At 41.6% G+C, this 144,179-nt stretch overlaps 1 protein-coding gene across 1 annotated transcript; it reads left to right on the top strand.

Moving 5' to 3' along the window:
- Window positions 1–25,583: 25,583 nt before the first annotated feature.
- LOC134602707 (proton-coupled amino acid transporter 1-like) lies at window positions 25,584–140,933 on the top strand. Its single transcript, XM_063447864.1, has 12 exons — window positions 25,584–25,598; window positions 28,118–28,268; window positions 29,138–29,228; window positions 33,123–33,211; window positions 41,656–41,751; window positions 76,356–76,440; window positions 81,775–81,993; window positions 92,213–92,311; window positions 115,310–115,476; window positions 116,070–116,239; window positions 139,264–140,480; window positions 140,781–140,933. The coding sequence occupies exons 2-11, from the start codon at window positions 28,120–28,122 to the stop codon at window positions 139,536–139,538; spliced, it is 1,440 nt and encodes a 479-aa protein (XP_063303934.1). The 5' UTR covers window positions 25,584–25,598; window positions 28,118–28,119; the 3' UTR covers window positions 139,539–140,480; window positions 140,781–140,933.
- Window positions 140,934–144,179: the final 3,246 nt, after the last annotated feature.

Genomic DNA, 144,179 nt, shown 5'->3' with positions numbered 1-144,179 from the left:
TACAATGCTTTGCAATGTATAATTAAAATTAGCACTGGTAACACGCAGCTGGGATGGGAAGGGATTAACATAGTTGCTCTCTTTAGCAGCAGATAGCATCTCGACCCACCCATAGCTCTGTGCTTTATCTGTCTGAAGTAAATCTGACCATAATGTTGTGCCAGAAGCAATGTCTTGTTTAAAGTTAATGTTTAGCATTAAAGTCATAATTTAAAGGAACACTCTAAGCACCATAACTACAATAGCGTGCTGTAGTTGTTATGATGCCTGGAGTGCCTTGACAAACCTCTTTTGTAAGGAGTCAAACTGCTTTAGAATAGTTTAAATTCCTACCTGGGGTCTACAGGGCACCACACCCTGCTTCCATTACAGGTCATTAATAGTTGGAAGCTCCTGTTTAGCATGCACTACGGGAAGAAGGCAGGCCAGCGGAGGAAGTGTTGTGCTCTGAGCAATTTTCTGTTGGGAAACCTAGAGTCTTGGCATTCATGTGAATGTTACTTGGACACATAAAACCTCTCTAGAGATTGTTGCAGATCACGTACACTCCTTATTGGCAATGGTGTTACATAGTTACATAGCTGAAAAGAGACTTGCGTCCATCAAGTTCAGCCTTCCTCACATATACTTTTGCTGTTGATCCAAAAGAAGGCAAAAAACCCAGTCTGAAGCGCTTCCAACAAACTAGGAAAAAAATCCTTCTTGACCCCAAAATAGCAGTCAGATGTCTCCTTGGATCAAGCAGCTATTACCCTACTAATTAGAAATTATATCCCTGTACGTTATGTTTTTGCAAGTATTTATCCAATTGCAGTTTAAACATCTGTATAGACTCTGAAAAAAAACACCTCTTCAGGCAATGAATTCCATATCCTTATTGCTCTTACTGTAAAAAAAACCTTTTCTTTGCCTTAGATTAAATCTCCTTTCTTCAAGCCTAAATGTGTGACCTCGTGTCCTATGTATAGCCCTGTTTATGAATAGATTTACAGATAATGGTTTGTACTGGCCCCGAATATATTTGTATAATGTTATCATATCCCCTCTCAGGCGCCGTTTTTCCAAACTGAAGAGATTTACATTTTTTAACCTTTCTTCATAACTAAAATGTTCCATTCCTTTTATCAATTTTGTAGCTCGTCTCTGCACTTTTTCTAGTGCCATGATATCTTTCTTTAGAACAGGTGCCCAAAATTGCACAGCATATTCAAGGTGTGGTCTTACCAGCGATTTATAAAGAGGCAAAATTATATTTTCATCTCGAGAATTTATGCCCCTATTTATACATGACAAAACCTTACTGGCCTTAGCAACGGCAGATTGACATTGCATATTGCTACCCAATTTGTTGTCTATAACAATTCCCAAATCCTTCTCGTGTGTGGTTTTCCCTAGTTTACTACCATTTAGGGTGTAAATTGCTTGTGCATTCTTAACCCCGAAGTGCATAACTTTGCATTTTTCTACGTTAAATTTCATCTGCCGTTTTAGTGCCCAGTCCCCCAATCTATCCAAATCCCTCTGCAGCAAGGCAATATCCTGCTCACATTTTATTACTTTACAAAGTTTTGTGTCATCTGCAAACACTGATACATGGCTTTCAATGCCCATTTCAAGATAATTTATAAATATGTTAAATAGAAGCGGTCCCAAAACAGAACCCTGAGGGACACCACTTACCACTTTTGTCCAGCTTGAAAATTTACCATTTATGACAACTCGATTGTACTCAAGCTCACAGGTCTATAATTTCCAGGCAAGGATTTTGAACCCTTTTTAAATATAGGAACAACATCTGCCTTCCTCCAATCCTCCGGTACAATACCTGAAACAAAAGAATCTTGAAAAATTAAATACAGAGGTTCACTTATTTCCCCACTTAGCTCCTTAAGTACTCGTGGGTGGATACCGTCAGGCCCCGGAGCTTTATTAACATTAATTTTCTTTAATAGCTGTAGCACCTTGTCTCGAGTTATCCAATCACAAGTTATCTGCAAGTTTGTTGCAGCAATCATTTGCATATCTCTTGCCATAGGATCCTCATTAATATATACTGAAGAAAAATAGTTATTTTCCTGATAGCAATGTCCTCTGCCACACTGCAAACATTGTTCAGGAATGGTTTCAGGAACATGACATAGAACTCAAGGTGTTGCCGTGGCCTCTAAATGTTGTGACTGATCTGTGTATGCAGGGCCATCATCAGGGGGCCCATGCACCTAGGGCCACCCCATGGGCCCTATATCTTCAGGGGCCTGGTCAGTGCTGCGGCCGTGTAATAGGGCGACCAGACTCCTTTAAAAATCTCACCCGCAACTAGTGCTGGGAGGCAACTAGTGCTCACTCCGCGCCGGAGGGAGGAGGCAGTGAAGAGAGCGCAGGGAGGGAGAGCCAGAACGACTCCCATCAGCCACAGCCACCTTCCTGCACTGAAATGGTAAGAAACAGGAAGGTGGCTAAAAAGTGAGCTGCATGTGTGTATGTTTGTATGTGTCTTTGTCAGTATGTGTGTGTATGTACGTATGTGTGTCTTTGTCAGTATCCGTATGTGTGTGTGTCAGTATGTATGTTCTTTTTTTATTATCATTTATATAACGCCAACAAATTCCATAGCGCTTTTATCAGTATGCTTGTATGTCTGTGTGTATGTTGGAATATATTTGTGAGTGTGTGTGGTTGTCTGTATGTCCTTATGCATGAGTGTGTGTCTGTATGTTAGTATGTCTCTGTATGTCCTTATGCATGAGTGTGTGTATGTCTGTGTGTCAGTATGTATGTCTGTGTGTGTGTATGTCTGTTTCAGTATGTGTGTATCAGTATGTATGCCTGTGTGTCTGCTTCAGTATGTGTGTATCAGTATGTATGCCTGTGTGTGTCTGCTTCAGTATGTATCTCTGTTAGTATGTATGTGTGTTTGTCAGTATGTCTCTGTGTATCTGTATTTGTGTATCTTTGTGTGCGTCGGTGTCCTTTTGTATCAGTGTGTTTGTCTGTGTGTGTATTCTGTGTCAATCTTTGAGTGTCTGTGTGGGTATACATGTGGTTGTGTATTTGTGTGTCTGTGTATTTGCATGTGTGTCAGTGTATGTGTCTGTGTATTAGTGTGCGTGCAAGTGTATACACTACACAAAAATGCACAGTAGCATTCAAACACCAACATTCACACACATAATCCATACAAAAACATGCTTACATTCAAACACAAATTGTGTGTGTGTATATAAATATATATACACTCACACACACACACAATATACACACGCTGTATCCACTACACACACAAAACACACACCCTGTATCCACTGTACAAACACTACTTCCTTGTGGGTGTATTTGGAGGTGGGTCCAGTGGGCAGGATTTGGAGGCGGTCCGTAAAGGCAGGATTGGAGGCGGGCCCCCAGGGGCCCAGACCTTAAGTTGTGTTAGACGTCCCAAAATTTCTGATGGCGGCCCTGAGTGTATGCCTTCTTTATATAGACTGTCCATTTGGTATGTGCTTGCATTAATTTTATATAGGTCAGCAATGTCAGATTTATATATGCACATGTTATATATGCACATGGGATTTACATAAGCGTGTAATACCTAGTTGAAGCAAGCACATGGACAGAGTTTTATATATGCCTACAATATCCAAATGATATGTGCACATAGTGATATGTTAATATATTGCTGAAATTAGCAATTTATGTATATATCCATAGGGAGATGGTTTTTATATATCCTTTACCTATGTAGTATATGTACATACAAAATTAAGCCCTGGACTCAAACTCCCACTACTCCTGGGCAATAGCAGTGACTATAATACACATCACATGACTATAGTGCCCAACACATACTGCAAAAACCAAGGAAAATGTTATTTGCGCACTATCCCAAATCTCTATGCAGATTTAAATAACTGGAGTTTTTTTTTTAGTATTACTCCAGTGGCCATTTAAGTAAGCTCACATGCCAGATCAAGGCAAATGTGTTATATGTATTCATTCGCATATTGAATTCACTGTTTAGTAGATATAACCCCAATGGATACATGCATTCATGTTTCATGAATATATTCATTGAGGGTATATCTTAAAAGAGCTTGTAAAATCTGCACTTCTAATGAACTGCAGCCTTCGCAAACCCTCCCCCTTTTTCCCAGTAGAGACGTTCACATTCTTCATTGGGAAATAAGCAATCAGAGGCTTCTCAATGAGAAGACTTTGAGACTATCCTCCGTGCATGTGCACAAACACTCATTTCAGGTCTGAGACTGAGGTATGAGAGAGGGAGACTTCTCTTAGCTCACTGGGGGAGGACTCTGGGCCTGGAAGTACAAGGGCAAAATAAATGTTGCGGGACTCCTGCGGAAAAATGTGACTTGGCCCCAACGGGGAATTGGCTGATCACACAGCTATGCTGAGGACTCTACCAACCCTGGCATGAAACTCCTGGGTCACCCGTAACAGTCCTGTAACGCATATTGCTAGCGCTAATGTTAATTTTACTATGTACCTCTACTTTTATAACCCCTGCCACTGAGATTAATACAGTAAATGAATAGCAATGTGGATAGCTAGAGCCAGTGTAACAATCTTGCCTCTTCTCTGATGTAAAAGCTAGACTGAGCCTGAATTACATTAATTGAATACCACTATCTGATGCCCAAAACTAGATGACTAGATATATCAGTGATATTGACTTCAGATATGAGACAGAATCAGCTGTTAGATCATCTACTGCTAACTACTTAAACTCTGTTAGATCATCTACTGCTAAAATGTGCTTGATTTTGCATGTACCTATATGTTTCAAATATCTTTCCAGCGTTAGAGGAATGCCTTTGGGGTACCTCGCAACAACCTGTTATCAGCTTATGCACTACAAAAATAAAGAATACAAAAAAAAAAAAAATAGGAAGAAACCTGCCTTGCTGTTTCATTAGTTAATCATAGAAATTCAGATTTCTCATAGAAATGGGCACTTTTATTATTAAAAACCAGACGGGATATCTAGACCTTGATATCTAGACGTCTACCTTGAAAACTAGAGACGTAAATACAACTAGTGGTCTCTAGTTATGGTATCTATGCGACCTTGATTGTTCACCCATCTTGCTAATGTAAAAAGCCATGATCACAGTGCACATGCTTGTTTATGCATAATCCTATGTTGCTGTATATGTACTGCTTGTTATGTCTCGTCTTGGAATAAAAAAAAAGAAAAAAAAAAGAAATGGGCACTTTTACAAAGTGCATGTAACATAGGAAGGCTGAAGTGCTTTATGTGTGTGGAGTGGTCCTTTAAGATGATTGCGGCTTTCCGACCAGCACAGACACGCCCCCACGGAATGTCTAGGTCTCTGTGTGGCAGTTGGAAGCCATTTTGAGTTGTTACTGAGGAATCGGACAGTGAAGGAGATACGTTCTCGAGGCTGCAAAGACGGTTGACTGAAATCCATGCTTCAGAGTCTCAGACATATTTGGAGACAGTAACTGGCACAAGGTAATAACACTACACTCAATGTTACATACCTCCCAACCGTCCCTATTTTGCAAGTACAGTCCCAATGTTTGAGTCTTGCCCCACTGTCCCACTTTTGAGGACACCAGAACTGTCTCTAACAAGCAAGGGCACCTCAAAAAATATTCTGGGCACCAGGACCCTGCAGGGAGCTCTGAAACAGAAAACCACATTGCACATTTAAATAACTGGAGGTTTTTAGTTTCACTCCAATGGCCATTCAAGTGTAAGCTCAACTGCCACGCCAGGGCAAAACCTTTTAGATGAGTCCTACACTGACAATTCACCTTGCTGCTTTCAGATAAAAGGTCAAATCTTTGATGAGATAGAGAGGGCTGTTTTTATAAACCCGTATACACTTATTACTCTTAATAGGGATAACATGGGGTGGGCGACCGCACTGTAACATGGCAAATTAAACCCTGCACTCAAACTCCCACTACTCCTCGGTGGCAGCAATGACTATAGTACACATCAGCCCCAATACATACAATAAAAAAGTAACTTTTAGCTGAAAAGCAGCAAGGTGAATTGTTAGTGTAGGACTCATCTACGAGAATTGAGCACAGGGCTTAATTTTGTAAATTTCTTCCAGGGGAAAAAAGCTCTTTCTATGGAGGATCCCGTGGATAGACTCTCTATAGACTCCTCTATAGACCTCAATGCTGTACTCTTGTGGATGCGCGATAGTACAGCGCTGACATCGGCTTCTGACAGCTGAAGCACCAGCAGATGAAAAAAAGTGTCAGGAAGAGGATGGCGGTGCCCACGAGGGACGTTTCAGGTAAGTAAATCTCACCTTTCTAAGCCCCCCAGCAGTGATGACACTGTCATTTGTCTTTGTATATTATGCAAAGACCTCAGACGGTGACAAAGCCTCTTTGAGGAACGTTTTTAATGGGACTAAATGTTAACTATATGCTCTTACATAACTGCATAAAATGAAATAGTTTTTCAGTCCTATCAAAGTGCTAAGCCCCCATTACATAAATGTCATACATTAATGACATTTCTTAGTGTATTATGCATATGTATATTATTGTGTAACTTAATATAAATGTGAATATATTAAACTTGTGCGCAAAGGAAAAATATGAATCTTCCGAAGCACTTCGGATGAAAACAAAAAAGAAAATGGGATGGCAGAATTTAGTCTATGCAGCAGTTCAACTCACCCGAATTTCAGTACCCCAAAATATCCGGTAAGTAATTTGGGCACCCATAAAGCAGGAAAAATGGTTCCTAAGACTTTGCTGACATGCAAACTGGCTATAATACTACTTTCCCTAATTGCACTATTAGCCATTTTTGCGAATGCGTGTTCTGATTACCAAAAATGTGATTATTACATACCTGGATTAGAGAAACAGGAAGTGAGAGAACTTTTTAAAAAAAACATTTTTATAATGATTATAAGAATTTTCCTTTTGCTATCATGTATTGAAGAAAAATATGTAGGAGTCATTTTAAGTTGAAAAAAGTTTTTTTCCCCAAAAATGTTATGAAACAGTCAGTGGGCAATTTACCAGCCACTCTCTGCTTCCACCCTAACAATAACAAAGCTTTAAGATACATCCAGTCTGTAGCATCAATGACTGAACTTCGGTGTGGGAAAACATACAGGGCTCTATCCGTTTCTCTCAACTGTGTCTGTGGACGTAGCATGCACCTCAAGACTCAATCAAGCAGGGCAAAACCATTACCACAAGACATTCGAAAAGGGGGGAGCTGCAACAGCAGCAGGAGGAGAAATGTCATTTGAAATGTTTTATTTAAACAACTTTGAAACGAGAGGTAAGTGGCCAGTTGGATCTCAGCAATCAGATGATGAGATTTAAGTATTAACGTGAAGATCAGGATAACCCAACTTGGGGAACTTGTATTTGAGGAAGGATATTTGCTCCACTGATTGCAGGGAAACTTGTGAGCGATGGAAATTCAGAGGTAACACCTGTAACAGGTAACACCTGCTCATTTTTGACAGTGGTTGTTGGACGTGTTAACAACTGCTCATCCCTGTAGCTCAAAGGGTCCTCACTAAAAAGCAGTAAGTTCACACAGGTAGGACCTGACCATTTCAGAGGCATTGGTAGTCTCCTTTTGGCTGCCTGCTGACTCTCTTTATCAATCCAAAATCAACAGCCTCAACCAAAACTGCAGATGCTCCACTCTGCTCTCTTGGGGTTATGATGCCACCGCTGCTGCTGGAAGTAGTAGACAATGACATGTTAGTTTCAATGTGCACATCATCCTCAACCATCATGCCACTCTGTAGCTGCAAATCATGGGCCGTGTTTGCTAAGTCTGTCCTTCTAGTATGTCGGGTGCCACCTAGGAGCACTCGGGGAAATTATAAATGTGTCTGCTCAGACAAGCATTGAGTAGATCTTTCAGCTTCCTGACCACTGCTGCTACATAAGTGTGGAGTGTGCCGCCAGGGAATTAGGGAATTTCCTGTTTTCCAGGAAGGCAACCATCTTGGTTATGAGGTGGGAGATTAAGGGGATAACCTGTCCCAAATTGAAATTACTATGGCTCAAAGTTTCTGTCACATCCCTAAATGTTCTATTAACTGACACTAGCTGGCCTAGTATTAGCCAAATGTCATGCCCCAGTGAGGAAATAACGCCAATGGTTAGTCTCTGGATTATTCTCTGCTGTTCCAAATTTTTTTCAAACATGTCTGTTGTTGGAGTTCCACCACATGCTGACTTCCTGTTGCTGACTTTCTATTGTGGGAGGCCCTATCTTCTGTTGCTTCTGCCTCAAAAGTTGGCTAGACCTCATACAACAGTGGAAATGCCTGGCATCCCTCCTGCAATGCCAAGTATGGTTCCCACTTTTGTGTTTATTTCCTGAATTTCACCCTTCACTACAAGATGTAGGATGTGTGCAGAACAGTGCACACCTACAAAGGAACAAACCTGGTCACAGAACTTTGACCATGTTAGTAGGTCCATCACTGATCATGAGCACCAGACTAGTATTTGCCTGATCTCCCAACCAATCTGAGAACATTCATTTGATTGCCTGCAATATGTTTGCTGAAGTCTGTTTTTTAGTCCACCACTCCAGCATATAGCAGGAGAGATCAGCAGCCCTGCTGTTCTACAGTTCCATTCAAGGTTGGTCCTCCTCCACTACCACCACCATGTGCAGGCACTGTGGGAGGCTACCAGTGTACCATCAATAAGCAGAAGGCATTCTAGACACTAAAAAGGTGTAGCAGCCCTCTCAGTCTTCTCAATTAAAGTTTGGTTCCAGTATTGTCAAAAATACATAAAAGTTTCAGTTCCTAACAGGTACTTTCATCAGGACAATTGGAAAATTTAACACAGATACAGCACACTTATTTACAGAAAAACTAAAAGACCAGATATCTCTTACCAGCTGTCAGGAATCAAACCTGTGTACTTGGTGGTTCTAGACCTGCTTCCTACATCTGAACCTGTAATGCTTACATGTATTTATATGTAGCACAACTGCAGATCTCTTAGGACTCAGATTGATGACTAAGATTATAGAGGATAATACAGGGACTGTATCTTTAATTACATATAACACAGGCACTGTATCTTTAATTACTTCGCTGTTTGTTTAAACAGAGTAAGCAGCTTCTAGCACACATGCAGTATAGCACATAGGAGTTTGCAAGTTCATGGAAACGGAGAAAAATAAGAAATGAAGTTGTAGCAGGAGTGATTAGTTTTGGACTTTGAGGTAAGCAGTCTTGAGAGCAGGCTGTAGCAGGAATGCTTAGCGGACTTGAGAGCAGGCTGTAGCAGGAATGCTTAGCGGACTTGAGAGCAGGTAATCTCCTATTACGGATATAGCAAATTACTTAGCTTTCAATGGTGAAAGATCAGGTTTCCCGAAGATCTCCTACGGGGAGGGAAGTTGTCAAGCAGGATGTGGAAGGTCCAGTTACTAGCCGTGGTCGAGGAGAGGAGAAGGAGGGTCGATAGATTTCCAGTCCGGGTTCGGTGCACAAATAAAGGTTTAGAGAAATCTTTCAGCCGGTTTGATTTCGCGGTAACGCTTTTCAATAATCCAGCGTCTTGTATCTGGCGCGGTCGCATTATGTAGCGTGGGGAGACCGCGTCAGAGAAGGGGGTGTGGCTAAGCTCCGTCAACCCGGAAGAGACAATGTAATACGGGTAGTTAAGACATGACAGTAACCGCCCTATAAGGAGCGCCCACAGGGTGCTATCAACATGGTTTAGACGGATAGCGTTTGTGGAATGCGGTAATTAACCTGTTTGCATGGATCACAGAGGAGTTTTCCCAAGTGTCCTCATCAATTCCGTAACCTTTCCACCTAATGAGGTATTGCAGGGAGCCACGATGGATCCGCGAATCCAGAATCTTTTTGATTTCGTATTCCTCTTCACCTTGTACCAAAATAGGATCAGGAGTAGTAAGTGCATCTCTGTGGAAAGGGTCAGGAAGATGAGGTTTGAGCAGGGAAACATGGAAGACAGGGTGAAGTTTTAAAGTAGGTGGAAGCTTCAATTTCACAACGTTACGGTTGATAATTGACAGTATTCGAAAAGGACCAAGAAAGAGGGAACTCAATTTCTTTGAAGGATGGTTGGTGGACATGTTTTTTGAGGAGAGCCAGACAAGATCACCAATTTTATAGGCTGGAGGAGGTTGCCTCTTAGTATCAAAAAACTTCTTTTGATTAGACAATGCGAGTTCAAGATTTTCATGCAATTTAAGAAACAGGGAAGACATGTATGAAATTTGATTTGAAACGGTGGGGTTATATGAAGGAATGGTATGAGTGGGAAACGAAGAGGGATGAAACCCATAATTGGAAAAGAAGGGAGTCATTTTACTACTGGTATGAACTGAGTTGTTGTATGCAAATTCAGCCATAGGCAACCATGTGATCCAATGATCCTGTAGGTGGGAACAATAACATCGTAAAGGGGGCGGGGCCGGGCCGCCAAGCGGAGCGGCAGCCATCCACGCCAGCTCCGATCCTGAACGGCACAATAGCCCCGAAAAAGCCCAAAAGGGCCCAGGAAAATACTCCTTGTGAGCACCGGGAGCCGAGGCAGCACATACGGAGAGCCCAAGAGAGGAACCAGCGGCCGCTGCAACCGCGACGCCCGAATGACCGACACGAGGCCTACACAGGTGGAGGCGGCGGTGCACATAAGGCGGTGAAGGGAGAGAGGTGGACGCCGGCCCGGCCCCGCTTTCCCCCCCCTGGCCGGTGGGGGTAATCCCGGCCCATGAGTCAGACCTTCAAAGGCTGGAGGCAAAGGCCCGTGCAGCGCGGGGCCCCTTCCCAGGGGAAACCAAGATGGCGGATGCACAAACGCGGCTGAGAGCCACGCAGGGTCACCTGGACCCCCAGGATACCGGACCTCATTGAGGAACCACTCGGGACGGAGAACTGCCGGGCAAGGAGCTGGTCTGGGCCCCAGGATTTGGTGGTGGTCCAGGGGCAGACGCCCCCAACTCTGCGAGCCCTGCGGTACTGAGGTGTGCTGACCCCGGCGGACCGGTGGCTGGGGAGGCGCGCACAGACGCCGAGCATGTGGCCGGAGAAGGGTGAGGCATCAAAGGACTGGAGCTCCAGCAGGGGTCAGCGGGAGTTGGGGAGGTGCAGGGGACGGGGGGGACCCGCGGACTTTTCAGGGGTGGGAGACCGCCGGACTCTGCCCGACCCTGAGTGCCCACAACACTGAGAGACTCTCTGATGCACAGCAGAGGCAAGCCCAGGGGGGTGCTGAGGGGGTCCGATACCTGCGGGACACTAGGGGGCCCAAGCGGCAAACAGTCAACACAAAGCGCGAAAGACCACCAGAGAAGCCATATATCATGGGATAAGGGATCCCCCACGCAGCAGAGCTGTTAAACCATCTCCAGAGAAGAGACTCACCCTTTTTTCTTTCCTATATGTCCTGGGACACAAACCCTGAGATGACAACATGCATAACACGCATGGTGTACTGAAATTATTCCCGAATTATTATGCCTGTTATCTTAATTACTGATGCAGTAATGCCCATAGGAATTCTTATAGTTGATATTTGTTTATGCATTCCTAAATATAGTAAGCCAGAGATGAGACGCGCAATGCGCGACCAACGCACCTACTATAAGTTCTTGATGCATATTAAGGTTTTTAGTCTTTACGCTCTTTTAAATACATGACTGATGCGAACATTTTCCCACTGTCATTTAGACACAGTTTAACCCCTTAAGGACACATGACGTGTCTGACACGTCATGATTCCCTTTTATTCCAGAAGTTTGGTCCTTAAGGGGTTAAGCTGCCTAGTAACCAGCAGTAATTGCATATTTGTATTGCTTAGAAAGGCTAAAATGCTCTTACAGGGGCTAAAGTATACTGTTAACTGTTTAGTCGCTCAGCCTTATACGTCACTGCTACATTGACATACTTGAGTGACTCTCCGCATTAGCTCAGGTATGCATATGTCAACTAAGGTTGCTTATTAGAATGGCCAGACAATTGCATTGCACAACGTAAACCTTTATGCCTCAGCCTAATTAGAGATATAACTATGCTCATTGAGGCATATATTTGTAAACTAACAGCTCTGATGATATTGCACTCAACCTGCGACATGCTTATTCTGCGTTTAATAGGCCGCTGCCATAATGCTTATAGAAAGGATTATTCATTACACTGAGACGCCTGCCTTTTAAAATACTGTTTTTATATATGATTACCGTACTGCACGTTGTATTAAATTCTCAGAAATGCTTGTTCATTCTGATTTTATATGCCTCTGCGCAGGCAACCACATACTACTCTTATCGCTTTAAATTGTGCCTGCTCATGATCTTTTGCGCAACCAATAAAAATATTCAAAACAATAACATCGTAAATATTGCTCTAAGCATTAGTTAACTCTTTCAGTTTGCCCATTGGTTTGGGGATGATAAGCTGAAATAGTTTGCGTTGAATATGAAGAGAAGAACACAATGCGTTCCAGAATTTGGAGGTGAACTGGGTTCCTCGGTCTGATATGATTTAATCAGGAAGTCCATGAAGTTTCACTATATTATCGAGGAATACTTTTGAAAGTTCAGATGATGAGGGTAATTTCTTCAAGGGGATAAAATGGGACATTTTCGTGAAGCGGTCCACTACTACTAAAATGGTGGTATGATGTTGAGAAGGGGTGAGTTCTACCAAGAAGTCCATAGAAATGGATTGCCAAGGCCTATCCGGAATCGGTAGATTCAATAATTGACCAAATGGGTGATGATGTTCAGATTTGGATCTTTGGCAGGTTGAACAAGTTTTGACATAGGATTCAATGGTGTTGTCCTGGCGAGGCCACCAATAATATCTCTTGGATAATTCTAGGGTCTTTTTTTTTCCAGGATGACCAGCCAAAGGAGAATCATGAATTAATTTGAGTACTTTATTTCTGAATATGGGAGGAATGTAAATCCTGTTATTGAAATAGTAGAGACCATTTTTCTTTGATAGCTTGGTTGACTTGGGAAGTTCAAGAGCATCTTCACTTAGACCTTTTATGTCATCTATAAGGGATGTTAGGATTCCAATGACTGTATGAGGAGTTCCAGTTACAGGAGGATCTTTCAATTCAATATCTTGGTGAATTCTGGAAAGGGCATCCGCCTTTTTGTTTCTGGATCCGGGTCTAAAAACAATTTGAAAATTGAACCGAGAGAAGAAAAGATTCCATCTTACTTGCCTAGCAGAGAGAGACTTGTTGGAGTGAAGATATTCAAGGTTTTTGTGGTCAGTATATACCATTATAGGAGTTTGTGTTCCTTCAAGAAGATGTCGCCAGGTTTCTAAGGCTGCTTTTATACTCAGTAATTCTTTTTCTCCTATAGGGTAGTTTTTTTCAGCAGGAGACATGGAACGTGAGAAGAAGGCAACTGGATGAAGAGGATCTTGAGGAGTTTTGTGTTGAGAGAGGACAGCTCCGATGGCTGTCTCTGAAGCATCTGTTTCCAGGACATAGAGGAATGTGGGGTTTGGAAGTTGAAGAATAGGAGCAGTTGTAAATCTTCTTTTTAATTCATCGAAGGCTTCTTGAGCCTTTTCATTCCAAGTGAAAGGATGCTTTTTGCTGTTAAGTAGATTAAGTGAATGAGCTACGTCGGAGTAATTTTTAATAACTTTTCTGTAGAAGTTGGCAAACCCCAGAAAATGTTGTAATTCTTTTACGTTAGAAGGAATGGGCCAGTTGAGGATACAGTTGATTTTGGAACTATCCATGCTTATCGAATGACGTGTAATGACGTATCCTAAAAAGGTTATTTCATTAACGTTGAAAATACATTTTTCTGGTTTAGCGTATCATTTGTGAATTCTGAGTCTGGATAACACCCATCTCACGTGTTTTTTGTGTTCTTCAGGACTGTTAGAATATATAAGAATGTCATCCAAATAAATGATAACACAAACATCTAGAAGATCCCTGAAGATGTCATTTATGAAGTGTTGAAAGGTTGCGGGGGCGTTGCAAAGGCCGAAAGGCATCACGAGATACTCGTAAAGGCCATATCTGGTCCGGAAAGCAGTTTTCCATTCATCGTTAGCGTTGATTCTAATAAGGTTATATGCCCCACGGAGGTCAAGCTTGGTGTAGATGGTAGCTGTTTTTAACCGTTCAATCAATTCATTTATCAGGGGAAGAGGGTAACGATTTTTGACTGTTATTTTGTTTAAAGCTCTGTAATCTATAATGGGACGTATAGTCTGGTCTTTATTTCTCACAAAAAACATACTGGAAGCAGCAGGTGAGCTGGAAGGTCTAATGAACCCTTTACGGAGGTTTTCATCCAAGTATTCCTTGAGGATTTTTAATTCTGATTCAGAGAGAGGAAAGATGTGCCCAAAAGGGATGGGGGCACCAGGTATGAGGTCTATGGGACAATCATAGGGACGATGAGGTGGGAGTGTCTCAGCTTCCTTTTTACTGAATACATCTGAGAACTCAGAATAACAGGAAGGTATAATTGGTTCTTCAATAACCTGAAAGATTGGAATATGTTGTAGGCATGTTTCTTTACAATAAGTAACTAACTAAAGGTGAGAGAGAAGGGAGACCAAGTAATTTGTGGGTTGTGGTTCCTTAACCAGTTGATTCCTAGTATAACCGGATAAAGAGGTGATGAGATAACATCAAATATAAGATATTCAGTATGAGTATTATTAGTGGTCACTCTTACAGGAATGGTTTCATTTAGTATAGGGCCCGAGGATATGAAGGAGCCATCAATCACTCTGACAGAAACAGAAGTGCTTTTGCGAACACAAGGAATTTTATTTTTTGTTACAAAGGATGAATCGATGAACACCCCGTTTGCACCAGAATCAATAATGGCTTCAGTCATAATTCTTTCTTTGTCCCACTGTAATATGAGAGAAATAGAGGAGAATTGAGTGGTTGATTTGGAGGGAAGTGCACTTAGTATAGAAGTGGTATAAGAATGCTTACCGCCTTTTGGACATTTCAATGAGGGGCATTCTAGGATCAAATGATCTTGTGAGGCACAATACATGCAGAGGTTTAGTAGTCGTCTTCTGGTTTTCTCTTCTAGAGTGAGAGGACTTCTTATTACCCCTATTTCCATAGGTTCTGTTTGTAATGATGGTTTTTCAGGAGTTTTTGAAGGACTGAATGGTTTTTTCCATAATGAACTCGAGAGAGCTTTTTCGGCCTTTCTTTCTCTAAGTCTTCTGTCAATGCTGATTGATAGTTGAATCAGCGCATTTAATGTAGTAGGGAGTTCAGTTCTAGAAAGTTCATCCTTTACTGCTTCGGATAACCCAATTCGGAACTGGTTGCGTAGGGTTATGTCATTCCATTGAGTTTCTATTGCCCATCTTTTAAATTCAGCAATGTAGTCTTCGACAGGTCTATGTTTTTGATGTAGGGTTCTAATGGTTAAATCAGCTGTAGATTGTTTGTTGGGATCTTCATAAAGAAGAGACATGGCTTCAAAAAATTCATCCAATGAGTCTAAGATGGGGTCATCATTTTCCAAAAAGGAATGGGCCCAGGCCATAGGTTCACCTCTTAGAAAGGAGATAACTGAACAAACCTTAGATCTTTCAGTGGGATAAGATCTAAGTTTTAGAGCAATCAATAATTTGCAGGAATTAAGGAACTCCTGTATTTAGATCGATTTCCAGAAAACTTTTCGGGATTACAGACAGCAGGGTCGCTAGCCGAGTGCATAACAGTATGAGGAGTATGTGTTTGTAAGTCTCTTACATAAGTAAGAATCCGTTCATTTGTAACCTGTAGGTCTTGCATGCCTTGGGCAAGTGTATCGACTCTTTGATTCAGCATAGTAAAATTAGAATCGAAATCTGCTGGATCCATTACAAAGGCTGGATTATTCTGTAATGCTTACATGTATTTATATGGAGCACAACTGCAGATCTCTTAGGACTTAGATTGATGACTAAGATTATAGAGGATAATACAGGGACTGTATCTTTAATTACGTATAACACAGGCACTGTATCTTTAATTACTTCGCTGTTTGTTTAAACGGAGTAAGCAGCGTCTAGCACACATGCAGTATAGTACATATGAGTTTGCAAGTTCATGGAAACGGAGAAAAATAAGAAATTAAGTTGTAGCAGGAGTGATTAGTTTTGGACTTTGAGGTAAGCAGGCTGTAGCAGGAATGCTTAGCGGACTTGAGAGCAGGCTGTAGCAGGAATGCTTAGCGGACTTGAGAGCAGGTACCGCATTTTTCGCTCCATAAGACGCACCTCACCATAAGACGCACCTAGTTTTTAGAGGAAGAAACCCAGAAAAAAAATATTCTGAACAAACTGTCCCATAGTGTTTCTTACTATGGGACAGTTTGTTCAGAATATTTTTTTTCTCCCCTGTCCCATAGTGTTCCCCCCTCCCATAGTCTTCTCCTCTCTCCCATAGTCTTCTCCCCCCCCTCCCATAGTCTTCTCCTCTCTCCCATAGTCTTCATCCACCCCCTCCCATAGTCTTCTCCTCTCTCCCATAGTCTTCATCCACCCCCTCCCCATAGTCTTTATCCACCCCCTCCCCATAGTCTTCATCCACCCCCTCCCCATAGTCTTCATCCACCCCCTCCCCATAGTCTTCATCCACCCCCTCCCCATAGTCTTCACCCACCCCCTCCCCATAGTCTTCACCCACCCCCTCCCCATAGTCTTCACCCCCCTCCCCATAGTCTTCACCCACCCCCTCCCCATAGTCTTCACCCCCCTCCCCATAATCTTCACCCCCCTCCCCATAGTCTTCATCCCCCCTCCCCATAGTCTTCATCCCCCCTCCCCATAGTCTTCATCCCCCCTCCCCATAGTCTTCATCCCCCTCCCCATAGTCTCCATCCCCCCTTCCCATAGTCTCCATCCCCCCTCCCCATAGTCTTCATCCCCCCTCCTCCCCATAGACTTCATCTCCCCCCCATAGACTTCATCTCCCCCCCTCCCCATAGACTTCATCTCCCCCCTCCCCATATACTTCATATCTCACCCCCCCTCCCCATAGACTTCATCTCTCCCCCCTCCCCATAGACTTCATCCCCCCTCCCCATAGACTTCATCCCCCCTCCCCATAGACTTCATCCCCCCCTCCCCATAGACTTCATCCCCCCCTCCCCATAGACTTCATCCCCCCCTCCCCATAGACTTCATCCCCCTCCCCATAGACTTCATCCCCCCCTCCCCATAGTCTTCATCCCCCCCTCCCCATAGACTTCATCCCCCCCTCCCCATAGACTTCATCCCCCCCTCCCCATAGACTTCATCCCCCCCCTCCCCATAGACTTCATCCCCCTCCCCATATTCTTCTCTTCTATCCCATATTCTCCTCTCCCATACTGTCTCCCTCTCCTTGTCCCATAATTACTTACCGGTCTTGTAGCGTTGGCCGGCAGCACAGGGCGCACCACGGTACTGGAACTTGAATTTCAGGTTCCGGTTTCCGGCGGGACTGAAAGGAAGTGCGCACTCAGCTTGTGCACACTTCCTTTCAGTCCCGCCGGAAACCGGAACCTGAAATTCAAGTTCCAGTATCGCGGTGCGCCCTGTGCTGCCGGCCAACGCTACAAGACAGGTAAGTAAAGCTTCATATTCGCTCCATAAGACGCACAGACATTTCCCCTCACTTTTGAGGGGAAAAAAAGTGCGTCTTATGGAGCGAAAAATACGGTAATCTCCTATTACGGATATAGCAAATGACTTCGCTCTCAATGGTGAAAGATCAGGTTTCCCGAAGATCTCCTCCGGGGAGGGAAGTTGTCAAGCAGGATGTGGAAGGTCCAGTTACTAGCCGTGGTCGAGGAGAGGAGAAGGAGGGTCGATAGATTTCCAGTCCGGGTTCAGTGCACAAATAAAGGTTTAGAGAAATCTTTCAGCCGGTTTGATTTCGCGGTAACGCTTTTCAATAATCCAGCGTCTTGTATCTGGCGCGGTCGCATTATGTAGCGTGGGGAGACCGCGTCAGAGAAGGGGGTGTGGCTAAGCTCCGTCAACCCGGAAGAGACAATGTAATACCGGTAGTTAAGACATGACAGAATCACAGTAGCTTTGTTTCTTACCAGCTATTTCAGTTCTATTGATCCTGGCTTGTCTGCAGCACTGAGGGATGGTCCTTGTCGATAGCTGTGCTTCACCTGATCCTGATCAGATATCAGCAGGGTATATAAACTCAGCCTCGCCCTGTGATCTGGATCATGTATTAGATCCTGTTGTGTGTGTTCCGTACCAGTGTTCCTGTCTATTGATTCTCTGCTTCATATTGACCCCGGGTCCTGGCATCGTTTACTCTGACCTCTGGCATCCCTTGACTCCGGCTATTCCTCGTTGTTCCTGTCTTCTGGCATCCTTTGACCTCGGCTATCCCTTGACTATCCTGCTGTTTGAGTCCTTGCCTGTGCTGTGTTTTGGAACTTCATCCTGCACAGCCCCCGTGCACAGATCCACAGGCCAGGTGAATTCTTACATGACCACCTTGGCCTGTTGCTATTTGCAAGGGTGAGCATCATATCTGCGCTACAGACTCCCAACTCAGGTAAGACCCTGACACCAGCACACATGCGTCTCCATAGCTGCAACCCCCTACGGAAGTGTGCAGTGAATATATTAATTACCAAAGTAACGCCACAGTGTTGCATAAGAGAGAGATGACTGTAGCGTATAACCCCCTCACATGTGCATGCGTATACCTCATCACACTCGATTACTTGGTGTGCAGAGAGTATATTGGTTGCCATGGAAATATAAAGTTCACAACCGAACAGCTCTGAGCACCTAAATACATGCTGTGAACACCCAGATACATAATACCACAGTATAATGTATTCTTTTACTGTGTATAACTAAATACATAAAGTAAGGTGCTGTAGTTTAACAATAAATAAATATTAAGTGCATGTACTATTGGTAAAATAAGGTACTCAACTTATTTATCACAGTTATGATTATAGAAAGAGACTTCTTAGAAACCCATAATGGAGACCCACAAGACCTTTCTGTAAAAGGAATAGAAACTATCCACCCAACCAAGAGAGGTGGAGATGGACTGAGAACCGTTAAACAAAGAGAATCACACTGGATCTTCAAGATGGGTACACTATTCAATGGAGGACTGAAGAAAGATTTAGACATGGTGGCTTTTTAGAATATAGGAGAGACCTTCCTCACACATCAACACAAAGATATGGGCACACACAGGACATTGTTAGAATCCTTGCATTCTAACATGGATATATACAAAGATATGGAAACTAGTGTGTGTATATAGGAACTCCTGAAGGTGTGTTCTCCAAAATTACAAACACAGCAATATATACATTAGGCTTTATGAAGTTATAATCATACACCACCAACTAACATGTCAATGCAGTGGCAGACACTAGATTTTAGTTCTATTTATTTTTCATACTGATTTTTATCTTTTATCTTAATAATAATTTCTTCATTATTCTTTATTTAGTCTTAATGACCTATTTCAATTTATATATTTATATTTTTATTTAATATTAATTTATTTCATTTTTCTTGCACTTTATTATGCATTTAATAACAATACTTCTACCATATCTCTTTACCCAACCAGGGTACAATATTATGAGGGGGGTTTAACTATAAATAGGACAATTACAAAAAACTTACCGGAATAATAGGTTGAAAAGGACCCTTCTCAATCGAGCTTACATTCTATAGGAGGTGGGATGTAAAACACATTAGGACAGGAATTTGCAGTCAAATAGGGTAGGCTGCCCTTTAGGAAGGAGCAAGAGACAGGTATGTGAGGTAGAGGTTAGTCTTGGAGGCCATAAGCTTTCCTAAAGAGATGGGTTTTAAGGCACTTCTTAAAAGATGCAAGACTAGGGAAGTCTGATGTCGGTAGGCAGGCTTTTCCATAGGAAGGGAGCTGCCCGCGAGAAGTCCTGCAAGCGTGAGTTGGCCATACGGGTGCGGACAACGGACAGGAGGTGGTCACGGGCAGAGGGGAGAGACCGAGAAGGGACATACCTATGGATCTGTGAAGAGATATAAGAGGGGCTAGAGTTGTTCAGTGCTTTATAGGTGTGAATTAGTACCTATAGCATACAGGAAGCCAATGTAAGGACTGGCAGAGGGGTGAGGTGTGAGAGAACCGACTAGAGAGGAAAATCATTCTAGCAGCAGCGTTCATTATGGACTGTAACGGTGCAGTACGGCTTTTGGGAAGACCAATCAGGAGAGGGTTACAATAATCCATGCAGGAAATTACTAGAGCATGGACAAGCTCCTTGGTAGCATCTTGTGTAAGAAAGGGGAGATTGTGGGCTATGTTTTTAAGGTGGAATCTACAGGATTTGGCAACATGCTGGATGTGAGGTTCAAAGGTGAGGCCAGAGTCAAGTATGACGCCAAGACAGCGCGCTTGCAAGGATGGACTGATGTGGGTACCACTAAATTGAAGGGAGAGCGAAAGAGGAAGATCAGTATTAGGAGGAGGAAAGACAAGGAGCTCAGTTTTAGAGGGATTGAGTTTCAGAAAGCGGGAGGACATCCAGTAAGTGATGGAAGAAAGGCAAGAAGTGACACGTTGCAGGGGAGAGGTTCGGGGAGGAGATATATAACTGGGTGTCATCAGCGTACAGGTGGTAGTGGAATCCAAAAGAGGTAATAAGTTTGCCAAGAGGCAGTATAAAGATAAAATAGAAGGGGACCAAGAACAGAGCCTTGGGGGACTCTGAAGAAGGAGAGCATGATCAACGGTGTCAAAGGACGCAGAGAGGTCAAGAAGAATTAGTATGGCGTAGTGGCCTTTGGATTTAGCTGCGATTAGGTCGTTGGTAACTTTGATAAGTGCAGTCTCAGTAGAGTGGAGAGGACGGAAGCCAGATTGAAGAGGGTCAAGGAGAGAGTTGGAATTGAGGAAATGAGACACACGGGTAAAGACAAGTCTTTCCAGAAGCTTTGAGGAAAAAGGGAACAGGGATATGGGACGATAGTTAGAGGGGTTGGACGGGTCGAGAGATTTTTTTTTTAGTATAGGTACTACAGTGGCATGTTTAAAGTCAGCAGGGACAATGCCAGAAGAGAGAGATGTGCGTTTAGGAAGGCACGAGACAAGTGGAGAGAGATCTAATAAGGTGAGATGGGACAGGATCGAGCGGGCAAGTGATGGGGCGAGAGAAAAAGATAAGAGCAGCCACCTCTTGGTCAGTAGCCGGGGAGAATGTCTGAAGGGTAGGAAAGGCATGGTCTATGTGTGGTTGAGAAACAAAATGGCAAGGAGGGGAGAATTCTATCCTTAGCTGTTCAATCTTGTCAGTAAAGTAACATGCAAAGTTATCAGCAGTAAGGTTAGTTTGGGGGGTGGCCACAGCAGGGCGAAGAAAATAATTAAAGGTGTCAAAGACACCTGGGATTGCGGGAGCATGAACTAATGAGAGAGGAAAAGTAGGACTGTTTGGCAAGGGCAAGGGCTGCGCTGTATGAACACAATATGAATCTATAATGGAGAAAGTCTGACTGGGTGCGAGACTTCCTCCAGGAGCGTTCAACACAACGGTGCATTTTTGCAGGTAGCGTGTTGATTTAGTATGCCATGGTTGGGGGCGGGTCTTCCTCAAGGTGCTTGTTTGGATCGGTGCTGCAGCATTCAAGGCAGAGGTAAGGGTAGTGTTATATGCGGAGATGGCCAGGGAAGGGATGGACAGCAGTCGTGAATCAATATTAGCTGACAACTGCTGGAGATCAAGAGAATTAAGGTCCCTTCTGAGTTGAGGGGGGTTAGGCTGAGGTTGTTGGGTGAGGGGGTACACGAGAGCAAATGATAAGAGGTGGTGATCAGAGAGAGGAAATGGAGTGTCGCAGATATTAGATACTGTACAGGCATAAGAGAAGATTAGGTCAAGGGTATTGCCAGCTACATGGGTGGGAGAATTAGCCCACTGTGACAGCCCGAGGGAGAAGGTAATTGAATGTAGTTTAGAGGCTGCAGAGGTCAAAGGTGGGTTAATAGGAATATTGAAGCCCCCGAGAATTAGGGATGAAATATTAGAAAAGAGGAAATAGGGTAGCCGGGCAGCAAAGTGATCAAGGAAGAAAAGAGGGGAACCAGGGGGACGATAAATAACAGCAATGTTAGCAGAGAAGGGTTTGAAAAGGCGAATTGAATGTATTTCAAATGATGGGAAAAAGAGGGAAGTGGGGGGTGGGTAGAGATTTAAAGGAGGGGAGAGGAGAATCCCTACACCACCACCTTTACATTCAGAGTTTCTTGGGTTGTGGGTAAGTTGAAGACCATCGAAAAACAAAGATGCAGGGGTAGCAGTGTCAGAGGGGGAGAGCCAGGTTTCTGTTAAGGCTAGTAAATCTATTGAACGAAAGATGAAGTCATGGACAGCAGTGGATTTAGTAATATTGCAAACAGAGCATGCATTCCAGAGGGCAGTATTGAAGGAGGATTTGGGAGGAGTTGGTGAAGATAGGCTGGAAAGGGATGTGTAGAGTGCATTGGCATTGGAGATTGGAGATGATACCTCTGCACAGAAGATTCTGCAGGACTTGGTTGCTTGGGAGTGCTGGGTGTTAATGCTGTTTTAAGGGGCCCAGTCTGAAATATAAGGTCTGAGGTTAGAAGGAAAAAAGAAATAAAACACAATATTATGGGTGGGGAAACAACAATTGGAAATGTGCCAAAATCTGTTCGATAAATAATTGTCTGTTTTTAAATTTTAAATTTTTCTTACTTTCAGCTTCTTCTTCTTATTATTTATTTGCTTCTCAACGTTTTATACATAATATGTTTAGAATGACAGAAAATCTTGATTTTCATAAACTCTTTCGTTTAATGTGCACATCAAGGACTATATACCGATCGCAGAAATTTTTTACAGGTGGAATCTATAAAGATATTCCCACAGGTGGAATAAGAGGCTAGAGCGGGGTAGGTAACCTTTTAGCAGCACTGTGCCAAAATAAGATTGTGATGTCCCATAGCATGCCGATCCTATTTTTTTAAATTGTGGTGTGTATGTTGCCGTATTCTGCTTGTGTTATTTATACTGCAGTTGCTTTGTATTGTTGTATTTGAGCTATTATATTGTATATGTTCATGAGTAGTTTGTGGTGTTGTGTATGATACCTGTATGTGGGGGCTGCTTGTGGAATTGTGTGTGTGTGTATGCATGGGCGTCCGCAGGAATTTTTCCAGGGGCATAATTGTAATGACATGCATGCTTGGTCCCTTTTTGACAGTGTCATGAAAGGGAAGGAGCATAGTCATTTTCACATAAAATCAGGGTGAATAGCGTTTTCACAACTATGGTGTCAGGAATATATGTTTATATTCCTGACACTTCAGTGTTCCTTTAATCAAATTAAAGGAACATTCTGGTCAATATAACAACTTCATCTAAATGAAAATGCTATGATGCAAGAAGGCATCCTTTACCGTTGTGCTCCTTCTGTCCCTTCCTGCCCTTTATGCTCATTGCATACCATTGCTCCTGCTTCTTGTTGCCCTTCCTGCTTCTTTCTGCCCCTTCCAGCTTCTTGCAGCCCCTTGCTGACCCTTTCTTTTCCTTCTCCTACTTTACCTTTGTGCTCCTTCTGATTCTTGCTGACCCTTCCTGCTCCTTGCTGACCCTTCTTTCTCCTTGCTGACCCCTCCTGCTCCTTGCTGCCCCTTCTACTTTACCCTCCTGCTCCTTGCAAACCTTTCCTACCCCTTTCTATTCCTTGCCTACCCCTCCTGCCCCTTGCAGAATCTTTCTGCTCATTTCTGCTCCTTCTACTTTACCTTCATCTATGCTGTCCTTGCACATGCCCTGTGTGCTCCAATCAACATGATGAAATGTGTGTCCAACAAAACATGGTGGATATGGCAACCTTAGTTACAGTACTTAGAGTGTCTCTTTTAAAGTCTTGTATATAGAGTTGTGCTCAAAAGTTTGACTACCCTGGCAGAATAGAAAAACAGAAAAAATCTACAGTAAAACAGAACAGATCTCATAGGGTAATAAAGTTAATACACCATAAAATCAAATTCCTTATAATGCACTCACAAACACTTGTTTGATTGTAGGCATATCAGTTGATTTGAGAATCTTCAGCACAATGAACGGGCATGCAAGAGAAAATAAAACAATAATAGTGCAACAACGTTATGCTGTAATTCTGCTCTTTAATCAAATAACGCTTACAAGACCAAAATCAGTGTTGGGCATATCACATCCAAAGGGACATATGAATTCCACTGGTTGCAGACAATTTGCATTCTTCTGCATGAAGGCTGCTCATTGGACGCTGTAGGATTTTCCAGCATGACAATGACCCTAGCACAAGGCCAAGTTGACCCTCCAGTGGTTACAGCAGAAAAAGGTGAAGATCCTGGAGAGGCCATCACAGTTTCCTGACCTTAATATCATCGAGGCACTCTGGAAAGATCTCAAATGTGTGGTTCATGCAAGACAACCAAAGACTTTGCATGACTTGGAGGCATTTTGCCAAGACGAATGTTTTATGATTGTGCCATTCTGTTATAACCTATAGTTGAATATGAAGCCCATCAGAAATAAAAGAAATGGTTTTTGCCTTCTCACTCATGTTTTGTTTAAAAATGGTACATATATTACCAATTCTCCAAGGGTATGCAAGCTTTTAAGTACAGCTGTAAGTTGATGCTCAGATTTATTCTGTTTACTGTGAAGCACTTTCACGTTAAAGGCCAAGCTATATTTTTTTAGCTATTGTAGTTATAAATGAATTTTCCAATGTTATGAAAAAACTCGAGTTTTTAAAAGAAAAACTACAGTTCCCTCTACCCCTACCCTAATGGCAAATATAGGGTTGCAAAACTCTATTTACACTTACCCGATTCCAGTGCAGAGTGTCGCGCTTCTCCTCCAACAAAGTCAGCTGATTGACGATTGCCTCAGTGCTTTCCTGTGGGGATTTTCTAGATGCTAGACATTAAGCACAGTGTGAGGACGTCAAACTCTGTGAAAAGCATCTCTATTGCCTGTTTGGCAGGCAGCCACTATATGCAGTCTTAAAGGTACACTATAGGCACCCACACCACTTCATCACGCTGCATGTGCATTAGCCCCACCCCCAGCGCTGAGGGACATGGTTGCTAGAATCGAGTGAGTACAGAAAGGTTTTTTTTTTTTTAAGAACTTCAGTAAGAGGGGTGGGAGGTGGAAGGGATTGTGGGGCCAGATGGCACTAGAGAGTAAGGAATACAACTTTGTATTCCTAACACTATAGAATCCCTTTAACACTGCAATGTAAACATGGCAGCTTCTCTAAAACTGCAATGTTTTACATTGCAGGACTAAAGGGGAGAGGGACATTGCACCCAGACCACTTCAATGAGATGAAGTGGTCTGTGTGCCTTGAAAGATCACCATTTGCTAATTTGTACAGCAACAATAAAGTTTTTGTTAAAAAAAAACAAAAAACACGCACAGTGCAAGAGAAAAAAAACATCATTCTGTTGTCAGGGAAACAGTCAGCTGACTCCCAGCACACGTGACTGTGGTGTGCTGTGCTTGATATTTTGCAAACCAGCCGGCGATTAGTAGGAAGTGGCTCTGGAATCGGATTGTGAAGGTGAGTCACTAGCTATTAATATGAGCTTTGTGAGGTGTTTATTAATAAAATGGAGTAGGGCATAAAAGGGGCGCTTATACATAAGGGGCAATGGAGGGGTACTGTAGAATTAATAAAACAAGGAATGTTTTGGGATGGAATTATCGGAGGTTCTTGGTGTTCACTGTGTGGTGACGTTTATGCCTGTTTAAGGGAGGCGACTTGGAAGCATTTGCAGAAACCTTATGAAAAATAACAATGCATTGTATTCACGACCTATTTGGTCGTGAAACCTTTAATCAAAATCTGAATGCTCCACAAAATACTACTTTGGCTATGGACCAGAAAATAAGAGGAAAACCTTGACACCCTGACATACCCGACTTGTCAGTTTTTGTTTTTTTTGAAGTGAGTGTGTGGAGCTCACTGAGCTCCACTGTGGAAAAAGTGCAGTATAAAAATTAGATTAGAGATGCAGCCATACGATAATTTTATTTTCATTTTGTCATATGCTCTGTTTAATGTTTCCTTGATTAATCCAGTACCTTCAGAATCTCACATGTCAGGATATTATTGGACAGGGATGCATTTGCATGAAAGCTTGGTAATTGGGTAGAATGGTCCAATGCTGGGAAATTATGGTCAGTACAGTATAATGTAGTAATGGCATCACGTTATTGCAAAACTGCAACCCAAAGTATGCTATGTATGTGTGCGGTATGATTGAAAATAATTTATTTAATCTAAACTATTTGTGAGTGTTTTTTAGCTGACAAATGTGTACAGTATTCTCTTCTCAATCCAAGGGTGAAAGCAATAATGCAGTGTGTGGATTTTGACATAATCTGATTCACAAGAAAACTAGTAGATATGCGCAGTAAGTCTGCAATGCTTCCTGTCACGTTAATCTGTAAGTGTTGAGCAATCTTTTTTTAATGTGAATGCAAAACCGTTGTGCTGATTACTGGGCTTTTAAAGTTCCCTTTTCATACTAAAGTCTGACTGAAATCTGAAGCTCATGATAAAATTCCTATGTCAGCTTGAGTTTTGCCTCTCTTCTTTAAATCTGTCACTCTTTCCTTTATGGCCTTACCTAAGGGGGGAAAGCACAGTTTGGGGGTAAAATGGAATCAGGATATTGCATTAGTGTCCTTGGTTTTTGCTTGTAGAGGTGCTCAAGGAAGGAATTTATACACTGTTTATTAAAAATGTATTATTATTTTTTAAAAGCATACTTGACTCCTAATGTGACACATTTTTATAGTAAATCCTCAAAATCTGCTCCTCCTTCAGTGATGTCTAAGAACCACCACTAATGGTCTATGGAGGATTCCATGTCATTATGTTATCGTATTTGGAATTAATTGTTGCATTCTCACATACTTCTAGCCAATACAGACCGCATACAGAATATATATTGCCTCTTTTGGATTCCACTACCACCTGTACGCTGATGACACTCAGATATACCTCTCCTCCCCGGACCTCTCCCCTGCCGTCCTGCAACGTGTCACTGCTTGCCTTTCTTCCATCTCTGACTGGATGTCGTCACGCTTTCTCAAACTTAACCTCTCTAAAACTGAACTCCTTGTCTTTCCTCCTCCTAATACTGCTCCTCCTCTCTCGCTCTCCCTACAAGTCAGTGATATCCACATAAGTCCATCCCTGCAAGCGCGCTGTCTTGGCGTCATACTTGACTCTGGTCTCACCTTTGAGTCTCACATCCAGTTTGTTGCCAAGTCCTGTAGGTTCCAACTCAAAAACATAGCCCGCACCCGCCCCTTTCTTACGCAAGATGCTACCAAGGAGCTTGTCCATGCTCTAGTAATTTCCCGCATGGATTACTGTAACCCTCTCCTGATTGGTCTCCCCAAAAGCTGTATTGCCCCGCTACAGTCTGTAATGAATGCTGCAGCTAGACTGATTTTCCTCTCTAGTCGGCAATTAACAATTCCAGCCCCTCTTATATCTCTTCACTGATCCATGGGTATGCCCATCCTCGTACCCTCCGCTCTGCCTGTGACCACCTCCTGACTGCTGCTCACACCCGTACGGCCAACTCGCGCTTGAAGGACCTCTCGCGGGCGGCTCCTCTCCTATGGATTAGCTTGCCTACTGCCATCAGACTCTCCCCTAGTCTTCAATCATTTTAAAACCCATCTCTTCAGGAAAGCTTATGGCCTCCCAGAGTAATCTCTACCTTACATACCCGTCTCTTGCTCTCTCCTATGGGACAGTGCTTTGCTCTCTCCTCCAGCTCTGCTTCACTCCTACTTGATATTTCCTGTCCTAATGTTTCTAATACCCCACCTCCTATAGTCTGTAAGCTTGTTAGAGCAGGGTCCTCTTCAACCTATTGTTCCTGTAAGTTTTCTTGTAATTGTCCTATTTATTGTTACACCCTCCCCCCCCTCAAAATATTGTTAAGCGCTACGGAATCTGTTGGCGCTATATAAATGGCAATAATAATAATATGTATAAGATGTTGTACACAGTTCCATCATGGTAATATGATGTTTTCTCTCCTTTCTACCCAAGAGCTATGGAAAACACCAGGCTGAGAAATGACTCGGATAGCAACTTAAGTTACACCGAGGTCCATTCCAGTCAGGAAAATTCTCCTGGGCCAGTAAATGAATATCACAATACCAGGCGGTATCAGAGATTGGAAGATCACTCAGCCAGCACAACGTAAGCAATGTGTACAGGAAATCCGATCTTCAGCGTCTAACTCTGTTAATGCAAACTAACATGTTACTGCCAAGCGTTTGTATATCTGCTTGAAATTTAATATCAAAATCCCATATTCCAGGTTGTTCAACTATAAAACGTTTTTACATTATTATTTTTTTTTTTTTTATGGGAGGCATGTACTAACCAGCTCTATGTGTTTAAAAAACAAAAACAAAACTCTGATATATGGAGTGATGTGATGCAGGGAGAAGATTCTCACATCACAGGAAGCTAATAATAACATTGTTTTGTGGTATTGTTATAACCAGCATAACTTATTTGTGTTTTTACCAGAAAGAGAGTTAGAATAAAAAGAAATACAGTTTGATGTTTTAATTGTATTATAAATTATTTTTGTAACTTTTTTTTTTTTTATGTATAAGGATAGTGGGCAGAGGCTGAAGTCTTTATGGAAGAAAAGTTATCTTTATTATAGGACTGACACTTGCACGGCTTTTCCTCCAGACATTTTAAACCACTTCCAAAAAGTGACATGCATAGAAACCTACCACCATTGCTGCCACTGGCACTAGCAACATTAAGAATTCAGAAGCGTAGTGCATTTCAATTTAGCTTTAGTTCCATATACTAGTCTAGATAGGGCACTAGATGATGTGTCTTCACAGCTTAACTTAAAGTTATTCTTTAAAAACCCTGGGAGGTGAATGGTCCCCTTTAATTTGCGCCTTCACAGCCTAAACATGGATTGTTGGTTAATCTGAAGCACCGTCCGAGCGAAATATGCTGCCAGGCTAGAATGTACTATACTTCATTGTGTTGCTCATGAGGTATTGTGACCTTAAGGTCATTGTCTTGTTATGTTCCAGATGGTTCCAGACCTTGGTACACTTGCTCAAAGGTAATATTGGAACTGGACTTCTGGGCCTTCCATTGGCTGTGAAAAATGCAGGGATTGTGGTAAGAATCACTAATATATACACATGTTATCTTGATAGTTTAACAAGCTTTATATGAAGACTTATGTTTTTACTAGCTTTTGTATAGTTGCATAGTATGTGTACCCTGTAACAAGATAGTTACCCGTATTGTGTAAAACAAAAATAGTGTAGTTTATTTTTTATTTTTTTGCCCTTCACTCATAACTAACATAGGCAGCTACACACAGTAGGACAAAATTAGACCTATATTGCTTTGCTAAATAGGCGACATGTTTCATGTTGGGAAGAGACATCATCTTAGTTGTAATTAACCTGTATAGTTCAAATAAAGAACTAGTCCACTTGTTGGCTAGCAAATGCTAATTTCTTAACACAAGTAAATATGCCTCCATTGGATACTTGTCGCCAGTATGCTATGTGTGTGTGTGTGTGTGTGTGTGTGTGTGTGTGTGTGTGTGTGTGTGCGCAACTGTCCAATATCCAATATGCACAGAATTCACATTAGCAATCCGGATTTGCTGCGTGCTGTTGGAGATGGAGTTACACCTACTGTAAGAAGTGGGGTTGAGCTCAGTATGTAGAGTGTTTCATAGCGAAAAGTTGCACATACAAACTCCAGGCACCATGACCACTTCAAATCACTAGTGTGGTCATGGTACTTGGAGTAACTCTTTAAATCTATAGAGCAAGTTTAAAAATGTCACAGAAATGTAATAATATTTATAGTCTATTAATATATGAAAAATAGATTTTTATGTTTTCGCTTATTTGTTTACATATCCCCAAATTCTGATACTTTTTTTGGATTTACTTTTATCTCCTTAAAAGTAAATCAATTTGGATTTCAAATCTATACACCGGGCTGCACTCAGAAATATTCAGCCATTTTAAATAAAAAATATGGCTGTGCCCTATAATATACACAGTGCTGGAAACCCATACATATTTTTCATAATGTCAAACGCATATACATACAGATTCCCACTGTCAGACTCATGCGCACACATAGTCAGCAGGGTCGTCTTTAAAGCGGGCCAAACGAGGCAGCTGTCCCGGGCCCAGTTACTTCTAGGGTGCCCAACGCAGCTGCCCTTTGGGTCCCACTGCCCTCAACTACTTGCTATTCCCCCAACCCCCATGGGCCCCCGGTGCAGCCTGGGGCCTGCACGCCAAGGAGGCACCCGGTGGGCGATTGTAAGCAGGGGCCCGGTCTCGCGCTGTGGCCCTTTTAACAGCGTGACCGGGCCCCCCTTTTGGCATCAAGGGAGGAAGTGACTGCCATGAGTCACTTCCTCCAAGAGAGAGCCACGCGGGAGAGACCAGGGAGGCAGAGAGGAGGGGGTTGTGCCTGAATTGTGAGTCGGCAACAGCCTCAGCCACCACTCTGAACACAAGGGAAGCCACCCTTCAAGGTAGGAAACAGGAAGTGGATTTAAATGTGTGAATTCTGCGTGTGTATGTGTGTCAGTATGTTTGTGTGTGTCAGCAGGTTTTATGTGTGTGTGTGTGACAGTATGTTTGTCTATGTACGTCTGTGTGTCAGTGTGTGTGTGTCAGTGTACGTCTGTGTGTGTCAGTGTACGTCTGTGTGTGTCAGTATGTCTGTCAGTGTACGTCTGTGTGTGTCAGTATGTCTGTCAGTGTACGTCTGTGTGTGTGTGTGTCAGTATGTCTGTCAGTGTACGTCTGTGTGTGTGTGTGTCAGTATGTCTGTCAGTGTATGTCTGTCAGTGTATGTCTGTCAGTGTATGTCTGTCAGTGTGTATGTCTGTCAGTGTATGTCTGTCAGTGTGTATGTCTGTCAGTGTGTATGTCTGTCAGTGTGTATGTCTGTCAGTGTGTATGTCTGTCAGTGTGTATGTCTGTCAGTGTGTATGTCTGTCAGTGTGTATGTCTGTCAGTGTGTATGTCTGTCAGTGTGTACGTCTGTCTGTGTGTGTCAGTGTATGTCTGTGTGTGTGTCAGTATGTCTGTCAGTGTATGTCTGTGTGTGTGTGTGTGTCAGTATGTCTGTCAGTGTATGTCTGTGTGTGTCAGTATGTCTGTCAGTAAATGTGTGTTCCTCCCCGTTACTTCCCCAGGCATAACTTCTTATTCCATGTCTGAGAGCAAGTTATCCAGTGTACTGCTGCGCAGTATGAGAGCCAGTGCGTGGCAATAAGACAATGCCATATCTCTGCCCATCCACACACAGCCCCGCATCTGAGAACTTGGTTATTGGTGAGAGCAGCTCCATAGTAATGTTGTAAGGAAGTAATATTAACATGTCTCATCATCCAGCACTACCACCCATGAAGGAGCTAAACAGGCTCCCATATGATAAAGGGTGCACTCTGATGCCGCTGGGCAATGTAGTCCGATTTAAGAGAAATGTTGAGTCAGGCCACTTAACAGGCGTACCCTTCTGATGGAAGCTCTGTCTATAGATTCTTGATAATGCTATTATACAATAATAAGCCTAATGCTATCCATAAATATAGAGCCTATGCACTTTACAAGGAAATCTTCCAAAACAAATGCCAATAACCCACTCATTTTATTGTCTTCTCATACCTTTGCTTTATTTCTTTATAAATAAGTTAACGGGAAGGACAGAAAAGTCCTTTATATGTCTGCTTTCTTTTGCTTTGATGGTAAATTACATGCTGCATATTTTGTATGTGTAATTGGGTTCCATTTGTCTTTTCATCATCAAAAGATGGTGCTCATGTTGCTTGGCAACAAGGAATTGTAACAAGCCATGGTTCAGGAAATTGCATTACGTGACATACACTTAGATGTCTGTTTGGCAAGAGCCTTTCGACTATTTTAATACATTTTACTCATGTGGCTGTTAGGAAACAGGCAGATTGCAGCTCAATATGCTCTATTTTGCTGAATCAGGCCAGGGGATCAAGGGACATTTTTACCTGATAAAGGCATGTATGCAGCCACCTGCATTAAACTGTGGGTAAATGAGATGCTGGCGCTCCATATCCTGTGAACTGGTGGTATGGCACTGAGAATAAACATTGCTATTCTTGCCGCACCCCTTAAGTGCCATCCACTTCTCTGCAGTGTGCAGACAACAAAACTGTTCAACTTGCAGGAGTAAATGTGTTAAAGGGATCATGTCTCCTCTTTATGACCAGACAATGCCCTAAAAATCTCTCTGCTGATGCCATATTTGTTAACCCCCTCACTTTCCCAACGGAGAGAAGAATTAGCCTGTAGATTCTCACAGGATCAAGATGACACATCCATCAAAAGGCATATAGTGTGGGATTTGCCAAGCAGGTTTGACCTGTATGTGATGCTTTTGGTGTCTGTTCATTAAATACCAAATTCAGCAATGAAATACATGAGGAATTCATTCAGCTCACCTTGGTTATCAGTCAGGAGAATTAAGCCAAATGCAATTAAGTGAGTTTCTAAATGAAAATTCAACATTTATTAAATAATAACTTCTTTGGTTTGTAAGGTATTTGGTTAATTTGTTCCAAAACAGAGTGTCCATGTAAAGAACTGTCAAATAGGAGCTATTATATAGATTTTTAAATCTCTCATAAAAGTTGCTTTTTAAATTTTTTTATTTTATTAATATCCATTAATAAAGCTTGACAACTATAATCTGATCAAACAGTAATTTACATATAGTAAACAACTGCTAATCCTCTAGAAGTCCCCCCCCCCCCACCCAAAAAAGAAAACCCCAGTACAGTATTTCCTATTCTGTAATCCTCATACTAGTGTGTATTATTGATCACCTCTTTTGCTGTGCTGTGATGCAGTTCTTCAGGAAACCATCATGTTGCAGAGTATAAATGTATATTCACATTTTCAAGTGGAAAATGTTACATTGTTTTGGTAAAAAGTTAATGAGTATTGTATGAAAATGTTTATAAATTACTATTCTTATTCTGTTCTTTTCCAGTTGGGTCCGCTGAGTCTGATTGTTATGGGAATCATTGCTGTTCATTGCATGGACCTTTTGGTTAAATGTGCCAATCACTTCTGTCAAAGGTATGATGGTGGTTCAGGTTCTGGAGGGGTATTAATAACTCTTGATATCAAAAATAGAGTAGAATAGATTGGTACACTTCCAACACCTCGAAGAGCAAGCAATGGGCCAAATATTAATGATGTGTCAGCACGAGTGAATTAAGTAGCAATGTGCACTGGTGAGATTATCTTCAAAATGTGACCAGGTAAGAGGTCTTTAGTACAGACTATCACTAACATCAACGCTGAACAAAGCATAGTCTATACACATCGCAAACAGACAGGGCACAATATTGGTAACATTGTTTGATGAACTGTTACATCAGTAATATACATACCAATTTACTGAGCCTTCTGTTTGCTGTACTTGGCATTTTCACTGTGATTTATTGCCAGTTTACACATACAGGGAACAGACAGTGCTAAACGTTAGCTATATTTTCTGATGAATTGTTACATCCCAACATACACACCAATCTATTGAGCCTGCTGTTTGCTAACTTTGTATCAAGGCTTTTCTGTCTACTGTGGCAATTTCCTAAACGATATCCACTTAGGTTCTGCCACACTTTTCAGTCTTCCACACTTTTTCAGCATCTTATCCTTTTTATTCCGTAATATATGATAGACGGATAGTACCCAAATGAATGAACCGTCTCACGAGGAGGGAGCTCGGAAACCAACCAAACACCCGGGTCAAGACTAAGGGGGTTGCGATTAGGATAACCCCAAATGTGAAATCACATCCACCAGATATGGAACACTGTGGGGATTTCACCAAGGCAACTTACCCTGTTCGTCCGACCTTCGGATGAGGTACTGGGAGCACATCCACTCCAAACAGTGAGAGGTGCAGACAATGCCGTTCCCGCCAGGTCAATCGCCGAAAATCAATGTCGGATCGTAAAGGAAGGACCGGCTGGAAAATTCAGATAATTTTTCCAGCCGGTCCTTCCTTTACGATCCGACATTGATTTTCGGAGATTGACCTGGCGGGAACGGCATTGTCTGCACCTCTCACTGTTTGGAGTGGATGTGCTCCCAGTACCTCATCCGAAGGTCGGACGAACAGGGTAAGTTGCCTTGGTGAAATCCCCACAGTGTTCCATATCTGGTGGATGTGATTTCACATTTGGGGTTATCCTAATCGCAACCCCCTTAGTCTTGACCCGGGTGTTTGGTTGGTTTCCGAGCTCCCTCCTCGTGAGACGGTTCATTCATTTGGGTACTATCCGTCTATCATATATTACGGAATATACATGAACCTTTTCGTTTGAATTCTCTTTTCATTCTTTTATTTTTATTTTTTATGTGCACATCTCCCATTTCTTACATCAGTCTTTTGTGGAAAACAACAATGAATAAGGGGCCCCATATTATTCACTATACTAAGATCTGAGCTGGACATTTTGAGGTGCTGTTTCATATTTTTATGTTTTGTTTTTTATACAATAAATGAAGTTTTGTATACACTTTGTACATGTGTATAGTACATTTGTTTAGATAGATTGACCCAGTGTATATGCCCATTTTTTCATTAGATTCAATATATTATATATATCTTTTATTTGGTGGTCATTGTGGTGGTTCTAGCTATAGTGGTCATTACAATATTTTATTTTATTTTATTGCATGATTATTAGTTTATTTTTATTGGAGCGCTCACATACCAGATATATATCTTTTTAGTTTTACCAGACAAGTCGCTCCCTTGTATGTGATGCAGACCTGCTGTTATTGATCCTATCGGGTCTATTTATTTCTTCCATTCTCACTGTCAGTTCCTATATATTTACATTTGATCTTATCCTTTTTCCCTCCCTTACATTTCTCGTTTATCATAACTTTTCTGTAACACAGACGTGTGCTTTACAGATATCAATTGGAGTGCAACTTTGGAACTCCTGAATCTTCAGTTATCAAGCCATTTTCTTTTATTATTTTTTTCTAGGTTTAATCACTTTATTTAGCTAGTGTGTGACACTCTGGGTGATGGCCAAGTTTATAGGCATTTTTTAATATATACATATATATAATTTTTCAATAAATTCATTTTTAATTTTTATTCCTCAATCATTTTTTTCTGATTGATATCCTCAGCCTTTGTTGGTATTAATACTCAAATACCACCGAGGGTTACCCCCTTTTCTCTAGTATACCAGAGGGAGCTGTACCCAATCAGTTCATAGCTTTTAACTGTTCTAGTTATATACTGGAGTAAGATGTTACTAGATTGCCCAATTTTGAATGAAGGATCAGATTTTCATTTAGTCCCTGCATAAAGCCTATTCAATGTGAAGACTCTGGTGTATGCCCCAGGAACAAACTTTCAGAGGGGTGACTAGTAAATGCTGCAAACAACAGGTCTGCAGCTTTTGCAAGCTTGTTTTTTCGCTGGGGATATATATACTAAAATTATTTAAAAATAAATAAATTAATAAACAACATTTTCCAAGGAGTGTTCCTTTTTAATGTGGCTCATTTAGTAAATTAGGAACTACTCTTGTTTGCCTTTGTAATAAACACTTCATTGCGATGCAGTCAAGTCCACATGTGCTAATATATTTACCGATTCTGAATTGTAAATAACTTTAATTTTTATTAACCCCTTAAGGACCGGGCTGTTTTGGCTATGTTGTACGTTAAGGACCCAGGGCTGTTTTAACACTTTTGTCGTGTTGTATGTGTTAAGCTGTAATTTTCCTCTTCCCATTCAAGTTATATATTTGTTTTCTTGCAGGATAAAAAGAGCTTTCTTTACATACCATTATTTGAATCATGTCATATAATTTACTTTGAAAAAAATAAAACAAAATATGGTGATTTAAAAAAAAAAAAAAAAAATGTTTTTTTTTTTTTTTTTACTTTTACTTGAAAAATCTTTTACTTAAATGCAAAAGCTAATGAAAAAAAACTGCTAAATAGTTTCAGAAATGTGTCCTGAGTTTAAAAATACCCAGTGTTTACATGCTTTTTTTTTTTTTTTTTAATTCTTTATTTTTGTTGAGGCATGTGATTATAGGGGTACAGAAAAAAGAGAGGGGGACTTTCAAGAGTTGTACAGGATAGGGTCGTCATAACATATTGTCACAGTCTCCTATGATTATCAACCTCATTTTATATATAGTAACATGCTATGGCTAAATACTGTTATTTCTCGCTATAATACTGTTATTTCTCGCTTTAATACTGTTATTTCTCGCTTTAATACTGTTATTTCTCGCTTTAATACTGTTATTTCTCGCTTTAATACTGTTATTTCTCGCTTTAATACTGTTATTTCTCGCTGTAATACTGTTATTTCTCGCTGTAATACTGTTATTTCTCGCTGTAATACTGTTATTTCTCGCTGTAATACTGTTATTTCTCGCTGTAATACTGTTTTCCCTCGCTTCAATACGGTTATAATGCTGGTAAAAACAAAACTAAACATTTGTGAATATCATCGTGTTGGAGCATATTTTCACTCTTATTACGCTAGTACAGGCATGTATATTGCAAATTCTTCAGTTGTTATGCAGTTAGTTAGTTACAAGCGCTTCCCTGAGTCCAGATCAGCTAGCATTGCCTCCCACTACCCGAGATAAAGACACTACAGTACTATCTAGTGAAGTACAGATCCCCACCTTCCCGACTAGTAGCTGGTTTAACAAGGTACAAAGCACCCCCTTTATGCTGGCAGTCTCTTTTATGTGGACAGTGTTATATGCTTGCCGTAGTCCTTGCTGCAGTCATGATCATATTCCACCGTTTGCTCTGGTAGGAGTAGTAGTAGTGGGGCGCCGGGTTAGCCAGTGGGTTGTGGATCTTTGATGTGCCCATTCGCTTGCAGCCTTGTGGATGTTGTCCGCCCGTTCTGCTTTGCAGCTTGGTTGGTATTGGCGCTGTGGGTCTCAGTGCCGATAAAAGGGTAAGGCATCTTTTCCGCTTGTGGATCACATGGGTCTCTGCATTTTCGGGTGCCCCCTGTGGATGTATTGCAGCCCAGGTGTAGGTAGGACGTTAGTTGGCGGTGCATTCCCACCAGGGGTGGCTGTGAGTGATGAGCCTTCCTGTGCTTGGTAGCTGTAGTGGAGGCTTGTTGCTTGCCACAGCAGATTACAGACCAGCTGGTTCCCGGAGGACGCATGGCTCCACTCTGGCTCGGAGAGAAGGTATGCTCTCCCTCTGGCCTCTGTGCTTCTGTCAGTCGCCATTTTAGGTGAGGCGTTTGGGCCACGAGGCTGGGTGGCAATGTAGCGGTGGTTTGCCATAGGGACCGGGATGACCCCCACCGGCCCAAGGGGGGGGGGGGATGGGGCAGCGGAGCGCCGACCGGAGAACTGGGAGAGCGGCCGTCTCACCCCAGCTCAAGCCTTCCTAGGCCGCAGACCTCAATCAGGTTACTTTGAATCCGGATCGGAACTTGAGGGGTATCCCCGTGTTCAGCGTCAGCTAGTGAGTACTGTGGGTCCAAAGTTAGGGCTGTAGCTGTGATCGGATCGCCGTTAGCACCGATATTCCGGTTCTGGTGCAGGAGCTCAGACGGCATGCGTCTGATCCGGTCGGAGGTCAGGCCCCGCCCCCCTACATGCGTTTTTTTTTTGTGTGCAAATTATAGGGCTATAAGTACAAGCAGGAAATTGCTGTCTCAAAATATATATTTTAAAAATGTATCAATAGTGACATTGTAACATTATCTATCATAAATCTCTGAATCACACCTCACATGTACATTTACTTGTTTTTTAAAGTAGACAACCCAGGGTATTCAATATGGGATATGTTCAGTCTCTTTTAGTAGCCACTTAGTCACAAACACTGGGCAAAGTTAGCATTTATGTTTGTTTGTTTGTTTGTGTGTTTAAAAATGCAAAAAACAATTGTGAACGCTAACTTTGGCAAGTGTTTGTGGCTATTAAAAAGACTGAACATACCCCATTTGCAATACCTTTGGTTGTCTTCTTTTGCAAATGGTATGCCATCATGGGCATAGAGCTAGGTAAATGGTATGCCATCATACCATACGCTCTCAAAGGCAACATAACCAATCCTGCAAATTTCAAAAAATAAAAAAAGGAAAATGAAGCCTTATATTTGACCCTAAAAACAGGCGGGTAGGTGCAGCGCTTCAGTAATCCTTGACAAGGTATATGTGGAGAGAACAAGAGAAGGAATAATAGTGTAGGATTTAAAACTGTAGTGGTAATAAATAAAATAAAATATGTGCACTCACACTTTCCTGGAGCTTCAATACAGCTCCAGTGTATGCGCCTGGGTGGAATAATCCCCGCCTATGGATCAAGTGCAGAGGCAATTCTTCAAGTAATAGATGTGGTAGGGGGTATCCTCATAAAAAAAAATAAAAAAAATCGTATATGGTGAAGTATGTAGAGCTATGAAGCAAGGGTAGGTAAAAACTATAAAATGTGCACTCTCGTGTAATGGAGCTGTAAAACCTGGATCCTCTGATAGCGCTTGAAGTGGTATGATCCCCACTCAAGGATATAGGTGTAAAAGCAAATTCTTCCCTCCGTGTATATGTGGAGATAAACAAACATAACCACAATAGTGTACACCGTAAAAAAGGAGTGTAAGCAGAAATAAATAATTTAAGCCTACTCACATGCTAATGAGCAAGTTCCGGTTTGCTCAATCCAAAGCGCTTGGGTGGTATGATCCCCACCTGAGATATAGCTCCAAACAATCCGACAGCAGCAAACTATGGTCCAATTAAAAAAGTACTTTAATGTTAAAAAAAATATAATAAAAGAAATACAATATATAATAAAATAGTGATAAAAAAGTTATCAACAATACATTGCTGTCGGATTGTTTGGAGCTATTTCTCAGGTGGGGATCATACCACCCAAGCGCTTTGGATTGAGGTGTCCTGATGAAAGCTCCCCAGTGGAGCTGAAACATCAAATTTTTCTTCCGCACTAAATGGAGAAGTTATCTTCTGGAAAACCTTGAGTGCCGGTATTTTCACTTTGTTTATGATTAAGCCACCAGAGCACCAGGTACTATTTTTCTTTTTTTTTTTTTTTGTTGGAGTGCAGGGGTATTTTGTATTTTATTTATATATATATATATATATATATATATATATATATATATATATATATATATATATATATATATATTTATTTTTTTACATTGACTGCTTTTTTCAAACTTTATTTTATCTTTTTTTTTCACCAGCAGGGGGACTGTCTGTCAGGCAGATTCACGGACGCCTATTGTGGCCATGTGACCGCTCTTTCAGAGCGCTCACATGGCCGCGGGAGCCTAATTCGCCGAGGGGGGACTGTCTGGGCTGTCAGGCAGTCCCCCCCAGACCAGGAGTAACGGCGATTGCCGACGAGGGAACAGAGGCGAATGGGTAAGTAAATATTTCCGTTATGACGGTACAGGACCCTCAATGGGATGTTTCCGATGACGGTCCTGAACCGTCAACGGTCCTTAAGTGGTTAAACAAAAAAAATATGCCATGGACTGTCAGTTAAAAAAAGATGACGGATAATAAATGGTTTAATATGGAAAATTGTTTCGTATTTACCGTAATTTTCTTTTCCTGATTATTGTACATAGCAGCATTTACTAATGGTTAATTCCTCCCCTTGCAGCAGAAAGGACAGTAAATGGCTAATAGTTATAAAAAACATTATTAAGCAGCACAAACCTATTAATCCTTAGCCTCAATTGCCCAAACTTGGCCAGGCTGCAGCTCTCTCTTCTTCCAGGTATTGTCCCCTCTGCATTTGCCTCTTCAGCTCCTCTCCCAGGCAGCTATCCACACCTAGGCCAAGACTGTGATCAGGTATTGCTTTTAAAATTGCATTTGTAGCTCTCAGACCTAGCTCTCTTGTCCTGGGACACTGGGACCAAGCAGTCAGCCAACAGGTCCAAAAACTGTTACTGAATCTCTGGATAAATCAACCAGGGCACATACATCTAACACACAATACTTTATTTTGAAAAGGGCCACCTTGTCCTTAAGCATGTGGTGAAAAACATTTAAAATACAAATATACAGAAAATCGGAGAAAGAACAATTATAATAAATACATGAACTTATTTGGTAGCCCTAATTTGCATACCATCATTATGTAATTGTAAACATTTCTGTTCAGTCAGCAGAGGCCGCTGCAGAGTTATTAACCAACAATGTATAGTCACATGCACAAAAACAAACCAGCTAGATATGAGTTAAACACTCAGACCTATACTAGCTATATGAGTGGAGCGCTACACATTGAAATAAAGGGTACACACTTACCCTAAAATATTTAACTCAAATGATGAGTAGACACACATGAAAGGAAAACTAGAAAAAACAATATAGTGTAAATCTATTAAAAAATAGGTAGATAATGTATAGCACACGTGTGTCAACTCACATTGATAAGAGCCTCTAAAAGACGGGCTCAAATCACATCAGCAGTAGTGTCCATAGATGAAATCCTCAAGAAATGACACAAAAGTGAGAGAGAACTTTCTGGTGTAGTATGGTCTATACATGTAAATCGACTTTAAATTCAAATATTTTACTTCCCTTATTCAGAGCCACTGAAACCTGGCTCTGAGTATATTGGTTTGTGTGCCTATAGAGGGGGCACCTTCCCTTCATTAGCAGCAGGTAGTGGATAAAGCCAAGTATGACTTAGAAATATTTATTTTCAAATCAAACAATTACAAAAAAAAGTATATAAGTTTAGAAACCTACATAAATGGTAAGTGTAATTGTCCAAAATAAGGTTTGTAGTCCGAGATGCATTTCACCTGAAATTATGGGCTTTTTCCATCAGCATATAATTTCCATTCATTCTAGCTGCTTTTCCTATTCGTCCGTTTAGTCAGCGTTCCTCCAATTGGAAGCTGGGATGTAGAGAAGTCAGCTCTTCCACCTGTTTCTTGTTTGTATATAGTTAGGGCAATCGGAAGTGGCGTTCCATCACAAATCGCATCCATTCCGATTCCCTTTCCACCATTTTGTTAGTGGGCATATGCCTTTCTTACTTTGACCGGAAGTTTGTTACTAATGTGATCTAGTAATAGAAGGAAGGCCTATGTAAGCCACTGAAAGAACAGAAACCCTGGTACTTATACTAGTCTTTAATAAAGTCTAAATTCATAATGTACTTACATACTAAACAGAAATGGAGACAGGTGAACTCCTGTAGGGCTGTATTTCAAAGACAAATGGAAATTTGAACAACTGACAGCCTAAATTATTTAAACTGTAAGCCCGTATGCCCCATTCCCCATCACTATTGGAGCTCCATCAGACTCCTCCAAACGGTTGTGAAGGATAGAAAAAAGACTGCCTGAGGGGTAGAGGATATATCTATTTATACTAATTTCAGAGTTCAATTTCCTATAGTTTCTGCTGTGAGGGGAGGAGCTAACCCATAAGTACATGCTACCATGTAATGATCAGAAAAGCATTTATTTTGTAAAAAAAATTTTTTTTCTTCTTCTAGGGACCAGAGACCATTTGTGGATTATGGAGATACTGTGATGTATGGAATGCAGGCAGCTCCCAGCCACTGGATGCGTACACATTCTATATGGGGAAGGTAGGCCTCAAACATATGCATTTTGTAAATTGATCTGTGCTTTGTTTGCTGCAATTCAAGTTAACTTTTGTCAAAATGGTAAATTTTCTCAGGAAACTCTTTTAAAATGGGAAAAGGTAACCATGAAACAGCATTTTGTACTTGTTTTACTTAGTTGAACATATCTTTATGTGTTTGGGAAATTCACAGTAGATATAGTTCCTACTTCCGTATTATTGAAAACTATTGCTCTTCATTGTTATACATGCAGTTTTAATTAAGTAAATGTCTGAAGCGTCTCTAGCAAGTTGTATGAGTTTAATGAATTAAAGGCACCTAGACCACTTAAGCTAATTGAGAATCACATTACATTGCAGCTCTAAGTCTGCCAACAGTGGCTGTCTACCAGACAGCCACTGGTGGCGCTTCTGGAATCGAAACGGACCTTTGGTCCGTTATCTGACGCTGGACCTCCAGCATTAGATTTTCCCCATAGGAAAGCATTGAATTAGGTCTGACCCGCTGGCTGACGTCGATGGGGGAAAAGCGTGGGCAAGGCCTGACCCTACCCAGCGCCAAGGGACATCGGCTCTGGATTCAGGTAAGTGGCTGAAGGGGTTTTAACCCCATCAGCCCTGCTGGAGGGGGCGCGTGAGGGAGGAGGCTTCTTGGAAACCTATAGTGCCAGGAAAAAAGGCTTTGTTTTCCTGGCACTATAGGATCCCTTTAAGCTGCATTATGTTAAAAGGTATTTGTAATTGTCCTCTTGCAACATATGTAACATAGAAACATAGAATGTGACAGCAGATAAGAACCATTCGGCCCATCTAGTCTGCTCAATATTTCAAAATACTTTTAATTCGCCCCTGGCCTTATCTTAAGTCTAGGATCACCTTATGCCTATCCCACACATGCTTAAACTCCCTCACTGTGTTAACCTCTACCACTTCAGCTGGAAGGCTATTGAGTAAAGTAGGTAGTATCCTTAAATAATTTAACCGATTAGCATTTTTCATAAGGGCCTAGTGGGTCTTAGTTGCTGGCTTTTCATGCTGTGATAACATCATTGTCATCTATTGGCACCATTAGTTATAGACTGGAAAAGTTGGAGGCAGTTTGTTCTCCCCTGGTTTCTGCAAACCCAACTATTTCCAGTCACACAGCCATTGATGTCAGGCCCGGTAATTCTTTGGCATCAATTACAGTCCCTGAATGTATTAACCCCTCGCATATGGTCCCATCTCACCTTAAAAAGGACATTCTGGAAGGCAAGGACGTTAACCTGGTCTCACTGCTTATTGCCTCCCAGGATGTTCTTGAGAATAGGACTTTTGCATACGGGGATATTTCATTGCTTCCAAGGGCAAGAGACCCCCGTTTGAACAAAAAAACTGTCCATACCAGAATTTGTATTAGGTTTTGGCATTTATAGGGACGTCTACTGCTCGGTATATCCTGAGAAAAGAGAAGAGTTAGACGTGTATATGCACAAGATGGTGGATCTGGGGCACAAATACGGTGGTACTGCTTTTTATGATTACCACCTTCTCTGCAAAGGTGGCTGCAGCTCTGACTCGGACTCTGTTAAATTTCAGCATACATTGGAGCAAGCTGGACACTGAGTTATTCTGCAGATACTTTGCAGGCCTCAGACCCCCAGCTTGTGCAGTATGTGCATCTACAGCACATAGCATCAATTTTTGCCCTAATACGGCGGAAACTGAACAGGTCCACTCTGTCCCTAATTTTCAAAAACCTGCCAGAAGCCTGAATGATAAACTGGGTAGGGACATCGTGTTCCTAGGCAAATCACAGATTTGTAATAATTTTAGTGCGGGTAATTGTGGTTTTAGCTCCTGTAGGTTAATGCACTTATGTTCCCACTGTTTCAGGGCTCATTTAAAGACCATGTGCCCAAATAAAGCTTTCCCTAAACCGTATCATACTTGCGTGAACTTCACGTTATTGGCTACACTATTACAACACCCATCACACCATTTGGTTAATTACATTATCACTGGACTGTCTGAAGGGTTCCACACCAGTTTGGTACACTTGCCAACTGGTACACTAGAATGTGACCATTTACACGTTAGATGACCCACAGTTAGTACATACACTCATTATAACAGAGGTAGAACAAGGGTTTTTGTTGGGACCTTTCGTTTCCCCACCCTTCACATCTTGGAGAGCCAACCCCATAGGGGTTGTCACGGAAAAAACCTCACTCAAACCCAGACTGATAATTGACTTATCAGCACCACATTCCTCCACTACCCCCAGCCTTCATTCCCTCATACCTTCCGAAGAATTTTCATTACAGTATGCCACTATCGATAATGCCATAGGGGCCATTTTATCAGCTGGTACAGGGGCATGGCTAAGTAAAAATATACAAAAAATCTTTCACTGTATCACAATGAATTACAATTAGAATAAAGTGACTGTTCCTTTAAATGTGAATAAAGTGCTTAAGTGGATTGAAAGTGCATATAACCATGTATAAATACTTGACTTCCCCTTCTAGGTTAGGATTAACCCGAAGATCTCCTCAAATCTTCAATCAACGTATATATAACATATAGGGTGGATCCAGCTAGGGGAGACAACATGGAATATAGTGCAACACTGTGGAGCCCAATAGGGAAATCTATATGTGCCAATGGGTCACTCACACTAACGCGTTGAATTAATTGATAATATCTTTTAACTGATGCCAGCTGTTTTTAACTTCTGTGTAAGTAAACACATTTTTATACTGCACACTTGTTTAACAGTCGCTTTACTTGGTTACATTTTATTTTTACACATGACCGAGACCCATACTATCAAGAACCAAGAAGATATACATCTAAAGATCTCTGAATGCCTGTACTTTGAACACAAAGTGTGAGTGACCCATTGGCACATATAGATTTCCCTATTGGACTCCAGTGTTGCACTATATTCTATTTTGTCTCCCCTAGCTGGATATATGTTATATGTGCATGGCTAAGTAAAACGGACGTAGTAAATGCTTTCAAATTACTTCCCATTCACCCTTCCCTTTGGCATCTACACGGCATTAAATGGCAGGGGTGGTATTATTTTTTTCACACAACTTACTTTTGGCTCCAAGAGCAGCCCCAAAATTTTGGACACGTTTGTGGAATCTTTGTGTTGGTTCTTGCTTAATGTGTGTAGATGTCTATCAGTTTTTCACTACCTAGATGATTTCCTCACGATTGAAAACAACACACTCCTTCCAAGTAGCCTTCCATACATGTTGGCTCTGTTTGAATCCCTCACTATCCCAGTCTCTCCTCACAAAACTTTAGGTCCAGACACTAGCATGCAATTTCTGGGGATGCAATTGGACTCTATCCACATGCAAGCTAGTCTCCCACAAGATAAGATTGAGCGCACCCTGGCAAGTATTGAACACTATTTACAACAAGGTTATTGCAACCAGAATGAACTTCAATCGGTCCTGGGGTCGCTCAATTTTGCTGTGAGGATCATACCACAGCGTAGATCCTTTATTTCTCATTTACTATCTTTATTTCCACAATTCACCTCAGACACTTCATGTATCACTTAAGATAATCACGCAATTTACGTATGCGGCGGGTTTTTCTCACATCTTGGAACGGGCAAGCCATGTTTATACCCCCCCCTGACATTTCACCTACACTATGGACAGATGCCGCAGCGAACTCCGGTTTTGCGGCCATCTGGGGAGACCAATGGCTTTGGGGACCCTGGCCAACACACGTTAAATCCCTGCCCAGCTTCTCCGCTACCTCAGCTTTGTTTTGAGTTCTACCCGATCGTGGCAGATGCCATTGTCTGGGGTCCAAACTGGTCCGGTCACGCGGTCAGGTGTTACTCAGATAATTTAGCCACTTGCCACACTGTAAATAAAGGCCGGTCTTCATCTCTGGTCATCATGAGATTGTTGAGATGACTCACATGGGTAGCAGCCACTTGTCAATTCTTTATCACCTGTATCCACGTTCCAGGGTGCACATCTCAGCTGACCACTAGTCTCAGTTTCGTTTTCAGGCTTTCTTCCTGACACTACCCACCGCTTCCAGACTGGCTACTCCTGCCCCACCCTTTCAAGACATGCTAATGGATTGAATGCTTTGTTAAAGGGACACTCCAGGCACCCAAACCACTTCTGCCCATTGGAGTGGGCTGGGTGCCCACTCCCACTACTCTTAACCTTGCAAGTGTAATTATTGCAGTTTTTTATAAACTGCAATAATTACCTTGCAGGGGTTAACTCCACCTCTAGTGGCTGTCTACTAGGCAGCCACTTGAGGGAACTTCCTGACTCATAGCACAGATTATCTGTGCTAGAGCGTCGCTGGACGTCCTCACGCTGGGTGAGGACCTCCAGCGTCGCTCAATTCCCCATAGGAAAGCATTGAAAATCTTTTTCAATGCTTTCCTATGGGGAGCGCTAATGCGCATGCGCGGCATTGACACGCATGCGCATTAGGTCTCCCCGGCCGGTGGGCGGGATCAGTCTTGACCACCGGCCGACGGAGTCAGTAGTAGGAGCGGCCGGAGGAGGAGGCAGCGACGAAGGACATCGTCGCTGCCTCAGGTAAGTGACTGAAGGGGTTTTTACCCCTTCAGCAACTGGGGATTGGGGGGTGGGAGGGAGCGGGAACCTGCAGTGCCAGGAAAACGGAGGAAAATTTCCTTTAAATCCTGCACGTCACGTTTCTCACCTTGCACGTTCCGTCAACACTAGAAAATCTTACGATAGGGCTTTTAACATATTCACTAAATTTATAGCGGAATTTAACATTCATGACATGTTTGCGTTGGAAGCAATATTAGGGTTCACTTCTTTTTGCCACATTAACCTAAAATTATCATTTAATACAATAAAACTGTACCTTACGGGCATCCAGCACCACAATCTTATTTGACAACCCAACACGACAGGTTTCCTTTCATCATATCAGATAAAGACATTACTGAAAGGCATTAAAAAAAAATATACACACGTTCCCTCTCAAAGACTACCCATACACAACGTAATTTTCCACTCACTATCTGACTTACTAGATTCTGCTCCTTTCGAACCCAATACGGTGATCAAAACTGCCATATACTTAGCATTTTATGGGTTCCATGTCTCAATGAATTTACTACCCCAGACTACCTGAGAATTATTGACTTGCAGAGAAACACAGACTATTAAGTAAATCAAAAACCAGCCCTATAGGACATACTGTTAAAATTTCCTTGTACCCTACTATAAACAAATGGTGCCCGGTGCAAGTCTTGGACACTTATCTCATTACGGTCCAGAAACAACCACACCAACCCCTACTAGAACTGCACAAATACATACTTACAACAGCAAAATTCATGCTTTATGTTCGGCTGCTGTTAACTATGCTCGGTCTAGATTCCAATAATTTTTCAGGACACTCTTTTCGCAAAGGGCCAGCATCTGCAGCTTCCGCAAATCGCATACCTGCTCATATCATCAAGGCTATGGGGCGCTAGAAATCCTCCGCCTACACTCTTTACATACCAAATCCAGTTAAAGAATTAAGACAAGCTTTTTGTGACTCATCCAAATAAACTAAGTTTGTTACACAAATTATGTTTTATGGTATTTTCTTTTTGCCCACTTTTATTACAGGCCTACTGCTTTGTCGGTTCCGGCACACCACAACCGACTGGTGTAAAGTTATATATGTTATGGTTATAGTATGCTAGGTTTCTGTCTTTACTGCTATATAAAAGCAGTTACCCATCTGCAATAAAATAAATTAACACGAACAATATTAGGGACACTACTGGAAGTAAAAGCAGATCACTGAAAAAGGTAAAATAGAGAGCACACAGTCCAGAGGACTTTTCTCTTCCAAGGCAGTGGATGCCATCAGAGGATACACTGTTGTTCCTTTTACCCCAATCCCTGTCCTAAGCTGTAAGGTATGTGAACATGAATAGCAAAGTTTCCCAAGCCCCACTGGGCAGCCCGACAACTCTGCTGGCAGCCAAAGATCCAGAACAGCCCATGGCTCTCTGGAACTCCCAAGAAAGCCAGAGCCCTCCAGCTCCCATGCTACATCTCTCCAGCAGAGCTCCACCCAGGGTACCCCCAGAGTCCCCATTACACCTAACACCACACTGTCTTAAAGTGTTTAACTCCTCCCGTACTCCCGAGGCTCACTGCACAACGGCCATCAGCTTCAAACTGTGCACCCATCCCAAATGTGAAGGTTGTTTAGATCTCATGTACAACCTAGTAAGGAGGGGGGGTTTCATGGTGGCTCAAATCACATCCACTGCCCTGAAGTTACTGTGCCTTGACTAAAGCTCAGGATGGTTGGCTGCCCCAACTAGACACAGAAAGTCAAGACATTCATGGATAAGTACGCTTACAACTGTTGATCACTGGTAATAGAAACACTATAACTGGTAAGCAGATTGGCGAACCAAAGTTATAGCAGATTACATACCCCACCCTGTTCTTATATGCAGTATAAGGCCCATCCAGGGCAAAACAAGCTGTAACAGATGGCCAAAACTTGCGTAGCCATAGGTCCCACATCACTCTGATTTTGCAACTATACCAGTTAATGTTAATGATGTGGTATGGGTTTAGTGACCCTTTAGTTTTAACCTTGCAGTCTAAAACATTGCCGTTGCATAGATACAGCAATGTTGTTATTGCAGGGTTAAAGGGTCACTATAGGGTCAGGAACACAAACCTGGGCCCCTCATGTCTCCAAAATCTTACTTGTATTCAAGCCTGAAGCTGTAACTCTGCATGCTGTTTGCCTCATAAAAGCAAGCTATCTGCTGACATCATCAGAAGTGGTAGCCTGATCCAGTCACAATGCTTCCCCATAGGAGTGGCGGAGACTGGCAAAGAGGCAGATCAGGGGCAAAGCTAGCACAATTCAAACACAGCCCTGGCCTATCAGCATCTCCTCATAGAGATTCAATGAATCTCTATGAGGAAAGTTCAGTGTCTGCATGCAGAGGGAGGAGATACTGAATGTTTGGATGCATTTTAGGCAGCCATGACCCAGGGAGGATCTCTAACAGCCAACTGAGGAGTGGCCAGTAATAATATCACTAGGCTGTAATGTAAACACTGCATTTTCTCTGAAAAGACAGTATTTACAGCGAAAAGCCTGAAGGTAAAGATTCTACTCACCAGAACAAATTCAATAAGCTGTAGTTGTTCTGGTGACTATAGTGTCCCTTTAAATGCACGTGTGGCTGTCTTCCTGACAGCCACTAAAGGCACTTCCACTAAAAAACAGATTAAGACTTGCAATTCAGCTTAAAGGACCACTGTAGTGCCCTGATGGCGCCCCCACCCTCAGGGTCCCACTCCCGTGGCGCTAATCCCGTACTTTTTTTCCAGCGCCGGGACTCTCCTCCCTCTTCTGATGTCATTGGCTGAATGCGCATGCGCGGCAAGAGCCGCGCGCGCATTCAGCCAGTCCATAGGAAAGCATTCTCAATGAAAAATCACGGTGAGAAGCGCGGAAGCGCCTCTAGCGGCTGTCAATGAGGTGAAGTGGTCTGGGTGCCTATAGTGGTCCTTTAATGTTGCTCATAGAAAAGATTTGATTGGTGCAGAAGCATTGGCTTGGCTGAGATCATCAGCTGTTACTAAAATTTTGTATAATCACTCAATCTTCGTTTCTTTATTAAAAAAAAAATAAAAAAAAAATAATAAATACATTTCATGTTCTCATTTTTGTGTGTATTATTTTGTAATGCATCGCTTGACTTACTACTGCTCTTTGTGCATAGCCATTATTTAGTCTTTGTGAGACGTTATCCAGCCATGCCTAAGTCAGTGCGTTCAGATCATGTTTTTTGGTTCTTGCTCTTGACATTAAGATTTGTGAATACGCTACTTCTCAATTACCAGCATAATATTTGGTCACTAGATGTTGTTTCTGACAAGAGACTCTTACTATGCTGACCCCCATAGAGCAGGGGTAAGGCATAATATGCATTGAAAAGATATATATTTACTTAAATGAACTCCTTACAAGTGATACTATTATATTGTAGTATTTTTTATTTTTTTAATTCTTTATTTTTGTGTGCTAACATAAACACAGCAACTCACTATGCCACAATAGCATTTGCAAGTCGTAAAGTATTACAGCAATTCACAGGTATGGCATTTAAATACTAGCACTTTTTTTTTGTAAATTGAGAGGTAAACAGGCAATACGTAAACGTTGAATGTTTAAACACAGAAGTTAAAGAAAAGCATATATACAAATCGTAATGGGTAAGAAAATTAGTAAAATAATAGTAGTAAGGGCAGCTATCATAATGCTCAAGTACAGTGTAGGTGGATGGGAACATCTGAACCCGGGTAGAAAGTCGTGCTGTTAACGCTAGTGTTGCTGTGCCCTGTCTGGGAGAGTGAGGAAGAGGGTAGATGGCATGTCAAGCATGTTAGTAAAACAGGCGTAAGTGTTGCCGGATGGTCTTTGGCAGTGGAACAACTGCATGAGAAGCTTTGTGTGTTTATATGACATAAGCAGGCTGACGTTTAACTGGGCTATGACGTCCGGGGATCGGTCAGCTAGGCTATTAATGTAGTGAGAGATATTTACAGTATGCTTGTGAGAAGCGTTGGCCTAGGACGGGATAAGCAATAACCAGATTATGGCGTGTAAGGATTGGGCCTGCAGTGTTAAGTGCATGAGGTACCTCCGGCCTCCCAAGCAAGGGGGTAGTGTGAGATGTGTGGTGGCAGGCTGTCCTACAGCTAGGACAAATATAAGGGAACATAACCATCGCTAGGTATGCAGCGTATAAAAACTACATATGCACTTAATAAGTCCCGCTCTCACCCGGACGGGCGCTGGTACAATAATAATAATACAAATAAAAATAAAAGGAGCTGCAAGCCGTCCCCTGACGCCATCCGCTCGCTTAGGTAGATAGGTCAGTCTGTGGCTCAGCGTGGTGGGTGTCGTGTTTGGGAGCACCGGGTGCTGTTAGCCAACTGTCCTGAGGTGCTATATATATGATAGGGCAGTAATTGCCCTGGTAGTGGTCGTCCATAGGCAGTCACATAAACCTTCGGGACCAGGAACATAAGAGTCTCGGAAATGCAGGTAGTTGTTCAGGCTAAAGTTCCTGTGGGTATGGGCCGGAGCCCTGGGTTATGGGACCTTCAGTCTTCATTGAAGTTCAGGTTGTGGCCGCATCTGCCGGTAAGTCCGATGGCCGCCTGGGGACAAATTCCGGGGCGTTAGCTGTTGTCCAGCGTGGAGGTTGTTGGAGACTCGTCGGAGGCTTAGACAAGTTAGGCATGTCCAGGGGTAAGCCTAGATGCCTCAGGGCCATCGTTGCTTCCTGCAGGGACCTAATGGTGTGCGTGGATTCGCCTTTGTTAACCTGCAGGGTGTGCGCAGGGCCCCAGCGGTACTTCACGTGGTGTGTGCGCAAGTGGGCAGTAAATGGCCGCAGGGCTCTCCTCCAAGCCAGGGTGGCCCCAGAGAGATCCGCATAGAACTCAAGGTTCATGCCCTCAAAAAGGTAAGTTGGGTGTTCTCTGGCAGCTGTCTGGACTGCGGTTCTGTCCCTCTGGGTTTGGAATTGAAGGATCACATCTTTAGTAGCTGTGGTCGGGGCTGTTGCAGGCTTTGGGATGCGGAATAAGCCTTCCAGCGTCACTGCCTTAGCAGACTTCGGGGTCAGCAGTGCTGTGAGGAGCCTGCGTGCGAAGTGGGGCAGTTCAGCATCAGGTATATCATCCTTAACGCCTCTGATCTTCAAGTGTTTCAGGCGGCGGTTGTTTTCCATCGTGGCGAGTTTCAGCTCGGTCTTTTTGTTTTGCTGTTTAAGCTCTGTAATAGCCTGCTGCAGCTCCTTAATTTGGCCGCCGTGGGTTTCTATGGGTGTGTCCACCATCCTTAGCCTGCCGTCCAGGCCCTGCAAGGCCTCCCTGAGTGATGCCACATCGGCCGAGATTTTTTGGTGGTGTTCCGCCATCAGATCTCTGATTGCCTCCATGCTTACCGGCGTGGGTTTTACCGCGGTTGGCTGTCTCCGATCCGGTGGCTGATGTGGCCGGGCCCCTATGCTTTGGGGTCCCTACGGGGATAGATTAACCCATTAATAAGGGTTGAAAACGCCGTTTTTGGTTGTAGTGGCCTGGAGCTCTTCAGCCATGCGACCATTCGCTTCAGTAGTCAAGCGCCGCCCCCCCATATTGTAGTATTTTTATTAAAATTTGCTGAAGTTGCACAAAACTAAGATGTAGAAGATAACACATTGGTTAATACTTTTGTTCTCAAGGACCCCAGAAAATTGTGTATATATACGCAGTCACCACTAGGTGGTACTAGTCATACAATATTTCTTTGACAAGTTTGCTTTAATAAACCTATATTCCTGGCTAATCATGGCAGCATCCCTTAGCAGTCACAGGACAGGGATTAATTAGATTAATTAATTAGACTGATAGGTATAAAGAGTCCCTCCTCCCCTTACACCACAGTCTTTTTTCCTGTCCTTAGCAAGTTCTACAGGACTTTTTTACTTTTATTTTATGGCCACCTTCCTGCGTTTGTCGTGGGTTCGTTCCAAATGAAGTTCAGCCTCTCTTCATTTGAAGGACCCAGTAAACAGCCTGCATGAGCAGGACTAACTGGGTCAGGTTCAGAGTAAGTACTGAACTGCTGCGTGGGATGTATGTTTAGTGTTCTGAGGGAGACACTGTTCTAAGCTTCCTGGGGTTGGTTATCCTTAAAAATTTCCCCTTGTTTCTGGAAGTGCCCCTAGTAATTGGGGTCGAAATCCCCGCACTTACCTTGTTGGCAGTGTTTTGGGGATCCATACTGCAGTCATCCTGATGGAGGGTGCTGTTGGGCTCTATTGGGTGTTGTTTCCTGCCTGTGTGCCCTGTATTGCCCCTGGGGGCTTATTGGGAGTTGCTGTCCTTGTGGGGGCTGTATTCGGGCGGATTTGCTGGTTTGCCGCGGTGTGCGTTCCAGCCGCGGAATAGCCGATCCCGGAAGTGCCTCGCGCCGGCCGCGTTCCATCGCTCCGCGCATGCGCGGACCGGGCGCAGAGGTATTTAAACAGGGGAATACTGACACTTGCCTGTCAGCTGTTCGGAACTTCTGATTTGCGGTCTGAATTTTCGCCAGTTCTCCTTCTTGCTGTCTCCTGGCTGCCTGGAGGGTGTTTTCTGCCGTTATGAGGTAGGATTGCCTGTTTTCATGGTTTTTGTTGGGGGCTTTGGGTTTGCTTACTTACCAGTTTGCCTTTTTGGGCTTATTAGGAATGTGTTTCTGATTTTGCATTTGTTCCTTTCATAGTATGGATTCTCCCTCTGCCTCTGCTAGATCCCTCTCTAGAAAACATAGGTGAGCCATTTATTTTGTTTGGTGGGGGGGGGGGTTGTTGTTAAAAGAGTGCCATACTGAGCCTGTAATATATGTTATATATGGCTTTCTTTCAGCTCCAGCAAACAGTTGGATTCTCCAGCAAGAAGAGACAAGACCAACAGATGCATCAATTGTTCATCACCAGCTCCACCTGGAAGGAATCTCTGCAGGGAATGCTTGTCGGAAGCGGCTAATGTCCCCAGTAAGACTTCACCGCAGGACGACCTTAAACTTTGGATTTCCCGTGCAATTGCTGAGGGCTTTAAGTCTACCACGGGATGTGGTGGCCCTCCTAAGAGACGCAGAGTGGAACCTCAGTCTTCCAGCTCTGAGGAGGATCCTGACCTGTGGGAGGTCTTGAATGAGGGGGAGGAGGAAGCTGACTATGCCTCCAGGTCTCTGGACTCTAAATCTATAGATAGACTTATTACCCTCCTCAGAGACACTCTTAGCCTCACGGAAGAAAAATCTGAATTGAGAGAGGCTGACAGGTTTTTTGAGGACTTGAAACCTAATAGACCAACGTTCCCGGTACATTCCTCTATAAGGGACATGATCCTTCAGGAATGGAATAAGCCGGAGAGGAAGTCCACCTTGAAAAACAAATTCACGAGGACTTATCCTTATTCTGCCATGGACTGCTGCCTTTGGAATTCGGTTCCCAAGGTTGATGCTGCAGTGATCCATATGGCTAAAAAGACCACGCTTCCTATAGACTCCATGGCATACTTAAGAGAACCTATGGAAAAGCGTATGGATGGTGATCTAATTAAAGCCTATCTGGTGCTAGGCTCCGCCCTTCATCCGGCAGTGGCGCTGACCACTCTCTCCAGGGCTCGCTAATTTGGAGGAAGACATTGGTCAAGGTATCCGTAGAGAACATCTCCTGGAGAGTCTCAAGGATTTGAGCCTTGCTACTGAATTTTGCTCTGAAGCCTCCCTGGACATCACTCGACCTGAAAGGAGTGAACGCCATTCTAGACGTAAGGACATTCAAAATGGAATCCTTACAGACTATCCTAAAGTGCGTAAAAACGGGAGATTGGATGACCTCCATAGACTTAAAAGACGCCTACTACCAAATCCCTGTAAACCGCAATCACATGCAGTTCCTTCGGTTCTGGGCTTTAGGAAGACATTTTCAGTTCCGAGGGCTTCCGTTTGGCCTCAGCTTAGCGCCAAGGACTTTCTCGAAGGTCCTTGTCTCTTTAATTGCCGTCATAAGGATGAGAGGTATCGAGATATTCCATTACCTGGACGACATACTCATCATAGGGCCTTCACAAAGAATAGTGGAGCATCATACATTAATGGCAATGAACATCCTGCAAGATCACGGGTGGCTTCTCAATATAGAAAAAAGCTCCCTGATTCCATCTCAGACCATCGTGTTCCTCGGAGCGGTGATAAATACCATTTCTGCCCGTGTGTTTTTGTCTCCGGAGAGGGTCATGAAGATAAAAGACAAAGTCAAGAAGCTCCAGGTTCTCGGAAGGGCCTCGGCAAGGGAAGTCATGAGTCTCCTGGGTTCTTTAACGTCTACGATAGGTTTGGTGAAGTGGGCCCAATGGAAGTTTCGCCCTGTACAGAGTTGCTTCCTTCTCCAGTTCGACAGAGAAAAGACGGATTGGGAACAGAAGATATCTCTGCCACTGCCAGTAAGAAAATAGTTGAACTGGTGGAAGAACCTAGCAAAGGGCTTTCCCTTGGAAGAGCCTCCGTGGACCGTTATTACGACAGATGCCAGTTCTTCTGGTTGGGGTGCCCACCTCGATTCCTCGTGGACTCAGGGGAGGTGGACCCGAGAAGAAAGTCGGCTCCACTCGAACCTAAGAGAACTACAAGCTATTTCCAAGGCCATTCGGGTGTTCCTTCCAAAGATCAGGAGTTCCTGGGTGTTGATCAAGACGGACAACCGAGCGGTGGCCTCATATGTAAACAACCAGGGAGGCACAAGGAGCAAGCAGCTCTTGAAGGAACTAGCTCCTTTAATGGAAATGGCCATGACCTATCTCCAGGGACTGAAGGCTATCTATCTCCCAGGTTCAGAGAATGTAGCGGCGGATTTTCTCAGCAGAACAGAAATTCTCTCGGGAGAATGGAAACTTCACCAGTCAGTTTTTGCTTGGATCACCCATCGGTGGGGCATGCCCCAGATCGACCTGATGGCTTCGTTCAGGAATCGCCAGGTGGAGAATTACTACTCCCTCCACCCAGAGAGTCAGGCATTGGGCCAGGATGCTCTATCTCTTCCTTGGTCGTTCGATCTGGGGTATGCGTTCCCTCCCCTACCCATGATACCCAGGTTCCTGAGGAAAGTTTGGTCAGAAGGGAAGAAGGTTATTGCCGTAATCTCAATTTGGCCTCGAAGGCCGTGGTTTCCCCTATTGTCAATGTTGAGCCAGGAACAGCCTCGGCCCCTGCCTGTTCTGGAGGATCTGCTAACGCAGGGTCCAATATTCCATCCTCATCCGGAACGCCTCAAATTGGGGGTGTGGGTCTTGAAAAGGAAAGACTTCGACAATTAGGCCTTTCAGAAGCAGTGGTCAATACCCTCTTACACTCAAGGAAGGCTTCTACGTCCTCATGCTACCATAGAATCTGGGATGTGTTTCAAGAATGGGCTTCGGCCAAGCAAGTTGACTTCATACGCCCTCGCAACACTGAAATCTTGGAGTTCCTGCAAGAAGGTCTGGATAAGGGCCTTAGCATCAGCACTCTTAAAGTTCAATCTTCGGCCCTGTCAGCTTTGTGCAACACCTCTTGGTCATCAGACCCATTGATCTCCAGGTTCTTCAAGGCAGCTTTCAAGTTGAGACCGCCTTCGAGATCCACTACCCCTCCTTGGGACCTTCCGCTTGTTCTCGACTACCTGACTGAGGATCTATTCGTTCCTCTTGAGGATTTGGATGCTGTCCTCCTAACTTACAAAACATTGTTCTTAGTGGCAATTACTTCCGCTAGGAGAGTTTGAGATCAAGGCCTTCTCCACCTTGCCTTCTTGTCTACAATTCTACCACGATAGGGTGTGTCTGAAACCTAATCCAGCATTTCTTCCTAAAGTGGTCTCTCGTTTCCATCTATCTCAAGAGGTGGTCCTGCCATCCTTCTACCACAATCCTTCTTCACCAGAGGAGATCAAGTGGCAACGTTTGAATGTCATGAACTGCCTGTCTATGTACCTTGAACGTTCTGCTCCTTACAGGAAAACTCACCAGCTTTTCGTTTTGCCTTCAGGGGCCAGGAGAGGTGAGGCAGCCTCTCTATCTACGTTGAAACGTTGGATTGCTCTTGTAATCAGGAAGGCATATCTCAATAAAGATCGCTCTCCTCCACTGAAGATAAAGGCTCATTCAACCAGAGCATTGTCGACTTCATGGGCTAATTGGGCAGAGGTTCCATACGATGACATTTGCAAGGCAGCCACCTGGTCTTCCCCGATGACGTTCATGAAACACTACAAACTAGATGTGGATACTCCTTCCACCTCATTTGGGAAGAGTGTCTTGTCTACGGTTTCTTTGTACCGTTGATATTAAATTCAGTCATAGCATAATAATTTGTTCTGTGTATTTTATCGTAATTTTATTCCCACCCTATTTTCTGTGAGCTTGGGTATTACCCATAAGTGATGCTGCCATGATTAGCCAGGAATAGAGAAAATTTATGACAAACTTACCGTAATTTTCTTTTCCTGGCTATTTCTCATGGCAGCATCAGGGTTCCCGCCCATTTTTTGTTTTCAGCTTTATAATTGGACTGTGGTGTAAGGGGAGGAGGGACTCTTTATACCTATCAGTCTAATTAATTAACTAATCTAATTAATTCCTGTCCTGTGACTGCTATGGGAGGAGTTACCCATAAGTGATGCTGCCATGAGAAATAGCCAGGAAAATAAAATTACGGTAAGTTTGTCATAAATTTTCTCTATTTATATATGTATTGGTATAAATGTTTGTTTATGATAAGGGTGGCCAGATTTTGAAAATAAAAAAAACTGGCACCCATTAGCGATAAAAAAAACACAAAAAACCCACTAAAAACAAAAAATCCCCATAGAAATACATAAACACTAGAAGTTGTTAACCTATTCCTGGCCAGAAGTGGCTTTTACAGCTCATCTCTTTTCTGGTACTCAAATGAGTGTCTTTTCATGTACATTTTGTAAGAGCATGATCAGAATTCACACACACCCTAAGCCAGGGCAATCTTAACAGCATAGGTCCCAGGGCAAAGCAATGCACTGGAGTCCTGCCTAAGCAACCACTCTCAGGAATAAATATATAAATTATTGATAAAATTAAGCTTCTATTTCTTGGTACCTCCAACAAATACAATACATACACAAAGACTGCTGAATACATACATACTTGCAGACAGACCGACATACAGTGTGTGGTGTGTGCATGTAGGGGTTCAGTGTGGGTGTGTATATAGGGTTGCAGTGTGTGGAGGGGTGCTGTGTTTGGAGTGACTCACTGTGTGTGAGGGGTGCTGTGTGTCTCTAGAAGGGGATAAGGTCCCATTGTACAGCGCTACGGAATTTGTTGGCGCTATATAAATAATGTAGTAATAATAATAAGAAAGCAAATTTTATAAAATTAGGGGAAAAAGAAAACTTGATCTTACCCCCCCGGTCCCCATTCTCCCCTTCTCCTTACCTTTGGCCGTTGGAGGGGAGGACTTCTCAAGTCCTGGTGGTGGCGCGTGCAATTTAGCCTGCAGCTCCTCTGGCTGCAGTCTGACTACTTTCTCGTCCCGCTAGTACAGTGCTGTGTCGGAGCATTGCCATGGAAATGTGCAGAAACACTCCAACCTGCCTGCGCATGGGAGAAACGTTCTGCCTCCCAGGCCCTAGCTCCAGCCCTCTGTTGTGGCAAACTGCCTTTGGGGCAGTGAGGGAGATCTGTGATCTCCCTACCGGCCCGAGAAGGCAGATAACAGATCCTGCCCTGCATAGGGCTGGCAGGGTAGGTGAAAAAGGATCTCCCTTGTCGGCCTCTGACCATGGGGAAAGGCAAATCTCCAAAAACTAGAACATTTATGAGTTCCGAGAGAGTTTATCGGGGCGCTGGGACAAATCGTTGAAAACTGGGACATTTAGTCACCCTGTTTATGATGCAGTTTTACAATTTGATATAGTCTATGGTAAAATATGATGTAATTTCTAATGCCTATTAAACCCAAGATGAAAACTGTAGAAACAGATCAGTTAACAGTATGACGTAACATGAAAAATATCAGTTTAGATCTATTTAATAGGTTATGGAACAAGATATTGAAAACCGTATTATATATTGTGTGTGTGTGTGTGTGTGTGTGTGTGTGTGTGTGTGTGTGTGTGTATATATATATATATATATACACACACACACACACACACAAAGACCTCTCACTAGATAATTGCCTTTGTGCCAAATCTCCGTCCACAAATGTAACACTTTTCAGCAATTCCGTGTGTGTGTGTGTGTGTGTGTGTGTGTGTGTGTGTATATATATGTATAAAAGTATCTCATTTCCCCTAGGCATTCTTTAGTTTAAAAAAATAAATAAAAATTTGACCAGTAGCATACAACTTAAAATTTTAAGCTCTGAAATTTTATATATATATATATATGTATATATGTGTATATGTGTATATATATATGTGTATGTGTGCTCGGAATCTCTATTATGTTAATGGAATGTAGAGAAGGAGCAAAGTTGGTTGAGGTGTGCCTGTAAAAAAGAGGGCCCACAAAGAGAAATGTGTAAAGGAGGGTGTAGGTGGGTGGGGTCAACACAGCTTGAACGGCAAAGGTAAGTAGGGGGGTAGGGTTTATATAGGGTCATAACTCCTCCCACAAATTCAGGCCAATTGGCCTTCCAACTTGTGCTCGGAATCTCTATTATGTTCATGGAATGTAGAGAAGGAGCAAAGTAGAGTTTATTTCTAGTGGCCTAGTGTGCAGCCCCTACGTTGGGCGCCTGCAGCTTTGCATGGAGTCGCGGAATGTTCCCCATAGAGCTGCATTGATTCAATGCATCTCCATGAGTAGATGCTGATTGGCGCAGAGCAGACTTATGCAGAGCATGCGCAATAGCCTCACATTACTTTTCTATGGAAAAGCATTGGCTTGGATGAGCTTATCAAGACTGATGAACTCGGCCAGGGAGGTGGAATTATCCGCGGCGAGATCAGCGTGGGAAAAAGGTGAGTAAAAACACCCTTTTTCCATGTACTTTACTTTAGTACAGAAGAGGTAGGCACACTTCAAAAGTAAAAACAAAACCACAGAACACAAAGATAAGGGTGCTCACTCTAAAGCCTTATTTCTCAAAGCCCTAAACAAACAGTCAATAGTAATGAATGAGGAGCACAACCTTATAAATAAAACGTTCTTTATTAATAGGGTACAAAATTACAGGTATCACAAAATGTATACCCATAAGCCTTAGCATTGATAGAGCTATACATGTACAATAGATATATACAATGTATCCTAATCACAAATATGCATACTCCATACTTGAAAACTGTAGTATCATTCCAGATAGAGTCTAATCGATACCTGAAAACTGCCAAACAATTAATACATACCAGGAAAAAGAAATACCAGAGTGAGTGAGAAGAGGGAGAAAAATCAAATAAAAGCCCCCTTTATTAAGGAGCATATTGGGAAAGGAAAAGAACCCCTTTATATAACCAATAATAAATTAACAATGCAAAACACCTAAGTGTAATAGGTGGCCACCCACAATGACTGGGAACCTCCCAACCATAATAACGAGCCTATGGTTGTCGAGGAAACCAATATACAGTAGTTAATATGTATGTGTATGTGTGTATGTATTTATTTGTAGTTAGGGCAGTATTGCCGTGATGGTAAGGTAACGTAACATATAATTCGTAACCAACAAACATAGTTAAAAAAAAACACCAGTTGGTTGTGGTGTGCTGGAACCGACAGTGCAGTAGGCCTGTAATAAAGACTGCCCACCTTGGAGCAGGGACGTTTTATCCGCGAGGCAAACAAGGCATTTGCCCCCAAATGCCCAGGGCAAGTGCCTTGTTAGCCTTGCGGCTAACTGACAAGGCAGGCTGCTGGGCGGGCGGCCCGCAGAGTGAGGCTGGGAGCCGGAATATGACGTCATATTCTGGGTGGCGTGCAAGGGAGCTGAGCAGACCGCTCAGAGGAAGTGCTCCCTCGTCAGCTGCCCGCCAGCGCCACCCACCCAGCAGCCACTGGACCCCAAGAGAGCGAGGAAACCCCCCCTCCCAACATCCCCAAAGGTAAGGAGGCTGGGGTGGTTAAATAAAAATATATTTTTTTTTATGTGAGTGTGTGTCTATTAGCGAGTGTGTGTTTCTGTTAGCGAGTGTATGCATATCTGTCAGTGAATGTGTAATTAGAAGGCGGGGGAAGGGTTGGGTGGGAGTGGCGCGGGAGGGGGGATACACCACTGCCTTGGAGGGTAATGTGAATAAGGGGAGTGGTAGGAAGGGTGATTCGCCAGACCAACAACGGTGAAGTGGGAGAGGATTGGCAGCCCTTTTAAAGGGGATTCAAACCCCTCCCACAACTACAGGCCCAGCCTTAAATTTGTAGTCTGTGCAATATTGTTGTGATGGTAAGGTAACATAACATGTAATTCATAACCAACAAACCTAGTTAAAATAACACCAGTCGGTTGTGCTGTGTCAGAACCGACAATGCAGTAGGCCTGTAATAAAGAAGGCAAAAACAAGTGTGCCATACAAAACGTATTCATATTGCAAAAGATCAATTATTTGGACAAATCACGAAAAGCTTGCCGTAACTCTTTAACTGGGTTTGGTATGTAGAGTATAGGCAGAAGATTCCCAGCGTCACATAGTTTTGATCATATGAGCTGGAATGTGGTTGGAGGAAGCGGATGATGCCGCCCCTACGCGGAAGGAATGTACTGAGAAATGGTTTTCCTTTAGGCCGAGTCTAGTTAACAGCAAACGGACATAGAGCATAAATTTAGCAGTAGTGAGAATTGTGGTTGGTGTGGTTGTTTATGGAAAGTGTTAAAATAGGTGTCTAAAACCTTAACGGGGCACCATTTGTTATAGGTAGGGTAAAGAGGTATGTTGACCGTGTGTCCCATCTGGCTAGTTTTAGAGTGATGAAGTGACAGCACGTAATGATCTAAGGATTTGTTGATATTGGATATTTTTTTTATTTATTTTTTATTTGCATTTTATTATATCAACAGATATGTGCATACAGGGTGTAGCAAGGGTTGTTACAAGTAGCAACAAATGTCACATTTCGTTACGTATTGCAAAGTACATGTCGTTGTTCTTGATATCTTGTTGATGTGTTTAACAATGTAAGTATGATGGGGGAGGGGGAAAAAAAAGGGTTCAGGAGAGGCAGTGTCATTCCACTAGAAGTTTGCGGGTGTGTTACTCAGCTGTTATGCTGTGTGAAGGTACAGTTTATGATTATTTTGCTCAGATACCTGTCGTAGGTACAATTCTTCATCACCTTACATGGGTGCAACCTATACGCATTTGTTGTTACATACATTATTTGTCATTTGGATGGTCTCAGCTGTCGGAGTGGCCCATTCGCCCTATAAATTTGTGAGGCTATTCTATAGTACGGTGGTGTAGGGAATCATCCCTGTGTGGTTGCCATATACTTTTCCCAGAGTTCCCAGGCTGCCCTTATAAATGTTTTTGGTGGTTTGTTTTTCCGCGCCATTATTTCATAACGTTTAGTCAGCTGAATCGCTGTAATGCATTCTACTGTTTTCGGTGGGTTCGGGTCGCGCCAATGTCTGCTTATTGTTTGGAGGGCCGCTACTATTATGTGGTATATAAGGTATGTTTGGGTTCTATGTAGATCTTTTGGGAATAGTTGTAGTAAGTAAATTTCGTGAGACTGCTGGAGATTAACTCCTGTGCTCTTCCGTATGAGAGTTGTTATATCTGACCAGTATTGCTTCAGTACCGGGCATGACCACCAGATGTGTAGCATAGACCCTTTGTCGTTTAAGCATCGCCAGCATGTGTCTGGTATGCAGGGGTTGCCTTTCCGAAGTCGTACCGGTACCATGTACCATCTACACAAGATCTTTCGTGTGATCTCCATGTGGGAGGCGCATAATGAGAGATTCTTATGAGCCCGAAACACTGTAGCCCATTGACTCTCAGTGAGTTGGGATCGCATGTCCCGGTCCCAAGCTTTTGTGAACGTGTGGATTGGGGGTCCTGCATTGATGCTATAACTAGCATAGGCCAGAGATATCAATTTCTTGCGTGGTTTTAGATTAAGGCTTATTTGTTCCACCTCCGTCAGCTGTAGACCATTTACAGGGTTATACGAGCAGATCTTTTGTGTTTTAAACCATGACATAATCTGCATGTATGAAAAGAATGCCTTGTTGGGTACCCCATATTGTGTTTGGAGTTCAGCAAATGATTTTAATGCTGGGCATTGGCATAAGTGTAAAAGGTGTGTGACGTTGTGGGTACACCACGACCTGAAGTTGAAACCCGGTATAGTTAGGGCTAATGTTTCCAGGGGCATTGCTAACGAGGTACCCCCTTTCGCTATATTTGTGTCCCCAAACTGGTCCCAAATTTGCAGTGTGAGTTTTGTTGTGGGGAGGATGTCCTTGAATCTTGGGCGCAGTTTTCTAGAGATCCAGGCTAGAGTCGCTATGGTAAAGTAATTTGTGTAGAATGCTTCTAGGAGCACCCATTGCGGGGAGTTGGGGTGGCCACTGACGGCCAGCACCTGGCCCAGGATAGACGCTTTGTAGTAGTTGGTAATATTTGGTAGGCCCATGCCTCCCATTGGGAATGGTTTATATAGAGTGGATTTCGCGATCCTAGGTCTAGTGTCGTTCCATATGAACGAATTGATCACCTTCTGTAGGTCACATAGAAAGCTGTTGGGGACTGCTAGAGGGATAGTCCTAAACAGGTATTGTATTCTTGGGAGGAGTAGCATTTTTGCTGCTGCTATCCTGCCCACCCAAGAGATAAATTTCCCCTTCCAGCTATGTATGAGGGTTTAGAGCTCTGTTAGAAGCGGCGTGTAGTTTGTTTTATGGATGCCTGCTAAAGTCTTTGTCAGGGCTACCCCTAGAAACTTGAGATGGTCTGTGCGCCATTCATATGCGAACGATTCTTTAAGGAGGGTCATCTCTGATTGTAGAATGTTTATTCCCATAGCTTGTGTCTTAGATATGTTTAATTTGTAATATGAGCAATTTCCATATTGGTGAATCAGTTGGTGTAGCCTGGTTAATGAGCCCTGTGGGTTTTGTAGTGTAAGGAGGACGTCATCTGCTAATAGTGTGAGTTTGTATTCTTTTTTTTTACTTTGATGCCATGTATTTTGGAATCATTCCTAATTAATTGTGTAAGGGGTTCTAGAGCTAATATGTACAATATCGGGGATAGGTGGGCAACCCTGACGAGAACCATTGGTTATTTTAAAGCCGTTCCAGGAAAAGCCCCCTTCACCACCTGGGCCGAGGGATAGGAGTATAGCGGGTGTATGAGCGTGGTGAATTGTGAGGAGAATCCAAATCTCCCTAGGACTGCGTAGAGGAAGGGGCAGTGTAGGCGATCAAAAGCTTTTTTCAGCATCTAGCGATACTAATACACTTGGCGTACATCCCCCCCGCAGCCCACCCAACAAATCCAGCACCTTCCTCACTCCATCCGCCACCCTGGCGTCCACCCACAAACCCCAACTGGTCTGCATGTATTAGCGTAAGTATGATTGGAGCCAACCTGGTGGCGAATATTTTAGCTAATATTTTTGTGTCCGTGTTGAGGAGCGAGATCGGACGCAAGTTTTGGCTCTTGTTTGGTGGTTTCCCTGGTTTGGGAAGTGTCACTACATGTGCCATAAGCAATTCTTTTGGCATGATGCCAGCTGAAATGATGTGGTTATACGCTGGGGTCATGTGGGGGGCTAGAATCGTAGAAATTTTTTTTTGTAAATTTGTAAATTATCTGGTAAACAAATTCAGGCTGGAACTGCTGCAAAGCCATTGCCGCAGAGACATACTAGGAATGGCAGATGGATTACTGTAGGATCTGGTAGACTTGGAGTTGTGGATAAAAGGCATATTGCACAGTCTGTTGTTCTACATAATTCATTTTCTGCACTTTCAGAGTGTAGTGGTGTCCTGGAGATAGGCACTGAGGCTAGTGGTGTTGTGCAGAGAGGCACTGAGGCTAGTGGTGTTGTGCAGAGAGGCACTGAGGCTAGTGGTGTTGTGCAGAGAGGCACTGAGGCTAGTGGTGTTGTGCAGAGAGGCACTGAGGCTAGTGGTGTTGTGCAGAGAGGCACTGAGGCTAGTGGTGTTGTGCAGAGAGGCACTGAGGCTAGTGGTGTTGTGCAGAGAGGCACTGAGGCTAGTGGTGTTGTGCAGAGAGGCACTGAGGCTAGTGGTGTTGTGCAGAGAGGCACTGAGGCTAGTGGTGTTGTGCAGAGAGGCACTGAGGCTAGTGGTGTTGTGCAGAGAGGCACTGAGGCTAGTGGTGTTGTGCAGAGAGGCACTGAGGCTAGTGGTGTTGTGCAGAGAGGCTTGAAGACTATGGTGAGGCCTAATAGAAAGCAGTTGTTGTTGGGGGATTCCATCATAAGAGGTGTGGAGATGGACAATGGTGGTCTTGTGAGGTGTCTTCCCGGAGCTACTGCTCACAGAGACAGGAGACGTATCTGTAATATTGTTAAGCAAGCAAAGCAGGAAGGGGAATTGGATGTACTTGTCCATTTAGGGACAAATGACTTGGCTTGCAATGAGGTTTCAGAGGTTAAGGAAGTTTTTAGTGTTTTTGCCAATGATATACGGCAGGTTGCTTCCACACTGTCATTCTCTGAAGTTCTGCCTGTGCATAACACTCAGAACGACAGGCGGATGCGTATTAGGGACTTTAACTTGTGGCTTGGTGAATGGTGTCGGGAGCAAGGATTTGGCTTTATTGCTCATGGTAGCTCTGTTTGGAATGGAAATAAACTGTACAAAAAAGATGGTTTGCATCTTTCTCAAAAGGGAACAAATGTTCTCAGTGAGCAGTTCAGAGGTTTTGCTAGGATGTTTTTAAACTAGGAGGGGGGGGCAAAAGGGTGATAAAACATCAATCCAATTGTCCCCCAAAACAAGGACAGAAGGTGCCTGTAGCAAGTGTGTTAAAAAATGCTAAGCTTAGAGTCATGTCTACAAATGCTCGCAGTTTAGGGAATAAGATCCATGAACTTGTGGCAATAATGGCAACTGATAGTGTAGATTTAGTCGCTGTTACCGAGACATGGTATAATGAGAAAAATGACTGGGACATAGCAATACCAGGGTACTCTTTATATAGAAAAGACAGGGAAGGCAAGAAAGGGGGAGGGGTGGCCCTGTATGTAAAGGATAGCATAAAATCTAGCCTAATAAAGGTTAGTGAGGCGAACATAGAGTCCGTTTGGGTTACGTTAGAATTTGGTAATCACACAGTAACTCGTGTAGGTGTGATTTATAGGCCCCCAGGACAAATTGAAGAGTTAGATAATTTACTAGTTGAAGAAATAGCTAAAATGACAATGAAGGGGGAAGTTATCATCATGGGTGACTTTAATCTTCCTGATGTGAATTGGAAAACAAAAATAGCTACTTGTGCCAGGAGCACACATATTCTAAACTCCCTACTGGGATTGTCTCTAAAACAAGTCGTTGAGGAGCCAACTCGTAAAGAGGCCATACTAGATTTAGTGTTAACAAATGGAGATTTGGTATCAGATATTACTGTAGGTGAAAGTTTAGGATCCAGTGATCATCAGTCAGTGTGGTTTAATATAAGAACAGTGACTGAGTCACACCACACAAAAACAAAAGTTTTAGACTTTAGAAAAACAGACTTTTCTAAAATTAGAATATGTGTAAAGGAGTCATTATCAGACTGGAGCAATTTATATGGAGTCCAAAATAAATGGGATTATTTAAAAGTTGCACTACTGAAGGCAACAGAAAATTGCATTAGGCTTGTCAGTAAAAGCAAAAAATTCAAGAAACCACTGTGGTACTCCGCAGATGTGGCCAAAATAGTAAAAAACAAAAAGTTAGCATTTAGTAATTATAAAAAAAAACAGAGTGAGGAAGACAGAATGACCTATAAGATTAGGCAGAAAGAGGCTAAGCAAGTTATAAGAGCTTCCAAATCCCACACAGAAGAGAAAATAGCACAGTCAGTAAAAAAGGGGGACAAAACTTTTTTTAGATACATAAATGAGAAAAGAAAAGTAAAACAAGGATTAGTTAGATTAAAAAAAAAGAAGGAAGGTATGTAGATGAGGATAAAGGTCTAGCTGACTGCCTCAATGAATATTTTTGTTCGGTATTTACAGATGAAAATGAAGGAAAGGGACCTCTGTTAACAAAAAGGATAAATGAGTCATTTATTACACGTGAGTTTACAGAGGAAGAGGTTCTATTTCAACTGTCAAAAGTAAAGACAAATAAGTCAATGGGACCTGATGGAATACACCCAAAGCTATTAAAAGAGCTTAGTGGTGTACTAGCAAAACCATTAACAGATTTATTTAACCAATCATTGATAACAGGAGTAGTCCCAGAAGATTGGAAGTTAGCGAATGTTGTGCCCATTCACAAGAAAGGTAATAGGGAGGAGTCGGGCAACTATAGGCCAGTAAGCCTTACTTCAGTAGTGGGGAAAGTGATGGAAACCATGTTAAAGGATAGGATTGTTGAACATCTAAAAACACATGGATTTCAAGACCAGAGACAACATGGGTTTACTTCAGGGAGATCATGCCAAACTAATCTTATTGATTTTTTTGATTGGGTAACTAAAATTATAGATCAGGATGGTGCAGTAGACATTGCTTACTTAGATTTCAGTGAGGCTTTTGACACTGTTGCACATAGAAGGCTTATCAATAAACTACAATCTTTGAGTTTGGATTCGAATATTGTTGAATGGGTAAGGCAGTGGCTGAGTGACAGGCAACAGAGGGTTGTAGTCAATGGAGTATATTCGAAGCTTGGGCTTGTCACCAGTGGGGTACCTCAGGGATCTGTACTTGGACCCATTCTCTTTAATATTTTTATTAGTGATATTGCAGAAGGTCTTGATGGTAAGGTGTGTCTTTTTGCGGATGATACTAAGATATGTAACAGGGTTGATGTTCCAGGAGGGATAAGCCAAATGGAAAATGATTTAGGTAAACTAGAAAAATGGTCAGAGTTGTGGCAACTGACATTTAATGTGGATAAGTGCAAGATAATGCATCTTGGACGTAAAAACCCAAGGGTAGAGTACAAAATATTTGATAGAGTCCTAACCTCAACATCTGAGGAAAGGGATTTAGGGGTGATTATTTCTGATGACTTAAAGGTAGGCAGACAATGTAATAGAGCAGCAGGAAATGCTAGCAGAATGCTTGGTTGTATAGGGAGAGGTATTAGCAGTAGAAAGAGGGAAGTGCTCATGCCATTGTACAGAACACTGGTGAGACCTCACTTGGAGTACTGTACACAGTACTGGAGACCGTATCTTCAGAAGGATATTGATACCTTAGAGAGAGTTCAAAGAAGGGCTACTAAACTGGTTCATGGATTGCAGGATAAAACTTACCAGGAAAGGTTGAAGGATCTTAACATGTATAGCTTGGAGGAAAGACGAGACAGGGGGGATATGATAGAAACATTTAAATACATAAAGGGAATCAACACAGTAAAGGAGGAGACTATATTTAAAAGAAGAAAAACTACCACAACAAGAGGACATAGTCTTAAATTAGAGGGACAAAGGTTTAAAAATAATACCAGGAAGTATTACTTTACTGAGAGGGTAGTGGATGCATGGAATAGCCTTCCAGCTGAAGTGGTAGAGGTTAACACAGTAAAGGAGTTTAAGCATGCGTGGGATAGGCATAAGGCTATCCTAACTATAAGATAAGGCCAGGGACTAATGAAAGTATTTAGAAAACTGGGCAGACTAGATGGGCCGAATGGTTCTTATCTGCCGTCACATTCTATGTTTCTATGTTTCTATGTAAAATGTTTTGTAGTAATAATTTGTTAGGCCATCCGGTTCCGGAGATTTCCCAGAGGGTAAGGATGCTATTGTTTGTAATATTTCTTGGGTGGTTATGGGTGCTTGTATTATGTCTTTTTGTTGCAACGTCAGTGATGGCAGATTTGCGAGGTCTAGAAAATTATCAATTTCCATTTCTGTGAGTTGGTGGGTTTTGCTATCTTGTTTTAAATTATATAAATTGTGATAGAATTTGGCCATTTCGTCATTAATGTCTTGTGGGTTGTAAATTCTTTCCCCCTTGTTGGAAAATAGATAGGGAATTTTGGATTGGGCTTGTTTTTTCCTTAGCAATGCAGCCAGAGCTCTCCCCGCTTTATTAACTTGGGAGTATTGTCTCGTTTTTAGGCGTTGCATTGTATAGGACGTTTTGGCTAAGTGAATATCGTTTAGGCGTTGTGTAGCAGTCGCTATTGTCGTGATGAGGGATGCGTCTGGGTTGGTCGCGTGCGCGGCTGTGGCATCTCTGATTGTGCGCAGCAGAGTCAGATATTCTCTATTGGATGTGCGTTTGACGTATGAGGCCCTGCTTATTATAAGTCCTCTTATGGTCGGTTTGTGTGCTTGCCATAATGAAGTGGGTGAGATGCCTGGGGTATCATTAGTCTGAAAGTATTGTTCCAGGTGTTGTGTAATCTGTGAGAGGAAGGCAGGATCGTGTAGTAGGGAGTCATTTAGGCGCCAGGGCGCCCGTCCTCTATAGGGGAAGGAGCCTCTTATTGTGATTGTGAGTGGCGCGTGGTCAGACCACACTATGTCACCAATTTCGCACTGAGTAATTCTCGATGTCTGTAACCCCGATACTAGTATGTGGTATATTCTAGAGAATGTTTTGTGGACTTGTGAATAGTATGTAAACTCTTTTCCAGTTGGGTGTAGTGTACGCCACGCATCATGCAGGTTGTTTTCTGTCATTAGTTTGAGTTAGTTTGAGCACATGGTTTAGGTCTCCACAGATAACTGTTATTCCGGGCGTCGGGTTAGGGAGTTTGTTCAGAATTTTTTGTAGGAATTGTCTTTGGTTCGTGTTGGGGCTGTATATGCCTGCCAATACATATTCCGTATCGTTTATCATGCAGTGCAGTATTATGTATCTCCCTTGCGTGTCTTTTTTTATATGCAGTAGTTCAAACGTTATTGAGTTGTGTATTAGGAACGACACCCCCTTTGATTTGGAGGAGTGTGTGGTGTGGAATTGGGTTGGGTAATCTTGAAGTCCAAATTTAGGGACTCTGTTGGTCACAAAGTGTGTTTCTTGAATGCATTGAATATCTATTTTATCTTGTTTTGCCTCTTCTAAGAGGATGCAGCGTTTATGCGGGTGGTTCAATCCACGGGTGTTGTAAGTTCTTAAGGTTATGGACATTTGTTAGGGTCGTAATGCTGGGTCAAGGCACCCTGTACCTTTTGCGTGAGTACCCTTTCTAGTGGTTGCCGGAATGTGAATGTAGGGTGTACATACAAATATTTTGGTTCTGTTTTCTCCTGAGGGAGGTTAAGGAGGAGGGGGTGTAACCAGAATGAAGGAACTTGGAGGTCCACCTGTTGGACCGACTCCGGTACCCCTCTGAGCCGAATGTTGTTTCTTCGTGCTCTATCTTCGGCATCAGCCATCTGTACTTCTAGCCGTTCTACCTTTTCCTCCAGTTGCTGAACGTGATCTGCCATGTTGTTGTGGGCAGAAGCGAAGTCCTCCATTTTGTCCTCCATTTGCGAGGTGCGGGATCCTATATCCTGCATTTCCTTTCTCAAGGTATCAGCCGTTTGCTGCCATGAGGCTATTAGCTTGCTGGACAGTGTGTCCAGTGCTTGAGCCAGAAAGCTTTTGGTGATATGGTCGGCCTGTGCATGCTCCGCCAAGGAGAGACTCGTGTCTGAGTCTCCGTCGCCATCTTGGTCGTCTTGGGCTGTCTGCGAAGTTTGGCCTTTGTGGACGAATAAATTGATTTTGTCGGCTTTAGGGGCCATTTTCTTCGTTCTGTGGTGAGACACCACCACGGGAGCCGTTGTTCCGTGTATATTTGCGCCTTTTAATGCTTGTTTGTTAGAGCTCGGTGCCGGAGCAAGTCCTTATGCGGCCATCTTGCTCGGCGATATTAGCTATTTTAATATAGTCTGTGGCCGTTAAATTACTGGTGGTGAATTCCTTTGGACGTAGAAATCCATAAAAAGCTAGATAGATGGCTGTTTTAATTACTATGTTGGTTATATGTTCGAAAGGAGCTGCATCTAACAAATCGGATAATGATTGGAATATTTTATCTGGTATGAAAGGAATCCTATTTTATTAGGATGTTGTAATAGCATGTGGTGTTGGATGCCTGTAAGATAAAGTTTGATCTTGTTAAAAGATAATTTTAAGTTAAGGTGTCAAAAAGAAGTGAACCCCAATATAAATTCCAAAGCAAACATGTCCTGAACTTTCAATTCTGCAATGAACTTGAAAATGTGAAAGGCCCTATCGTATGTTTTCCTACAGTTAACCGAAAGTGCAAGGTGGGAAAGGTTGCGTGCATGAATCAATAAGACATTTAATCCAGGAGCATTTCTTGGAATAACGGGGCAGGGGTAGCCAGCCGGGAAGCGGTGGGCAGAGTCTGGAGGAAAGCCTGAAATCGAAACCGAGACAGGTGATCAGCTGATATATTTGTGACACCTGGAACGTGAATGCAGGTGACAAAAAAAATGGTAAGTGGCCGCTACCCATGTGAGTTTCCTTAAAAAGCTCATAATTACCGAAGATGATGACCGCCCTTTATTAACAATGTGACAAGTGGCTAGGTTGTCAGAAAAACCTCTGACTGAGTGAACGGCCCTGTCCGTCCCCCAGGCAACAGCAGCGTCCACGATTGGGTATGGACCCCAAAGCCATTGATTTCCACAGATGGCCAGATAGCCAGTATTGGCCACAGCATCTGTCCAGAGTGTAGGTGAATTGTTGGAAATAGGGGGGATGAACATGGCTTGCCCATTCCAAGATGTGAGAAACATGCGCCACATGAGTAAGTCAGCTGTTGCGTGAGTATCTAACGTGATGCGTGATTCGTCTGAGGTGAGTTTCGGGAACAAAGAAAGTAGGCGGGAAATTAAAGATCTACCCTGTGGAATGATCCTCATGGCAAAATTGAGCGACCCCAGCAGAAATTGAAGTTCTTTCCGGTCGCAAGAACCTAGCTGTACGTACAGCTCAATACTCGCCAGGGTGCGCTCAATCTTCCTGGGGAAGGCTTGCTTGCATGTGAATCGATTCTAGTTGAATCATCAGGAAATGCATAACTGTGTCTGGACCTATTTTTTTTTTTTTTTTTTTTATAAAGGAGACTGGTATACCCAGGGACTCAAAAAGAGCCAACATGTGTTTAAGGCTGCTAGGGGTCGTGAGTTGTTTTCGATCGTGAGAAAGTCATTTAAATAGTGAATTACAGCCGGACATCTGCACACATTAAGTAGTAACCAACACAAGGTTTCAGCGAAGATATCGAATATTTTGGGGCTGCTCTTAGAGACGAAAGTGAGCCGGGAGAAGAAATAATATAAACCCTGCCACTTAATGCAGTGCAGATGCCACAGTGAAGGGTGAATGGGAAGTAACTTGAAAGCATTGACAATGTCTGTTTTACTGAGCCATGCTCCTGTCCCAGCTGCCAAAATGGCCCAGATTGCATTGTCAATAGTGGCATAATGCAGAGAGAATTTGTCGGAGGGTATGAGGGAATTGAGACTGGGGATAGTGGAGGAATGTGGTGCTGATAAATCGATGATCACTCTGGGTTTATGTGAAGTTTTCCCCGTGACAACCCCAATAGGGTTAGTTCTCCATGAAGTGAAAGGTGGAGAAACAAATGGCCCGAATACAAAACCCTGTTCTAATTCAATTCTTATAAGATCACTCACTAACTCTGGATCTGTCATTGCTGTTTGTAGATTATTACATTCCAGTGTACCAGATGGCACGTGTATGATACCCGTGTGAAACCCCTAAGACAACCCTTCGGTGAGAAAATTAACCAAGTGTTGTGAGGGGTGGTGTTGTAACAGAACAGCAAATAATGTGATGTTGATGCAAGTGTGGTACGGTTTAGGAAAGTTTTTATTAGGAAACATGTTTTTTGCGTGAGCCCAAAAACAGTGAGCACAAACGTGTAACAATCTACAGGAACTAAAACCACAAGTGCCCGCATTAAAGTTGTTGCATATTAGGGATTTTCACAGGAAGATGATGTTCCTACCCAGCTTATTCTTCAAAATTCTGGTTGGTCTTGCAGAGTTTGGGCCTGAGTGGCTCTGCTCAACTTCCGCTGTATTAGGGGAAAAGGTTGGTACTATGTGCTGTGTATGCACAAACTGCAAAAGTTGGAGCCCTGAGGCCTGCAAAATATCTGCAGAATAACTGTGTCCAGCTTACTCCAGTTTATTTTGTAGTTAAACTGAGTCAGTGCTGCAGCCACTTTTGCAGAAAAGGAACGGTGGTAGTCATAAAAGGCTGTTCCACTGTATTTGTGCCCCAGATGCACCAGCTTGTGCATGTAAACGTCCAAGTCTTCCCTTTTCTCAGGATACACAGAGCAATACACATCCCTATAAATCCCAAAACCCAACACTAATTGAGGTATAGACAGTTTTTTGTTTAGCCTAGAATCTCTGAAATGTCCCCATATGCAAAGGTCCTTTTCTCAAGGACATCCCGGATGGCAATGAGGAGCGAGACTAGGTTAGCATCCTTGCCTTCCAGAATGTCCTTTTTTTTTTTTTTGTGCAGAGAAATATGACAACATTCTCGAGGTACCCCAACGGCATTCCTCGCGTTACTTTTCAACATTAATTAAAATGGGGTAATTAAGATTACATGCACATTTACTTATTTTTGTTAGTCGCTAGCAAGAGGTATGTAAAACAGTTATATCTGAGCTGGTCATGCTTAGTTGACTAGTAATTACAATAATATACGATTGGTAAGTTATAGGCTATGCAGACTAATATCGGGTGTAGATTTCTCCACACTGCTTGAAATTAACCACCGGGGGGCAGCGAGTCACTGGGCTTGCCGGGTAAAGCATACATTTAGGTTTAGACATTTTTAATCTATGTCCCTGCAGTTCTGCAGTGATTAAAGCAACCGTGTTAAGGTCATAAATGGTCAGAAAAAGACTGCTAAACTAAAGAAAATACAGTGCTCTGCTGGGCTGTCATTATACAAGGTTAGCAGCTGCTTAGTTACTCCTGTAGCTGCGCTGGGTCGGCTGCCGTCCTGGTCACCATCATCAAGTCCCTTATTTTTCCCGCTGGGTGCTTGAGCGTTTCGGTACTTGCCGGTCAGGGGTGCGTGTCATTTGCCAGCATCAGCCTTGGGTGCAGAATAATGCCTGTATGCTGCGATCGCTGCTCCTCTCAGTGTGGGCAGAGTGAGAGTCCTGGTAAAGTCCCCTTAAGTCCGCCGGTATCACAGGGAGTTGTAGCTTCCGATTATATATTTGGGAGCTTGATCTCCGGCTTGCAATGGACGCGGCAGCCATCTTGGATTTTGCCATGCGGTTCTTGTGTTATCGTGTCGCCGCTCAGATGGTAGAAGCGGTCACTGCCTCTCCGGTGGGGTCTGGGATAACCCCCCCGGCCCACGGGGTGGGGGAGGGGGGGGGAGAGCAGGGCCCTCGGTAGGCATGCGAGAGGTCCCGCCGGACTAAGCACAGGAGATCGGCCACCTCTCCCGCCAGAGCCTCACGACAGGCCTCAGTCTCAGTCGCCCAGCAGTCCACTTTACCGGCAGAACGGGGGCTGATCTTGACCTCCAGGGTATTTGCTTGTGTCCCCTTTGCCTTCGTGTGCCTGTTGATCTTTTTTTTTTTTTTCGGGGAAAAAAGGTAAGTTTTCATTGGTTTTGTTATTTTCATAGCGGAGCCGAGGTGCCCCACGTCCATCCAGCTCGGCGGTCAGGCCCCGCCCCAGAATGTCCTTTTTTACAGTAGCCGGGACCATATGCGATGAGTTGATACTCTCAGGGACCTTAAATGTGGCAAGAGAGTTACCGGGCGTGACAGCTGATCCTGCTGAATCAGGAATAGCAGGCCCTGCAGACACACTGGAAGAACAGACTGCTTCTAATTTCTCCAGTCTATCACTTATAGTTTCAATATAAGACATCAACGAGGTCATCATAGCATTAAGAGCCGGCATCTGAGTCCCACTAGGCCCTTCCCCTACATCTGAGTTGTCAGTGTTCGTATTGAGTAGTCTGAATAACTCCGCTTTCTTGGCAGTAGCTGGGAATAGAATACATCTTCTACAGAGCTCTGCTGTGAGGTGTAGAATAGTCCATGAATAAACAAGGTATGCTAACTGAAGATGGAAGAAAAAAGGAAATATTAATATCAAATATCACTATCAATAAGATGGGCTGCTTCACAACAAATATGAGCGACTAGTAAAATGAAACATAAGAAATATAGTAGTGTGAGCGCTCCAATAAAATAAATTACGTAAAATTAGATCAACCACCCCAGCAATTAAAATGTTAATTGAATAAATATAATACATCCAACACCCTGAGTCTAATAAGGAATATAAAGCTAGTCCCTGCTGTAAAACAGTAAAGTGCCGCAACACCAATATAAGCACAATTCACTGAATTATATTAGGTAAATCATATCGTGCCTTTTATTTAAAAAAAAAAAAAAAACAAATTTAAGAAATATATAAAAGGTTTCTAAATATAAACCAGCTAGATATCGCAATGTTATCTCCTAAAAAGTTTGTCAACGCAGGAGCAATATCTTTGACTATTCCACCCGAAACGCACCTGTGGGAAGAACATCACGATGACATAAAATGTCAGCTCATATGGCAGGATGATATACCATAAATAACCAATCTAAAAAAGCAATAATCATATACCAATATTTGTAGACCTGTAATAACATTTGTAACCAGTAGGGGTCACCGTCAACCCAAAGTGACAGGTATACATACTCTTAGTCTTAATTAGTGTGAGAGAGGAATTAGTAACACCTGTCAATGGGGAAGAATCGTGCGAACAGTCTATGCCTTTACCTAGTCGTTTGCATGTGTCACAACAAAATTACTGGAAAGGTTTGTATGCATCATGGTGAACGATTAAACGTGCGAACGTAGTGAAAGGAGCCGAACGATGCTTGCGTTTGTGTGGTAGAAAGAACTGAAACCCCTACCCATAGGAGTAAACTGATTGTACGCAAAGTGCCGAAATGCCAACAAACCATACAAATGAAATAAGAAAAGGAATAGACCCTAACCACGATGACGCTGAACGAATGCGACCGCAGCCTTACGGTAAGGGTCTGACTTACGGTTGAAAAATGAGCCGCACCAAGAGCGGCCTCCTAGCAAGCCGGAGGAGGCAGCGGCCTGATAGCATTTGGTGAGCGGTCAGGTAAGTAGAACAGAAACAGGAACCAGGACCACGAGGGAAAACAGGTAAGATACAGCAAAACGGCGAAGTAACCCCTTCAACTCACCAGACCAACAAAGGTGGGAGAGTACTTTTAAAGGGGATTCAAGCCCATCCAACAACTACAGGCCCAGCCTTAAATATATATAATCAGAAATACAAGGAATCATAAGCATGAAAAATGAAATCCATAAATAACTTACAGGAGTCCAAAAAATAATGAATCCCAATAATAAAAAATAAAAAAATACTTGTAAATACCCTTACTGGTAGACTTACAGGCACACATACTGATACTGACAGAAATACACACACACATTTTCTCAAACAGTGAGCGAAGGAGCAGAGCAAGAACTGCAGCAAGATTACTCCACGCTCCCGAAGCGTTCCAAACTTCAAACAGACGCATGCTCTCACTGACAGACAGACACACTATATATGTAAATATATACTAAAAATGCAAATAAACATTGCTAAATTGTTAAAGATATAACCCACTTGTAATTACTAATCAAAGGTGAAATTATTTTTTTTTTCTATTTTCTTCCTTTTTTCTTCCTTTTCTTTTCTTATTATCTATACCACATGTGAATAAAAATTCTAAAATGTTAAAGCATATGCTAGTTTATAATGTCTTTGCCACTTCTTGCCTTCACTATGGAGCCAGTTTCTGCCTTAGGAATAAAATGATGATAATTCTATTTTAACTTCCATGTGTCTTTGCCAGGAGGATTGTTGGATTCTTCTTAATCCTTACTCAGTTGGGATTTTGCTGTGTCTACTTCGTATTCATGGCAGATAATATCAAGCAGGTACTGACAATGTGTTCTTTAATTTTAGAAATGCATGTGTGTAATATTCTAATAAAATCACAGTATTCCCCAGCAATAGAGAATATATCCTAAAAAGTGTTTACATTTATAAAAGTGTCATAAAATTCAAAGTAAACTTCTCATGAAATTTAGGTTTATGCTATATTGTTGTAATCACGCTATACCACATATGACAGCATCTATCATTAGGAGATACGACAACTGTTAAGAGTGAAAGTGTTTTATACCAATACAAAGAAAAGTGATGTTTGAAATGAAATGTGATATATAGTAACCAAAACAACTTCAGCTTAATGAAGCAGTTTTGGTGTATAGATCATGCCACTACAGTTTCAGTGCTCAATTCTCTGTCTCTTAGAAATTAAATCACTTTTTTGTTTATGCAGCCCTAGGAACACCTCCCTGCGTGTGACTTATACAACCTCCCAAAACACGTCATGTAAAGAGTCATCTTCCTTTTTTGCAAATTCTGTTTCAAAGGGACACTTTAGTCACCAGAGCAACTAGAGCTTATTCCTTAAGGACGGTGGGCATTCTATGCTGTCCTTGGGGACCCGGCTCTAAACGCCGGCGGGCGGCATAGAATGCCCAAGCCGTCCTATGTACTTACCCGGTCGCCGGTGATAGCGGTGTGGGGACTCAGCTGGGAGCCCAGGGAGTCCCCTCCGTCTGTTTTGGCCCCCCTGGGCCATGTGATCGCAAGGCATAGCCGTCCACAGCAGTGCCAACAGGGGGAGTGCCTGGAAAAAGTTAAAATAAAGTTTAAAACACTTTAAAATTATATATACTTAGATCATATATATATATATATATATATATATATATATGTGTGTGTATGTATATGTGTATATATATATATATATATATATATATATATATATACACACATATATACATACACTGTCTAAGTGTATTTTAATATTAATATTTATAGATATAGATATAGATATAGATATATATACATGTACAATGATATTGTAATGATATTTATATATATTATGTATAATATAAAATAAATAAATATGTAAATACGTTAAATAAATAAATGTGTAAATTTGTTCTAACTGTATTTTAAAATTAAAATGTGTGTGTATATATATATATATATATATATATATATATATATATATATATATATATATATATATATATATAGATAGATAGATAGATAGATATCAAAATACATTTAGAACGAAATAATATATCTATATACATAAGTATATACGTATATATCACTATATATATATATATAATTTTAAAATGTTATTTATATATATATATGTATCTATATAATAATTATATGAATATATTTATGTAATAATTTTACATAATTAGGTCATTTTTATTAATTACAATTAGCGGGACCTGCCTGACAACCCATGCCGAAAGTATAGGGAATTTAATTTGCTAGCACTATATTTAACCCTATAACTTTCCAAAACACCATAAAACCTGTACATGGGGGGTACTGTTTTACTCGGAAGACTTTGCTGAACACAAATATTAGTGTTTCAAAACATAAAATGTATTACAACAATGATATCGTCAGTGAAAGTGAATTTTTTTGCATTTTTCACACACAAATGGCACTTACACGGACGATATAATTGTTGTGATATGTTTTACTGTTTTGAAACACTAACATTTGTGTTCAGTGAAGTCTCCCAAGTATAACAGTACCCCTCATGTACAGGTTTTATGGTGTTTTCAAAAGTTACAGAGTCAAATATAAGGCTTGCGTTTCAGTTTTTTCACATTTAAATTCGCCAGGTTGGTTTTGCCTCCTTTGAGACCGTATGATAGCCCAGGAATGACAATTACCCCCATGATGGCATACCATTTGCAATAGAAGACAACCCAAGGTATTGCAAATGGGGTATGTTAAGTCTTTTTTTATCAGCCACTTGGTCACAAACACTGGCCAAAATTGGCGTTCAAATTAGTTTTTTGCCTTTTTCACACACAAACAAATATTAACGATATCGTTGTAATACATTTTACGGTTTTACGGTTTACGGTTTTGAAACACAAATATTTGTGTTCAGCGATGTCTTCGAGTAAAACAGTACCCCCCATGTATAGGTTTTATGGTGTCTTGGAAAGCTATAGGGTTAAATATAGTGCTAGCAAATTAAATTCCCTATACTTTCGGCCTGGGTTGTCAGGCAGGTCCCGCAAATAGTAATTAATAAAATGACCTAGTTATGTTAAATTATTATATAAATATATATGTAAAATTATTTTTATTTATATATAGGTATACATATAGTGATATATACCTCTGTATATAGATATAAATATTATTTCGTTCTACGTGTATTTTGTATTATCAAAATACAGTTAGAACGAAATGACACATATATTACGTATTAACATATTTTTTTAATTATATATAAATATATATTTAATCAATATCCTTCTACGTGTATTTTGATATTTATATATATATATATATATATTAATATTAAAATACACTTAGACTGTGTGTGCGTGTGTGTGTGTGTGTGTGTGTATATATATATATATATATATATATATATATATATATATATATATATATATATATATATATACTTAGATCCTATATATGATCTACATATATTTTTTTTGTAACTGTAATATATTTATTTTATTTTTCACAGGAGAGGGGCAGAGACAGTGTCAGCCAGTGATTTTACATCAGTGGCTGACACACAGGATCAGTGATCACAGTGACTGGCTGTCACTGTGATCACCTCCTGCAGATCGCGGTAATTGGCCACAGGGGGAGTGCCTGGGTGGCCAGGCATGCCCCCATCGCGATCTGCAGGGGATCCTGCCTGTAGTTACATGTGTCAGCCAATAGGCTGACACATAGTAACTCTGATCGCAGTGACAGGCATGTCCCCCGACCGCAATGTGCTGCAGTGTAATGGCGCAGGCTCCATGTGTCAGCCAGTTTCAAATCAGCTGACACACGGTAAATACTGATCGCAGTGACATCCTGTCACTGCGATCAGAGACTGCAGATCGCGATCACCGGCCACGGGGGGGGGGCTGCCTGGGGCATCCCCCCCAACCACGATCTGCAGCGGTCGATTAGCGCCAGCCACGTGGGCGGCCATTATAGCGAGGGCGTACTATTATTCCCGTCGGCGTTTAGAGACAGCTCCTGCAGGGCGTAATAGTACGCCCTCCGGATTTAAGGGGTTATCAGAGAAAAGGCAGTGTTAACATTTATCCCTAGGAACACCTCTAGTGGCCACTAGCGGTGATTCCGGGTCAGTGCCGCACAGTGTGGAGGTGCTGGCAATAAGGTAAGTTTTCTTAACGATTAATGGGGGCAAGACAACACTTTTGGCTAGGAGCTGATTGAACAACTTTCAAAAAAACCTTAAAGTAGGTAAAAGGGATATATATATATTTTTTTGTTTTGTTTTTGTTTTGTTTTTGTTTTTTGACTTGCATAAAATACATCTCATGAGCTCACACCATTGAGTATCTCTCACTGCATTAACTGTGAGTAACTCTTTCATATTGTTTTACGAACATTGCATTTTCCCCTTATCTTGAACCTGTTTGCATTAATTCACCATTTTTTTTATAACTCAATATTCTTTTAATAATAATTTTTGCTTCGGTTGAAAAAATACGAAACAAACATATTGCATACAGGAGTGTTTCCGATTGTTGCTGAAATACATTTTTATTAAAAATGAAAATGTGTACAACTAAATAGGTTATATCTGTAGCATGTTAGTTAAATACTATTTTCGTCTAATAATGAAGCATGACTGTGAATACAATCTTTTGATAATTTTCAGTTAACACAGCTTGCAGAATCCAAATGACCATGCAATCTTATTATTGCAGGGCACTTTTTTCTGTTTGTTTTATTGACCTTCTGTCTCCTTGTCCAACTAATTATGAGGCATTTGTTTTCCTATCACAGAAGAAATATATGTAGGGTAATATTTTTCCAGTGAGGGTTTAGTAAAACATGCAATAATCTTGAAAAATAAGTCCACTTGATGATCTTGCAGGGGACACTGCACTTTGTGATTGTCATCTATTTTTTCACATAAATATTGTCAGAATGTTATTTAGTTTTGTAGCAAATCCTGCTTTGCTCCTTCAGCTGTGGCATTATTCAACCAATCTGTGGATCTTCTTATATACACAATAGACGTTCTCATTAACAACTCCCACAAGTGAGTTGAAGCCATAAGTGGATCTCTTGTTCCTTTTTAAGTAAATAACAAATTGTGAATATCTCCACTTGTTCAACATTGAGTAGAATGAGAAGTTATTGAGGGTGCACACATATATGCACTGTTTGACCCTGCTATATAAAGAGACCTCATAGTTCCTGGTTGAGGATGTCTCCAGAGAAGGTATGGAGTTCCGAATTTTGATGCAAAATAGGACACAGGAGTTAAGTAATGGAATAAATTATTTTAAAAAGTATAATGTATATATGCAAACCATACATAAATGTTGGCAAGCCCACCCCCTTGTATGCATTTTAATTAAAATCTATATTTTATGATTGCAAATTTTCTAGGTACAGTTTTCTATTTAACTTACAATATTTACTTATACCTCTACGCTATAAACATTGAGATATATACTACAGATTTGTAAAGTACATCCATATCTGTGTAAACTCACCTACTGAGAGATCCAATTTTGACAGATGTGTGGATGCAACCTCTGGATTAGAGGATATCTTCTTTTTTCACATACCAATACAATGATGCATGGCATCCACATAGTCTTTGATCCAAACTTCCAGTCTATATACTGTAACGGCAAACTTCTCAATCGAGGAACTTGTATGTTGAGTTGTCCGCTTTCAGTTTTTGGAGTACCAGTGAAGAAGAATTCCTCCGTAATTATTAAATAAACAATATTATTATTCTCTTGTAAGAAAAACAGTTGAGACATTTATATAGGATGATCAGTGTATTAAAATTGTTAGTAATGTGCTACTTCTGTATATAATACAGCATTCATAAAACATCTGTAACGACAGGTGTCTGTGTGTGTGTATGTGTATGTATGTATGTATGTATGTGTGTATGTATGTGTATATATATATATAGGTGTGTGTGTATGTATATATATATATATATATAGGTGTGTGTGTATATATATATATATTAGTGTGTATGTATGTATATATATATATATATATATGTGTGTGTAGGCTTTTATCCAAGTTCTGTGTTGTCACTATATACTAAATTTGTGTTCATTATAGTTATCTGTTAGACATTGCAATTTTACATTCCCAGTGCCTGACTGTTTATTTCTTCCTTATGCCCTTTCTAGGTAGTGGAAGCTGCCAACTCCACCACAAATGACTGTAGCTACAATAAGACCGTGATTCTAACCGAGAGCATGGACTCCAGATTGTACATGCTAGCATTCCTCCCTTTCCTCGTCCTACTAGTCTTCATCAGAAACCTTCGCTATTTGTCTTTTTTGTCCCTGTTGGCTAATCTGACCATGTTGGGGAGTGTAATTTTGATCTACATCTACATTGGACAGGTAAACCATTAAATTGGTCTGCTTCATTTATACTTATTTATTTATTTGTACTTCCAGTTAGCCCTGGTATAAACTTTAACCCATTAACCCCTTAAGGACCAAACTTCTGGAATAAAAGGGAATCATGACATGTCACACATGTCATGTGTCCTTAAGGGGTTAAGGACACAGGCAATTTTTGCATTTTTTTGCTGTTGCGTTCAACTGCAATTTGCATTTTACTAATTTGTTGCAGCAATACATTTATATACTGTTTGTTTTTTTTAAGGGAAAAAAGTGCTTTAATTTGATGTAACATATATAAATGCTTATTTATTATATAAAAAAAATGCAAAAAAGTAACATTATATTTATTGATTTATTTTTACAGTTTTTGCAATAATAATGTGTGCATAATTAGTGCAGGTGAAGGAAAGTAATTAAAATAAATTAATTTAGTTTTGATTTACAGAATATATAATGTGTCTAGGATTTTATGTTTTGTTGGTAGTTACAGGTTAAAAAAAGGAGTAAAATAAACTTTTAATGTGGAGCGATTTTAGAATTTGGTATGTTTGTCTTGTAAGCTTAATAGCCATAAAAGAAAACAAAATTGCCGCACAAAAGTATATATTTATATAAATTAGACCTCACAGGCTAAGGATCAGAGAAGACAGGATAAACGTGAGACAAAGCCAAGATTCAGTAAACAGACAGAGTAAACGAGCTATTGTGCTACCAAAAGACCACAAGTCAGTCAGTGGCCTGAACTTCCTCAGCATCTTTAACTTACAATAACTAAAAATATATAAACTATATACATATTGTTACTCCCACATGACTAAAATCACACCATGAAAAACGGTCTACTTATTCGACTTGGGTGTGGAAAATTTTAAAACAGTGGCCAATACATAGGCCGGGCTGAGAGGGGCAATCAGGGCAGTAATAACTGGTCTCAGCTCTTACACCCCTCTTGTAACACACCCTGCACCTTTTCTGGGGGGTTTCTTTTTAGGGTCTGATGGAATCGTGAAGCAGATGTGACCTGTCTCAATTCTTCTGCTAGGCTTCACTGATGGTCCCCCTATGTGGCACTCAAGCAGCCCAGAAGTGAGCTGAAACTGAAATGAAAGAAACGTGTGTTTCAGCTCACTATTTGCCTTTTTAATTATAACAAAAGGCATTGTGGATTGCCGTCTGCATTATATATATGCCCACTTTTTTGCATGATCAGGTACGGCTGCATCAGTTGGTCAGATAGGTAAACTCCCCCCATATTCTGATTGTAATGTTTTATGCAGACTGGCACCTGTTTAATTTCCTCTCTGTCACAAACTGCAACCTTGCGAGTGCGTTCACCATGGATGGTGGTTAGGATGAACACCTCCTTTTTATTGCGGTACTTTAGTGCCAGCAGTTCATCCAGGCAGATAGCTGCTGTTGCTCTTCCCCCCCCCCCCCTCCCCTTTTTTTTCTGCTAGATCCTTTTGGAAACCTGTGCGACTCTTCCGGATAGTGCCACATGCCACGGTCTCAAAGCAGTACAGCATTTTTAGAAGTGGGATACTATTGTAAACATTATCAATATACCAGGGATATCCCTTGTTTAGTAAAGGCATGATTAAGTCCCAGACAATTTTCCCACTTGTCCCGACTATATCTGGGCAACCTGGGGGATTAAGGTGGCTATCCCTTCCTTTGTATACACGGACGGGGTACATAAAGCCACTGCCACTTTCACACAATTTATGAAATTTTATCCCATATCGGGATCTTTTGGACGGAATGTACTGTTTAAACCCCAGTCTTCCCTTATACTTAATGAGGGATTCGTCAATAGAAATGTTTTGGGGGTATAAATAGTGGCAAATTTTTTGTTAAAGTGGGCAATTAGAGGGCATATTTTATATAGAAGATCATACTGCGGATGACCTTTGGGGGGGGGGCACTTCGTATTGTCACCAAAGTGCATAAATCGCAGTATGTCTTCATATCTGGGCCTACTCATTGTCAAATTAGCCTGGGTGACTATCACCCCCCAAGAACAGCTGCATACACTCCAGCGCATTATAGACAGACAAGTCAGCCAGTATGCCAGTATTAGCTCATTACAAGCCCGGCGGTCCTGTTGGGGGCTGGCAGCGAGCTGTAACTTACCTTCACAGCAGCTCCTGTCAGCTCCCTTCTCTCACCTCCGGTCCGGTCAGCTCCCTCTGTAAGGCTCGCGAGACTGGCAGAGGGAGCTGACAGGAGCTGCAGGAAAGGTAAGTAAACGCTCTCTGCCAGCCCCCCTCCTACACAGTGCATCCAATGGACCTCCAGGGAGTGAGAGCCCCCCTCCCTCCCATGTATCAAGCAGGGAGGGGGGACGAAAATAAATAACATAAAAATTTAATTAATATATGAAAAAAATTATAAGAATAATATAAAAAAAATATTATTATAATAATATAAAGAATAATAATAAAAATGCCCACACACACACACACACACACACACACTTTCTGTGATAACATTATATGAAACAGTCTACTGGCCTGATAACATTGATGGATTTCTGGGCAACTCAAACCTCCATCTTGTCTTATCCTGGCTAAATGTTTAATTTTTACTCTTGTTTTTATTCCCATCCCAGACAAATTTAAAAAAAGAGGCATGTAACATTAGTAACAAATTTTCGGGACAGGTAAGAGTGATCAGTCTCCATAAATAGAGCCATTTTGGTAAGATATAAGCCCTTAATATATTGATTCTGCCCGACCACGAGAATCCCAACCCCCTTCAATCCCTGTAAGTTTTTATACTATTTTTTTCCTCCTAATTATTCTCCTATTACCATCTTGTGCTATTTATCGAATTTTCACCTAGTAAGTAAACCATTCCATATAACTTATTAATTTTTAACTTTACAGTACTGTTTTCTTTTCTCCCTGATCATTTTCACTTTTTCACTTAGTTATATAAATCTTCTTCCCCCCTAATTTCTTCACATCGCTTGCTGCCTGCTATTTCTAAATGCATTCATTTTTATTCTGCTAGTGTATATACGTCCTCTTTATATTGTGTACATCTAGAAGTCATCATTCATCACAACTCCAAAAAAATAAAAATAAAATCCGCAGATGCCTTTCCTTCTCCTTTTCCTCCATTCTCCCCTCTCTTCTCCCCCTTCCCCTTTCCCATCCTCTCTTTTTACTTTATTTCTCTCCTTTTTTCTCCACTCCTATTTCCTAGGATGGTAGTTATTGATCTGTTGATTCTTTATATCGCTTTACTTAGTCAACTATCTTTACGATTTTCTGCCATATTGAAGCTTGAGCTCTTGCCTTCATGCAGTATAAAGATCTTTGTGGGAAACCCCCACCAGTATTTTATATTCTTGGATCTGAGTTCTATTGTACTATCTGCAAAGGACTTCCTCTTCTCGTATTCCATGACAGGTCCTGGTAGACCTTTAACGCTTCATACTTTCATGAAGGATTGATCTTTTTCAGTGATCTCAGGATCTGTAGCTTGAGTTTAAAAGCAGAACAACAAACCAATATAGCTCTTGGGAGGTGGTCTGGTACGCCTTTTGGTTTGTTTACTCTGTGACACCGTTCCATCATAGGGCTTTTGATATCCCAATCCACTTTCATATATTTAAAAAAATTCTTCTATAAATGTTTCCAATTCTGTTGTCTTTATTTGTTCTGACACACCTCTAATTCTTAGCTTGGTCCTCCTTGATTTGTCCTCCAGATCTATAAATTTATTTTCCAGATCCGCTATTTTTCTTTCCAGAATGACATGTTCTTCCTGGTGGGAGTTTCTCACATGTTCGATCATCTCTAGTTTTTCTTCAATACCTTGGGTTCTTGAGGTTAATAAGGAAAGGTCTCTCATTATGTCCTGTGTATTTGCTTGCATTTCCACCTTAATTTTCTCAAATTGTGTGTCTAGATGACTGAGTAATCATTCTGTAGATAGACCAGCAGCTACTATAAGCACCAACTTCCCGAACTCCCAAACTGCACGAATTCTCCAACTCTCGAACAGCAGACACACGAACCCTGGAAGCAGCCGAACAGGAAAAGCAATACGAACAGCTTACACTCCTGGCAGTCGGCATACAGTCCCCTTTCCCCCAAGAAAGAGACACACTCCAGCTTCAGGGTTAAACAGCAACAACACTGATTTATTCACACACAGGCTTATATGAGATTCTCCCATGCAAGGGAGGGGTTTACAATAGACCAATCCAGTTTAAGGTACAACCCACACATCTCCTCCCTCTAACTTATCTGTTAACACAATTAACATGGACATAGTTTTACCCAAGTTTTGGATGTACCCTAAATACTTGGGGTACATCCACAAATCCAATATCTCCAGATAGCCCTAGTCTGGAGGAACAACATACGTTAAAATCGGCCCATTCGGATAAAGGGTTCGGGAGTTATGGGACTTTAAAGTATTGACCGACCGCATGGGTAAAGTATCCGAAAACAGTTCCATGCATTTTGGCCCTGCGGTCGGTCACAGACAAGGGAATGAAAACCGACGAATTGCCTGGTTTATGGAGCCTAAGGGGGATTCGAATGAATCCCCTAGTTCGTGGGGTTCTTTCTACCGAACGGCGGGCCGTTCGGTAGTTCCCATGCGAACTTCTGGAAATATGGAGGTCTCAGCGGTGTTTGCCTAGTCGAGCGTCCGATTTTTAGTTCCAGACACTCGACGGCAAAACACCGCTGTTCGGGAGTTTAAGATGGCCGCCGCCACGTGTTCGTTTCCCGAATGGCGGCCACCCAGAGGACAAAGAATACATTACACTGATTGCCAATTACCCGTTCGCAACATTGTTGCAAACGGTAATTGGAGGCACACTTATTCCTGGGTGGTCTGGTTGTTCAGTAGTTTCACTCAGTACAATGAATGGAGTGATTCTACCGAACAATCAGATGAATGCTGCATACATATAACCCAGGTTAACTGAACACATAAATACATACATGATATTAAAGGATTAAAGGCAGTATTACTGTAATATGCTCCACAGTCTTAAAGGTACAGTATCCCAAAAAGTCCCAATAGGTCCACGGATGGCCCTTAAAGGCCCAGTAGCAGTAATATAAACTATTACATGCCCAAATATAGTTTTTACAGTGCAACATGTCCAGGGGCCATAGTCGCAGGGCAGGAGGCTAGCAACCAGGCTTCTCCAGTTCACAGTGGCGAAGTTGGTTTTGCCACACGTTCATATAATTTTTCTTCCTGTCTTGTATTATCATATACCTCCGTTTGTGTACTGCTCGTTCCTCCTTCTATCGGATTAGTTATCTGGTGTGACACATCTAAATTTGATTTATTCCCAGGCGGGAAAACAATGTTTTCTAGCTGACCTTCCACTTTTTTTTCTTTCTTCAGGTGTTCTTCAGGTGTTCTTTTTGGAGGCCATGTTTTCTTCTCTTTTTCTCTCCCCTCTTTCCCCCTTTGACTTTTTTTTTAGGGGTGTATTATAATACTTTTGAGTACTCTGTGTGTCAGGTGATGTGGACTAAGGTTAGGTAAGCATACAGATACTGAACCTGACTCTATTTGCTAGTCAATGCCATATTTTCTTTAGGTATTGCTTTAAAAACACACAAGAAGTGAACAAAGAAAGTCCACTGAGAACAGATAGCTATTACCCTCCACCCTGACCAGCTATGCTAAACAGAGTAAATTGACGCTGGGACTCTGTCAATCATTCATCTTAGCTAGTCTGCTTCAGGCATATTCAGGCAATTGAGGATCATAAGCGGTAGTTGAGAAGGGACTCCCAGGGTGCTGGAGCGGTGTGCCCGCCGTTAGACATGAATGTGAGTGCTTCAGCCTATGCCCATAGGAGGGAAGTCTCTCTTGGTGTCTTGATGTGCCCTGTCTTTGGTGCTTCTGTGTTGGGAGTCTTCTCTTGTAGTGACCTGTAGGATGTGCAGACGCTTGATTGCTTGGTGTGCAGCGCTGGTTATGATGAGCTGGGTCGTGCTGCGCTTGATGCAGAGTTTCAGGTGAGGTGGGGGTGCTTGCGTGATATGCTTGGTAGGCTATTCCACTTATGTGTATTTGGGAGTGGGAGTATCGTGGTACCTTTTCCCGCCGTGGGGATCGCAGATATCTACGTCGCCGGATGGCTGTCCTGGGAGCTTGAGGCAGGTATCTGTAGTAGCGGCGTCTCATTGCGGGTCGGACCCATGATGCTACAGTTTTCACCGCCAACTGGAGTCACTCCGCGGCTGTGCAGTGTGGCCCAGAAGCTTGCGCAGATCTGGTCTAAGAGCCCCAGGAGGTATGTGGGTGGCTGGGCGCAGGTACCCACGCTGGGTGGCCATTTTGGTTTTGTCTTGGTAGTTTGGTGCCCTTGCCTGCTGTGTGGTCTGTTCAGCTGCCCTCTGTGCCAGTCAGATTGTCGAGTGTGGACCGGGATGTCCCCCACCGGTCCATGGTGGGGGGGTTGGGAGATACGAGATCTCTTAAGGGTTCCGGTGTCGGGGAGAGCGGCCGCCTCTCCCCGGCCCTTATCCCAGTAGGCCGCACTTGGATTCCCGCTCTCGTAGCTCTGACAGGCTCCGGGGTGGTCTCGATCAGGTCCGTGGGACCCCCCCGACGTGGGTGGTGTACCCTCGGTGGTCTTCTGTCAGATTTGCTGTCGCTTTTACCCCGGTTTCTGTCCGCCAGGCAGGAGCTCGTGCTTTGCGCGTCCGTACGGCTTGGCGGTCAGGCTCCGCCCCCCTTTTGAGTACTCTTAACACAGTCTCTTATCATTTTTTTTTCTTCTCTCCCACTTCTGTGGTCAGGGGTTCATATACTCTTTCCCTTCTTGTTATTCTTTCCCTTACCTCTTCCCTTCCCTCCCTTTCTTCTTTTATTGTTTCCCTCCTTTCTTTTCTACTTCTCCTTTTTCACTATCCCCCACTTCACTGCCTCACATCTCTTTAAGGTCCCAGTCCCTTTCCTGTATATTACCCGTATTAGAATAGTTGTAAAAGGAATAACCCTACGGGAGCTAACAGGAGAGAAAAATAAATTTTAAAAAAGACTAAGTAATACCCAACAGGAAAAAATAGAGAAAAGATCTCTATTTAGTAAATTTACCCCCTGTCCCCAACCTTTATTAACCAGCTAAAGCCTTATATTATATAATATATGAGATAGTTGCAAGAGGAGGGAGAGGCATAAAGCAAAAAAAAAAAAAGCCAAAGCTTCAACAAACTGGTAAGGGACTATTGTTTAGGATATTTACCCCTGTCCCTTTTGACTTAAGTGTTTGCCATTATTTCTGTTACATCAACTATACAGTTAGCTTTAGACTGGCTTCAGTATTTCTACAGTGTATCTTGTCCATGCATCATGAGGTGCTTAGTGTTCTTTTTTGTTTTCCTGGGCTGCCTATCGTTTTGCTCCCTAGGGGCACAGCTGCATTCAGACGGGATCTCTCACTCGAAATACACGCCATCCTTTCCCCTCCTCCAGCCCTGGGCAATCCGCCAGCATGAGCTACCTCTTCTCCTCGACTCTAGTGTTTCCCATCCACACACAACGAGAACACCAGCCACGTTCACCTATGTCATCGCTCCTCCCCCCACCAAAACCCCTTAGGGTTACAAAAAAAATAAATAAAATTTAACCCCTGAGGGTAAAATGAAAAAAAATTAAAAAAAATCTAGATCACAGTAAAGTACTGTTATCTCTACTTTGATCACTGCTGGCAATCAGGAGGGAAAGGATTAATTTTTGTAAAGAACAGGGTAAAGGGGATTTGGAATCTCTTGTGACAGAATTTAGTCTCTTCAGGGACACAAAGTAACAACAATCTTTCTCTTTCCACTTCACAAACCCAACACAGGTGGAGGGAGGCGGATCTGATATCCCAGCAGCATTGTGACCGCTGTGACTGGCTGTCACAGGGATCACGTGGGCTGTAACATCGCGATTTGATGTTGCTGGTCTGCCACTGACTCGTAGGCACCCAGCAACATAATTAACCCGGCAATATACAGCACTGTAATGCGTCGTTAAAGGATCACTATAGGGTTAGGAACACAAACATGTATTTCTGACCCTATAGTGTTAAAACCACCATCTAGTCCCCCCTGTCCCCTCATGCCTCCATAGATATTGCTAAATCTTACTGTATTCAAGCCAGAAGCTGTAACTCTGCTTGTTTTTCTGAGGCAAACAGCATGCAGTCTGCTGACATCATTAGAAGTGGTAGCCTGATCCAATCACAATGCTTCCCCATAGGATTGGCTGAGACTGACAAAGAGGCAGATCAGGGGCAGAGCCAGCAAAATTCAAACACAGACCTGGCCAATCCGCATCTCCTCATAGAGATGAATTGAATCAATGAATCTCTAGGAGGAAAGTTCAGTGTCTGCATGCAGAGGGGGGAGATACTGAATCACAGGATGCTGTGCACAGTGCTGCCCTGTGCTCTGCTGACAGCAAATATGAGTGGATGGAGGCATATTATGCCTCCATCAACTCCGAAGTCCCTCTGGTTCACTCTGAGTGACTGCAACTGGAGGTGTTCCTAGCTTTCAATGTAAACACTGCATTTTCTCAGAAAATACAGTGTTTACATGAGAGAGGCTGCAGGGAACTATAGTTCTCACCTGAACAACCTCATTAAGCTGAAGTTGTTCAGGTGACTATAGTATCCCCTTAAGTGCTTCCCAGCATGACGGACTGGGCAGCACACTTTTTTTTTTTAGCAGGACTTAACCAGCTTGTCTGATTGATTTATTTTTGTATTTTTAGTTTAGCTGATTTCTTCACTTCTATCCCTTTAAACTAACACTATAGGCACCCAGACAACTTAATCTCGTTGAAGTAGTCTGGGTGCACTGTCCCAGCCCCCTTAATCCTGCAATTGTAATTATGGCAGTTATTGATAAACTGCAATAATTTCCTTTTATGGGTTAACTCCACCTATATATACCAGACCGCCACTAGAGGGACTTTCGGGTAGTTAGGCGACTTTTGGTTGCATTACTGACGTTGGACATCCTCACGCTTTTTTAATGAGGACATCCAGCGTCTGCTAAAACTTCAATGGAAAGCAGAGAGCAATGTTTTATTCTGGGGTAGTTCTAATGCGAGCGTGGCGCTCTGCATGCATGTGCATTAGCTCCCCCCTTCAGCTGATGTCAGCAGAGAAGGAGTGGAGGCAGAGCCTGACCCAGCTCTTGAATCCGGTAAGTGATGGCACATTGGCACTTTAATCAGGTAACACAAGGACTTATAACCCTTCCAGCGCCGAGGTTGACAGAATGTGGTTGCATGATTACTATTTTCCAACCTACCTAACCTACCTGAAAACTTTAGAGGAACATTCTTGTCTTAAACTATACCTTCCCTGTTATCAACAGTGTCATGAAGCTGTTGCTATCTGATTTTGATCAGGCAACTGAGAACAACTTTTTATGTTTAACACTAATTGTTTATGCTATACCAGGGTATTTCTGAAATGCTACTTTTACTGAATTTTAAAGAGCTGGTCTATTTGGTGATTGAGTTCTGTGATTGCTGTCAGTAAAATATGGGTCCTGTATAACTTCCCACAGGAGCTTTCCATTAACTCTCATGATAAGGTCAATGAAAAAACGACTTTAGTCCTTGCTTTATTTATTTGTTTTTCTGAGTTTGTCATTTCTGAAAAAGCTGCTAAGCTTTGTGACTGCTGCCAGCTGGAGAGCTTCCCATAAGCTTTGAAAATGGACCCTATAACCCATCTTATGAGTGTTTTAAAATGAAGGGGATTGCTAACGTTGACATTGTAGATGAATTTGCGCTACATTTCTTCAAGGCTGAGTGAGCACGTTGTAAAATGTGGTTTACAAACTTCTGCAGTGCCAAGGTCAGACATCACCGTTGCACAGCAAGCTATGTATGGTTGCATATCTCTGGTTGCTTTCCATTTCTTTGCTCAGTGAATTTACAGAGTTCCTTCCTACATGAAAACACCCGCTATTAAAATATCTATATAATCCCAATTGTAACTACGCCCTTCCTTTTAAAGCTCAAAATAATTATTGACTTTTCATAAAATAATTAATGTACCTCTTTGAGACCATTAAGCAAAATGGAAACATGACAAGTGATGCACTTAATAAATACTCCTTATTTTATGGTTTGTGTTTTACAGGAAGCGTCTTTTTAATAGATGATAAAATGTAATTGGATGATTTTTGTTGATTACATATATTTTTTTTCCTAGAACATCCCAGATCCCTCACATCTGTCTTATGTGTCCAGCTTGAGAGCCTATCCCCTGTTTTTTGGCACGGCAATTTTTGCTTTTGAAGGCATTGGTGTGGTACGTTTATTATGAATATGACTGTTGTTTATTTTTAGAACGTAATAATGTTTATTAGAAGTAAAAAAAATTATTTAATTATTAATTGAAAAATAAATATTTTCCGTGAACATCTAACAATATACATATCCTCCAATTAAAAAAAATTAAGTCAGACTCGATTAGTTTTGACGGTTGGTCAAAAAAAAAAAAAACAGAGTTTGGATACTGGTCGGAGGAGAGAAAAATAGTTACATTTACTTTCCTCTTAGTGGTACTGTGGAGAGTCTCAGGAGGTAAGAGGTTGTGATTTTAAGTGGGTATGTTTTTAATTGTACTTTTGGGTGTGAATTATTACTATTATTTTTTTTTTTATGGCATGAGAGTTTGTTACAGTACCCTGGGAATAAAATGGAGAATGGGCATGCCTGGGAAATAGGAACAGCAAGGGAAGGAGGGTCAGAGATAAGGATGAAAGTGAGACGGAGAATATACATAGGGGAGTGAAGAGATAATTAGCAGAGGTAGGTAGAAAAATAAAGATTCTATTTAAAAGATTAAAGAATTTAAAGAGGGCAAATTAGTAAATTGGAATGCAACCGGGTTAACAGAGTAAGATGTCAGGCATGTTTACCTTGTCAAGCAAAAACTATAGAACAGGCTGTGGTTTAGTACTTCATCTTTTTTAAATGTGTATGCATCTGCAACATAGAGCAGTAGGTTCCTTTCTAAACTAGTACAAGGTCTATTTTACAAAGTAAAATCCAAATCCTAGGAGAAGAAACAGTAAAACTTACTGCAAAACAATTGTACGAGTAAGAGTATTAATAAAGTGACATAGTGAATCATTTTTTTTAAAAGAGGAAAAAGAGAGATGCAAAAGAAGGATGGGGGGGGGGGGGGCTAGAGAAGTAGAATGATCAAAATCAGAGTCCATGTAAATTGCTAAATCATTATACCCTTTCTGCTTACACACTTTCAAAGCATGCTAGTTGTTTATAATAGTGGCTTCCTTGAGTTGCTTAAAGGGACACTCCAAGCACCAGTACAACTTTTTTTACATGCACAAATCTTTATAGTTTTTGCATAAAAAAAATACATGTTTTGCAGAATGCTGCACCATAAGCCTGCCTCTTAAGCTATGCCCCATATAACCTCAAATTATTCCTTCTCAAAAGCACAGAGTTAACTGCTTTTAGTTTGCAACCTAACCTCAGACAGTTAGAGATACTGCAAACAGGTAGTGAAATCCTTACTATATGTATACCAGGGTTTCCTCTCCTTTTAATGCAAGTTGTTATATTGTTCAGATGAATCTATACGGTCAGTGGTTGAGCTGTATGCATACCTTTTGCTAAGGAAGCTTTTTTTATGGCATGAGAGGGTGTGGCAAAACAGGCAGTCTTATCAGCATTTTGCAAAACATTTATATATTCATTTTTTTATGCCGTTATAAAGACTTGAGCATGCAAAGAATACAGTATATTAATGAGGCCAAACATATCAAAAGTTGTGTTGTTGCCCGGACAGTCCTTTTTTATTAATTTATTTTGACATATTTGGCAAGCCTGGTAGAGCACAATGCAATGAGGCTATTGCATAGATTAGAGAACATGATTGCTTTCTGGTATATGGAATGTAAAACCTTGGTACCTCACCAAACATTGACGTCTATACAATGGGAACAAATGGTCAACTTTCCATTCATCCAAGGCATTCCTAAAATATGTCTAGTCATGTATCACATATATTAAACCATATTAAGTCATTAGGACAATCTCTGTGCACCGTACCCAGACTGGAAGAAGGATACTTTGACATTGCCCTATTGTCTTCATGATCAGGGCTGAGTGACAATGATAACCGTTTAAGGATTTTTGAATCTCTGTAGTGGTGTCAGTGAATACTAACATATTTGATTATTCCATTGAAATGCATTGCAATCTCTATCTGCCCTCTTAGCCACAACTCCCTTTTAACAAGACATCTTGTGTATAATTTTAATATTAAAGGGAAACTATAGTGCAAGGAAAACAAACTTGTTTTCCTGACACTATAGCTTCCCCCTCCATCAAGGCTCTCCTTTTCCCCATGATGCAGAATGAGTTAAAAAAAACCTTCTGTCACTTACCTGGGTCCAGCACCGATGTTCCAGCGTTGTCCCAGCATTGGCTCTCCTTACCCGCCGATGTCATCCGGCAGGGGAGACATAATGTGCATTAGGATTTCACCATGGGAAAGCATTATTCAGTGCTTTCCTATGGGGTTTTGCCTGACACTGGACATCTCCATGCATACCGTGAGGGGGTGGGGGGTTCCAGTAGCAATATATGGTAGTGTTTATGCTTAGAGCACGTTTGTGTTTTTTTTTTTTCATAATCCTGATAATACAGTTGCACTTTCAAGAAGTTGGTTTTGTTTCATTTTTCTTTTCTTTAGTTGTGTTTTCTATGTTTTAACCTTCACATCACATTCTGTTTTATCCCCATTTTGTAATTTTTTTTATTTGAGGGGCACATTGACAGAGAAACACAAAGAAAGAAATTGATGCAAAGGAAGATATACACAGAGAGGATTAGTTACTAACCTATGAATAGTCTGAAACTGCACAGTGAATTTCTTTTGAGATTGGGATTTTTAGCCATTTTAGCCTAAAAGTTGCAACTCGCTGTTTATTGATTAAACTGAGACAGTGATACAGTACATGAGTACTGTGCAGTCTCATAGAGACGCTAAACTGAGAGCACGAATATCCATTTACAGTTGTATATTTCAGTTGTCATCATAGAGTTCAATTGTATAATTCACTGCCAAAAAAACCTTTTGATTTGCTAAAATAAGACGTATAATAAATTTTAAGGTGCTGTAAACATATTTATTTTTGCTGCTCCTTCTCTAAAATATTTGTAGATAAATTCATGTTTAAACTGTTGGATATTAAGGCTTGTCGGTCATTTTTATGCCTTTTGAGGAATTGAATTACTCCTCCTGGCCTGAGTGAGAGGTTACTACCTTAAAGCGAAGTTGCTAATTGCAGTTTATAAATATCTGTGTATCTGCATTATGTATGTCAGTCTCTGTAATACGTTGCCAGCCTCTGGCTTGTAAATGCTCCCTCTGATGTGCATTTTTTGTGTTAGGATTTATTTTTTGGAAATGAGTTGGTAATTAAACTTGTCATTGTGATCAGATCCAGGCTTCTCTGGCACTTAATTGCTGAACATAGTTTGCTTGATATTGCATATTCTTGCAGAAACAAAATCTAGTCTACCCTGCTTAGCCTGTGCTTGTTCTGTTCTGTTTTTGCCTTCAGCGTTATTTTAAATGGAATCTGAAAGACAATATATTTAGATTTTAGCCATTTGTAATTGTTGTAATCAAAAATACTGTGTAACAGAAAATAAATGTTTCATTAGATGCGTCTTCTAACTTTCCTTAACAATACCCTAGTTCCAAGGACCAGTAGATCCGAAACGCGTTAGGTGTGACATTTCACCTGCTTGTTATTTTTTGTACCGATTTGTACCTGTGGATTTTGAGCGCTTGCAGTGTCATTATTTCTATTTTTTATTGCATAACTGAATTACTGGATTTGCAGTTCCTACGCCTGAACATTGATTTTCTCACCTCCTGGATGATATGTTGATTCCTCATTCTCTGGTCCTCTACCAGAAGCCTGGGAGTTTGAGGGTTCTGTGCATTATCTTTGCTGTTACTAGAACTGCAGTCCTCTAGACAGCAGATGTACCTGGAATCTGTTGAAGCTTCTCCCCCAACTCGGAGTCACAGCTTTGAGTGCTGCTATCACAACTGGGACTACTACTGCCTTCATTTTCATGTTCATGCTCTAGTAATCTCTCGCATTGGATTACTGTAGTTTTCTCCTTATTGGTCTCCCCAGAAGCCCTACAATCTTTGATGAATGCTGTTGCCAGGCTAATCTTTCTCTCCTGTCACTCCTCTTACACCTCACCCCTCTGTCAATCCTTACACTGACTTCCTGTATCCTACAGGTGCCAATTTAAAATGCTAACCCTTGCCTATAAAGACCTAACCAACTCTAGCCCCTCTTACATTTCTTCACGGATTCATAGGTATGCCCCCACTCGGTCTCTCCGCTCTACTGGTGACCTTCTCCTGTCTGCTGCTCGCACCCTTACTGCAAATTCACGCCTGCAAGACTTCTCACGCCTGCAATCCTTTAAGAAGTCCGTTAAAACCCATCTTTTCAGGATTGCTTATGGCCTCCAAGAGTAACTTCTATCTCTCAAAACGTCCTCTTGCTCTCTCCTAAAGGGCCACACTCCACTCTCACCTCCAGTTCTGCTACTTTCCCACCATGTCTAATTGCTGTCTCCCTCAATACCCTTTCTATTGTGTTTTTATACCCCACCTCCTCTAGATTGTAAGCTTGTTTGAGCAGGGTCCCCAACTACCTATTGTTCCTGTTACATTTTGTTATCGTCTCATTTGGTAAATTCCCATCTTGTTGTAAAGCGCCGCGGAATAAGTTGGCGCTATATAAATACCAATAATAATTTTCCACATCCTTCCTAATTCCTCTTTTAATCTTTGGTATTTGTCAAACATCTCATGTTCTTTCTTTCTGATGATATACTTACTGGGTATTGCCACATCCACCTCTACTGCAGTCTTCCGTTCCTCGTCTACTACAATGTCAGGTTGGTTGGCCAGTACTTGCTTTCCGTCTGGATCTGAAAGTCCCACAGGATCTTGGCCCTGTCATTCTCAACTACCTATTGTGGTATCTCCCATCGCTGTGTGTTCTGACACCTTTATATCATGGTCAGCATTTTATTTTTCAGAAATTTGAGCTTCAGTAGCTCTTCTATGTGATCAGAACCCACAGGCTAGCTATCACACCCAACGTGCTTATGGCATATCAAGTTCCAGGAGGCCACCTCCAATATTATAGGTGGCTGAAGGATCCCAGTTGATCCATGGATCTCAATGGGAATCAACTCTCCAGGGGAACTCCAGCAGATTGATTGTTTTTTTTATATATTCGCACCACTAAATTACACAGCAATCGCGGCATAGAAGAGATCAAATAACACTGTCCACCCACCACACCACTTACAAGAGTTGAAATACACACACCTACTCAACAGAACCATCAGAACAGCATAGGACGCACAGCCGTAAAATATGAAACACTGGACAAGAACGAGGTAACGGTCATACACAGTGAAACAACACTATGGACTACACTCAACACCAATCACACATCTATACATCTCCTAAAACGACAATGACCACACTACCCCCACCAGAGCAAACGGACGGGTACGCCCGACAAGACCGAATCGGACCGCACACGAACTGGGATGACGCAGCTCCACCTATACTTAAGGTAGGCCCCCAAGTCCATGGCTTGGGTGAACACGGGAAGGCGGTCATGAGGAATGGTGACGTAATTTATGACACCTATCGGAAGGGAATGGGGTACAGGGAAAGGTAAATAATAAGCTAACAGGCTCGAAAACTCGGGGAGATAATCTGGCCCCATGACCTCAGCAACGTCCATGAACCTCATGATAACGCATGTCACACGAACAGTATACTCATGTTATTGATATATGACGGAGATCTGCGTGTCCCACCTGAAGTATTTCCTGGTTATTTGTGTCTATTGTCAAATATCTCAATAAAACAGATTTACAAAAAAAAGGGAGATCAAATACAAAACAGCCTTGTGTTTATGTTTAAAATTAGTTTTTAATGTTTTGCGGAGTATCACTCCTTGGAGACCCTTACAGCATCTCTACAAGGTCCTATATGGTATCCATGGTCTACTTTCCTTCCCCAACTCCATCCCATGTATTGAACACGGTTTCCCTTCAAATTAGGTTTGATGGCTTTTTGTGGCAAATTTTCTCCCTTACAAGGGCTTTTTTTTTTCACACAACTTTTTTTTTTTATTCTCACTGCTCATCTCTTTTTACTCTTTCTCTTTCTTATTCGTTTGTCTTTCTACACGTACAAGGTCTATTGAACAAGTAAATTATTGTATCTCTTCTTATATTCAAGATAATGCTTAATATTTTTTTTTTTTTTTTTTTTTTTTTTTTTTTTTTTAAATTCTTTATTTTATGCGTGCAGACATTAAACAAGCAGAGTTGCACTGCCACAACAGCTGGTGCAAGTCGATTTTTACACATGTATTAACAGTAGTATTATGGCATCAAAAGCATTGCACATTTTTTTTTTATATAGCGGGAGAAAACTAGTTTAAATTGTAAGCTTATATATCACAGTTATAAACAGTAAATAACAACATGAGGAATTCAGAGGCTAGGAACCCCTGGTTTGTATTGCCACTGGGTACTTATAGTGAGTAAAGATACATAGTCCTCCGCATTGCAGACAGGATTGTCTGAATATGAGTGGGCTCTTGGTGCCGAAGATTTATCCTACTCCACATATGGGCAACTGCATACAGTCCTTCAATTTGCCAGTAATGGTGTTGTGGCTTGTCTCCAGGCTGCTCAGAGGGAAGTGACAGGCCTTTTGAGTGTACGCTGCTGGTAGGTCGCTGTAACATGGATCACTGCTTTTAGTAGCCTGGACAGCAGTGGTTGCTCTCACTGCTTGTCCCGTGTTGCTCCTGTTCCTCCTTGCTGGGTCTCGGGTTCGAGGGAGCACCAGAGGTCGGGCAGCTTTCTGAGCACCCGGGTTTCTGGTCGCAAGATCCTCCAGAAGGGTCTCCCCTCCGTGTGATTGGTGATCCTGTACCACAGCTTGGGTTACTTGCGGGGTTGTGGAGTGAGGTCTGCCATATAAGCGCTCCCAGAACTCCTGACAGAGCTTGTCGAATCGAGCTTCAAAGCTCTCCCTCCACGCTGCGATTGCGGGGCTCTCCTGGTGCTGAGAGTGCTGTATTGCGGCGGCCATCTTGGGCTCGCCATGCGGTTGGTCAATCAGTGGAGGATCCTGCCATTGCTGAGAAGCATGTTTCCCCAGGGGGGACCGGGATAACCCCCGCCGGTCCAAAGGGGGGGGTCGCGGGGCTGCAGGAGAACAGTTGCAAGGAGCATGTCCTGTACCGGGAGATCGGCCGCCTCCCCCAGGCCCTGGACTGCTATACATGGTAGGCCTCAGTGTCGGTCGCTGTGGGCACTTTGATTCTCGGGTCCACACCCGTATCCCCGTGTTCCTGCTCGATGCTAGGTAGGGCACCAGTCGTGTTAAGCAGTTTGCAGCAGTATTTGGGCATAAAAAGTGTGCTTTTGTGCCTGATTGTGCCAGAGCTATCACCAAGCACGTCTGGCCATCTTGGGTGCCAGGCCCCGCCCCCCAAGATAATGCTTAATATTTTAAATCAAATTCCGCAGTGTGAATCCAGCTCTCGCACAGTATTTTAGGAGCAGTTTCATTTTATTTGTAGGAAGCAGGTGGACTGACCACCATGAGCATGTTGGGTGGTGTTGCAGAAAGCCTCTGCACCTCAATTGACGGGTATGAGAAATTTTGGTAGGGAAACTCTCTGAGGTTTCTTCATAACACTGAACATGTTGGAGACGCTGGTGCCATCTCACAGTATGCTTGCATCAAGTGCCAGTGGTTCTTCCAGCCTCCATTGATGTACTAAAGTGGGTGTTCATAGTTCAAGATTAACGTGCCAATGCAAAGTCTGGAAATTGCTCATTAGCTGAACCTGTCAGATGACTAGACTGGACTAGGTAGCTGTTGCCTATGTGACAAGCTTTCAAACCACAACAGATAATGGGAAGAGAATATCTCAGGCATGCAGATCAGTAAATATACAGTGAGAAACAAGATTTTTTTTTTTTTTTTTTATATACAATCCATACACTGTAGTGAATTATATGTTATTTAAAATCCTCTAGAATAGGAAGAGGTAAGAAGTGATTGTTATTGAACTCTTAAAGTTATTTTACCTAAAAGTATCCTCACAAGAGCTTATTCTCTTAACACATGCCAATCCTTCCAGCTAATATTGGCCTCTGGAGAAACATTTGTGGCATGAAAATGGAGAGTTTAACATTATGTTAAACCCTTAATTAACTAAACTTGTCCTTGGTGCCTCAAACCTAGATTAAAAGGAAAGCCATCCTTCAGTGGGTGTGGTTAATGCTGCCGATTACAGTCGTACATTGTTGTGGTTAATGCACTTATGTTGGTGAGAACATGTCCTCCTTGTTGAATAGGAAGGGAAAAACATAACTGAATGTGTACTATATGCCAACATACATCCACATGTATGGAGCATCACCTACATCAATGGGAGTATAGAGTCCAGCTTTGCCCAAAGAAATAGTTCACCCCTCCCTCCCTGCTTAAAAATGTAAAAAACACTTGCACATTTTTAAATGTATTTAGCACCGAGCAGTTTGTTTTTTAATGTAAGCATGTTTTTGAATGGAGTATGTGTGAGTGTAGTGTAATGAAATGCTGAGATGTATGCACATATACACACACTGGCACACATACACAGACACATAGGGGCACACATGCAATTACATAGAAACACAGTCGCACACACAGACAGACACACACACAGGGAGAGACGCACAGACAGACACACATATACAGATGGAGACACATACAGACACACTGATACAAACACAGACACAAACAGATACACATGGTGTGAGGGAGGGGGTGATGGGGTGAAGGAAGGGGGTGATGGGGTGAAGGAAGGGGGTGATGGGGTGAAGGAAGGGGGTGATGGGGTGAAGGAAGGGGGTGATGGGGTGAAGGAAGGGGGTGATGGGGTGAAGGAGGGGGGTGATGGGGTGAGGGAGGGGGGTGATGGGGTGGGGGTGGGGGTGAGAGCGAGGGGGGTGATGGTGAGAAGCAGTGGGTGAAGGAGGGATGGTGAGAGGCAGTGGGTGATGTTGGGATGGTGAGAAGCAGTGGGTGATGGTGGGATGGTGAGAGGCAGTGGGTGATGGTGGGATGGTGAGAGGCAGTGGGTGATGGTGGGATGGTGAGAGGCAGTGGGTGATGGTGGGATGGTGAGAGGCAGTGGGTGATGGTGGGATGGTGAGAGGGAGGGGGTGATGGTGAGAGGGAGGGGTTGATGGAGGGGGAGGAATACTGTGATGGTGTGAGGGGGGGTGATGGTGAGAGAGAGGGGGGGGGGGGTGATGATGATACCGGAGAAACTGACGGAAGCCAAGCACAGAGAGATGGACACAGGTTTCTTCAGGAAGGAAGAGATTCTTTATTCGGTTCACCGATCGGGACTCAGAGGGACTAATGTCAACAAGTTCTGAGCCCCGGACAATAGTGTAGGCTCCTTATATAAGCATGTAACTCCTCCCATAATAAGCTCCACCCACACATTCTCTTACCCAATCAAACGAACAAGAACTAACTTCCTGTTTGACCGCATGGCTTGCCCAGCACAATGGAGGAGGGGAATACTACATCCGGTATTCTCGCACATGCTCCGTACACTACTGATCGTATCTTTGCCACGTGCAACCAACCGACCGATACGTCAGCATATGCACGTACACATGCCACGTGGTAATCTCTGCCTACTAAATTTATTTTTACCGAGATTCCACCACATTCCCCCCTTTGATGCCTCTGATATTTCACAATTACTTGAGGCATCACTTAACCTTGGTTTACATACACCTCAGGTTACCATGAATCAGACCAGACTTTTCTATGATGTGAATCCCTCAACACTCCTCTTCCTGCATTGGTTCTCCCTGATTTAGAGCCTCATATTTATATATGGCCATTATCTGTGCTGCAGCCTTTCTCTCTGCTATATTTTCTATCAGGCTCTGCACAGACCTAACTACTACAGGAATAAGACATGGCAGGAGTAGACACAACATTAAAATCAGTATGACTCCGCCTACCAATGCCTTAAGCCCTCCAAACTGCTCATACCAGTTACTAAACCAACTACTTGGATTATTCCCTTTCCATACCTGAGTAGGCACATGCGCTAGTTTAACCATATGGCTAGTAAGCTCAGCTATTGCTTGCCCTTCGTCATCTATTTGAAGACAGCAATTGCTCAGGTTAAACTTCCCACATACACCTCCCTCTACTGCCAATAGGTAATCCAAGGCTAATCTATTTTGGTACACTGCTGTCCTCATTCTGGTATTATGCTTCGCTAGAAGATTGAGCGCTTGTGAGGTCTCATTAGTAATTATCTCAACCACCGCCTGTAACCTTATAATGCGGTTGAGCATATAAATTGGGGTTCTATATCCAAAAGTACCATCCTCTGCCCAAGTGGCTGGCCCATAATAGTCTATGATACGCTGGGGAGGCCATTCATCATCTTCCCAAGCGCCTATCTCTATGGGTCCCCTTTTCTTCCTATGATTCACATCATACACTTTAACTCCCAAAGTCTCACCTGTTTCAATAGGTAACAAGAAGAAGGATGGTTTGAGCATACCCAACACACATGCCCCTTCCCAGTCCTGTGGCAACTCCGAATAGGCCTTCTTACCACAGATCCAGTACAAATTTGCTGGGGCTTTCCAACTAGATGTGATGGATAAATCAAACCATACGTCCTTTAAATTGGCATATCTTGCAAACGGGTTAGATGGTTCTGAGACATTTGAAGCCGACCACCAAGTTGTATTCTTTGTATCATCATCATAAGCTTTTTGCCCTAGACAAGTTAGTTCTCCTACAGAAGTATTAAACATTATTCCTTTCCTTGCTATGCAAACATATCCTATGATGGAGGTTGTTAATCTCCACTCAGATTTACCTCTAACACTCATCTGATAGTCGGCTTGTGAAGATATTAATTGTTCAACTGCCTCAGAACCGGACATTACCTCCTTTGCTTCCCAAGGCCATTGGTCTCCCATGTTAGTACCTCCACACACATAGCAGTTGGTTACATCAAGACTACCAGCAATACTCTCAGCTAAATCTATGAACAGGTTTTTAGCGTTATGGGGAATCTTATTATCTACACTCATCTCTTCATAAAAAGAATGAAATACCTGATGAGTTTGGGAAGTTACAGTATCGGTCTCTATCCCTATAAACAATATTGTCCCAGGGTCTAATCCCGTCCCATATATTTGAAACCCAAATAAGTTCCCATATCTATCTAAGAATTGGTCAGGATTATTTATAAGAATATGGACTGGATTGCATTCCATAGACTTACAGTATGGATTGGTAGGCAACTTAGTAACAATCATATCCTTGTCTGCAGTCTGTCCCCAAGTTGCCCACCCCACACAAGACCAATATGGGCAAAAATTATATTCCCTATTTGGGCATCTTGGACTCACATACTTATTTTTACTACTGGGACAAATATATTTATCATTAGACCCATATGTTCTCTCCCATCTAAGATCCCCGCATACATTCCACGGTTTTCTACCACTTGATATCGCTTTACATGCATCAAATAGCAGAACACCCGAAGAATGTACGGTTTCTAACTCAGTTTTATTTATTAGGGTCCCCTAAGGATCTCCATTGCTGAGGGTCAACCAAATTGTACGGGGTTGATACTCTGGATTGAAGCACTTAGGTTCTCCTACTCCTAAATGGCATACACTATACTCTATATTTAGGTATCTACACCTAGACACATCTCCTTTACACTCATATTGCGAATGCCAAATTAGGGTCTGGGAAATATGATTACCTGTTCTTGTAGTCTTAATGCAAACCTCACAGCTAGGAGTGTCGGTACCTCTACCTTCCTGAATATAAAAAGACATATAAATAAACATTATCATTAGCACATCTTTCGTCGGCTGCATCCTCAGTCTTCGTCCGTGCGATGGCACCTCAGCTTCCAGGATGTAAGGGCTGCAGGGAATGGAGTTCTGCTCGTCTTCACAGGGGTCCCTTCGAGACTTCCCTGACTTTTAATAACACGTTGGTGAGCGGGCAGGCTTTATTATGGCCGTCTAAACACTCACTTACCAATCTCTGAAACAATAAAATTTGTAATCCACAAGGTTTCCTCGTCACTCCGACTGAGTCGTGCGCTTTAACCGGATCTTGCAGGGATTCTCTGGATCTATTGTAGCTTGCCAAGAATATACTGCTGCTGGTTTAAGGCAAAAGAACGTTCCACTTAAGTTGGGTTTCCTGACACATCTTTGCCAACTGATTCTTAATAGTTCTATTCATTCTTTCTACTTTACCAGAACTCTGAGGTCTATATGCTGTATGAAGTCTCCACTTAATACCAAGCATATGAGTCAGTTGTTGTAGGCACTGATGAACAAAGGCTGGACCATTGTCCGATCCTATAGAGCAGGGTAGTCCATATCGGGGTATTATTTCTCGTAGCAGGAATCGCACAACTTCTCCTGCTTTCTCTGTACGAGTAGGACATGCTTCTACCCAGCCTGAATAGGTGCACACAACTACTAGTAGGTAGCGATGTCCACCAGATTTAGGCATAACTGTATAGTCAATTTGTAGATCGGACATAGGGAGTCCCTCCATATACTGAACTCCTGGTGGGTTTACTGGTCCTTGCCTTGCATTATTTTTAGCACATGTTACACATCTCCGTACAATGGCTTGAGTTAAGTTGGACAATCTTGGTATGTAGAAATGTTTTCTGAGAGATTCTTCTGTACTATCTCTTCCAGAATGTGTCCCGTTGTGATAATTTTGGACAATTTCTACCGCTAGTGATGCTGGAATAACTATTCTCCCATCTTCTAACTGATAACATTTGTTCTCCAGGTACTTTCCAGGTTCAGTCTTTAACCACTCCTCTTCCTGAGCTGTATAAACGGGAGTCCATTGAGACAGTGGAGTTGGTATAAGAGCAGCTATATGTTCCACATATTCCTGTCTTCCTGATTCAGCGGCACGCTTAGCTGCATTATCTGCCATCCGATTTCCTTTGGTTACATCACCATCGCCTCTCAGATGCACTCGACAATGTATAATACCAACTTCTTTCGGTTCCCATACTGCTTCCAATAGTTGTAGTATTTCAGCTGCGTACTTGATTTCTTTGCCCTCTGAATTCAATAGTCCTCTTTCTTTATACAAAGCTCCGTGGGCATGAGTGGTTAAAAACGCATACTTGGAGTCCGTGTAGATGTTCACTCTTAAACCTTCAGCCAATTGTAACGCTCATGTTAGTGCTATCAATTATGCTTTTTGTGCTGATGTTCCTTTTGACAGTGGCCGAGCTTCTATCACCTTGTCTATCGTTGTTACTGCATATCCTGCATAGCGAATCCCTTCTTTCACATAACTACTGCCGTCTGTATAATATTGAACATCAGGGTTCTGGATGGGAAAGTCACGAAGATCTGGTCTACTTGAAAATACTTCATCCATCACCTCCAAACAATCGTGTTGACTTTCAGTAGGTTGCGGCAAAAGGGTAGCTGGATTTAAGGTATTGACAGTCTCTAAATGCACTCTTGGGTTTTCACACAACATTGCTTGATACTTAGTCATACGGCTGTTACTGAACCAATGATTGCCTTTGTAATCCAACAACGTTTGTACTGCGTGTGGGACTCGTACATAAAGTTCTTGACCCAGAGTGAGTTTATCGGCTTCAGCTACCAGCAGGGCGGCTGCAGCTACGGCTCTTAGACAAGGTGGAAGACCACTGGCCACTGCATCCAGTTGCTTAGACATATAGGCAACAGGTCTTTGCCATGATCCCAAGTACTGTGTCAATACTCCCACAGCCATTCTTCTTTGCTCGTGTACATACAGGTAGAATGGTCGTGTGTGATCAGGTAGGCCTAATGCTGGGGCACTCATCAAAGCCTTCTTCACATCTTCAAATGCCTTTTGCTGTTCTTGAGTCCATAAGAAGGGGTCGTGTTCTGTACCCTTGATAGATGCATACAGAGGTTTTGCCAGTATCGCATAACTGGGAATCCATATCCTACAGAAGCCTGCTGCCCCCAAGAACTCTCGCACTTGTCTTCTATTCTTGGGTATCGTTTTTTGGCACACAGCTTCTTTTCTCTCTGGCCCCATTATTCTTTGACCTTCAGAGATATGGAATCCCAGATATTTGACAGTTGGCAGACACAACTGAGCCTTCTTCCTAGACACCTTGTATCCTGCCTTCCAGAGAATGTGTAGTAGATCGTGTGTTGCTTGCTGACATATTTCTCTTGTGACTGCGGCTATCAACAAGTCATCTACATATTGTAATAATACACACTCTCCTGGGATGGACTTGAAATCCAGTAAGTCTTGACTTAAAGCTGAACCAAATAGGGTAGGTGAATTTTTAAACCCCTGGGGCAGTCTTGTCCAAGTCATCTGGCGTTTCGAGCCCGTTACAGCATTTTCCCATTGGAAAGCGAAGATACATTGGCTTTCTGCGGCAATTCGGAGGCAAAAGAAGGCATCTTTGAGGTCTAAGACTGTAAAATAAGTAGCCCCGCCCGGAATTAAAGCAAGCAGGTTATACGGATTGGGCACAACTGGGTGTATACTTACAACCGCATCATTGACTGCTCTCAAGTCCTGCACAGGTCGATACTCATCTGTACCGGGCTTTTGAACAGGCAGCAATGGGGTGTTCCAGGGGGAAGTACAGAATTTTAGGATACCATACCGTATGAACTTATCCAGATAGGATTGAATATTCTTCTTAGCCTTCTGCGGGATATGATATTGCCGTAGGCTCACTGGATAAACCCCAAGTTTTAGTTCAATTCGAATGGGTGGAATATTGCGGGCCAGTCCTGGTGGGTTGTTCTCTGCCCAAACTACTGGTATGTTGAATAAGGATTCATCACTCTTAGGGTTTTGGCTAGTCAACGCTGTATAAAGTCGCCACTCTTCTTCCTTTGGTACAGATGTCATAATACCTGAAGGTCCATTAAACTTTAAAGATGTTGTTCCATTTGGTAGGAACGTTATCTGTGCTTGAAGTTTGGATAGCAAATCACGTCCCAGCAATTGGACTGGACATTCAGGCATATAAAGGAATTGATGTTTTACTACGTGGCCTCCCAATGCACATTGTCGACTTTTAAGAACCGGTTTTGCAGCACTTCTTCCAGTTGCTCCTATTACGGTGATAGTTCTTCCAGATGGAGGAGCAACCAGATCAGTCACCACCGAATGTTCAGCACCAGTATCAATCATGAATGCACTCCTTTTTCCCCCTATTGATACTTCGACCATAGGCTCCGCTCGGCCAAGGGGGATGGAGCCCGGTCGGTATCAATAGTCTTCCATGACCGTGTCAGCCAATCCTACAAAGTCCCTATCTTCTCTATCGCGGGACCTTTGCGCTGCGGGATAATATCTGTCTTCCCTAACACTACCTCTGTCATTACCATTACTCCCTCTGGGACCTCCTCTACCTCTCGCTCTACCTCTAAAGTTTCCATATCCTGCCCTGGGTGGGTCTCTCTCATACTGCTCTCTTTTTGGACACTCGCTTCTCCAATGCCCTTCTTCTCTGCAGTATGCGCACTGATTCCTACTCAGGGGTTCCCTATTCCACTTACTATCGCCTCTATCCGGGCCCCGTCTATCTACGCCTGCGATCGCTACCGCTAGCATATCCGCCTTTTTACGCATCTTGCGCTCTTCCTCTTTCTTACTCTCTGATTCCCTATTCATATAAACCTTATTAGCTACCTCCATTAGTTGGGTGATGGACATTCCTACGAACCCTTCTAACTTTTGTAGCTTGCGCTTAATATCTCCATAGGCTTGGCTGACAAAGGCAGAGTTTACCATTCGGGAATTCTCAGGGGCTTCCGGATTAAAGGGGGTATACAAGCGGTATGCCTCCAATAATCGGTCATAAAAGACACTGGGCGCTTCATCACTTTTCTGTATCACCTCAGCCGTCTTAGACATATTTATGGCTTTCTTCCCTCCTGCTTTCATGCCAGCAATTATAGCGTCTCTATAGGCTTTTAAATGAACCATGTCTGCGCCATTAACATCCCATTCGGGATCAGCATTAGGATAATGAGTTGCGGCCCATGATGCTGGATTAGCTTGATTTAATGTACGGGCTTCTTCTTCCAGCGCTTTAATGGCCGCTTGGTTTATCCTAGTCCTCTCCTCGTTGTTAAATAATGTCATTAGTAATTGCTGGCAATCAGCCCAAGTAGGATTATGCGTCTGGACTATCGAGGTGAACAGGTCGGTCATGGCTTGTGGTTTGTCAGTATACGAGGAATTATGGGTTTTCCAATTCAAGAGATCGGTAGTTGTGAATGGGACATATACGAAGACTGAGTCAGCATACACCATTTGACCTACATCATTAAGGTATGCTGACCCGGGAGTCAAACTAAGTGGCATCTGATAATGTTTAGGCTTTTGGGTACCGGTCAGTTGTCTGGTTAGTACAGGGCTTCGTTGAGGGGCGTCGGTTAGGGGTTCCAGTCGAGGGGTAGTAAGGCATGGGGATGTGGAAGCTTTATTGTGGGGAAGGTCGGTGAATAAAATATTCCGAGCCGGGCTAGAGGAAGCCTGACCGGAAGCTTGAAATGGCGCCAAATCAGGATATGTGGTTTTAACGGGGGTTGGTACCGGAAGGGGAGGTTTAGTGATGAGGGGGATGGATTCTGAGCTAGAGGAGGAATCGGATGGGGACAACGGGGAAAGGGGTGTAGAACTTCCTGTATCACTTCCCCTTGAGGAGAAGTAAGGGGGCGGCATAGGGATCTCGGACTCAGGGGGCGTGTCCAAAATGGGCGTAACCATGGCCCTAGTGGACAAACGAGTCCTGGCCACCATGAGGCGACATTGCTCCTCGTGGCATATTCGGACCCACCTTGGCGAGTCGTTTACGGCCTGCCTCCAACAATCAATGTATGGAAACTGTCCGTAAAGTTCAGGCCTACCTGATACAGCCACGTGTACACGCTGTACCAGATTAGGATCTAAACTGCCACGTGGCGGCCATGCGGCAACCAAAGTAGGCCATTCCCTAGTACACAAAGTGATCAAACGTGCAGGAGACATTTTAACCCCAAAATCACATTTTGTAAATCCCTTTTTAAAATTCTTTAACATACATCCTAAGGGATCCAAAATCGTCGAGTCCGATGCGCCCATACTTAGCAATGGAGCGTCGTTTCCAACGAATACTACACATGCACTCTATTCAACGGTCACACCCGTTCCCTCGGCAACAGCACCACGTGGTAGAGTTACCAAGTGAAACGTACACAATAAAAACACTCAGGGAATTCCCGTACACACACAGCTGTTACACCAGTCACTAAGTAATCGATATTATGCCCTTTGGCGAAACTATACAGTCACCCACGCTATAATTCCCTATATATGAATTACCCGTCTATAACATACCCCAGTAACATCGTCTTTACAAACAGCAGTTACAGTACGGTTAGCATAGGTTAAAGTACAATTTAAGGTCACAGTACAATTAATAGTGGTTATGGTGTTAGACATGCAATAGACGACAATTATTAGTATTCATATACAGTGTCAGTAAATATACAGGGTTATGGTACCGTGCACTATCATACAGCTACACACTATTAACACTCTCGCTAGACGGCAGAGCTCACGCTATCTAGCAAGAAATACACGCTACTAAACAATCTTTAACACATATACAATCCCAACTAATCTATTGGCCAGTACCTTGATGGACTACCTAAAACTATCTACATCAGTTTTGGTTGGCCACACTGCCCAAGCACCACATATAGCGAACTAGAGGGCGGAATTTACAACAGAACCCTTTTAGTCTATCTACTCTATCAAAAGTCTAGTGGGTTCCAAATTTACACGCCTTCCCACTTAGCCAAGATAGGTTGAGAGCTAGCGGACCGAATTTACACAGACGCCGCTTAGTCTCCCGGTCCCTCCGACCTAGCGAACAAATTGTACACCCTAGAACGCTAGTCTAGACAAGACACCGGTGTCCGGCTAGGGCTATTTACACAGAATCCTGCCTGACTCCAAACCAAATTAAACGGTCTTACTAAAGAGCGTTCAGTTGAGCGGTGCGCCTTCGCTCCTTCCCTCCGACAGAGGGGGCAGATTCCGTACACAAATAACCCCTTATGGGCCTACCGCACAATCGGTATACCCCTAGTGGGTCCACCGTCTAAAACAGCGGTCGTCTTACCTCCTCGTTCCTGAACCTGAGTTCACACTCATTGACGGGGACACCCCAGCACTTACTACGTAGAGGCCGATGATCTCCTGGACAACAGACCAGTGGCGCCGAGACGAAGGGAGGTCCACGCAGAAGTTCAGGGGTGCAGCCGTAGAGAACGTGGGCAAAGATAGACCGTCTCACGCCTCTGCTTCTCAGCTACCGTTGAACGATGAGCTTCCCGGCCAATGCACCAAATGATACCGGAGAAACTGACGGAAGCCAAGCACAGAGAGATGGACACAGGTTTCTTCAGGAAGGAAGAGATTCTTTATTCGGTTCACCGATCAGGACTCAGAGGGACTAATGTCACCAAAATACAACAAGTTCTGAGCCCCGGACAATAGTGCAGGCTCCTTATATAGGCACATAACTCCTCCCATATTAAGCTCCACCCGCACATCCTCTTAACCAACCAATACAAAAAAGAATTAACTTCCTGCTTGACCGTATGGCTTGTCCAGCACAATGGAGGAGGGGAATATTACAATCCTGTATTCTTGCACATGCTCCGTACACTACTGATCGGATCTTTGCCACGTGCAACCAACCGACCGATACGTCAGCATATGCACGTACACATGCCACGTGGTAATCTCGGCCTACTAAATTTATTTTTACCGAGATTACACCACAATGAGAGACTAAATACCTTAATTCTTTGGTGGTCCGGTGGCCATAATATCCAGTGCTGCAGACCATAAATCTCGCGAGACACAGTCAGAGAGCTGCCATGGTAACCCGCAGCAACCCTCTGATTGATCAGATCTCGCGAGACACATGGTCTGCAGCTCTGCTCACTGTGGAGCGGCAGACCAGTGTATGCGATGGGCGCAGGAGGGGCATCTCACCCGGTGGCATATCGAGCAAGCCGCCGGGCCCCCTCCTGGTGTCGGGTCCTCGGTCAGTGACCCAGGACCCGACACAGTCTGCCTTGGGCACCCCCCTAGTGAGTGGCACCTGGGGTGGTCCGCCTCCCCCACCCCCAGTAGTATGCGCCCCCCTTAGTTCGCCACTGTCTTAAAGCCAGGTATTCCTTTTCCACGTTAGGTGTATTCATTTCATCCCTTTTAAGACAGAATTGATGCTGTGGTAGGGATTTCTGCATTTGTGATATCTAAAGAGGGAGCAGGACTGCAGGCTCCCAGGGGTAAATGTCAAACCGTTTGAAACCACTTACTGTGGGACAGAGCCAGGGAATTCCTGGCTCCAGAACTACTACAGTACTCTATTGTTATGTGTCTCAAAGGGCCTCTTTAAATTTGTTTTTATTGTGTCATATTTTATATGCTTGAAAGTCTTTCAAACCTTAAAGGGATACTTTCCCTGTGACGTACCATCTAATTAGAGATTGTTGAAAACCATGTACACCCCTCTATGGTGTTTCCTGATGGCAGTGGCCTCTTTAACCCCTTAAGGACTGTGCCAAATGTACACGTTGTAAACAAAACAAAACGTAAACAAAACCTGGCATTTGCGCTACATGTCTGTCCAACCATAATTCACCTCTTTCATATTAAATGCACCCCCCCTTATTATATATGATTTTATTCAGGGGAAACAGGGCTTTCATTTAATATCAAATATTTTGCTATGATTAGGGCATAATTTAATATGAAAAAAATGGGAGAAAATAAGAAATGTTATTTTTTTTAGTTCTACATGAAATTTCAACTGTCAATGTCATAATACTGTTTGCTTTTACTGCAATAAAATACACATATTTGTATTCCGCAAAGTTTCACATGTAAAACAGTACTTCCCTATGTACAGGTTTTATGGTGTTTTGGGAAGTTACAGGGTCAAATATAGCACGTTACATTTGAAATTGAAATTCGCCAGATTGGTTACGTTGCCTTTGAGACTGTAAAGTAGCCCAGGAATAAAATTTACACCCATAATGACATACCATTTGCAATAGTAGACAACCCAAGGTATTGCAAATGGGGTATGTCCAGTCTTTTTTAGTAGCCATTTGGTCACATACCCCATTTGCAATACCTTGGGTTGTCTAGTATTGCAAATGGTATGCCATCATAGGGGTAATTTTCATTCTTGGGCTACCATAGGGTCTCAAAGGCAACGTAACCAATCTGGCGAATTTTAATGTGAAAAAAATGAAACACAAGCCTTATATTTGACACTGTAACTTTTGCAAACACCATAAAACCTGTACATGAGGGGTACTGTTGTACTCGGGAGACTTCGCTGAACACAAATATTTGTGTTTCAAAACAGTAAAAAGTATCACAGCAATAATATCGTCCGTGTAAGTGCCGTTTGTGCGTGAAAAATGCAAACAACGTCACTTTTACTGGCGATATCATCGTTGTAATACATTGTACTGTTTTGAAACACTTATATTTGTGTTCAGCGAAGTCTCCCGAGTAAAACCGTACCCCCCATGTACAGGTTTTATGGTTTCTTGGAATTAATTAAGATACCTAATTATGTAAAAATATTACATAAATATATATGTAGAATTAATATATGTATATATACGTGTGTGTGTGTGTGTGTGTGTGTGTATATATATATATATATAATTTTTTTTAAATATTTTTATTTATATATCTATATATAGTGATATATATTTATGTATATAGATATATATTTCGTTCTACGTGTATTTTGATATATACATATATATTAATATCACAATACAGTTAGAACGAAATAACACACATCTATATATTTTAATTATTTTTTTTAATTTAATTTTTTAACGTATTTACATATTTAGTTTTTTTATATTATACATATATACATAACAATAAATATATGTATATGTATATGTATGTGTGTATATATATATATATATATATATATATATATATATATATATATATATATATATATATATATATATATATATATATATATATATATATATATATATATATATATATTTAGAGCCGCTTGGAATAGGGCGTAATAGTACGCCCTCCGGTTTTAAGGGGTTAATCCACTTGAGCATATGGGATGTGCTGGAACAACAAATCAGATCTATGGAAGACCCACATCACAACTTGCTGGATTTAAAGGATCTGCTGCTAATGTATTGGTGCCAGATACCACAGGACAGGTTCAGAGGTCTTGTGGAGTCCATGCCTCAACATATTAGATTTGTTTTGACAGCATGAGGGGGACTTGCACAACATTAGGCAGTTTGTTTTAATGTTGTGGCTGATCAGTGTATACTTGTTTACTTTGAAAATTCTCCAATAAACATGTATTCTTAAAAAGAAAAGAAGAAAAATCTTCAGCATTATTTATTTTATTGAATGGTGTTACCTACACCTGCCCTTTTTGGGGCAAAAGGTATTATAAAGCTTTCATTGAGCCTAATAGTGTCTGCCTTCTGTTATCTGTAAACATGTGCATACAATATATAATTTCTATTTACAGGGGGAAGGTAAAGGTATGTGCAAGAGGTTCACTCAGTTATTCCAATTTTTTTTTATGACCTATTGGGAATAACTTTTTATTTATGGGTCCCATAACTAGAGAGCGAGCCTTGTGTCATACCACCGGTATATTGATGGCCTGTTATTTCTATGGAGGGGTCAAGAGGAGGAACTTAATGGGTTCCTTACACATCTTAACTTCTAAGGTTAAAATGAATAATGCTTAACCCCTCAAGGACGGCGGGTGTTCTATGCTGTCCTTAAGGGGCCGGTCCTAAACGCCAGCGGATGGCATCAAACGTCTTCGATGTCCTTAGTACTTACTGGGTCCCCACCAGTAGTCGTAAATATATCATATTTACACTATCTGTATCTATCATTGCTACATATGTCTTTATATGTTCTGTAAGGTATGTTCAGGATGCACCGTTATGCATTTCATTTTTTCTTCTTTAACATGTATATATGAATATGTTGTTCTAAGGGAGACACCCCAATAATTTATCCTCGTGAGAAGTATACACATTTTTTTCAACCCGTTTAGCGCACCCTCCATATTGTTTTGGATTTTTTTTTACTACTAGATTACATTTGTGGGGGAATAACCTTGGAGTGTTTTTGCAGCTTTATATTATTGCATGTATATTGGTTTAGGAGCACCACTTTGTCACTTTATTGGTTCACATAAGAGTTTAATGTAGCTTGCAACATTGCTTTGCAAACTTTGTTTGTCTAGGACCATCACATATGATTGCTTTTGAGTAACTACTCAGCAGGTTTCTATTATTGATAACAGCCCTACATGCATCCGTTAAATGTTCTACAGATCAACTGACAGTCATGTATTAGTATGGGTTTGGAAAATGTAGTCATCTGTGTAGCTGGTAACTGTTCTTTGAAATGAAGCAGTGTAAGCCAAACAACAATTGAACCTGCAATTCTCAGACCTGATTTGTTTTGCCAATAATAGCGTGGAAAAATAGTGTAAAGTGATTTTCTTCAATTGCGTCTACAGTCACTACACAAGTGCATAAGATGTTGTTGTTTTTTATTTGTTTTTTGTTTTTTAAATCAATTCTGAATTTAATCACTAGCTATATTCCAGTCCTGCATGATGCTCTGAGCTTTAAATACCTCATTCCATCAAATGAACATCCTACATATCTGCAAATTGATCACTGCTGGTATGCTAAGGTTTGTAAGATGCGTGTGTGCTAGAAAATACATAGTTCTAAAGAATTGAATCTACTTCATTCATTATACACCTTACATATTTAATATAGTATTTGTAGGCTTGTGATTAGGATGCACATGGCTCAGGAGTACATACATCTATGCATGAGGCTCATTCAGTGCCATTCTATTCAGTGATGGGTCCACTTTATAGACCGGTATTTCATTAACTTCCAGGGCCCTTTGCCCATTTACACTGTTTGATTTCATCTTTATGGGTATTATATATGATTAATTATCCTATTTCTAATTTTTGCTTTCCAGATCCTGCCTTTGGAAAATAAGATGAAGATCCCTCATCAATTCTCTGTGGTTTTGTATGTAGGAATGGCAATCGTCACAGCTCTGTACATAAGCATGGGCACTTTGGGTTACTTGCACTTTGGTGATGATATACAGTCCTCCATAACTCTGAATTTGCCTAACTGCTGGTAAGTTTATAGATTCTCACATTTAGTTTTTCTCCAAGAGAAGTATCCACATAGGGGTTAGCCAGCTGGATGTGCAACCCAGGAATAGAATTAGGAGATGTATTCACCCATTGCAATCTATATTCTCATTGGAATATTTTACCAATTGCCACAGTGCTGTGTAAAAAGCTTGCACTGTAGGAACATTAACTGAAGGACATTTGGGTTGGGATTTTTTTTAATTTAATTTTTTTTTAAATAACCAATTTGTACTGTGCTTTCCGCTGTATATTCTACTGTACATATGGCAGCTTTCCCAAAGCGTGGTGAGTTCTCAGTGGAACTCCTAAGCACATACCCTTTTGATCTGATATGTTTTTGAAGCTGTACAATGATAAAAAGAATCATGAACTAATCCAGCCCAGCACCATTTTTCTTGTGCTTTGGCTTGCTCTAGATTTGAGCAAAACAAAAACATATGCATTGTGCATCATTTCCCTAAACGTCACCTCAAAATGTTATCTGCCATTATCAAACCGTATGAAAATAGATGTGATATGTTGCTCATTTCGTGTGTGTTGCCTTTCCTGTTAATAGTATTATTTCTCTTGCAGGCTTTACCAATCCGTAAAGTTACTCTACTCCTTTGGGATATTTATCACCTTTGCTTTACAGTTCTACGTCGCTGCTGAAATCATAGTTCCCGTGGCCACTTCAAAGGTTTCAGATCGCTGGGTGTTGTTTGTCGATCTAGTAACAAGAACACTTTTAGTTTGTGTTACATGTAAGTTTGAATTCTCTTTTTCTTTTACATGCAGCAATAGCATAGAAAATGGATTATTACCAGCCAGTATCATACATAAAACAACCCTGATGAGAATGCCATGGTCCCTCCATGCTTAAAGTGGAAAATAACTTTCGCACTTCCTATCGCAGTTACATTATGCAAGATGTTCCACTAGTTAGCCTAGTGAATATCACTCCAGTTGCAGTATAATAGTTACAGCTTCCATTCTCAGCAACTCAGATCATTTTAATGTTGTAAATGAGTACCACTAAGGCCTCCATTTAATATTTTGGATAAGCTTTTCAAATGATTTTATGTTTTCAGCTAAACTTTAAGAAAAATGTAAAATTGGAAAACATTTGTTAACGTTGGTATTTTACTATTTAGCAAAAATCATTTTTAAAAGCTTATACTAAAATATGAACTCAAAGCCTAAGCTAGTTCATTATAATAATACCCCAGGATATACTTAGAAACTGGCAGAGAGCTAAATATACATTTCATGATTAAAGCAGCAAGTTTTGTTTTGTTTCATTCTTTTTCTTTCAGGTTTTTTTTTTAATGCCCTTTCTATCTTGATTAAATTGGGAGAATTGAATGATTACAATACCCCTATTGCCCCTTGCCTTCATTTATATATTTTTTTTCATTGTGCAGGAGCTATTAATACTTGGATGCATCCATTTTGTTCTCCTATGTCCATGAAGTCTGCTGTTTTCCACTGAAATGTGACTTTGCTTAAAGCGACAGTCCTGGCTCCACTACTGCTTTAATGCATTTTTGATAGGTTTTTGCCTCATTAATATCCTGTATTATTTGAATGATCAAACCTCTATAGATTTTGCATAAAATAAATGAATGTTTTACAGATGTTTTGCTCCACCATATGCCTGCCTCTTTAGCCAGGCTCTCTCACTCCAGAAAAATACTTCCTTATGGTATGCACATAGCTCAGCCACTGATATCATTGATCTGAATTACAAAACAACATGTGTTAAAGGGAGAGGGTACTCAGAGAAACATATAGCAAGGATATTACTACCTGTTTAACGCTCCTCTGAATATCTCCAGCTTGTGGATTAAAAGTGCTGTGTGCATACCTTTGGTAAGGAAGAGAGCGTATGATGCAGCATTCAGCAAAACATTTTTTTATTTTGAGCAAAAACTATAAAGATTTGAGCATCCAAAAGAATACACCATATTAATAAGATCAAAACCTATCAAATGCATAAAAGTTGTATTGGTGTCTGGAGTGTCCATTTAACCTCTGCCCACTGCCAAAATGTGATCATGCTCCACATGTGGATAGTCCCCATGTCCTCTTACATAGAACATAAAAAAAACAAAACCCTAAAGTTAATTTCCCCAAATAAATAAATAGTCAAGACAAATAGAGGAGCTAAAAAGGATTAATTGAAATGCTAAACCTGAAAAGTGAAAGGCGCTTTAAATACTTTTACTTCTTATTAAGAAGATTGGAGTTGTATAACTTTAGAATAAAATGGGATTTCAAAGAGAATGCAACCCAACGTATATATAAAATGACACCTGTCTACCTGCCATCCAGTTCTGTAAAACAAGTTCAACAGGAAAATGTTTCAGCTTCCACTGATGTAGATTCAGCCTTAAAAGCCATCTTGTTCTTCAGGGCTGTCATATCACATTTCCAGTGTCAGTCACAAAGTGTTTTCCGCAGAACGAACACATGGTTAGCGTGTTCCTCCTTCTTTGTGTGAGCACTGTAAGTTCTACAAAATGCAGTGTGTGATCCTGGTGAATGCACACACATCAATATTACACATTACATTTTAGAATGAGCACAGCTATTTGACACAGTGTCGCAAATCGTCCCTATGCAATCTGTCTGCTTAATGAGAACTGTTTCCCACAGAAATCCAAAAAGACTGAAATAATGAATTGATATGCCTCAAATAACTGGACCAAGACTAAAAGGTCTACTCCATTTATTGAAAGTGGGTACTTTAGAGCAATGGTAATTTTTCAAGGACAGGTTTCTATGCCAGCAGCTAGATATTTCATGCTGAAAAGGTAAAGGATAAGTGTCACATTCAGCAGATTAGGTCAAACAGCTTTATAAATATAGCAAACATTTTATGTTTGATTTGTAATTGTATTGGATCCAAAAACCTTACCTCCTTAGCTTATGGAAATATAATATGTTCAACACATTACACATAGTCCAAAGCTCCATCTTGTTAGAAAGCAAAGCATGCTGCAGTATGTTCAAGAAGAGATTAGTATACATAAAAATGCAATACTGCTAATTGTATTCAGTATTTGTTTATCATCTGGCTATGAATGCAGTTTTCTAGGACGTATTTCCATTAGATAAATTAATCTAATGGTATCTAGTATTTTGAACACTTATTTCATTAACCATTATTTTAACATTTCCAAATCAACTGCATTTTTATTTTCAAACCGTGGTTGCATTTTCACATTATTGGCTCATGGCAGCCCTCTTCTTTAAGAGAGACCTTTTCTAAGAGCTTTTAGAAAATCTGACATCCTACGAGGATCAACAAAACTGCACCTGTAAACTCCTGTGTGTTTAATAGATATGCAGTTCTTGTCCTTTAACCTCTGCACCAAAGACCTGCTGGACGCCTCCCTTCCATTAGGTTGTGTTCAGCAGTGATGCTCCTAATGTCTCATCGCCTATCCCATGTTCTTCCATGCATGTGAACAGTAACCTCATGCTATAATTTACCTATCTAGCTGCCAGTGTCCCAGTCTAGCTTTTTAGTGAATGATAAGCACCAGTGGAGCTGCGAAACAGATATAATTTGACATGTCAGCCCCTTCTATCTACTAGAATCATTGCGGAAAGAATTGCATTAAAAATGAATGAGTATTCCAGGCCTTAGGCTTTGCCTTTTTCTCTAGTGTAGGTAATTGGATTTTGTAGACCTTATGTAGCTGCAAAGAATATGTAAATCTTTATTACCCATCATTAATATGATATCGTATCCACACTGTTTTAAATTAAATACCGTAAAGGAAGTATTTGGCTTCTCAATTTTGTTGACCATTACCCATGAGTTGATGGTTGTATTTTCAGTTTGGCTGGAATGCTGTTATATGTACAATACCCAATCCACACACTCGCACATATCATGGTAATTTAGGGAATGGTTTATTAACAGGAATCTGTAATGTTCAGCTTTAGGTTTTCAACAAATAACACATTTGAAACTTACACTGCCAAATCTAGACAGATCTAGTTGGACTTTTGACTTATGTTACACTGATTGTGGCACAGCCACTAGTGCTTCGACCAAACTGTTCCAGTCACAACTATCTCCTGGCTAACTATGTCAGGATATAAAATGTGGTTGTTTTCACTGTTCCTGCTTAATATGCTGTTTGCTTGATTATAGCTAACACAAGTCAGCAGACCAGACACATTTGTAGCAGAACTGCAGACCTGCAAATAGTACATTATCTTATACGAAAACTACAGGGTCAGAAACACAAACCTGTATTGCTGACTCTATAGTGTTAAAACACCATCTAGCCCCCTTTGGCACCACTAAACATAGTAAAATCTTACTTTTATTCCAGTCTGCTGCTGGCTCTGCCTCTGATCTCTGCTTAGCCGACCTCATCAGAAGTGTTGATCTGAGCAAATCACAATGCTTTCCTATACGAAAGCATTGAATTGACTGAGACTATCAATGAGATAGATCAGGGACAGAGCCAGCACAAGCCAAACACAGCCCTGGCCAATCAGCATCTCCTCATAGAGATGCATTAAATCAATGCATCTCTAAGAGGAAAGTTCAGTGTCTCCATGCAGAGGGTGGAGACACGGAATGCCCCAGGAAGCATCTCAAGCAGCCATCTGAGGAGTTTCCTATACCTGTGCCTACCTATCCCTGTGCTGTAACGTAAACAACCTAGGGATACCTCTGAAAAAACAGTGTTTACAGCAAAAAGCCTGCAGGGAATGATTATGTGATGGAATCTCAGTAAAAATAAATTTACTAGGACAAGATTGCCATGTGCCATATTCCCCTCCTCCATTGTGCTGGGCAAGCCATGTGGTCAAACAGGATTTTAGTCTCTATTCGGTTGATTAGATAAGAGTATGTGTAGGTTGAACTGATTATGGGAGGAGCTACATGCCTATATAAGGGACCTACACTGTATGATCAGGGCTCAGATCTTGTTGTATTTTGGTGACATTAGTCCCTCTGAGCCCCGGTCGGTGAATCGAATAAAGAATCTCTTCCTTCCTGAAGAAACCTGTGTCCACTTCTCTGTAGTTGGCTTCCGTCAGTTTCTCCGGTATCAATTACTCACGAGAACAAATACACTAAGCTGTAGTTGTTCTGGTGAAAATAGTGTCCCTTTAATGATTATACTCTTCCTTCCCTTGTCACTATAATATTTATTTATTTAATTTTTTAAATGTATTTTTAAACTAGAAGCAATATAGGGATAGCATTAATTATTGTACATGACAGGTTCCTTCAGCAATATACATACACCTTGGGTCAGACATTCTTTGAACTCCATATTATCACTGTAAAAGAACATATTCCATGCTCAATTTTTCTTTTTCCTTCAGATTTTCAAAACAAAATAAAATCTTTTTTTTTTTTTTTTTTGCCCAGAGCCTTCCCATCTCTAGTCCCAGCAAAACTATTGTGAGATTTATTTGATATATTCATATGGTGTATGGATTTTACTAAAAAAATGTGTTTTCAGAGTTTACTCTGCTCATGTTGCTTCTATTTTCCATTATTTGTTCAGTTCTTTAATTTTGTTAATCTCTGATGCAGTGTAAAAAGTATTTTCCAGGGTAGCTCCAATTCTTGCCCTGGCAATAATATCCCAGTATGTGCCAGATCACCACACGTGTTTTGTTCCTGACTTCTGTAGCATGGTTATGGTACCTTATTAGCTACTTTAGGAACACTTTTGTTGTATGTCAAAATGTTATGACTTTTTTTTCTGTCATATGGTGGCAGTAACGTATGGGTTTTGCTCCTCCCTGTGGACAAGACCTTTAACAAGCTATTTTAAAAAGGATCCTCCCCCTTTAGGTATAAATGCTGAGACCGCAAAACCTACCCCAGTCTTCTTTCTTGTCCCGATAGGGATGGACAGGACTTTCGTCGTCTGGTGAGGCACACGGGATGTTGTCTGGGGGATCCGGTCCGAGAGCTGCCCGGGTGGTAAGCTGAGTGGCCCATGCTCCGGTATCTTGCCGTTACGGAGTAAGCAGAGGTCTGTTGAATTTATGCCGAGAAGGTTTCCGGCAAAATGCTTCCGGGAGGCGGAGCTCGCTCTGAGCAAGCGCACAGCGGTGGAACGCACGCCCTGGTGGTGTTTGCGTTCCACCTAAGCTTCCGGGTGCGCAAAGACGCATGCGCAAACGGAAGCTTAAAGAAATACACAAAAAAAACGCGAAAATTTAAATTTAAAAGCTGTGCTGGTACCCACTGACAGCATGGATGCAGGTCAGAAGAGGTACGCCGTGTCACCTGCCCCCCCACACGGCTCAGAGGTATTTTGAGGTAAGATTAATGGAAAAAAATCTTTACTTTGAAATACTTTCTGAAGAAGAATCTAGATTCTAAGAGCCTCCGTTTATTTTTACAGATATGTCTAGTCCACCTGAGATGGATAAGGAGAAGCTAACCCCCACGCCTAGAAAGGCTACGGTGAAGTCCAAACATATTGTTTGCAGCGAATGTGCAACTCCTCTCCCAGACGGGTCTAGGAAGAAAATATGCAGTCAGTGTACTGCAAACTCTTTGGAAAGAGATCAGCAAAAGGATATGCAATCTTTCCTATCCTGGTTCCAGGAGAATTTGTCCCAGACCTTGGACACGATTAAGGAATCTAAAAGAGTAGTAGCCCCCATTCAAAAAAAGATCAATAAAAGAAAAAGAAGTTCTTCATCTGAATCATCTTCAGGAGAATGTTCTTCTTCTTTCGAATCAGAGGATTCAGGTTCCTCGTCGAGTGAACCAGTGGGGTTTCCCTCAGAGGCAATCCGTAAATTTATTAAAGAAGTAAATCTGACAATCCTACCTCAGGGATCAGAAAATCCTAAGGGAGGTTTTTCTGTGCAACAGAGCCTAGTTGATTTTATATTTAGGGAATGGAAAAACCCGGAAAAGCGTGCCTTTATTTCCAGACACTTCAAGGATATCTTCAGGCTGGCCAGCGACGTTATGTGGGAAGATCTCCCAAAAGTTGATGTTCAGGTGGCACAGATTGCCAAGAGAACCACTATCCCTATAGGGGAAACTGCAGCATTAAAAAATCCTATGGATAAGAGAGCCGAAACCTCGTGTAGGCGGGCTTATCAGACAGCCAGTTTCCAATGCAAAGCCTTACTGGCAGGGGCAGCAGTAGCCAGAGCAAATGAAGTTTGGCTAAATTTAGTACAGGAAAATGTATCGTCTGGCCAGGTTGATGATCTTAGTCACATGTTTCAGAACATGCATTTGGCGAATGAATTCCTTTTGGATATGTCAGTAGAAGTGATGAAATTGGCCTCCAGGATCATGGGTTTGTCTTCTGTGGCAAGACGTGCCCTATGGTCGAGGTCTTGGTCGGCAGATACAGCGTCTAAAGCAGTCCTTTGTGAACTTCCTCTGGAAAAATCTAAATTATTCGGCGCTCCCTTAGAGGAAATCATAAGACAGATGTCAGAAACCAAGAAGGCACTTCCTCAAGATAGAAAATTCTCCTGGAGACCAGGGTACAGAAATTACCAATCCAAGGGTAGGAGATCCTTTCAAGAGAGACCACATTTTTTTCAAAGAAAGGATAAAAGCCGAAAATTTGAACAAAGTAATGAGGTCAAAAGAACCTTCAGAGACAAAGGGAGACGTTTTTGACGCCAGAGGTGTGGGAGGACGGCTCCAATATTTTTTTCCGATGTGGGAACAGACCACAAAGGATCCTTGGGTTCTAAAGATTATCCGAAAGGGACACAAGATTATTTTTCTGGAAAAACCAAGATCAAGGTTTCTACTATCAACTTACCAGTCCGCAAAAAAATCTCGAGCTCTAGATTATCAGACCAGGCTGCTTCTACACAAAGGGGTTATAGAAAGAGTTCCACAAAAACAGGAATTTCGGGGAGTCTATTCAAGACTTGTTCTGGTTCCAAAACCGGACCACTCGTTTCGGCCCATTCTGGATTTGAAGAAGATAAATCAGTTTATCCCCTATCACAGATTCCGTATGGAATCAATCGCGTCAATTTTTCCTCTATTACAAAGAGACGACGTTATGGTAAAGATAGATTTAAAGGATGCGTATCTACATGTTCCGATAGCCACCGCTTCAAGGAAATATCTAAGATTTGCAATAAGAAGAAGAAGTCACACCGTTCATTTCCAGTTCAGGGCCCTGCCATTCGGTCTGTCGTCCGCTCCAAGGATCTTTACAAAGATCCTGTCTCCTCTAACTGCTCATTTGAGGGAAAGGGGTATTTCAATTATCCCATATTTAGACGACTGGCTTCTAGTGGCACATACCGAAGATCAACTGCACGAGGATCTGCAGGTCACTATACAGTTTCTTCAGGACCATGGCTGGATCTTGAATCTAAAAAAATCAGTTTGCGTTCTAACAAGAGTAATAGAGTTTCTCGGTTTCGAGATCAATTCAGCCTCCATGTCAATATTTCTTCCCAAACGGAAGAGGAAAAAGATCCGAAAAACGATTTCCAACCTCCAAAGGATGATAAGTTGTTCCTTCAGAGAGGCCATGAGTGTGTTAGGGCTTCTTACGGCCACCTTCCCGGCAGTCAAATGGGCAAGATCAAAGGTCAGACCTTTACAGTGGAACATCCTGACTTCCTGGTCAAAAAAGGAGGAAGATCTAGACGAAATATTCTTACTGTCCCCTCAGGTGAAAACGCAGCTAGATTAGTGGAAAACCTCAGAGTGCCTTTTAAAAGGTTTATCCTTTCTACCAAAGGTCTGGCTGATAGTCACCACAGACGCCTCAAACTCAGGTTGGGGAGCCCACTTAGGCTCCACCATGTTCCAAGGAAAATGGTCTTCCAGGGAAGCAGAGGAATCTACAAATTTCAAAGAATTATTGGCCGTTCTGTATGCTCTTCATCACCTCAGACCTTGGTTACTTCAAAGAGCGGTCAAGATACAGTCAGACAATTGCACGGTAGTCTCTTATATCAATCGACAGGGAGAAACCAGAGCAAGAATGCTTTACAGTCTTTGTACAGAAGTTATGGAATGGGCGCAGAGAAATCTGGAAGACATCGTGGCGGTTTACATAAGAGGCAGCGACAATATAATAGCCGACGATTTGAGCAGGGGGAAGTGGGACCAAAAGGAATGGTCTCTAAACCCAGACGTATTCAGAATCTTGACTGGGAAATTCGGAGTACCAGAAGTAGATTTGATGGCAAGAGAATCAAACAAGAAGGTTTACCACTTTGCCTCCCTATTCAGAACGGATCAACCCAGTTGGATAGACGCTCTATCAATAAGGTGGGATTTTCAGCTGGCTTACATCTTCCCACCTCTGCCCCTGATCCCAAAGGTCCTCCTCAAGATACGAACGGACAAGGCGAGGATATTGGCAATAATCCCTTATTGGCCAAACAGAGTCTGGTTTGCGGCCCTAAAGAAGATGACTATCAACTATTGGGAGCTTCCCATTTCAGTTCATCTCATTGTGAACAGGAACCTACCCTTGAAAGTACTAGAAATGTTCAGGTTGACGGCTTGGCTACTGCAAGGCTGATCCTTCGAAACAAGGGCTTGCAAGATGAGAGAATAACAGTCTTACTCCACGCCACTAGAAGATCAACTTCTAGGATATACTTTAGAATTTGGTCCAAGTTTCTTCACTGGTGTAGGGATCACCGGGTCCCGATATTACAACCATCAATAGATAACATTCTCCAGTTTTTGCAAGAAGGCTTTGACGCTGGCCTGGGAGTCTCAACTCTCAAGGTTCAAATATCAGCTTTGAATTTTCTTCTTCTTAAGGATTTGGCAGCCAATGTTTTCGTCAGAAGATTTTTTAGGTCCATCAGCCTCAAGAGACCTCCTAAACGATCGGTGTTTCCTACATGGGACTTAGCCGTAGTCCTTCAGGCCCTTAGTACTAACCCGTTTGAACCTTTGGAGGAAGTTCCTTTAAATTTTTTATCTCCTAAGGTATTGTTTTTGGTAGCCATCACGTCAGCCAAAAGAGTGGGAGAACTTCACGCCCTATCCTCCTCAGATGAATTCACCATTTTTCATGAGGACAAGGTGGTTCTTTACCCGAGACCATCTTTTCTTCCTAAAGTTTTATCTTCAAAAAATGTGAATCAACCTATTATTTTACCTTCCTTTTTTTAGTGTGCCCTCATCCCTTCAAGAACACAGATGGCAAAAGTTGGACGTCAGAAGAGCGTTATGTATATATTTAAACAGAACAAAGGAATTCAGAGTTTCGGATCACCTGTTTGTTAATTTTCAGGGTCACCTAAAGGGCAAGGTAGCTTCCCGTGGTACCTTATCTCGTTGGCTTATTCAGGCTATCGATTTGGCATATTCTTCCTCAGGTCTTCAGTCTCCTGCTACAATCAAGGCCCATTCTACTCGAGCCATGGCTACCTCATGGGCAGAAAGAGCACTTGCATCTCCAGAAGTCATTTGCAAGGCGGCATGCTGGTTGTCTTTCAACACCTTTATCAAGCACTACCGGCTAGACATATTCTCTGCCTCTGAAGCTGCTTTTGGGCGTAAGGTGTTACAAGCCGTCGTGGCATAGGTCCCGCCCAGAGGGATTCTTGCTATATCCCATACGTTACTGCCACCATATGACAGAAAAAACAGAAATTTTTACTTACCGTAAATTCTTTTTTTCTTAATATGGTGGCAGTATTATTACCCTCCCTCTTTATTAAATAATTTTTTGCATTGGATGTTTGCTTGGTCTGGTTTCTTTACTTGTTACGTACTGGGGTAGGTTTTGCGGTCTCAGCATTTATACCTAAAGGGGGAGGATCCTTTTTAAAATAGCTTGTTAAAGGTCTTGTCCACAGGGAGGAGCAAAACCCATACGTTACTGCCACCATATTAAGAAAAAAGAATTTACGGTAAGTAAAAATTTCTGTTTTCTGGGTGATTCTCGTCCTATCTGCTTCCCCACATGCCTCTTGAAACTTGGGCATTACCAAATTTGTTTATGCTGTAATGGTTAGCCAGTGTTAGGGGAATGTGTTCATATTTGCCATATTATTTTTTTTATTGGCTATTATCATAGCATCATATGTATTTTACTTGTTTAATTATATTTAGTTGTGGGATGCAGTTGCATGGACATTTTGGCAACTAAACTGTTAAGTTGACCTACATTGCTTTGTTGTTTGAGTCTGTTTTCCTTTGCTTGCATTTATGTGCTTGGATATGGTAGAGTCTGAGTAATAACCCAGAATGCTGTGTGCTTATCTTTTTGATGCTTTGGTCCAGCAGCTTCCCTTGGGAGTGTCAGGCTAGTTAATTGAATGCCTCTTGGCCTGATTGACCCTGATGGGATACTTCAGTCCCACATCCCAGTGAATGGAGGTTACACGAAAGAGCATGAAAAGATTGTGCTTTATTTCAGGTCATCGTATCGCTCGGGCAAATGGACAGGAAATTAGTGTATTTTTATGAAGTATACATGAATGGAGCATATATGGAGCATATATTCATGTTGTGTATATACCTTACATTAGCATCATTTTAAAATGTTCAGAAATGCTTGAGACTTCAGATTCTCCCGAAAGTTTGTCATTACAAAATTCTGTTAGTCCAATAAAAAAGGTATCTGTTTTTTTACATCTGCATCACTGGACTAATAAGACTACAATCTCTACTTCAAAATGTTCAGAATATTTTCTGGTATTTGTCGAGTATGCAACCTTCTGCATTCCAGGTGTTGGGGACTACATCTCCCATAAGTGCCAAAGGGTCTACCCCTGCACTCTGCAATGGTTTGCCTTGAATTTACCTTTCAACAGTTACAGAACTCCTATTCTGTTTTGCCAGTTTACAAGTTGGATGATAAGTATTATGAAAGTTATAATAGAAAACTGCCTGTTGGCTAATCCTAATTTGCATGATGGGCATTTTTGGCACAATGCTAAACAATCTTTTTTTTTTTTTTTTTTTTTTTACTTTCTTAAGCCAGTTATTTAAAGGTGAAGACCAAAAGCAAACTGCCAGTTTGTTACTGATGCACAGTGAAAGTGTGTAGGTGTGTAATGTTAAATAACATCTTAAGTTGTGCTAGTTGTTTGATGACACACGACAAAGAAAAATGTAAAGTCTGTCTAAGTTTATGAAAAGGAAAGCCAAGACACTTGGTAAGATCCATTTTAAAATCATGCATGTTGCATATGAAATAAACCTTACTGTTCTTACTATTTATTTTATTAAATGAACAGTTCCTGTATAATGAAAGATTAGCAGAAATCTTTTATGAGGTTGATTTTATGACGCAAATTAGTTGACACGACTTCTTTGAGCTGCCTTTTTAATTTTATTTTAAAAAGCACCTTGTATTTCTTGATTACAACAGAGTTGCCTTGATTGTTTCTATTTACTAATATTTTCAGCTAACAGATCGAAAATATTTATTTGGGTATAAACCAAGATTTATCTCTACGTTGTGTGATGTTACATGCTAAAGCTGATGCCACTTGTCTGCTAAACTTTGGCAGGTCATGTTCCTCTTTTGTATAGAGTTCACAGTGGCAAGTTTAGGGTAATTCAGCACCACCACTGAGTGGTGATTTTGTGTTAATTTCATCCATAAATGTTTCCATGTGGTCTCTCATTATAGCCAGCTGACTTGGTTTACAGCTGTGGTGCCCAACCCAGTTCTCATGGACCACCAATAGTTCAGGATTTATGTATATCCCTTTTTTATTCAAATGGAGATATTGACAAAACCTGTACTGTTGGTGGTCCATGAGGACTGGGTTCGGGACCATTGGTATATAGAACACAAAATAAAGTACATAGTCTGTCTGTTGCACATGTCCGTGATTTGCCAATGATGTGCAAGGTCACTCCAGTCTGAAATATTTTTTAAACCATATTGTCCTTAAAAATGTTTAGCATTTGCTGCGGTTTCTGACATGTTCCTCAGAGTTTATAAATATTTAGGAAGACAGGCTTTTCAAATCAGCATTTACAAGTCAATGTAAAACTGACTGTTTGTAGAAAACAACACCTAAGGATAGAAATAATTATCATGCCTTATGTGGACAAGTTTGACTTTGAAGAGATTATGGTGTCACCTGTCTGCGTCCTTCTTGGGTTCTCTCCTCTATTTGTAATACAGTGATGGTTTTTTGTTCAGCTAGTGTTTAACTGTCCTTCACTTCTTGTTGAGGCCCAGGAAAAAAGAAGAAAAAAAATCTATTTAAAACTAGAGTGTGTGCATGATGTGAAAGCATCTATAAGTGAATTGGCAACAATCAGTGTAGACGGCAATTCCCAGAATTCAAAAGTACTCTGACCTGCCACGTTTAACCTCTTTCAAATATCAGAATTTGAGTTAATCCCATTATTAGGCTGTCAAAGATGATGTGTAAATTAGATGCCTTTTCCATGAACTGGCCACTCTAAGCTTTCACTACTTGCCTCTTCCCTTATCACTTCTTACATTGCACACTCCTAATCACGTGTGCTTTCAGTAAAACAGGAGGTTGTGTATATATACGTTCTGTTTTTAAATGTACGTGGACAATTGCAGCATTTGTTTTTTTTTTTAAAGTCAAAATATTTTTAATGAAACCATACAGCCTTTCTAAAATGATTTAAAAAAATTATAACGATAATTATCATTTGAAATTCAACTATTGATTTATTGAATACGCCTGAATATGTGAAACGTTCTGGAAAATCGGTAGGATCACTAATGCTTTTTATATATATATATATATATATATATATATATATATATATTTTTTTTTTTAATTCTTTATTTATGTTGGCAGAGATAATATGCATAGGTCGAGTACATTTCGTAACTCACAACAACGATTGACATACACATAGTATACAGGGTGCAGTAATTTGTCCAACGCATAGCCATGCGGCGGGTGGTGGTCTAAGATTCTCCGCCATTGCCCCCTGAACGTATGTATTAGTCACCTTAATACTCTCTGATATAGTGAACTACTATTTGTCAACTTTAGTTTTATGATTTATAAAAGAAGAAAAACAAAAAATACGTGGTAACATATTAAACTTGGCTGTTGTACAAGAACATAAACCACGTAGGTGTGTGCCCTACAACTGCTGGAATCCCTCTGATCCAATATTGTGTTATGAAATGGGTTTCTCTGTGTCTTAGAGTAAGAGAATCTGCTGTAGCAATTGTTTTTATCTTATTTGTTTTACCACATTTCTCAAAGAAAAAAATATATTGTTGTATCTGTTGATTTATTTCTTAATATTTCAACTGTGTTTTACTTGTTATGTATTTATATGCTACACCAGTTTATAGACCTTGTTCCACTAAACATGGTGATTTGGTTTGTATTGATATTTTAAAATGGACGCTAGGACACTGCTTGCTCTCCATGACTTATCATTTTTTTAAAAAAAATGTTGTTTTGGTTAGTTGTATTAGGTGGCTTAGACACGTCAGTGGCTACTCAGGCATCCTATTGATAGTATAGTTTTTTTTTTTTTTGTAGTCCCACATTTTCTATTTTAATAAAAATCACTGCGTGCTTTAGGTGGGAAACCAACAATTGTAGTTTTGTGTTGGTAAACTCCACATTGCCGTTTCTATGTGGTAGTGTTATGTTGCTTTGATTGTCCTCTTGTGTGTAAATTCAATTTTATTTGGCAAGGTATAGAAGACATATATCCCCCATTTTTTTTCTCCTTCCATTCCCCTCCTATTTTGTAGATTTTAAAATATATATATAAAAAAAAAAACTTCAACCATTTATATATGGATGCATTATATAAATATTCATCTGCACACTTGGCATGACACAGTTTACTTGTTAAGTATATGAGAACCTAGCAATTCTTTTTTGAAGCAATGTGTCCCTTTCCAGCATTCAGCTAATGTGGAATTGCTGTTCTTTGTTCTTTTAAATTTAACATAGTAATTCTTGTTTTTTTTTATTTACAATCCAGAAGTTGAGTATGTGTGCCTTATTGAGGGACACATGATTTATCTACTAAGTCCTATATGGGTCAACAGATGACGTAGGACTGTAGGGCAGTTGGCAGTAAGTAGGTTTGCCAGTACACTCCCAGTCAAAATGCAGTATCTGCTACCGTACTGAGTACGCAAAATAATTCCTCCTCATTAACAATTCCTTTGTTATTTTGATTAATGGCAAGGATTAGTCCAGAATTGGCCTTAATTCTACTGGTGAGATCTCCATATCAATGTAGGATGTGGTATGATATTCAGGTAGAGATATCCATGGCTGAACTATGGTCACTACCTCTGTGGCAGGACCTTTTTTCTTCAAGGTACCTTTCTCCATCTACACCATTGGACGCTGTTTTTTGGCTGCATGGAAATTAAACTATGATCTTGCATTCCAGGGTTTTTTCAGTTAAGCAGGTTGAGACCTTTCTTTAGACATGCAAGACTTGATCATGGTTTGGTCGCGAGTGTCTTTTAAGGGACTGATTTTGACTCTTTCAGTGCTCTTCCACTGTAAACTAGCTTCAGGTCCAGACCTTTGTGCAGGATCTGGTATGGATCAAGTATGTGATGCACCTTGCAAATCTTCCTTGAAGTCTGAGCATCTTACTCAAGGTGCTGGTTTTGAACCTATGTTTTAATTGGATTTGTAGAAGTTTATTTTGTGAGTTTTCTGTCTGGGTCCTATATTCTATCTGGTTCTATTTTTTATGATCGACTGGGGGGGAGGGGCTTAACACATCTCTAGTTTTTTTTCATGACATCCAGTAGACTAGAGGGTCAATCTGCTGCTATAACAGAGTTCAGCTCTGGTATGTGGCGGTCGCTCACTGTGCATACACTTCCCATCCCCAGTGCTTTTCTAAGAGAAGTATTCAATTGAATGAGAAGATGAAGAGGAAACTGTCTGCAGTGGAAGTCGTTACCAGAGGCAGAGCGAGACTGCACAAAGTAAGCCTTGTTTCTGGAAGGTGAGTAAAATTCTCCCTCTCCTTTTAAAAAAAAATCTATTTCATGAATCTAAATATGAATTTGAACACTATAACATTAGCATTAGGAATATATGTTTATATTCTTAACACTATATGGTCAGGGCCGGCCCAAGATATTGTGCTGCCTGGATCCAAGTATGAAATGCTTGGAAAAAAACAAAAACATATATGCTTCTGCAAAGGTAGTTTCTCTATGTGGGTGTGTGTCTGTGGGTTTGCTGGGTATGAAGTGGGTGTGCTAGGGATGTAGTTTGTGTCTGTGTGCACTGCAGCCAATACACTTGCCTATACACTGTGTCTGTGTATATGCATTTGTGTCAGTGTTTGTATCTATCTGTCTCTCTGTATCTCTATGTGTATCAGTGATTGTATCTGTTTGTCTATGTATCTGCATGTGTGGCAGAGTTTGTGTGTCTTTATATCTGCATATGTATCAGTGTGTCTGTGCACCTGTATGTGTGGCAGTATATGTATCGAAAACTGACACATATACAGATGTACAGACACAGATATATGCCTGCAGATACAGAAATACATACAGATACACACATACAGTATACACAGACTACACACCACATATACATACACAGATACACACACACATATACCTACACTACATACAGATACACACATACAAACACACAGATACACACTACACACATACAAGCACACACACACAGATACCCACACTACATATACACACACATTAAAAAAAATTAAGCCACCAAGCAGGTTCTTACCTTCTGCTGGCTGTGGCTGGTGGGAGTTTGGGGCCTGCTCTGCCGATCCAGCCCCATCTATGCTGCTCCCTCCTGCTCCTCCTGCGCGGCTGGCTCTGTGTGAGCTGGGAGGAAGTGACAGCGATATGCTGCCACTTCCTCACAGCTCTCCATGTGGATAGGAAGGGGCCGGGTCGTGCTGTTTAAACGCTGCAGCACACGACCGGGCCCCTCATTGCAAATGTCCATCGGGTGACCCTGATGGACCCTCACACAGGTTCCCAACCCGTGTGGTACTTCTGCACCGCTATGGTTGGGAAATCCTGTTTTAGATTATGACAACATGCCGCCCCGTCAGAGTGCCGCCTGAAGCCGTGGCTCCAACGCACTCTAGGGACATGCCGGCCCTGGCTATAGTGTTCCTTTAAAGTGTGCTTTAGAATCGGTTAAGGCACATCTGACACTTTTTTAAGTTATTTGTGATTTAAAAGAAAAACAAAAAGAAACCCTGAATGTAACATAGCTTCTGTAGTCTGGCTGAGTACCTACTTTGGGTCAACAGAAGATTTTGGAGCACTCCAGACAAAGTTGCCGCAGCTAGATTTGGGATATATGGGACCTTTTCCCTGCTGGAACACGTCCGTGATTTTAGCCCTTTCTCTGGATACCTTCTCGCCTGTATAGCAGTGGTGATCATAGCCCTTTGCTCCACACATTAACAGAGACGTAATGTAGGTGGTAAAATTAAAACTTTTATTGCACACAGAACTATATATACAGTTCAAATGTGGATTCCCTTCCAAGGGGTCCTCCATACAACACAATACAAGTACCCGGACAAACACAGTCTGAAGTGTAGATCCCAGACCTGGAGCCATGAAGTATAATCTCTCCTCCCAGAATCCCCTTTTCTTGAACTGCACCCTCATACATTCTGTATCTCCGGATAGCTTCTCACCCTATATCTCCACTGTCCAAGTAACACCTGGATTGAAGAATATGTGCCTAAGTGACATTGTGTCAAATAATTGTGTTGATTCCCTAATCCGACTAAGTTCCAGGGGCTCTGAGTAGCACCTCTATGTCCTGGGAGCTGAGATGCCTCTCGACCCCGCCTTATCCTCGATGGAGAGGTGGACAAGTGACCCTCACTTGAAGTTTGACCTGGGTGTGCCAACACTCCCATCTGTTTGAGAGTTCCATAGTTCCTTTGACTGGTTCTCAGTCAGTGCAAAATGGCAGCTTTCCCCATTTGTGATGAGTACGGGGTTTTGTGACACTGAGTATATCTACACATCTAGAGAATACTATACAAATTATTATTATTTTTTTTTTGTCAATCTTTATTTTATTGAGGCAAGTGGTTATGGTGGTACAGAATGAAGAGAGGGAGATTTGCAGGGGTCATACAGGTGAGAAACATCATGACAAATTACAAAATCTCTTAGTAGTATCAGCCTCATTTTATATTATATAAACATGCTGGAAAACAATAAGTTGCTAAAACAGGTGAACAGTAATAGAAGTCGTAGTTATCAAGCTTAAATACATGCTAGGAAGCATAAAGTCCAATTGGCTGCATGCTGGAGTGTTATGGTCGGCTATTCTGTGGTGTATGGGTAGACAGTATGACGGTCAAGCTATTCTTGATTGATATCAACTGGATCTTGAGACAAGAGCAGATTGTACTCATTAGCGGTACACGTATGCTTATAACTTGTTATACCATGTAGGTTCACGTCACTTATGGCGATATATGTAGGACTCGTGTCGAGTTCACCAGAAAAGTGTGTCGTAAAGATATCAGGCTAAGCGGTGTTACTGTATGGTGCAACATGTTAATGCTGCGTTTGACTGAGTTAGTCGCCTATCAGTCCGTAGTCATGTGACCATGTCCTCCATTTAATGCGGTCTAAGGCCTAGAAGTTGCACAACCCATGTAGACAGGGTTCTAAGATAGGATTTCTTTGCACGTGCCAGAAACTGACTTAAACTGGGTGCAACTGTACAGTATAGGTTTAGGAAAACACAAATGTTTGTTCCAATATAGAAAGCATGCATAGAGACAGAATTTATAGCAGGCATGTTGATTGTGTAGCCAGAGTATATCCCGTTTAGTATTAAGTTATGTAAAACAGTATGTAACAAGTTGCATGTAGAATAATGCAAGACAGTAGGCAGGTCTGACAGATAAAGTAAACATTTGCTGCTTAAAGCTTCATCATGTGGAAACTATACACGCTGCCTTTGTACTCAGTAGCATACCATACATTTAGGCTAACTTTTCTGGTTACTCTAGGCTATCTTGATGTCGGGTATAACATATATCTTCGTTGTGTCAGTTGGTTCAAAGTCAGTCTAATAACATGCAGAAATGGTATATAACATGATGGGCTAGTGTCCACAGTTAATCTACACAAGGTAGTGTCCACTTTTTTCGTGTCATGTCAAATTCCCCAGATTCCAGTGGGCAGGGTTGGAGGCCAAGAAGTCCTCGCGCTAAGAGCAGCTTACCCGACTCCTCTTCGTGGGCATACAGAGTCCCATAGCCCGGCTGGGCGTTGCAGGTATATCCGGAGTGCTGAGAGTCTGCAGGTAGTAGCTGTTGCTGTGGGGGGTCCCCTTGAAACTGCCCGAGAAGTGCGCTTTCCGGTCTGGGCTTGCCGCTGTAGTGGCTGTCTCCGAACCGGGTTCTCTTGCGTTGCTCTGCGTGACAGAGTTTGTCTGTGTCCGCTGCCGGTGAGGAACTGTGGTCTCAGCATGGGTATCGGTGGTTTAGGAATACTTTGAGTGCGGGAGAGGTGTGAGGGCGGCTGAGTCTCCCTTTTGTCCCGGGTTCCGTGTGGGGTCTGCGTCTTGGAACCACAAACTTGGGTGCTGCTGGAGGCCAAGTTTTTCCCTGCAAGGGCGCTTCGGATAGCCCTGGTGTTCCGTCGCCGCCAGCGGCGGTTAGGCTTCCGGCGGTGTGGCTGACGCTGAGGAATAAGTCTCCTGATGACCCCCGGCCCGGGTGGGCAGTCGGTAGTCGACGTGGGCGCTAAGGGGTTTGTAGAGCCCTTAGGAGACCCATTCCGCTTCTGTTTCCTCGGCCCACATGTTGTATCCCCGTTTTGTATATGGGGTGTTGCGAAGAGTCGATCCAGTTTGTCCATAAATTGCTGGAATATCAGATCCAGGCTTGAGGGTTGCATGGGTACAGGGACCACAAGGCCCGGAGCGTCCGCCATACTGCTGGGCCCGGAGCGTCCGGGACTCCAGCCCGAGTGGGCAGGTGCCGTCTGTGCAGCCATATGTGTCGCTTCGGTGGGGACCGGGATAACCCCCGCCGGCCCATAGGGGGGGAACGGGGATTCCAGCTTCGCCTTGCCGTGTGTTTCAGCAGTGGGAGAGCGGCCGCCTCCCCCACCGCCGCCATGCTTGTAGGCCGCAAACCTGCTTGGGTCGGGTCTGGGACATAGAACCACTTGCGTGGTGTCCACTTGTCGGTCTCGATGTCCCCCATCGTTTGGGAGCCCCAATACATTGGTTTACCGCCTCTGTGCGTCGATAATCGGCTTTAGGTGAGTCGATAAGCGGGAGCTGCAAAGACATGCGTCTGCTCCCTTCAGTAGTCAGGCCCCGCCCCCTATACAAATTATTTTAACCCCCATTGTGTTATATGCACACTCTCCACACCATAGGAGAATGCCAGCGCATGCATGCGCTCATATAGATGCCCAAGTTCACATTGAAGGGTTACTATAGGCACCCTGTCACTGTAGTTTTAACCCTGCAACTGAACCCATTGCCACTCTTCTGGACAACTGGCAATATTTACATTGCAGTGATTAAATGCCTCTAGTAGCAGTCACTCTGACGGTCACTAGAGTCGCTTCCACTGAAATAGCTGAATAGAACTCCATTTCAATCAGATGGTCTCGTAGAGCTAGCTGCTCTTGCACACTAGCCTTCCAATGTGGGAAAGTATTGGATTGATTAAAATCATTACAATCCCCGCCAAGGAGGCTTAGAGCAGAGCGGCATGAGAGAAAGGTAAGTAAACTACCCCTTGCGGGGGAGGCTTGCACTAGGAATACACTCTAGTGTTACTTTTACATGTCTGGACGATCATTGGAGGATGCTGAGGTAAGTGTTTTTACATACCGTACCTACACGGCATAATTTCCCCCATTAAAACTCTTCAGTGATGTTTGCTGAAGTGAGGGAATAATGACTTGTCACTTCCAGAGAAGAAACCGGTGTACATTTAGCTTGCATTCCCTGTAAGTGCTCTTTATTTGATAATTATATATTTTAGACTATTCCTGGAATGAAGTTTGCAGTAATTAAATACTTAGTACTCCAAAGGGGAATTGTATTCAGTGATGCATGAAATCCAGTAATTACACAGTAAATTTATCCAGGGTTGTAGGGAATGTTATAAACCCATCAGTTCACCACAGCATCAGTTGCACAGCGGATGTAAAAAGGTGGAGCCTAAACACTGCAGTTTGGGTAAAAAGTTAAACCACGTTTGGAATAACCCAGATTAGTATTCCAGATTTTCGTCTTTCTACTATTTTGCAAATATGGCATATTACATTTTAGGGCAAAGTGTTAAATGTGAAAAGATGGTTATTACAAAGTAGTTGTGAACGAATTACTATGCAAACTGATGGAATGTTACTGAAGGTTGAATCACTTTTAGAATACTACCCCCTAAACCCACATTGCATGGCATTTCTTTACCAGGATGTCTGAGCCTGCGGTTCTGATTAACAGATTGTTTATCGCTAGCATGTATGTCTTTCATGCAGTTCTTCTTTTCTGGTATTTATTGGTATTCATTTTGTACAAATGCCATTTTATATGATAACCATGTATTTGTAAGAGCAGCTACTGTTTTGAATGTTCGAGATTAGAATCCATGAATAAACCCAATTATAAATAAATAAATAAATGTATTTCTCAGTTATTTTAATAATCTTACCAAGGCTTCCAATTTCAAATCCTATGCTACTAGCTAAACGTTAAGTTACTTGCCCCTACAAGTCTGCGGCTCCAGGTGAACTTCAATTTGCCAAAGTTAAATTTTCACTCACCGCATTGGTTAGTGGTGAGTGGAAAGTTTGAGCCTTGATCTAACCATTTTAATGTGTACATAACAGAACATGTTTTTACAACCATGTGCATTACTTTGTATTTATAAGTGGTGAATCTTATCTAAAAATGTTCTTTCTTGTTTGTTGCTGTGCTCATTGCATACATTATGTTGTAAAGAAGTCACTGTGTCCCTACACACTGGCAGCTGCAGCAAATTGCTAAAATCACAGAAGTGAAAGACTGCCCTACTCCCATTGATGTAGGAGGCGGTTATTTGGCGGTCAGAGTCTGAGTTCTGGGCATGCTTTGTCTTCTATTTCGGGAAAATACAGTGAGCAGCGTTCTCAAAACGCACAAAAGAGCTATAAATAAAACGGACAGTAGCCATGGTATAACATTGATAAACATTAACAGGGGCCTGAACTATGTATCTCATAAACCTATGCGGGATAGGCACATATGGAATAAAGAATAAATGCCATTTATAACAACTATCTGTTTGCTCTATTAACAAGCTCCTGTTCCATGTACAATGTTATTCCTGTGGCCTAAATAATGCAGGTTGGGATCTGATCCCTTGCCATCATAGTCAATGTTTATGCAAAATATATGCAGAGTGAACTTGCATCTTTATAGAAACACACAGCATTTGTATTTCAGTGTTTTACAAATACAACGTTATTTGCAGTAATTAACAGACATGTTATTTTGGGGTCTATATATGTATGTGCCTGTAATAGATTACTAGAACAGAGGACGTGTAAGATAGTTATTAAAAAAAAAAAAAAAAAAAAGTGTTTGAGAATTATGGAGTTTTTTTAAAGACCGCAGACTATTTATTTGTAATTTTTTTTTAAAAACTTTTTTTGTCATTGTTACATTGGCAGCTACTCACGGCTAAGTTTCTTTAGGTATTGCCAATTTACTAAATGCTGTCTTTAAAATAACTTGCTGACAGTGCTTACATTGAATTTCTTTCCAATTTATTAGAAACCATACTTTCATTAGCTACAGTAATTTAGAAATGTACAGTCTCTGAGCAGCAGAGGAACCAGCTTCTTAAAGGGAATTATATTCCTTTTGTTTTACCTCTTATCACTTACATTAGTCATACAAGGATTCAACATACATTCATATACACCATTGTTTATTTATGTTTGCAAATTGGGTCTACTGCCCTGTTTGGCTAAAGTAGATTCTGAGCAGATTTGTTTTCTTTTTCTTTTCATACTTACCGGTAACTAAAATCCAGATATGACCTGCAAACTTCTAAACTAAAATCTCTAACTGTTCTTATCAATCCTTAACATATATTGAAGATCAGTTCAATGCAACTTGCAAATGCTATTTAGCTATTCAGAAATTAAAGTGAACCTGCAATGACAGGTTCACTTTAACATAAATCCTCCAAAATGCATTGAATACATCATATGTCCGTAAGATACATGACCATTAAGCATTGCCCTGTCCTCAGCTTCATAGGTGTTTCTTCTGTAACAACCACCTCTGGTCCACGCTTCTTTCATTTGTATGGCACCCCCCTTCACAGACCTTCTTTGCCTGCATCCGTTGTCACTTTTTTCCTATAGTGACATTGCCAGCACTGGCTAGGGAGTTACCATAGCAATTATACAATGGCTGTGTATGGAGAGCAGAAGGACCATCCATGGGAAGTCTTTTCTGCTATCACTTGTCTGTCAATTCTGTGCATGGAGTCTTTGCTGAAGAGTTGATTGACTGGTGGAAAAAATACATATTTTTAAAATCTGATTTTCTTGATCTATACATATGCTATCAAATCTATAACTTTTTTTTTTTTGTAACTAGCCAAAACTTCTTGCCACCTGACTTTGATAAATTTAAAGTGACATCCAAGGGTAGTTAGTATCTGAAACTGATTTATAAGAAACATTAAACATATTCGTTCAGAACGGGCCAGTCTTGACTGAATAATATGGCATCTGATTTTAAGTTGCTATGTTTTGTTCTTGAATATATACTGATGGGTTCAACATCTGTCATCTGTCATGTTTTCATCCTTTAGGTGCCCTTGCTGTCCTCATTCCTCGTCTGGACCTGATCATTACACTGGTGGGGTCAGTGAGCAGCAGTGCATTGGCTCTGATAATCCCTCCTATACTAGAGATCCTAACTTACTACTCTGAAGGTCTTAGCAGATGGAGCATCTTCAAGGACGTCATGATTAGTGTGGTGGGGTTTTTGGGCTTTGTGTTCGGAACATATGTAACATTGTGGGAACTGCTGGCACCACAACCCTTGCCAATTCATAATTCTACATCTGAGTATTTAGTACAGTGAGACACTAGTCTCCTCAGTATTGTTTAATGTTTTCACTGCTAATTACACAAACATGCCAGGGCAGGAACATTGTTCTAGTGATTCTGATTATTCATCTCTTGTACAGAATTGTTGAATTACATGAATGTATTTATTGTGCAGGTTAATTGCCAGAATATCTGCAAATGTTATTTTGTAGGACATGATCTTTTAATTTTGTTCATTTTTACAAAGTCATTTGCATATGTTTGTTTTGTAGCATTATGAGTTTGTGGTCAGTTAAGCACAGGTTATTTTCCAAAATCTGCATGATCAGGTCATGCCCTGTACAGAGAGATTGGCAATTACTGTTTTGCTTGCAAGTTAGTGGAATGTTGAAGGGGAAAATTAAGGATAAATATTTGATTAAAGGTTAGAGTGTGGTAAAGGACCAAAAACATGTTTGACCTGTTGATCTTCTACCCTATTATTTGTATACCCTAGTATGCCACTAAAATATAAATACCAAAATATAGCCGAGAGGGGGAGACAAACTAAGAATATATTTCAGTCTTATATTTTGTATTGTTGTATCCGTACATGCTGCACTAAATGTTGTCTCTTTCTATTTGAGCGGAAGAGAGACATATAACTATATCAATCCATCGATCTTTCTTTTTCCCATTACTGTATGTGCGTGTGTGTGTATATATAAAAGAAAGTATACCCTTTTTAAAATCCTATGGTTTTTCTCTTGTTTTACATATCAGGATGTAATAACGATCATCTGTTCCTTAGCAGGTCAGATAAATACAATGAACTAAGATGAACAACTAACTACACATGACAAATTACACCGTGTCATGATTTATTTAACAAAAATAAAGCCAAGATGGAGAAACCATGTGTGAAAAACACATTTGATGTAAAACCATGAATTCAAAGAGTGTGTACTTTGCTTTTCCCATGAGTGTGTGTGTGTGTGTGTGTGTGTATGTGTGTGTATGTGTGTATATATATATATATATATATATATATATATATACACATATAAAGTAGAAGAGGTGCACTCGTAGGACTTTTTCAAAGGTGAAATTTATTTTCTCAATATAACAAAATTGATCCCGACGTTTCGACGGTCGAAAGGTCAGGATAAATTTTGTTATATTGAGAAAATAAATTTCACCTTTGAAAAAGTCCTACGAGTGCACCTCTTCTACTTTGTTTATATATCCATACGCTGGTAGCACCAAGGCTGAAAAAACATTAGGGAAGTGTGCCGAGGATTACATAGTATTGTATCAGTATGGGCACTGCCAGTGATGCTTAATATTTCAAAGTATTTTTTTATTTTGATCCACTACATGTAAGTAAGTCACCATTAGGAAGATATATTGTTTCCTAAGAGGAAGACTAGGCAAAGGAGCCTAGGCAATTTTTAACACCATTATGAATTTAATTCTTTATGAATTTTTCTTATTTTTTTTTACTTGAACGTTTGGTAAATTACATTTTTATGTTGTACAATGAGGAGACATTGTACAGTGCTGCCAAATATGTCTGTACTATAAAGAAAAAATACAGAGATGCAAAAAAAAAATAACATCTGGTTAAATAATTGTGTGTGTATATATATATATATATATATATATATATATATATAAATATATTTTTTTTGCTTTGTTATTATTTAAAAACAAACAAAGGAGAAAAAAATAACACGTTAACTCTAGCTAAACGTACCTTTTCGAAATGGTACTTTTCCAATGTACATTAGTACATAAAAACAGAAACTTTTTACTGCCGTTGCCTAATTTCTTGCTCTTTATCATTTAGTGTGGTCTGTACTGTTTTTTTGTAAAGGAATACAGTTAGTAAGCTTGGTGTTAATATATGCAATGGTTATTACAGTGACTTCTAACTAATTCAGCAGTTGTAGCTAGTGCTGCTACCACAGTGCCATCATCATAATTTGTAATAATTTGATAATTTTCCTTTAACGATTTCAAACACACCTGGTGTGTTAAAGTGTGTGTAGGTTTAAGGGTTGTTGTTTTTTTTTTAACAACTTTAAATGTGAAAGGGCACAAGTTGCCTCCTATAGACCTAGAGAACACATCACTCACACCACAGGTTATATTTATGGGTTATAGAATTCTACTAGTTTTATGGTCACGACCTATTGCTTCGTCTGACATCGCTGCCCTCTATTAATGAAAAATGGGTGGTGTTCAGAGGTAAAATGCATTATGGCTGAGAAAAAAATATATATGTAAAAAAATGGATACAAGAGCTAGGACAATAAGGTATTCAGAAAGTTAAGGTGGTAAAACGTAGTGCACAGCTTCAGAATGCTTGGTTAAATGCTTGGGTAAGGCATATTATAGTACCTGTTAGCTGTTCACATGGTTTTAAATTAAATCTGCAGTACATGCAAGGCTGCTATCTCACATCAACCAGAACCAGGCATGACATAGCAAGCCCAACAGCATTTAATAGGGGAACATAGCACTTGATAATCCGCCAGCTTTTCTCAAATCTCAACTTGAGACAGCATTCTGTATCAACCCAAACTTTGCTTTGTCTCCCCATTAAACACCTGGATTTGATATGGTGTGCCTGTTTATTTTCTTCATATGTAGCGCAATTGGAATCTGGCCCCTCTGGACCATTGAACACCTTTGGTTATTATTATATTTTTAGGGGCATTTGCAGACTCAATTGGAAATGTACTCTTCCCGGACTATCACATATTCACCAGGCTGTTAAAACCTTTTATCTGTTAATAATAATTTATTTTCTAACTTATTTTGAATTGCTTAGTACCAGGTGCCAAAATCTCTAAAATAATTCAATTATATTTTTACAAACAAGTTGCAGTATATTATTTAGTTTATGTTTACAATTGTTTACTGACAGTGTGTACGTGTTTAATGTTGGAAATTAATGTATCTCAGGTTTTTTTTTTAGAAATTAGGTAATTAAATAATCTGTTTTTCAATTACAGATCCAAATCTGATGTGTTCAATAGACTGATTTTAGTACATATCTAGTACATGTTGTAGTAGTACATGTTTTAGCCCCTTCCTTACAATGTTACGTGTATATTTCTTTCTTCATTTATCCTCTGTGCATGGCATACTAAAAAATATTGTATAGGTTAATTCACAATTGGCTTATTTATCTTAACCCCTTAATGACACAACTTCTGGAATAAAAGGGAATCATGACGGAATATTTCCGTCACGTGTCTTTAAGGGGTTAAAGGACAAATGTCCTTTTAAAATATTTATGTGACAGTTGTCCTTTTAATATATGTTTCAACATGGTCAACATGAGTTCATCTTGTGTTGTTAAACTAAATTAAAAGGCCTTCTTGGCCACCTTAAAAGTCACTAGAGCTGGAAAAAAAAGTGTAAACTTGGAGAGTTAAGTCAATGGACTTAACTCTCCAAGTTTACACTTTTTTTTTCCAGCTCTAGTAGTTCAGCAATATCTATAGACACCAAGGTTTCCGCTTTGTGGTTGTTACCTACTATTATTGTCTACCTAAAGTGCGGGCATACTGGCTACTTCTTATTAAATGTTTACAAAATGTATCAAATTACACTTTGTGTCATGTTTTGCACATTTGTTCAATGATTGTATATTGATACTTATTTACACAGCCGTGTACATGGTTTCTAGAAAGCAAGAAATTGCCTATGCCATTTTGATACATATAAAAAATTGGTTACATGTATAACAGCTTCAAACTGCATTTGCAATGATGGTGCTATATTGAAGCAGTTGCTTTGTTATATGAATTTGGTCAGGATCCTTAATCCATCTTGATTACTATCATATAGTGACTATCTTTACGAACATTATTGTCATTATTGTTTAGCTTAACTTAAAATAAAAGGGATATTAGAATGTTAGTTTTTAAGTGACCTTCTAGACAACGCTCTAAAGCTTCATGAAGGTTTAAAGAAATAGACCATACTACGTACAAATGTATACTTTTTTTAAAAATAAAATGCAGAAACCACTAACTCCATATCTCATCCCTCTTGTCACCTGCTTCTAAGGGGATCTGACATTTTTAAATTTGCACACAATAATGGACTTCTGCTGGAGATCATGTGACCTCAAAGACACCTACATTAGACAGTGGACTTGCCCTAATGTGATTTCTTTTTGGCACAATATTGAAAAGCTATTGTGTGATGTAAATTTCAGACCCTTTGATCTGGACCTTTGGTCATTTCTATTGTCCAGAACCTCAGAGGGCTGTTCTTGACATGTAACCAACTTACTATAGCTGTCTGCAGGACTTTAGCCTCTAGGTCACGGTTGTCAAACTCATTTTGTTCTGGACGACCGTATTGGCCACTGAAATCGGTATGAAGGGGCAAATGCCTAAAATGTAAATATACTCGCACTCAAACGAGGGGGGGGAGGGGAGGACGCCAACATAAAACACTTCACATAATGCATGCAATTACATTACTGCATTTTAATATGCCCATCCATTTCACATTACCCACATTGTATGTCCATTCATGCCATATTGCTGACATTTTATGCCCACATCCACATTGTCCACATTTTATGCCCAAAACGACATTGCCCACATCATTTAACATTGCCCAAATTTTGCCCACAGCCACCTTCCCAACATTATTATGCCACGTTGCCTGC

This window comes from Pelobates fuscus, chromosome 3 (assembly GCF_036172605.1).
Source record: "Pelobates fuscus isolate aPelFus1 chromosome 3, aPelFus1.pri, whole genome shotgun sequence".
NCBI classification, from domain to species: domain Eukaryota; kingdom Metazoa; phylum Chordata; class Amphibia; order Anura; family Pelobatidae; genus Pelobates; species Pelobates fuscus.
Note: the sequence above shows the minus strand (reverse complement) of the source record. Positions and strands in the feature narration are given on the sequence as shown.

Coding starts and splice junctions, on each gene's coding strand:
- LOC134602707 (XM_063447864.1), top strand. CDS start 28,120: ATGGAAAACACCAGGCTGAGAAATGACTCGGATAGCAACTTAAGTTAC. Junction 28,269..29,137: donor GATCACTCAGCCAGCACAAC/GTAAGCAATGTG, acceptor GTTATGTTCCAG/ATGGTTCCAGACCTTGGTAC. Junction 41,752..76,355: donor ACACATTCTATATGGGGAAG/GTAGGCCTCAAA, acceptor TGTCTTTGCCAG/GAGGATTGTTGGATTCTTCT.